At 44.4% G+C, this 144,179-nt stretch overlaps 1 protein-coding gene across 2 annotated transcripts; it reads left to right on the top strand.

Moving 5' to 3' along the window:
- The first annotated feature begins 52,294 nt into the window (after positions 1–52,294).
- Positions 52,295–140,345, top strand: WBP1L (WW domain binding protein 1 like). Of its 2 annotated transcripts, none has more exons than XM_040361881.1 (4): positions 52,295–52,486; positions 125,134–125,236; positions 132,507–132,668; positions 137,464–140,345. In XM_040361881.1, the coding sequence occupies exons 1-4, from the start codon at positions 52,427–52,429 to the stop codon at positions 138,171–138,173; spliced, it is 1,035 nt and encodes a 344-aa protein (XP_040217815.1). In that variant the 5' UTR covers positions 52,295–52,426; the 3' UTR covers positions 138,174–140,345. The 2 variants fall into 2 exon arrangements, with proteins under 2 accessions (XP_040217815.1, XP_040217816.1); XM_040361882.1 differs by lacking the exon at positions 52,295–52,486 and adding an exon at positions 98,230–98,425.
- The last annotated feature ends 3,834 nt before the right edge of the window (positions 140,346–144,179 follow it).

Below are 144,179 nucleotides of genomic sequence, written 5' to 3'. Positions count from 1 at the left end.
AGTTGAATGACCTAAATCGAGCCGTGTATTGCATTTCTCAAGCTCCCTTTTGCTACTTAGCCTATATTTAACTTCCATGAGCAAAGTCCCATCATGTGTACGCCAGATATTACACAGATTGCTTATTATTTCCTAAAATATTTAACACTACAAGGGATTTGCTGAGTGACCCTACTTCACCGAGATTCTGGCTGTCAGGTACGGGAATGGAGTAGTTTGCAGCTAACATCCACATCAAAGAGCCTTTCTTCTACACAGTGTAACCTGGGAACAGAATAGTGCAGCTACAGGACCACATGAAACAAACATGTTTTATATGCTAATATTATATATTGTTTAAAATGAACAAACCGGCTAACCCTAAAATTATATATTTATCTTGGATGGATACCAACAAGTTCAGTCCCCTGACAAGAAAACAATAACTGAAAGGAATATAGATGCTGTAAATTGTCCAGCAAAAGCTACTTCCCCGGCTGTTGTGCTGACCCTCTGACGTCAGTACTTTGTGCTTGAATCACTAGCCCGAAAGTCTGTAGATCAGGACTTTTGATGTCACTGTTTTTCAGATCTGTATCTCCTCATTCTGCGTTAAGCCGGACACAAATGAATCGGCAGGAACCAGACAAATTTTGATTAATCTGGGCAGACTGGTTGTACTGAAGTCAATCTATCGATCAACTTCAGTACAACCACCCTGTCAACAGCGATTATTGTGTTCTGGCAGAAGGGAAACCTTCTGCTGTGAGAGTGCAACAAGCAGAAAAGGAAAACATGGCACAAAGACCAAGCACGCAAGATATCCATAATAGCAACAATAAAAGCAATATGATTGTAGAACTAAAAGTCCCAGCAATAAATGAAAGGGGTCAGTTCATTGCAACAGCAGCAGCTCCCTTGGGAGTTGAAGCAAACTCTGGGAAGACAGGTAAAAGACAGACAAGGCGCACCAGACTAAGTGCAGCATATGTTAAACCATTTATTTAAAAGTAAATGGGCCAAATAGCTCACATAGTAGTAGTGATAATCAGGCAAGTATGAGTAGTAAATAGTATGGGGTCCATGGCCACTGTGCAGTCCAGGGTAACATGAGAAGTGACGTCCCAGCAGTGTTCTGACAGACTGTAGGAGGATGGAGCTGCAGGGCGGTCTCTGTAACCAGCCTGATAGCTTGGCTGGACGCCGTACGACCTCAGTGATGCCCGGAAACCGGAAGTGCGTACCAGCGTGGAACGCCGTACGACCTCAGTGATGCCCGTGAACCAGAAGTGAAGTTAAAGCCTCATACACGCGATCGGACTTCCATCTGACTTTTCCGTGGATTTTTGTTCAAAGGACGTTGGCCGTGAACTTGTTCTGCATACTTTTTCAGCCAACTTTCGCAAAATCGCATGGTTTTTCAGCTATTTACCGCCACCCCTTGGGCAACTTCTGCTATTGTTGTCTGATCTTTAGCATTGGTTCTGCGCACGTGTGTTTGTACATTGGACTTTAGTCCGATGGACTCATGTACACACGATTGGATTGGCCTCCATTGGACATTTGTTGCTGGAAAGTTTGTCTGTTTTCACAGCGAACATTTGTCCGATGAAAAAGCGAAAACATTTGTTGTCAATAAGTCTGATCATGTGTATAGGCCTTTGGACCGATCAGATGACGCGTTTCACAGCTTCCGCTGTTTCTTCAGATTTAACTGGGAATTCAGGATGTCAATCATTTATATGCTGACGTCGACACCAAGTGAGGATGACCGAAAGAGTAAACAAACTTTAAAACTGGAAGTATAACATATACCAGGGGATACCAGGAAATAGATGTATCACAGGAGAAATAGGCCCCTGTAAATATAACCCTGCACCTATCTATACGTATCTGTAGATTGCCATTACAAATTTTGTAATTTTTATGATAAGGGTAGTTCCTCTTTAAAGGAGACAACCAGCCAAAGTTTGTTTGGCTGTACTTCTGTGGATCATAAGAGTGCAGTTCATTCTGCACTCCAGTGACCCATTTTTAGCTGACGTCACAGAGCCGGTCCAGGCTCAGGGAAAGATCGCGATCATATGGTCGGGATCCTCCCACATGTCTGGACTGGCACCCAGCTTAGCCTTTCAGTGTGCCACTGAGAGCCTGAGCAAGCCACTCCCACCCCCTCCACAGCCCAGCACTGTGAGTAGGGGGGCAGAGCAGAGAGCCGGAGACTAACAGTCACTAGCTCTCTGCTGAGATCCGAGCGATCGGCAGTATTTGATAACTTGGTTCTCAGTCTTCGAGCCGGTGAGGTACAGATGCAGATTCGGACCGATGCATCCACCTAGCAGAGTATGATTCTTCAAAAAAAATGTTTCCCATACTTCTCTTTTAAGGTGCTTCTGGGACTTGCCTAGAATGAATTTCATACATCATTTCCAAATGACCGCTGTACATCCATCCAGCAGAAATCTTGAACAAGGAAAGTGTTGAATAGGCTGCTGGGAAGAGTTCAAGAACCTCTACAGCTCAGGACTCGCATAGAAACACCACTTCAGGCTCTTGACCGTGCCGTCCAGAGTTATTGCTAAATGTAATGCAGGAAGTCTAATGATATAAATAGAAATGGTCATGTCATGTTTGGAAATGAGGTGCAGTCTATACAAATTGGTAACAGGAGCCAAGAACAAAAAGAACTTTAAATACAAGCCGGACCTAAAACAAGTGCTTTATCTAGGAGGGTGGTAAGGGATGGATTGTTCGGCTTTGGTTAGCTCAAAAAAAATGTTTTCTCTTTTTGTATTTTTTTCTATGAATGTTTTCAAATTATGCCAAACACACGGAAACCAAGTAAGGGAAAACAAAAACAAAATGTTCACAAAACACTGGAGTTTTACAAGCTGTGAGGGGAAAAAACAAGAGCGAAAATGAAAATACACAATGTTCCGTCACTGTCCTGGGACTTCAGCTGTAGAAGATGCTACGTGCCGCGAGTGATGTACAGGACTGCGAGATGGATTTCATTCGCTTGGTGAGAGTATACTTTTTTTAGGAATTGATTACCCTTTGTTTTTGTTGGGAGGAAAAAAAAGCGTTGGACGGAGTCACTGTACTAACGATCCAACCTTGATACAGCGATCAAAAATTGCACTGTCACTGTATAAATTACACTGGTAGGAAAGGAGTTAAGTATGTTCCCTGGGTGTGCTTTCGTACTGTGTGGACTGACTAAATAGCAGGAACACAAGATCTTTTTCTTCCTGTCTGACAGAATGACGGTCTGCCTTGTTTACATAGTTCTGTCTCTCTCCAGCTAATGATCGCGGTTGGCCGACCGCCATCACAGCCGCCTGACCATTGATTGTCTTCCGTGGTGTCCAATCACAGCGGGAGCACAGGCCTGGCGCCATGAAGAGAAATCACGTACAGGTACGTCATTTTGCATTTAAGGGCAACCCTAACCCAGTCTATGTAAGTGGGGCGGTCCTTAAGTGGTTAAAGGGTTAGTTCACCATTACCAAAAAACCTGCCTATGCATGTAGAAACTACAGCTTTAACCAAAGATAAATAATCCTCTTGATATAGGTGTAGGCCATTTGAGTACCTCTTGAAGCGGGGATGAAAAAAACCCTACAAATGCCATAATCCCATCCTGTAGTGATGCTAGGATGCTGCTAAGAATCTCCCAGCTGATTCAAACACCGCTACATGTGACCTCACTGCCCTGTTGCAGTAGTTCTGAGCTCAGAGATGCTGCAACAGAGGAGATAGTGCATGAGAATTGAAGAGAAAAATGGATAGTCGCACTCCAATGACCGTTGAGGTTGTCTTTATTCAAACGAACAGCAGATACATCACATCACAGGGTTACAGTAATAGGAACAAGGGAACAGCCGACGCGTTTCGCACTGGATTAGTGCTTATTCATGGCTATTCATTAGTGCTTAGCCATGAATAAGCACTAATCCAGTGCGAAACGTGTCGGCTGTTCCCTTGTTCCTATTACTGTAACCCTGTGATGTGATGTATCTGCTGTTCGTTTGAATATAGACAACCTCAACGGTCATTGGAGTGCGGCTATCCATTTTTCTCTTCAATTCTCATGCATGTCTAGTGCACTGCCAGCACCCACGGTATCCTGAGTCAGCCTGTGATTGTTTAGTTGACCCACCTGGAGCGGTGATTTCTTTCTCTCAATTTGCAGAGGAGATAGTGGACGCGTTTTGAAGGAGTACCTTTTTCCTCAGAGGCAATGAGGAAGAAGGTACTCCTTCGAAATGCGTCAGCTATTAGCGGCCCTGATGTCTTCCCCTTTGCTATCTGGAGACTGTCTGTTGCAGGACTGATTGCCATCTTTTGGTGGCTTTTACAAGCAATATTTTTCCACGTGTTTGTGAGTAGATTTTAACTTCATTTTTATCAATAAATTTACTTGGGATAATGCACACGGCTGGTGCGTCGTCTTTTCTTTATTTTTTAGGTAACCAATAGGATATCCCCTATCCTAGAGACTGGCTGGAGGCATCATCCCTTGAATAATAGACCACCCGGTCATCACACTGATGTGCTAGAGCAGGGGTAGGTGACCTCCTCCCTCCAGCTGTTTAGAAACTACAAGTCCCATGAGACATTGCAAGACCCTGACCATCACAGGCATGACTCCTAAAGGCAGAGGCATGATGGGATTTGTAGTTTCACCACAGCTGGAGGGCCGAGGTTGGCTACTCCTGCTCTAGAGAGTGTGAGTTTCCAGTTCTCAGACTGATCCTGGTTGATGACCTTACTTAACTTATGCCTGCCTTGATCTTGATGTGATTCCTGACCACATTTTTCTTCCAACTCTGGTTTTGATGTTCTATTCTAGATTCTCGTAAAAACAACCTCTGGCTGTTTGCAAGGGTCTCTCCATCTGCTTCTTTCTCAAGGCCTAAAGCTGGCCATACACTATGCAAATTTCACCTGGTAATTGGGGGACTGTTTTGTGTATGCCCCTGCTGCCATCCTCCTGCCCAACAGTCTTTGAAAACTCAAAGGAATTGGCTGAAAATTTTAGGCCAAACAGCAGCTGCATCCAATCTGATTCAGGTATTCTGACAGCCATAGGGTGAATGAAAAAAAAAACTGTGTTTGGGCAGCTCCTTTCTAATTTATCAACTACTCCCTGACACCCCTCTGGCTCAGTATTGCTGTCCTGCCTAGTGTCTGGATCGCTGGCCCACCCTCTAGCCTAGTTTTCCCTATGGTATTCCCCCTTCCCCGTTCAGGCGATATAAGCCACTGTACAAATTAATTGAGGCAAATATCTGGATTAATTCTGTAAGGCAATCATAAACTCTCTCTGCAGCCTCTTATGCAGTTAGAAAGCTGATAATAAAGGACACAAAATCTGATGATTTGCCTCTGCTGATTACTTTGGGATTGCATTATGAATTTAAAATAAAAATTTGATTTCTCCTGGTTTCGCCCTGCTCGATAACGCCGTGATCTTGCATCATATGTGACTGATCTCGCTTTAAGTGGGTTGCCTGCAGTTCCTTATTACCCTGGGACCACAGCCAAGCTTTCCGTTTGATGCACGGCACTACACTTATCCAAAAATCACTGATTGATACATGTGGATAATGCTGGGTTGCTGGAATACTGTAAGCCATGGGACAATGAGAAACACTAACCCAGCAAGAAAGTCAATGAAAACTGTTCCTAATCCATAGGGCAAGGATTTAATATTCCAGCAGCATGCAGTAAGATCTTATAGCTTGAGTTAAATCTGTTTCTAATGCTGTTATCTATTCCAGACTCCTGTCATTGCAATGCATGTTTTCGCTCACTGCAGCACGCAGCCATTAGTGTGAGAGGCGCCCCAGCCTATTGCGTAAATTCAACCGAAATAAAATGCAAGGTCACACGCGTGTGAATGAGGCCTTGGCATGCAACCATGATTTTCTGTGATTTTAAAGTATAGAAAATGCCTTATGAGGGCCACATTAACATATATCTATCTGATCACCATTCATTTAATCATTCAATGTGATTAAATTCATCAATGTAAATAAAAGTCATAAACGAAAGACCCTCAGTTCGATCGATTTAGTAGGCCCTCAATTTATTTAAACTCTGTCCATTTAAAAGGCCGTGGTGGAATTTTTGTCGATCTCTTCTGGTAGAACAACAATCTGCGTGTGTTGAAGAACCCATTGTAATTTAGATAGATTAAATAGTAGTTTTTGAAATGATGTACCCGTCCCAAATTTAAATGGCCTGTTTTCAATCGATATTTTTTCATTCGGAACACAAAGCATAAAACAATATTGTTTGTGCCAAACGTGTATGTAAACCTTTAGGTTTCTGTCAGACTTGTATTTACCAGACTGGAGAGCCCGATTGAACAGGAGGAGGTCTCCCTTATGTGTCCGACTCGCGGCCCCTGGTAGTATGGACAGGAGGCACGATAGTGCAAAGTGGTATGAGAGCCTGGCGGGTAGTTGCAGGAGATGCGGCTCTGGATCCAGGGGCAGAGAAGAGGGTGTCCAGCTGGACAGGAGACAGGAACACAGGCAGATGATGCTGAGCAGGAGCAGAGCGGGATAGTCGGATCACAGGTAGGGTTGGCAACAGGCGGGCAGCTAAGTACAGAGAAGCAGGCAGGTTCAAGGTCAAGGCAAGCTGAGGTCAGGTGCAGGCGGAAGGCAGGGATAATCCAATAGGCAGGACCAGTAATCAGGAGACAAGTGTTCAGACAGGTATGAAAATGGGGGGGAACTAATGCGCAAATCAACCTAACCAAGGTAAAGAATAAACTAAAAATAGATACCATAAATAACAACTAATAACGCAGCTGCCACTACTAAAAATGCTCACGCACTCAAGATAAATGAATTACAGGTAGGGTGTAGTAGCGCTTGCTCAATAAAACTAATGAATAAAATGACAACCCAAAAAGTATAAAATGTAAAACCGTCAATCCACCACCGACTGAAGGTCTAAAAGTGTTCCACTCAAATTAATATCCAAAATAGATCAAGAAAGTAAATTCATGTAGGAGTATCCAAAAGTGTCTGTAGGTATATAATATTATAATAAAATATGTTCCACTTAAAGTCAAACCCGCCCAGCATCAATCAATTGATGAAGAGGGTAAAGAGAGTGAAATATTAATAATAAAAAACTGATTGGGTAGACAAAACGTGCCACCAAAAGCATCGTGCTACCAAACAAAATCCATAAATATAATGAGGAATAAAATATATAACGTTGACCAAATTGTGGATAAAAGTTCCTAAAGTAATATTACATCAATATGAAGTGCAATGTGCAAAAAGATATAATAATAATATTCAGTGCAACGAGTACTGAAATCCGGTGAAAAATCTAATAAATAGAATATCAATTCATGCATCAGTGAAAAACAAATAAAGTCCAAACAAATATTTCGCAGTGAAAAAAACAGTGAAAAAAGTGAGTCCCATACAGTAAATCCCTCAAGGGATTAAAATCAAATATACTGTCAGAGAAATAAAAAACATGCCAAAAGTGACAAGTGCACAATTGTGCAAAATACAACGAAATCCAACGTTCAAAATATATTCCTTTAAAACTTCAATCGCTGATTTCCAAAGTGTATTGTGTGCTCCACCAACAATCGATGATTCAGTGCATCAAAATAAACATGCACACGTGCTTGAGAGGAAGATAATAGATGCCACTCGTCTCTCAGTGCAAATGTGAGATAAGCGTTTCCACCAGCCCCTTACCTTAGTAAGGCTTTGAAAAAGCCTAATGTAGTGCTGTTAAGGATGGGATATACCTCACACAGTCAGCTTGCTGTTCCAAATCCCGCACCCGAACGCTCAAACATCCACAGCGCTGGCACTCAAATAAAGAACAGGAAGGCTCCCATAGCATAAAACCTTTTACAATTTATTCGTATCAAACAAAGAATTCACTCACAGACATAGATGAGTCATCAGCATGTGTAGTAAAAGAGTGTCTCCGCTCTGCGGCCGCGAGCGGATGACGTCACCAACAGCTCTCCGAATTCCTCACGCGTATCGTGACTGACAGCACGTCACTTAATCATAGGATGGGATTTCCCATCCTATGATTAAGTGACGTGCTGTCAGTCACGATACGCGTGAGGAATTCGGAGAGCTGTTGGTGACGTCATCCGCTCGCGGCCGCAGAGCGGAGACACTCTTTTACTACACATGCTGATGACTCATCTATGTCTGTGAGTGAATTCTTTGTTTGATACGAATAAATTGTAAAAGGTTTTATGCTATGGGAGCCTTCCTGTTCTTTATTTGAGTGCCAGCGCTGTGGATGTTTGAGCGTTCGGGTGCGGGATTTGGAACAGCAAGCTGACTGTGTGAGGTATATCCCATCCTTAACAGCACTACATTAGGCTTTTTCAAAGCCTTACTAAGGTAAGGGGCTGGTGGAAACGCTTATCTCACATTTGCACTGAGAGACGAGTGGCATCTATTATCTTCCTCTCAAGCACGTGTGCATGTTTATTTTGATGCACTGAATCATCGATTGTTGGTGGAGCACACAATACACTTTGGAAATCAGCGATTGAAGTTTTAAAGGAATATATTTTGAACGTTGGATTTCGTTGTATTTTGCACAATTGTGCACTTGTCACTTTTGGCATGTTTTTTATTTCTCTGACAGTATATTTGATTTTAATCCCTTGAGGGATTTACTGTATGGGACTCACTTTTTTCACTGTTTTTTTCACTGCGAAATATTTGTTTGGACTTTATTTGTTTTTCACTGATGCATGAATTGATATTCTATTTATTAGATTTTTCACCGGATTTCAGTACTCGTTGCACTGAATATTATTATTATATCTTTTTGCACATTGCACTTCATATTGATGTAATATTACTTTAGGAACTTTTATCCACAATTTGGTCAACGTTATATATTTTATTCCTCATTATATTTATGGATTTTGTTTGGTAGCACGATGCTTTTGGTGGCACGTTTTGTCTACCCAATCAGTTTTTTATTATTAATATTTCACTCTCTTTACCCTCTTCATCAATTGATTGATGCTGGGCGGGTTTGACTTTAAGTGGAACATATTTTATTATAATATTATATACCTACAGACACTTTTGGATACTCCTACATGAATTTACTTTCTTGATCTATTTTGGATATTAATTTGAGTGGAACACTTTTAGACCTTCAGTCGGTGGTGGATTGACGGTTTTACATTTTATACTTTTTGGGTTGTCATTTTATTCATTAGTTTTATTGAGCAAGCGCTACTACACCCTACCTGTAATTCAAGTGTTCAGACAGGTAACAGGAGCAAGGGTCACAGGTAGCTGGAGATCAGACAGCACCGATCCCAGGCACTCTGGCAGTTTAAATAGACAGATTGCGCACAGGCCCGCACACCCACGCATCGGCACAAGCACACATAGGAACGCACAGGCATGCGCCAGAGCGACCAGCAAGGGGACCCCTCTGACCGTTTCATCCATGCATAACCGAGGTAAACATTACATTTTTTTCTGTTTTAATAAAATAGATTTTTACAAAAAATCAGCAATGTTCATACAAATTGACATCTTGTATTCACATCCGGCAACATGTTTCAATAACATTACAGAATATACAGCTATATGTCTGCTCCAAAAAAACTATTGGGCAATGTTCATGGCCCCATTCAGGGGCTGCATTTATAACATTAGCTTGGATTAATTGCAAAATGCAAGAAATGTCAATGTAGTTCATGCTTATAATCACTGCCCCCAAAACCTTAAGCGATCGGCACATAAAGTATGATTGTCAGGACCCAGATCTGAACCTGCAACCTCTGCTGTGTTTGACAGTATCTCTTCTTGCTGAGATTCTGGACAGCTCCCTGCCTGATTCCTTAGACAACCTTGCATTGTGTCTTGTTTCTCTTAAACATTGAACCCTTTACTCCTCCCATGAACTTCCTATTCAAGCCATGCCTTTCCATTTCCTGTTCGCCAGATTACTGTGCTTTCTCCAGCCAATATCTTGCTCTTGTCACTCCTGCAGCCATCGATATCTTAACTAACGCTGGTTATCAACCTTTGACTTGTTCCTTGATGAAACTTCTGCTTGATCCCAACCTGCAATCATTTGTTACCAATAGGGACGAGCTTCGGCCAATTATGGCTCAGGAGGTTTAGTACACGCCCCACACTATAAAAGGCCGCCTGCAGGTCGGCCTTGTGTAGTGTGTTGCGGTGGTTAAAAGAGAGAAGACAGAGAGAGAGAGTGTCATTTTTAGTAGGTAGATAGAGCAGGCAGGCAGGCAGGCAGGCTAGTCAGTTAAAGTTACAGTGTGTAGAGGATATATATGCATCCCAGGTGTTGTATATATATTTATACACTGTATAGTTTAGCTAGATCTGCACTTCCTAATTTACTGACAGGCAGGTGACAGACCCACCTTCTCCCAGCAGCCAATCAGAGGAGTTCTTCCCTGGTTGGGCATGCTGGGAGGGGGATATATCTGGGGCAGCCGCTTTTGGCGGGTTGTTCTATGCGGGGTCCGTGTTCCAGGTGCGGTACCCACCTTCAGGGTACGCGCATCCATGGGCCCCGCCACCGTGGCCTGCTTCGCTGAGGTTGTGCACCATGCAGAGCCTCATCCTGACATTGAGAGGGACCCCAGCGACTTGCTGGGTCCCAACCTTCTGTTGAGAGGATCCCATGCTGGAGGCTGTGCGATGGGGGATCGGCTCGGGGGAACCTAGAACTAGAGGTTGTCCAGGAGGCCTAGACGAACCATCGGGGATACAAAAACAAAGTAAAATGTGAAGTTCAAGCATAGACAAAAACATATGAAGGAAAAAGAAGAAAGGAAGGTTAGAAAGGGAGCCAGAGGAAAAGTTCTCTATGGTATCCTCTAGTGAGACACTACAATAAATCATGTTACAAAAGCAGGGACCTATCAAAATCTCTAGGAAGACATTGTTCTATCCACTGGGACCAAACGTGTTCAAATTTGCCAGTTATATAGTTGAGTATTGTCGACATTATTTTCATGAATCAAATGCCATGTCATCTCATGTTTCAACTGAGCAATTGTTGGAGTGGAAGACCACCATGCATTTGCCAGAGTTTGTTTTGCCACAGTAAATAAAAGAGTCAAGAGGCATAATTTCATATTGGTACAGTCAGTTGTTTTTATATTAAAAATTTCTTATTTTGCTGAAGTATGCCTATGCCTAATATGGTATTTATTAGCTTATATACATTTGTGCAGAATCTTGGGACATTCCCACCAAATGTGCAAAAGGGTATCTGGCAGTTGGCATCCCCTAAAGCATTGGTCAGAAGCTGCAGACTTAAATTTCACCACCAAACCCGGAGAACCATATGCCGCCTAATGAGCAAATTATACTGTAGTTAGACGCTATTGTGGAAGCATTGTCAGTGACAGATATCAAATGTATTTGTACTCTTCAGTTTACAGTTCACAACAAAAAAAATCAACAGATGGCTACAATTTTGAGTTTATCAGTTGGCTTGATACTGATTGCAATTTTCCTGTCTATTATGAAGACAGCATGGCAGCTGCACCACCATAAAATGTGGAGATGGTGAGTTCTGGCAGCCAACAACTAGGTCACTGAGATTCAGTAAACATTCACCGGAGCTGTACAATACACAGATACCATGCCAGGAGACTATGAGCCCATTTGGTATGTATATCTTCAAACAAGTTCAGCCAGTCCTGTAAGTTTAGATGGAAAGAAGCTGTTCACTGAGCCAACTGCAATATTAATTAACTGTCCTCGGGCGATCTGGATTGTGTTATCTATCAATCCAAGGTAAATCTATTACTGTCTCAACTTGCCCTGCTGATCATTAGGAGACAACCTGAACTAACATTTCATAAGATGACATCGGTAACCGTTTATTTACACCCTTACAGAACATTTCTGATATACAGTAAATAATATTTCTTCATCCTGTTGCTTCCAATAATTGTCTGTAGTTCTGTGTATCTAACCATGAACAATATATGGGTTAGAGTCTTTCCCACTGCCCCTTATTAGTAATGACGTCCCTTATTTTCTGTATAATGCCACATTCCCTTGGTTCCTTTTTAATCTGCAATCTCTAATAATGAAAGTTATCACATGTGGAATATATGCATGGATCTCTTATTACAGATTTGCTGATGTAGCGCTACCCCCTCAGGAGCCGCTGATTGATTTGGGATCGGCGTATTAAGTTACCTCTATGTGATGTCTAGGGGTGAGGGTAGTGAGTAGAGCAGTAATTGAATGTCCAATCGGTAGATGAAGTTTTCTGAATGCTTTATTTCCAACATCAACTTGAGGTAAACAGGAAAGGTTGATGAAATAAAGGAACTTTGCGGTATCAGGCTTTGGATAGAAAAAAGCAATCCTGCTATTCTGTAGTTGCCTCAATGTGTCGCCACTCCAGCCAGAGTGGGTGAAGTGACTCCGGACAGACCTCTGCCACAGGTCTGGCAGCCGGAGTGCCACTTAAGGTTGCTGGGAGGAACACGTCTCTGCCACAGACTCGGCTCTGATTGAATGTTGAGACCTCTGCCACAGGCCTAGTGCAAGATTTAGGTTGAACAGCAGAGCGAATCCTCCCAGTAAATTGTGCTAGGGTCACCGGTTGACAGTGCAAGTGTACCTGTCAATGTCCCGGTCACCAGATCCCCGATGGTTTGTTCAAGCACTTTTGGATAACCTGCCTCCAGGTTCTCCTCAAGCCGATCCCCCACCGAACGGCATACAGCCTGGGATCCTCTCAGGAGAAGTGGGGACCCAGTAAGTCACTGGTGCCCCTTGATAGCATCAGTTGCTCCAGGCCAGGAGGGCCCAGAGTCAGGAACTCCGCGTAGCGCGCGACCCCAGGCCAGGTAGGCCATAGTGGTGGGGCCCGCGATGTGCGCACACCCTAAAGGTGGGTGCCGCACCAGGAACCTAGAACAACGGCCTCCGCCACAGAAATACTCCTTCCCCAGCATGCCCCGCGAGGGAAAACCCCTCTAATTGGCTGCTGGGAAGAAGCGGCTCCACCTGGACCTCTCTGGCGCCACCTGCCACCCAGAGATGAGACTGCATCCCTGGAACGCAGACTGACCCACAGAACAATCCAGATTTGGCGACAGCCAAATTTAACAAATTCCAGAATGAAAGCAAAATAACTCTCTTTCTCCCACTAAATTTAACATAGCGTCCTTTCTGAAAGTAAAGGGGTGCTACACTGATATTTAATGTAAATGTTATTTTATATATAGCAATACATGTAAAGTCCAGGGCACTCACAGCAATCATTCTTCTTTATCTGGTCCTACATTCCAAAGGCTAAAAACAATTAAAACACTTTCAGCCAATAAACATCTCTCTTGCAAAGCGATCGCTTTCTCAAAGCACTTGGATCCAAGCGCGTGCTTTGCATGAGAAACGTTTGTCCTCTGGATGTGTTTTAATTGTTTTAAGCCTTTGGAATAAAGACTAATGATATGCCAAGAGTTCCCTGGATTTTGTTTTTGTGGATTGCTGTATTTGGCTACTTAGGCAGCCCATATATGATTTTGTCTAAGGCTCAGAGAGTTTTGTACATGATGGATTATTTTGTGTCTTGATGGATTAAGAATAAAGTCTTCTACTATTTTACAGCATTTTTGTTGGTGCCAGATTTCTATTCATTTCAAGATGTGAGCGGTATGTACCGCTTGTGTCCTGGCCAGGGCCGTTTGAAGGAATTTGGGGGCCCCAAGCAAAATAGACATAGAGGCCCCCCAACCCCCCCCGCACACACACACACAACCCCCCCATGTTCTTTTTACTCCCTCCTGGGCCCCCTCCCTCCCTATGTTCTTTTTACGCCCTCTCCTGGCCCTCCCTCCCTACCGGGTCCGTACCACGCGGCAGGAGATTCCGTTTCCTGTTCCTAGCCGGACTGAAAGGAAGTGAGCACTCAGTGGAGTCCGGACTGATAGAAGGAAGGAAGAGGAGCTTGGCCATGCTACAGAGAAGGGGAAGTGACGACTCAAGGCAGCAGTGCTGCAGGCTCTCTATAGAGCACTCAGGCGGCTGCAGCATATAGGAAGCGCGGCAACGGCCCTGCTTGGGGCCCCAGGCCAATTCGGGCCCCCAATCAATTGCTTGGTTTGCCTGCCTTGTAGCGACGGGCCTGGTCCTGGCATAGACTATCTAATCTTATCCCATGGATATTGAAATATAGGGTTGCAGCACCATGGGCTTTGTTTTCTTCAACCCAAAGATGAGTCTTTTTTTTTTTAACCAAATGACTGACTTGATTATGCCATTCACTCAATGTGGATGGGGGGATCCTCCCTGCTGCTTTCTAACATGGGCACTTCCCTGTCAGAATACACAAATCAGCACTGCCGGTTATAGCCTGTAGTGCAGATCGAGTGAGGAAAAATCCAACAAGGTGTTTGCACAGAAGTTGATCAGTAGATTAAATTCGGCCGGTCCCTGCTAATTTTTTTTTTTTTTCAAATAACAAACATGTTATACTTACCTCCATTGTGCAGCTCATTTTGCACAGAGTGGCCCCGAACTTGGTCTTCTGGGGTCCCTCGGTGGCTGTCTCGGCTCCCCCCAGCAAGAACTTTCCACCTTCATGCGAGCTCTCTCGCATGGTGGTAAGTTCTTGTGGGCGCGCTCTCGTGATACAGCCGGCAGCTATAGCCGCTCACTGTATCACTCGGCCCCGCCCCCCGGCACGCCGCATCATTGGATATGATTGACAGCAGTGCGAGCCAATGGCTTCGCTGCTTTCAATCAACTAATGAATGAGCCGAGAAGCTAATGCTCGGATGTTTTTTCACCTTAATTCATAAAATGCATTAAGGTGAAAAAACTTGTACCTTTACAACCCCTTTAAGAGCACTGTGACCTGCTGCTATGATTTCACAGAGGTCAGAAGTGTGGGCTCTCCAAGGGCAATATTTTTAATATGCACTAGTCTGAGTTTGGCTATAAATTACGTTTTTTTTTCTGGACCAGCCCGTCTTCTGAAGCATGGCCCCAGTCTCCAACAACTCCTAAAGCAGGTCTTTGATCATTGATGTACCTTGCAAATAGTCTCTATTTCTTGTTGCATGTCTCCAATCACCAGCAGAAGTGCTGTCCTCTAATGGTGTTTGGGTGTAGCAGCACAGGAAATGCAATTTTTTTTTTCTGTGCCCAAGAGCAGCGTCTCTCTCTACCCTCACTGCACAGCCATTGACTCCAGCTGCTATCAACCACAGTCAGTGAGCAGAGAGTGGGTCAAGTCATGTTCTGTGAGTCAGTGGACACACAGAGCGGGGCTCGGAAGTGAGCCCGCATGAGTGCCCATATAGCAAGTATCTTGCTTTGGGGTTCATTTGGAAGGTGGGAGGAGCCAAAAGCGCTGATGGGGGACCTAAGTTGTAAGTAGATATATGTCTGCTTATTTCCACCCACATGCAGGTCTGTTCAGCCTTGTTGAACTGAACACAATAAGTTTGCAATAATCCTCTAATACAGAGGTAGACAACCTGTGAGATGTGGAGATCTACAATGAGAACATTGAAGAGCACAAAGATCACCAGGGTGCGGCACCCTTCTTCTTTTTTTTTTTAAGAAGTTACCTAGCAAGCCCCCAGAGATCAGTAGTGGGTAGGGCAGTGTACAGAGGTTAGTAGTTAGGGCAGTATACAGTAGTCAGTAGGATGTAGAGCACTGTACAGGGATCAGTAAGGCAAATGACAGGGGTGAACAGGTCAGAGAACAGGGTGTCAACAGGACAAGGGGTCAGCAGGGCATAGAACAGGGGGTCAGCAAGGCATTGTAAAGTGGGGGTCAGGAGGGAACAACACGGGGGGGTGACACTACAGGAGGTCTGGAGGGAATGGAACTGGGGGGTCAGGAGAGCACATTACAGAGGGATCAGGAGGCCATGGTACTTGGGACCAGTGGGTCAAAAAGTGGTTTCCTTACACAGAGCAGGAAAGCTGTCGGATTTACCTGTGCCAAATTTACCTGTTCTGGTGCGCTGATCCGCAAAGGCCCTGCTCTCTCGTCGCATATAGTCAAAAATAGGCTGAGGTACATGGATAAGGGCAAAATATAGCCTGTAATCACATAGATTTCTACATTAAAAATAAAAAAAAATGCCCATGGGCCTTTTGGAGGGTTGCACCAAAATAAAGTACCAAAATAGCAAAGATGTATAAAAATGTTTACAACTTTATTGTTTCAATTAACATATAGACCATTAAAAAAACATACAGTACATTGGAAAATAAAAAAAATTTACCAATATGAATATAGGCCCAGATTCACAAAAGAGATACGCCGTCGTATTTCTGTTTTAGGGTCTTCCTAACTATGCGATTGATTCATAGAATCAGTTACGCATAGATATCCCTAAGATCCGACAGGTGTAATTGAATTACACTGTCGGATCTTAGGATGCAATACCTCGGCCGCCGCTGGGGGGAGTTTGCGTCGTAAACCAGCGTCGGGTATGCAAATTAGTAGTTACGGTGATCCACAACGTTTTTTTGCGTTCGCTACATCGCTGCTGGTCTAGTTTCCCGTCGCAAAGTTAGTCGTCGTTTTTGCTGCCCTAACTTTCCACAGCCCACGTATGTGCTGTATAAAGTATGGCCGTCGTTCCCGCGTTGAAATTTGAAAATTTTTTGTTCTTGCGTAAGACGTCCGGGAATACGAAAGTACGCTACGCACGTCGTCGTTCGAAAAAATGACGTCACTTCGTGCAAAGCACAGTGGGAATTTCAAAACGGAGCATGCGCAGTAGGTCCGGCTCGGGAGCGCGCTTAATTTAAATGGCACATGCCCCTTTGAATTACGCGGGACTTGCTTTGTGAATCAGGCACTTGCGATGAAAACTTGCAGCAGTGTAACGTATATGCGATACGTTACGCCGCCGCGATTCTACGTGAATCTGGGCCATAGTGAAGTAGAAAATAGTAGAACATAAATCAAATAATAGTACAACCCCACTTGACGCGTTTCGTCACGTCATCCATAAGCGCCTTGAATGTACTGGAGAGGACAGGCTGGGGTCTGCACACAGTGGGAAGAGAGCCCCAAACTTGCCCAAGTACTGTTAAAGCCAATGGCGAATCCTAGGTGGCAGAGAAGGATGGCAACAGATTTGTGTATGACTGTCTATGGACACAGGGAGCTGTGACTTAGCTTGGGTGCCCCCATAGCAAGCTGCTTGCTGTGGGGGCACTCAATAGGAGGTAGGGAACAGGAGAACAGAAGAGGGACCCGAGAAGAGGAGGATCCAGGCTGCTCTGTGCCTATTCACTGCAACAGAGGATGTAAGTATAACGTTTGTTATTTTTATTGACAAAAAAAACAAGACTTTACAATCACTTTAAGATGTATTATGTTAATACTGAACATAACAAATAAACACAAGACTAGACAAAACACTATGCATGGTATTTAAAGGGAAACTATAGCATAGAATGTCTCTTGTTTTGTACAGTGCTGGCTGCTAAAAAAACAATTATGCAACAGTTAAAACGGATGATCACGACTAACAGTAGCCTGCACATAGCTTTAGCCGAATATCTAAAGTTCTGTATAATTACAGCAACCTTGCCATGCATAATTCAACAAAGTGTTAGAATGGCTTTAAAAAAAGGACCATTGGCGTACTTTTTAGCCCTATGGTTATTCTTCAGGTATACCACAGATGTTTGGTACAACGGTTGACCTCAGAATTTCTAACAACAAAGAATGTGTCAGACAGAAATGCAATGTAGGTGCTTAAAGGTGTGGAAGTGTTTACTGCGATAACATCAGAGCAAAAACAAACCCTATGCAGTTCATGTGATACCAGATTCATGTGTCACCACGGATTCCACCCTCTTCTCCTGTCCCTGTTCTCAGACATAATGCTGTGCCAAGAAAACACTTTAAATGATCAACTGTGGAAAACACATCTGATATTTGCCTACAAACTTCTTCTACCTAAGGGCCCTTTCACACTACGATGTGCTTAAAAACTCTATAAAACGCACCAGTGTTGGCCTGCAGTTGTGCCTTTTTTCATGGGCCTTAAAGTGGAGGTTCACCCTAATAACATGTATATTCCCTTATATTCGTAACAAGTACTATCCGCAATTCGTTTTTTTTTTTATGCTGTACGTACCTTGTATTCCATTTTTTCAATCTACTTCTCCCCGCGGGAGTAGGCGTTTCTATGCCTAGGGGGATTGTCGTCTGGGAGGTCTCCCAGATGATTTACGTCTGTTTCTCCTGGCGGATAAGGCCCTGCCCCCCGTATTGCGTAGGCGCGCACGATTTACGGGGTTTCCGAAAGAAGCCGAACATGCAGAGCGCAGGCGCCGTATAGAGCCGACTCACATGTCCGCATGTTCGGCTTTTTTCGGAAACCCTGTAACTCGTGCGCGCCTACGCGATATGGGGGGCGGGGCCTTATCCCCCCGGGAGAAACAGACGTAAATCATCTGGGCGACCTCCCATATGACAATCCCCCTAGGCATAGAAACGCCTACTCCCGTGGGGAGAAGTAGATTGAAAAAATGGATTACAAGGTACGTACAGCATAAAAAAAAACCAATTATACTTGTTAAGAATATAAGGGAGTTGGTCAGATATACATGTTATTAGGGTGAACCTCCGCTTTAAAATGCATTTACGCCTGGTTTTATGTGCATTTTTTGCTCATTTACTTTGCTTTGTGTAATTTTAAAAGACAAGTGTGGGATTTAAAATAACATACAATTATATTTACCTAGGTGCATGCAGCATAGGTCCGATGCTGCATCTGTTTACTGTCACTCTAAAGCCTCATACACACGATCAGATTTTCAGACACCAAATGTGTGATGGCAGGGTTTTTGTCGGAAAATCCAACCGTTTGTACGCTCCATCGGACAATTGTTTTTGGATTTTCCAACAACAAATGTTGGATAGCATGCTTTAAAATTTTCTGACAAATGTGTGCCGTCAGATTATCCGATTGTGTGTACACAAGTCCATTGGAAAAAAATCCAAAGTAAAAACACGCATGCTCAGAAGCAATGCTAACCATAGCACAACATTAGCAGAAGTTGCCCAAAGGGTGGCGCTAAAGAGCAGAAAAACCACATAGTTTCGTATTTGTTGGCTGACAAAGTTTTGCCGTCTGTATGCAGAACAAGTTCACGGCCAATGCGCTTCGGACAAAATTCCACGGATTTGTCCGATGGAAATCTGATCGTGTGTATGAGGCTTTAGACCAAGAACTGAGTGATCAAAGACTGCTGATCGCCTAGTTCTCGGTCTTCAGTGGGCAGAGAGTCAGTGACTGGCAGTGATTGGCTCTCTGCTCTGCCCCTCCAGCGCTCACTGGAGTGCTGGACTGTGGAGGGGGCGGGAGCGGCTGGCTCCGAGGCTGAGCCTGCTGTCAATTGGGTATCTGGGTGGATCCCAACAATAAACTTGTGATCCCTCCAGATCCTGCACAGGCCGAGTGATGTTAGTGACAGTTGACTATGGGTCACTGAAGGGCACAACTAAGTGCACCCCTTTGACCCACAGGAGAAGTAGGACCAAAAGAGCTGTGGCTCTATTTTTCTTTTAAAGGTGTAGGTCAATTTTGTATTCTCCTTTAGCCACCTCAATACTGCCCAAGACATTTTTCAGCTTTCAGCGCTATCGCACTTTGAATGACAATTGCGCGGTCATGCAACACTGTACCCAAATTTTATGTTCCCCCCCCCCCCCACAAAAAGAGCTTTCTTTCTTGATCACCTCTGCGTTTTTAATTTATTGCGCTATAAACAAAAGAAGAGTGACAAGTTTGAAAAAAAAACCACTATTTTTTATTTTTGCTATAATAAATATTCGAAAAAAAAAAAAAAAGTTTTCCTCAGTTTAGGCCGATACGTATTCTTCTACATATTTTTGGTAAAAAAAATCGCAATAAGCATATATTTATTGGTTTGCGCAAAAGTTATAGCGTCTACAAAATAGAGGATAGAATTATGTCATCTTATTATTTTTTTACTAGTAATGGCGGCGATCTGTGTTTTTTATCGTGATACTGCGCCGGACATATCGGACACTTTTGACGCCATTTTGGGACCATTCACATTTATCCAGCGTTCAGTGCTATAAAAATGCATTGATCACTGTGTAAATGTGACTGGCAGGGAAGGGGTTAAACTAGAGGGCGATCAAGGGGTTAACTGTGTGTCCTAGGGAGTGATTCTAACTGTAGGGGGAGGGGACTCACAAGGGGAGGAGACCAATTGGTGTTCCTCTGTACTGGGCACACACCATCTGTCTCCTCTCCTCTGACAGGACGTGGATCTGTGTGTTTACACACACAGATCCACGTCCTTGGCTGTGTCACTGGCAATCGCGTGTGCCTGGCGGACATGTGCACCTGTACCTGAGTGATGCGGCGGATGCAAGGGCCCCCTAGAGGCCGAGAAGCAGAGGACGTCATATGCCGCCCGGCCAGAACAAGAGCCGCACTGCCCAGCTGCCATTTGCCGGTTAAGTGGTGTGTCAGGATAGGGGTCTTATGCCTACATACTTTTGCCAATGGGTGTCCCTCATTCCCATCTTAAAAAGGTGGGAGGTATGATCAAAGAGTATGTACAGCCAAGACTGTTTTTTATGGTTTTATAGTGGGAAAGGATTAGAACCTCTGTTGAGATTTAGGTCCTATTCATACTTGCGAATGGGCCCATTTGAGATTCACTGCAGGAGTTCCAGCAGGGGTTCCCTGTGATTAGCTGCAGGCAGAAGCCCCATTGAAAATAATAGGAGGCTGACAGCTCTCACAGCTATTCAAGGCCACTCGCATGTGTGGGGAATTACTTGAAAATTATAGGCCCCTGGCATAGACAGTGTGAGTTCAGGGCCGAACATTTGAAGTGATCCCTCCATGAGCAATTACATGCGAGTGGCCATGAATAGCTGCAGGAGCTGTCTGCCTCCTATTGTTTTCAATAGAGTCAGAGGTGGCTCTAGGCTTTGTGAGGCCTTAGGCAAAACTTAGACATGATGCCCCACTCACGCCCATAATGGGAATAATAATTCAAGCAAGAAAAATGGCTGCAGAAAATGCATGGATCTAGCACACAGGTGATCAGCACCACTTCCAGGGCACCCTCCTCATCCATCAGACATAGTCAGCCGATGCAAGGGGGGGGGGGGGTGAGTGAGTGAATAACTTATATAGCGCTACAAATGCAAACTGAATCGCCTCAAGGTGCTTGGTATCCATTTCCTTCTATTTAGCCTTCAGAAAAGATGGGTCTTGAGTTTTTTCCTAAAGGCCAGGTGATTTACTTCCGTTCGGATATTGGTTGGTAATGCGCTCCACATTCGAGGTCCTTGGACTGCAAATCTTCGTTCTCCTTTTGGTCTTGTAGCGGGCCTTGGGGATTTGTAGTAGACTTTGGTTAGCGGACCGCAGAACGCGATTGGGGTTGTGGTATTTTATTTTCTCGCATTGATATTGGGGGGGGCGGTTCCTTGTAAACATTTGTGCGTTAGGCAGAGGGCCTTAAATGTGACTCGGTCCTTTACGGCCAGCCAATGGAGGGACCTGAGGGAGGGGGTAATTGATTTCCAGGTTTTTTTTCCTGTTACCAGTCCTGCCGCCGTGTTCTGGACGACTTGTAGACGGGCAATCTGGTATTTTGGGAGACCGAGGTAAAGGGAGTGAGCGTAGTCAAACCTGGAGTTGATTATTGTACCTACCACTACTGCAGTGTCTTTTTCCGGGATGAAGAGAATGAATCTTCGTAGCAGGCGCAGAAGATGGTGGGATCCACTGACTACGGACCCAATTTGTGCATCCTTTGTCATGTCGGAGTCAAAGATGACTCCAAGACTTTTGACTTTGGTGCTAGGGGTAATGGTCTGTCCCAATATGGGTGGGGGCGTCCACGTCGCCCTAGCAAGTCTCTTTTTGTTTGCGTGGAGTAGAAGAAGTTCTGTTTGTGATCCATTGAGTTTAAGGTGACTTTCTGTCATTCAGTTGTCTATCAAAGTGAGGCATTTTTCTAGTCCAAGGTGTTGGTCCTTTTTGTTGTTTATTGGAAAGTAGAGTTGCGTGTCGTCAGCGTAGGAGTGGTAGAGTAGATCCTGGTTACTGATAATTTTGAGGAGTGGGCGAAGATAGATATTGAATAGCACGGGTGACAGAGGAGACCCTTGAGGGACTCCACATGTCAGAGTACGTACTGCAGAGGTGAACTGTCCCAGATTCACTATCTGGGATCGATCTTCCAGGAATGATGCAAACCATGGTAGATCAGAGTCTGCGACTCTGGCTACTTCTGTGAGCCGAGTCAGCAACATTTTGTGATCTACTGTGTCAAAGGCCGCACTAAGGTCCAGCAGTATCAGAAGACATGATTCTCTTTTGTCTGCTGCTTCGAGACCATCATCCCAAATTTTGAGAAGTGCTGTTTCCGTGCCATGACCTGGACGGAAACCTGATTGTAGAGGGTCCAGTAGTTTGTGGGTGTCTAAATGGTGTTGTAGCTGTTGTACTACAGCTTTCTCAATCATCTTGGAGAAGACACTGAGGCCAGTTATAGGACGACGGTGGTTTGGGTCCTTCGGGTCGAGGTTGTTTTTTTTTAGAATGGGTTTTATTATGCCTTGTTTTAGGGATGGCGGTATCACGCCTTCCTTAAATGATTGGTTTATCAGGTGTGAGATTGGGGGTGCCAAAATCTCGGCACAATCTTTCAGCAGTTTTGTGGGGATAATGTCATTCGGCGCTGTACTGGCGCAGAATACCAATGATATTTTTGGTGGTGCCAATGGAAATTGGCTTCAGTTTTAATTTTATTTATTGATCAAATTTGTATTAATATTGCCTTTTTGCTTTGTGGGGACGGGGTTAGTGATTTTATTTTGCTGAATTGTTTCACGTATTTTTTTTATTTTGTTGATGAAAAAATCCAGTGAGAAAGAGAGACGGGTGATAGAGAGATTTGATGGCGCCGACATTAGTATTGATCACAGACAAATTAGGCCCATGTGAGTGCGAGACCTTTGGCGACCGCCTAATTTGCCTAATTAGAGAATAGAGTTTCCGCCTGCAACTAATCACACGCAACCCCTGTTGGGTCTCCCACAGCTAATCACAAATGGCCCTTTTTACAAGTATGAATAGGGCCATACTGTTATATAGGGCCCCTTTTAAAGAGATTTCTGCACCCGTGTGCAGGCAGTCCAAATCATGTAGACTGGGATGCAGCGGCTGCATGAACTCAGCTGCTGCTCCCAATCTGACATCTTTGTGGGTGTGGGTGCCAGTCTACAAACACAGACAGTGTGAGTTTCGGGACACGCACCACGTGAACATCATATTGGGAGCAGCATCTGCATCCCGATTGACATGAAAGGTGCTGCCTGCACGCAGATGCATGGAACACCCGGCCCTCACATGGATGCATGCTTTAGTACGTCCCTTGTGAACGAAACCTAAAAAAAAACGTAAGATGTATTATGTTAATAATGAACATAATAAATAAACAAACACAAAACTAGACAAAATGCTATGCATGATATAAAGGGAAACTACTGTATATCATAGAATGTCTGCTTTTTACAGTGCTGTCATATGTAATGAACAAATATTGATGGCACCCTGTACACATATAACGTCATAATATATATAATGTAATTTGTCTAAAACAGAGACGCACATTATTAAAATGATTTACAGTACATTGACTGAATAGTACTGATTGTTCAGCACACAAACTTCAAAAACTTCCTTTAATACACTACACAGCATGAACCTTTTATCTGGTACGTCATGTTCTCTTTGGTATTGTTAACTTCTTATTTTTATTGTGCTGAACCAGTTTACTAGGAAGGAGACTATAATCACACCAGCTAAGTAATTCAGTTCCATGCAGTAAGCTAATATAAAATGGTCATTTATAAGTAACTTAAAGCAGGAGTTCACCCGAAAAAAAAAATTTAACATTAGATTGAGGCTCATTTTGGGAAGCAGAATCCGGTGGTTTTTTTTTTAAATCGAAGCAGTACTTACCGTTTTAGAGATAGATCTTCTCCGCCGCTTCCGGGTATGGTCTTTGGGACTGGGCGTTCTTATTTGATTGACAGGCTTCCGACGGTCGCATACATCGCATCACGGGTAGCTGAAAGAATCCTAACGTCGGTGCGGCTCTATACGGCGCCTGCGCACCGACGTTCGGCTACTTTCGGAAAATCGTGACGCGCTGTATGCGACCGTCGGAAGCCTGTTGGAAGCCTGTCAATCAAATAGGAACGCCCAGTCCCGCAGCCCATACCCGGAAGCGGCGGAGAACATCTCTCTCTAAAACGGTAAGTACTGCTTCGATTAAAAAAAAAACACCCGATTCTGCTTCCCAAAATGAGCCTCAATCTAATGTTAAAAATTTAGTTTTTGGGTGAACCTCCACTTTAAAGCATCTTTATCAAACCTAAAGTGTATGTACTGTATATCCAAAGCTTTAATTTTTTTAGATTTGAATAAAGTAGAGAAGGATTAAAAACACCCGCCTGTTCTTTTTTTTGCTGTTTTTGTACCATTGGGGAATTTTTCACTTCTCTTTCTGCCCCAGAGACACAACAGGAAGTTGGAGGAAATCTCTACTGAGTGAGGGAAATTTCCCTTTTAGACAACTGTCAGTGGAGAAGGCATCCCCATTGGAAGTTTTCCCTTCACCCCTTATTCTGGGGACAACTCGCATTCTGGATTTCCTCACACTTTTTCGGTGACAATGATCACCAGTACAAAGAGAGTTTCCCTAATGGGGACACAGACATGTTATCCTTCCCCGAATCTCTCCAAACCTAAAAAAAAAAGTTTTTCATACACTTTAACATGGCAGTCATTTTGAATGTGAACCCCAAGCAGATGTACAACATGTTAATTGAGCTTTGTTTTAAATATTTAGATCATTGTATTTTCTTTAAAATGCAAGCAGTACCTACATTTTTTTTTTAATATCAGCCTTTCACTGTCCACTGTACAGAAAATCTTACACTAGGAGAGGGAAAAGCAGCATGGACAGCTATTTCATTTTACTGGCTCCTCCTCTTCATCGGTTCCCCCCACGGAGAGCCGCTTTCCATGGGGGGCACCCATGCAAGCACGCTCCCGAGTATTGCTGCTGCGTCAATTGACACAGACAGCAGGACTCAGCACTGCCCCCGGCTCCCGTGTCCCTGGATTTGATTGACAGCAGCGGGCCAATGGCTCCTGCTGCTATGAATCTATTGAATGAGGAGCCGAGACAGCGGCTGGAGCTGCTGGGCTGGTGCTCATCACAGGAACGATCTGGTTCAGGTAAGAAAAATGGGAGAATCTGGGGGACAGCTGCAGCACAGAAGGTTTTTCACCCCAATGTAAAGAATGCATTAAGGTGAAAAACCTTCTTTTACTGTAAAAAAAAAGGTGAAAAACCTTGAGCCTTTACAACTCCATTAAAATGTATTGGCATTTGAAGAAGCTAGGTCAACAGCATTAAATCCTGACACACTTCTTCCCAAATTATGCTCAATAAATACAGAGAAGGCTTCAGGTGAAAAGATAATTGGCAAAAAATTTGCATTAATAAATTACACAATATTCTGATTGCAGTGCCCTGTGGTTTTAAGCTTTCAGGGTTGCGCGGAGTATACGTGGAAAGATCTCAATGAGAATTCTACATAGAGAAATCTTAAAGTGCTCGGATAGAGCAGCATATTTCCCAGGGGCTGGGACCATTTATATAATGGCTCATAAAGTGTTCCTTTAGGAATAAAAGATGGCAGAATTTTTACACTTGCAGAGCACTTGAATCACAAGTTCTTGTTGACATTTTCCAATTTGAAGCAAATTTGCGCGCCAATTCTCTAGCAAGAGCAAAGTTGCAATGGTGAGTCTACAGCATAAGCTCTGCAAGTCTGACCCCTGTGATGGGATGACTATTGCACAACATAACTGAACCAGAACTTGCAGCAGACTTGCAGAATGTTTGCAAAGAAAGTTGATCTGGAGTCTTACAATGCAGACTTATTGCAATTGCACAACAAACTTGTGAAGCCTGGCAAGTCTAGCAATAGCTCAGCAAGTCATTTTCAAACTTGCACCATAATTGCTTTGTACTGCTGCTTTAAATAAAAAAAAAATGCTCTGGTACATTTAAAAAGCACATTGCCATGCTTTGCAACTATGCTTTGCTTTCCCAATCGTCATTAGGATAAATAATAATATTGCTTCTCTTGTCTTCTAAAAGGCAATATTCAACACTTGCTTACAATGATGGTGGAAGGGTTGGGGGACTTTCACACCAAGGCTTTGAAATTCTATACTCCCAAAAATATCAGTCGATGTTGAAAAAGCCAGGTGCGCAACTGAGGACAGAGCAGTTAGCTGAAAAATTAGGGTTAAGCTAGAGCTAAAGGCAAAAAATAAAGACTTGTGAACTGGCCGCTCCTTATTGGAGAAAAAATATATGATGTGTCTTCTGTAATAAAAATAAACCTACATGACGGTTTACAATTCTTTTCAGAGTTTACATATAGCTATGCTATGCATGTGGAGCTCCGTTTACCACTCCATTCCATTTACCTAATGCAGTTTCCTCTGATGGTGTGACAACAATACTGCACTGTTCCTGAATTCACAGCGGAGTTGCCACTCTCGTGTAGGTTGCGCCTGCTTGCACTACAGAAGGAAATGAAAATATTGCAGAGAGCATGGCTATCAATGTTGTCACTATTGATTCAGAAACTTGTACTGTAGCTTGTCAGTCAGCACCTGACGACACCTTATCCTGCCCACTGCTTTCTGGATTGACAGCACTGCCTGTTTGTCACGCTTACCCCAAAGGCAGGTGATCAGACATTATAGCTGACTACTGTGTTCTTCACCTATAGCAGCCCCCTTTCCTATAAGGCAAGCAACTTGGTTGCCCCCGGGTCTTATACACACTGCTATATTTCCTGGCCGCCAGGGCATGCAAAGCAAGCAGGTACTTGCGGTTGGCAGACAGCCAGATAGGTTCAATGATAGTCCAGGTAAAAGGCAGGCAAAGTTCAGGTAATACATATGTAGCGGGGTCACCCTGTCAGAGCCTAATGACAGGCCATCCCCGCCGGAACTTTGCTCTCGCTTGTAAATATGTAAAATGCCTTGCATCATTTGAACATGTGACACCTCCGCACAGACTTATGGGGGAGGTTACTTAAGGAAAGGGAGTGGCTGCTCTCTCTCGGGACCAGCATCTTCACCTCTGCGGAGCTGCCGAGGACAGCACAGCCGGCCTGAAGCCTGGGCCTAAATCCACCGAGAGACCAGCCATCCAGAAGGAAGCAAGGCTCCAGTATCCAGCCCGTGTTCCCGGAGATCAGAGGGACGACCCAGCTGACAACTGAAACAGTGGAAAACCCTCGTCCGGGATCCTTGTGCTGTGGAGCAGTGATCTACCACCGTGCCTGTCGGGTAAGAGAGCACATGCTCAGCTTCAAACTCTTCCTTTAGACAGTTAACCTAGTGCCACCCTACAGGCCGAAGGTATGTGTTTGGCCTCCAGCTAATACTTAGAGGCCCCTTAACTTTATAGTCATTATACAGAAGTGACTGACGCTGACGAGCGATCAGTTCACCAACGTTGCTGTTCATGATACTTTGTTTAACTACCTTCTTTCTTTTCATCGTTTACCGTTTGCGGATTAAGAAACTAACGTGCACCAACCGGCCGCAACGTGGTCTTTAGCTGTCCTGCAGGATCGCTCGCTAAAAGGAGCTCGCGAGCATAGACTGCCTGTTTAGTTTAAATGAATGGTACCATCCCTAGCTTAGATCTTTTCGTTACCGTTATTACTGATTCCCGCAAGGGCCCTTGTGAAATCATATTGTGTTAATGTGTGACAGTTGCTCATGTGTGATTTAAACTTATGCTTGTCTTCTTTGAGTTCGTATAAAGTAAACTCATTCTTTTGGTTTAAATATACTACTGTGTGAAGTGTATTTTCTCGTCTGGAGGGACCATCCGTAAAGCAGGTAATATTACCGTTACATTGTTATTGAATATTGCATGCCTGCTATTGTGACCCCAACCCAGCAGAGGTCACAATATAGACTTCTGATGTGTCAAGGGAGGGTTCAAGCCAGTTAAATACAGGTGAGCCAAGTAAAAGAGATAGTAGATCCCAAAACAATCAGCGGCTCCTGAGGTGGTAGCGCTACACATATGTTATCACTCTCTATCACAAGCATGAGACTGAAGATTTGTCTGGCTTATAACAAGTTTGTTTCCACCCAGAGACTGACCACCTTAATCAGCTTGCAGGTTGACAAAGACAGTGAGAATGCCATAGCCAAAACCAGGATGCTGGAATGAGGAGCAGGAGTGCTAGATGCTGTGTTGCTAAAACAATCCCACTGTGAGCTGCAGTATCTGTGATGAAGTATATGTGAGACACAAATGAAGGAGGATTTGGCTCAGTGAAATAAGGTAAAGTAACTTTTTTGTTTACTTTATAAGGCTTGTGCATTGCACTAGTAGTGTAGTGACTTTGCTAATTTCTCTCCTGCTGCCTGTCCTTGGTTAGATTTACTTTATGTTGAGATCAGTGGCATGTGTTATCCCAGTTGAAGGTGCCACAGGTGCCACAGAGAGATGGTCAGGGGGCCCTAAGAATTTTGTTATGGGGCCCCATGAACTGTATTTACACCCTTGCCACTATCAATGGGGAATTGACATCAGTAGGTCCCAGAAAATGAGCAATGATATGAGCACATTGTGAGATGTAATATTTAATTAATAGAGCCCATATTACATTATAAAATAAGATAGAAATCCAAGATAAAATCAAAATAGGAGCAGTCTTGTGTGTATGGAGGTGGGGCAGGTATCTTTTATTTTTTGGTCCTTTAACCAGAGCAGCCATCAGAAATTTTGAGGCTCCCTACACAAATTTAGGCCTGGGCTTCCCTGGGCCTGACTTCAACATTTCCCAGGGCCCGCCCACTGGCTGTCCCACCGAATCCCACAGGCGCATCTATTATGCAAACTAACAGCCGAATCCCGCAAAGAGACGGCTCAATCCAGCAGCGACATCCCCATATATTCAGCTACTAAACAGCAGCAACAACTTGTTGGCCTACATGTGTATGGACTGCCCCCCCCCCCCCCCCGATGGTCTATCAAAGATGATATCCAACATACAGTGGTATACTGTAATACCAAAATAAAATGTAGATGGACCTCTGAATGGTGGATATTCAAAATTATACCAGGTTCCAACGAATAAACATGAAACTCTGCAGAGAAAAGAGAAGGCATTTTATGGCAGAAAAAAAAGTTCTATGTGGAAATCTCTGGATTGAAGTTGAATATTGCAGCTAAAACTGGTTTTGTAAAATTTTCTTTTAAATGGCTATTCATTTTATCTTGTTATTCTTGGCTAAAGTTCTATCATGTGACTTATGTATACAGAGTTTCAGTTCCCCTTTCTTCACAATCTGTTGTGAAATGTTTAATTTGAGTATACCTGAAGACGTTTGAAGTTTAATTATTGCAGTAAGTATAGTAAGAATTATCCATTTTGACAGTGCCAGCAAAGTAACACTTCCACAGCAGATACTTCAAGGGGCTGTGCTGTCAAAGGTGTTCGAGCCATACTCTGTACTAATTGGCATTTACATTTAAAAGATAAGGGCACTTTTGCTCTATCCAGGTCTATTTTCCTCTCTTAGTCGATTCCTTTTCATCCCCATGACAATCTAGACAGAAGCCAATGGCCCAATGGATATCCATAGGGCCCAGACAACCTTCATTCTCCTGCAGTAAACCAGAGAGACACAAAAATTAAAGTTGTACTTTTAGGCACTGGCAGTGGCATAGCATTAGTGGGGCCACAGGGGAAGTTGCCCTGGAAGCAAGATTCTTAGGGGAGCACAATCATATCTCCCAACTGTCCCTGAATTTGTGGGATCATCCGGCCATTCCAACAAAATCCCACCATCCTGTGGATCCAGGTTGAGAACAAGTTCAGCACTTGGCTTCACAAAATCACCTGGTAGAGGTGCACCTGTGCCAGACACCCAGGGCACCTGCCCTGCATCTCCTGCAGGATGTTCTGGGTCCCTAACTTTGTGATCCCCCCTCTCCCCACCATCTGCCTGTAACAAGTCCTGTAGGCTTTGAGACAAGAAAAGGAAAAATAACCCCTGTATTAAGTTGTGCTGATCTAAAGCCTGTTTTATGGTTTCAGGGATTGACAATTGCACTGGGGGACCAAATAACCCTAATCAGGCGCTTCCAAAACACACCCGCACACCTGTAATTCATATGCCCATTGCCCGACAATGGGCCGGGCACATGAATAGGGGACGGCAGCGGCGACCATATATTCATGCAATGCATGAATCTATCTATGGTGAGAGAGAGAGAGAGAGTGACAGGAGAGGGGAGGCGCCCTTTATGGACACACCGCCACTGCTTTACAGCTGTGTCCAAACTAACAAACATCAGCGATAAGGAGCTTAGATTGTAAGCTCTTTGCGGACGGGGACTGATGTGAATGTACAATATATAAAGTGGTGCATAAATTGTCAGTGCTATATAAATACCTGTAATAAACAGAAAATACTACATGGCTGCTACTGTACCTGCATATGTTCAGTAGCGTAGGTCCTGCCCAAAGGCTGCAATATGAAATGGGAGAAGTCTGCATCTAAGGTCAGTTTTTCAATGTATACAGTTGATATAAGGAGTTCATATGGGCGCATTTATAAATCCATGATTTAACATCTTTTTAAATAAGTATATAAATACCTTGTTATTTGAAGGCAACCTTGAATTTTCAGTAGAATAACCAAGTATTCAAAGTATTCTGATTAGCTATGAACAGCAAAGATATGCCAGCAGGCAAACTGTATATGTGTGTTTTTTTCCCTGGCATATTTTTGCTGTTTATAGCAACTAATCAGATTAATTTTAATACTTTGTTTTTCTACTGCAAATTTGAGACTGCAAGATTGTCTTCAAATAACAAGGTATGCCATAGCAATATAATACGGGACCCCCTGAAAAGATAAACAGTGGATTAAGGCTTGCATTCCCCCTACTGCCCCCTAATAGTTATTAACAGTAAACAAAAGCTTGCATCAGGGCATGGACTCTGCAATGTATCCAACGTTGCTGGACAGTTACATAGTGCTGCTTGAGTTGAAACAATGTTCTAATATGAGAAAAATAATCTATTGGATAAATTGTTGCTGTAAATGATAGTTGTTACACTCAGAAAATACACTGAGAAATAGGAGATATAAAGCCTGGGAATGTGGGACTTTTAACCCCAGAAATAAATAGGAAAAACCATTCATAGTTATATAGTTACATTGTTAGTCTGGTTGAAAAAAGACACAAGTCCATCCAGTTCAACCAATAGAAGAGTAGTGAAAAATATGTATACAATCCTATATACAGTCCCACAGTTGATCCAGAGAAAGGCAAAAAAAAAAAAAACAGCAAAGCATGACAAAAATTATTTCCTGATGCCCCAAAAGCCAACCGGATATTCCCTGGATCAACTTTACCTATAAATTAGGGCTGTTACTGATCAAAATGTTTCTGTTCGATTAAACGTTTTTTTTTTAATCGACTAATTTAAATTAAATATAACGCACATACAGATCCAACTACTTTTAGCTGATCTCCTTGCAGGCTGATTCCCAGTGCAGCTACCAACCACTGGAAAAATGGATAGCAGGATACAAAAAACACACAAAGGCAGCGCTCGATGGGAATAGCATTAAAACTTTTATAGTCTTCAAGTAGGTAACCAAATAAATATTGCACTGGAGATAAAATCGATGTAGCTACATAAACTGTAAAAATGGTGCGGGTAATACCAAAGGGTACCAAAAGCAGTCATAAAAACATGTAGCTAAGTATGACACTGGTATAAAAATGTGTACAACGATACCACTGCTGAATCCAGATGAGGAGAGGTTAACATCAGTCCGTCGGCATGTAGATGTCCCATGAAGGAAACTATCACAACTCCCAGTGGATGGATGTAGAATCCCAGGTTGATAAAGGGAAGTGATAGAGGGAAGTGTAACAGCCCTTGCGTGTGGCAGATAGTAAGGTCCCGCCAGCATGCAGATATGAAGGCACAGCAAAGGAGCCCTTCAGATGGACACGGCAGGCCCCACCGGTGTCTGTGACGATACTGGATCTCCGACGAAACTCCCTAAAGGCCCAGAAGCCGGCGGGGAGGTGAGTACCAATCAAAAGAATTTTAATCGATCAAAAAGATTTTGATCGATCAAAAAGATTTTGATCGATCAAAAAAATTAAAGATTAATCGATTAATTAAAAGTTTGCACAGCCCTACTATAAATATTAGTATTTAGTTATTCTATGTGTATCTTCCTGATGCCCTCAAAAGGCAATCAGATGTTCCCTGGATCAACTTTACCTATTAATATTAGTATCAAGTTATATTATGTGTATCTAGGAAAAAATCGAGGCCTTTTTTTAAAACAGATTATAGCGCACACATGCAAAAATGTCATTTTTGCATGTGTGCGCTATAATCTGTTTTGTACTGTATTTGGTCTTATAGCAGCACCAGCTTAGATGTATAGCATTTTTTGGGTGTGCCCACCAAGTATCTTTTTGTTTTTTCTTTTTTTAAAACAGTCTACTGAGCTGGTCAGAACAAGTTCTTGAGGGAGTCTAGTGCACATTTTCACAGCTTTATCAAGGAAGAAGCTTAAAGTTGTTGGAAACCCTCTTGTTTTTTCACCTTAATGCATTCTATGCATTAAGGTGAAAAAACACCTGGCAGTGACTGGCCCCCTAGCCCCCTGTTTCACTTACCTGAGCCCCGAATTTCCCTAGGCAGGGACGCACTGTCCCTCTCTCCACGGGGTCCCGGATCTTGAGTGGATAGATTGATAGCAGCGCAGCTATTGGCTCCCACTGCTGTCAATCAAATCCAATGATTGTAACGTCTCACAAACAATTTTGCACTAAGCACAATTGTGCTTCTTTCCCAGTTAACTCTCATCCGTTACTTCCTTCCCAAACCTTCTTCCTGAAGAGTCTCTCACTTGAAGTTCAACTATAGTGACTTCCTGTTAAAGCCGTGGTTCACCCACACTAACAACATTTTAGCATTAAATTAGGCATAGTAGCACGAGCTACAGTATGCCTGTATTGATTTTTTTAGCCCGGTACTCACTGTGCAATCCTATATAGAAGATTCCGACTCTCCGCGGGGAATGGGCGTTCCTATCAAGAGGGAGGATGATTGACGGCCGGCTATGGCACGTCACGCTCCCCGAAGATAGCCGGAACAGGTCTCAGCTCTTCACGGCGCTATACGGCGCCTGCGCACAGACTATGCGCAGGCGTCGTGAAGCGCCAAGTCCTATTTCAGCTATTTCCGGAGAAGCGTGACGTGCCATAGCTGGCCGTCAATCATCCTCCCTCTTGATAGGAAGGCCCATTCCCCGCGGGGAGTCGGAATCTTCTATATAGGATTGCACAGTGAGTACGGGGTTAAAAAAATCAATACAGGCATACTGTAGCTCGCGCTACTATGCCTAATTTAATGCTATAAAAATAAAAAAATGTTTTATTAGGGTGAACCACCGCTTTAAGCTGCTGGGCGGTGTAGTGTCACCGTTTGCTCCCTATCGCAGAATGCAGCCTAAGTCACGTGGCGTCGAACTGCGCATGCGCAATGCGTTCCAACGCCAAATGCGATGCGTTCCAGGGGATTCACGACACTACCGTTCAGTGAACCCATCACAATTTGTGACGGAAGTGACGAGGAAGCATACACAGAGCGGGGGGGGGGGAGGCGGAGAGAAAGACATACAGATGTAATGAGAACCATACAAAGAGCGGGGGGGGGGGGGCGGGACAAAAAGAGACATGCGGATATAATAAGAACAATACACGGAGCGGGGGGAGAGATAAAGAGACATGCAGATACAGTATGGTTCTCATTACATCTGTATGTCTCTTTCTCTCTCGCCCCCCCGCTCTGTGTATGGTTCTCGTTACATCTGTATGTCTCTTTCTCTCCCGCCCCCCCCCCCCGCCGCTCTGTGTATGGTTCCTCGTCACTTCCGTGACAAATTGTGATGGTTCACTGAAGGGTAGTGTCGTAAATCCCCTGGAACGCATCGCATTTGCCGTTGGAACGCATTACGCATGCGCAGTTGGCCGCCACGTGACTTCCGCAGCATTCTGCGATAGGGAGCAGAATATGACACTGCAGCGGCCTATTTAAGCTCCTAGCACTAACCAGGACGTGTTCCTTTATTTTGGCTGACACAACACCTCTGTCGGTTGGGTATCCAGACGCACCTGCTTTGAACTTCAGCTTCCTGACCTGGACCAGGAGTCTCCACTGCCTGCTTCACCAGCCTTACCCTTCTGGACCCTTGGAGCCTGACCTTATGCCTGCATAATTCACTTCAGTATCGCAAGTACCCTGATGTTGTTATGCATTACTATCCTGTGAACTGCCCTGCCTGCTAATTATGTATGCTAACTATACCAGGAATTGCTGCAGCCATAGTCTCTCTATGTTTGGTACTTCTAATAAGGATCCTGCCATGATTTCTACATTCTAAGTCACCAAGTATAAACGGAAGTCTTTCATGCCTAAGCACATATACTACCTATTACTTTGAGGACTTTGCCGTTAAGGTTATTTACATGCCACGCATGCTCGGCTACTTCTGCATTTAACTAGTATCAGTTCTACCTGGACTTTATAATTATTTGTTTGAGTTTTCACTGGCGCCTATGAAGGAATATGCGCCATGTTTCTTGACTGAGACTGTGATGGTAGGATTCCAAACTCTCTGCACACAAGAGAGTGAAACCTGGGCCTGAAACTGAGTAGTCTCCGCAGTTGAGATCCTAGAGCCAGATTCACAAAGGGGATACGCCGGCGTATCTCCTGATACGCCGTCGTATCTCTGTTTCTATCTATGCGACTGATTCATAGAATCAGTTACGCATAGATATCCCTAAGATCCGACAGGTGTAATTGTTTTACACTGTCGGATCTTAGGATGCAGTACCGCGGCCGCCGCTGGGGGGAGTTCGCATCGTAAACCAGCGTCGGGAATGCAAATTAGGAGTTACGCCGATCCACAACGGATTTTCGCATTCGCTACGTCGCCACTAGTCTAGTTTCCCGTCGCAAATTTAGTCGTCGTTTTGGGTGCACTAACTTTAGTCAGCAATCGTATTGCTGTCTAAAGTATGGCCGTCGTTCCCGCGTCGAAATTTAAAATTTAACGTTTACGTAACACGTCCGGGAATACGGAAGTACGCTACGCGCGTCGCCGTTCGAAAAAATTACGTCACGGCGCGCAAAGCACGACGGGAATTGCAAAACGGAGCATGCGCAGTAGGTCCGGCACGGGAGCGCGCCTAATTTAAATGGCACACGCCCATTTGAATTGGCCCGCCTTGCGCCGGAGGCCGCCGGCGTAGTTTTCATCGCAAGTGCTTTGTGAATCAGGCACTTGCGATGAAAACTTGCGGCGGTGTAACGTATCTACGATACGTTACGCCGCCGCGATTCTACGTGAATCTGGCCCCTAACTCTTAAATAATATCCGGCGTAACGTTACAATGATGCGGACGCCGGGGCCGAGACCTTCATTCAGTTGCCGAATGTTGGACTCGGGAGCGTGCCCGCAAGGTAACCCCCGGGAGAGCGCTTCTAAGGGGTTATCTGATGTGGGGATGAGCCGCAAGAGCCGCCGAGGGAAAATTAAGCTTTTCAATCGCTTTAAAGTAGAACTATGGGCAAAACATTATTTTTTTCATTTTGGATAAAGCAGGAGGGTTTTAACTGTTGTCAGATTTTTTTTTCACCAACCGTGTTCCATTGGGGAGATTCCCTTTACTTCCTGATTCTTAGCCAAACAGGAAGTTAAGGAAATCCCTGCAAATTAAGGGAATTTCTTGGGGACCCCAAGGTCACCAGAACTAGTGTTCCCATTGGAAGGTTTCCCCTTTATTACTTTTCTGGGGACCACCCAAAATTTGGGATTTGCTTTTACTTTCACCTTTAATGATAATGGTAAAGGAGACAAATAGAGAGGAACGAAATCTTAACCCCTTAGAGCTGTTGCATGCCTCCCCTTTAAAGGGTTTAGAATGCTGGGAGGAGGGGCTTATCGTCATGTGACCGCTGTGATTTGCTGTTACGGCAATTACAGGAGCTTTCAGTTGCAGGGTGTGCAGTGCTGCCAATCTACCAGATGCTAATTTACTGACACGACATCCAAATTTTACTGGCATTTCCAAAAGTTATAAAATTACAGTTTTAAGTGAAAATTTCAGTATTTAGGCTACAAACAAGTACAATATGCAACTATCAATGTGATTTAAGGTAGATATTAAGGCAAAAAAACATATTTCTTATTTTATATTGGCTATAAGTAAATAGCTCAGACAGAAAAAATAGAATGGGCAGTCACACACATGAAATTGACTCTGATGATGATGTTGACACTTTACCGACACAACACGTCCTACACCTGAGTCACAGTGATAGTCTCTCTCCACGTCAGGTGGTCCCTTCAGTCCACTCCAGTTAAAACAGCACTGACAGTCCCGCTCCCGACTAGCCTTGCTCCCATTCCACAGACCCACATACAAGGCTCCAGCTTCTCCGCTTAGTTCCCTTGCACCATGACATCACACGATATGCTCAGGCATCTGCTAAACCCCCCCACCCCCACTGGCACCACCTGAACACACTGTAGCAGGCATTCAGATGGTCTCGACCAGCTCCGATCGTCACAGCCATATTTTTTACAGGCAATTCTTTTCCTGTTACTGGCAGGAGAAAAGTGCCAGTTTTTTACAGGCTGCCAGTAAAACTACTGAAAGTTGGTAACACTGAGGGTGTGCGCTGTTGGCGCTATTAGTCTTAAATATGCAGCCACTCAGCGCCAAGACCTGGGCGCCATGAAGCCTCATATTTGCGTGCGCTCGGAGCAAAGGAGTTATATGACGGAGTGAGCATCCTCCAAACGGACTCCCGAGTGGTTAATTAAAATATAATGATAAAGCCGACAAGAGGAGGCATGATCCATGTGACCAACAAGTATCAAGCTTGCCCCCAAGAATAGCCACCACCAATAGGTTAAGGTATAAGCACCTTAAAATCCCCACATTTGCCTCATATTTTTCTTCTATTTTTGTCATTGGAATGTGGTGCTGAGGTTACCCAGCTATACCTAATTTTGTTTAGTATAATAGGACATTTTTGAGGCTTTACTAGGTGAGAGAAAATTCCCCAATTCCCCAAATCCATCCTAAACAGCTTGGATAGAGGGATCTCACTGCTGGCCAATGTAATCAATCAGAAGCCACCCATGGCTGCTTGAATAGTGACTGCATGTGATAAGATGGAGTCACTGTTCAGCTGGCAATTTTCCACCTGGCTCCTTTACTTTTTAATGGATTTCTGTCAAGCCAACTGGTGCCACCCGACCCACCAATGCATCAAATTTTGGCAGAAATCTGCTGAAATACGTGCTATGTATGGCCAGATCTCATTTACAACTGAATAGTTTAGCTCAGCACTGCATTTCATACCTGTACTGGCTTCTTTGGTGGCTCGTTTAAAATCTGTGTTTGTATTTTACAGCACCTAAGGGGGCAGATCCACATACATCTGCGCCGGGCGCAGCGTATCTAAGATACGCTACGCCGCCGTAACTTATCTTTTTTAATTTGAATCCACAACGAATCTGCGCCATAAGTTACGGCGGCGTAGTGTATCTCTCACGGCGTAAGGGCGCGGAATTCAAATGGATCTAATGGGGGCGTGTTTTATGTTAATACGTCGTGACCCAACGTAAACAACGTTTTCTTGGAACTGCGCATGCGCCGTCCCTGGGGTATCCCAGTACGCATGCTCGAAATTAAACCGGAACCCGCCAATGCTTAAGACGGTGACGTCATTCTACGCAAATTCCTATTCATGAACGACTTACGCAAACGACGTAAAAAAATCAAAATTGTACGCGGGAAGGACGGCCATACTTAACATTGAGTACGCCTCAGTATAGCAGCTTTAACTATATGCCGGAAAAAGCTGAACACAAACGACGGAAAAAATGCGCCGGGCCGACGTACGTTCGTGGATTGCCGTAAATAGCTAATTTGCATAATCAACGCAGATTTCGACAGGAACGCCACCTAGCGGCCGCCGAAAAATTGCAGCTTAGATCCGACGGCATACGAAGACGTACGCCTGTCGGATCTAGCCGAGATGCCGTCGTATCTTGTTTTGAGGATTCAAAACAAAGATACGACGCGGGAATTTTGAAATTACGCCGGCGTATCTGTTGATCTGCCACAAGGTGTTTTTGATGTGCAATTTACACCATGCAAATATAAAGACACCCGCAGGGTGATCATTTTAAGAAACTAGACATGTGCAATTAATTTTGTTATGAATCGAAAATTCGGAGGAAATGTCTGTTATTTCGAAGATTTGGATGTATTTGAATCTCCAGATCACAATAGTAATGAATTTCAACTAATCCAAAATAAATTATAATGAAAACAATAAATTCATTTGTTTCATTTGGATGACATGATGCAATAGTTTGGGCCTTTTGTTTATGTTTGAAGCATCTGAAATACCAGAACAACATAATTGATTTGGATCCTTTTGTTTTATGTTTTATGTGGCTGAGAGCGGCACAATAGCCTTGGATAATCAGCCGATTTTATTTTTTTTGCATTAACATTTTTCATTAAACTATTGCAATTAATACAGTAAGGTATACAAGTGAAATAAGATGATTATTACTTTTTGTGTTTGGGTTTGGGTTGGATGGAGGTGGATCCATCAGAATCCTTGAATCATAACATAAGGAATGAATCAAAAATGTATTTTGTTCCATTCATTCTTTCGGAAGTCGATATCGTCTAGTTACCTCATTCCATTTCTCTTTGTGGGTCGGACTAGTAGAAATTAGTGCATAAGTAAGCTCCCGAAATAACGAATTAACACGTTAAAATGAATACAGCCAATCTTCCGAAATAACTTTTGAAAATATGAATTGATTCGAAATAAAGGATATATTTAAAATATCTGAATATACAAAATGAATAATTAAAATCATTTAACTTTTTGTTTTAATAAACATTGCAAAAAAAGTAAAAAAAAAAATTTCCTCCTCAATTTAGGTCGAAATGTATTCTTCTACATATTTTTAGTAAAAGAAAATCCCAATTAGCATACATTGATTGGTTTTCACAAAAGTTATTGCGTCTATAAAATAGGGGATAGATTTATGGCATTTTTATTATTATTTTTTTCCTAGTAATGACAGTGATCTGTGATTTTTAGTGAGACTGTGACATTGCGGTGGACAGATCGGACACTTTTGACACTTTTTTGGGACTAGTGACATTTACACAGCGATCAGTGCTATAAAAATGCACTGATTACTGTATAAATGACACTGGCAGGGAAGGGGTTAACACCAGGGGCGATCAAATGGTTAAATGTTCCCTAGGGAGGTGGTACTAACAGTAGAGGGATGGGACTGACAGGGAGTAGAGAGAGATCGCTGTTCCTAATCACTAGGAACAGGCAATCTCACTCTACTCCCCTGACAGAACGGGGATCTGTTTGTTTACACTGACAGATCCCCGTTCTGCCTCTCTGTGGAGCGATTACGGGGGAGCCGCTGATTGGCTTCCTCGCTAGCGAATAGGCATGTCTGAGCGCCCGATGTTCAATGACGGCGATTCGCGCAGGAGAGCAAACACGCTGCAGTATAACTGCGGCAGCTGGTCAGGAATCTGTTAAATACATTTTTCCGTTGTGCGTATCTCTAACAAAAGCTATGTAGATTAATGTAATGTCTTTAGGCCTCATGTATGTGAACGTCTAGGGGCTACGATGTTCACTCACGTAAAATTCCTGGCACTTAACCTAGTTTTATTGGAACGCTTTTACATTCTAGGAGTAAAATAGGAGGCTTATATCCAGTGAGCCATCTTTTTCTGGCTTCCTGCCTCAACAACAGGGCTTAGGTTACCCACACCCCCCTCTAAATCCCCTCTTTATATTCCACCCCCCCCCCACCTTCCCTTGCCCCACTCCTTTAACCTTCTGGACCCCTTCTTCTCCCTTAAGAGCAATGGTAATGGACTACGGTTAACAAAGCCTGCACTCAGTGTACCACGTCCCTGGGTACACATGTTCCTGATTCCCTATAGTTAGGGAAAGTCCATACTCTTGTCATTGGCCCGGATTCACAAAGCACTTACGCTGACATCTCGAGATACGCTGCATAAGTGTAACTATGCGCCGTCGTATCTGTGCGCCGTGCCCACAATCTGAGATACGCCTAAAAATAGGCTTCCTACGACCGACGTAACTTGCCTACGCCGTCGTATCGTGGGCGCATATTTACGATGGGCGCATTTTCCGTTCCCATTGATTTTATATGCACATATGCAAATGAGGGAGATACACCGATTCACGAACGTAGTTGCGGTTTGCGTAAGTCGTACGTCCGGCGTAAAGTTATTCCCCATATAGGAGGCGCAACTCATGCAAAGGTATGGACCAGGGAACAGAGCCGTCGTATTTTACGTCATTTACGTAGTACGTGAATATGGCTAGGCGTAGGTTACATTCACATCGTAGGCAGTGATTCGACGTATCTTCGGCTGATGTTTCGACGTGATTCTGAGCATGCGCACTGGGATGCGGCCACGGGACGGCGCATGCGCCGTTCGTTTTAAGTACTTCCATGGCGCTTGGCCCATCATTTGCATGGGGTTACGCCTCATTAGCATGGCTCACGCCCACTTCCACCTATGCTGGCTTACGCCGAGGAAACCCAGGGTAGATTTGAGAGCGAGTGGGAGCAAGTGCATTGTGAATACTGTGCTTGCCTCTCTGCGCTGCGTTGGCGTAGCGTATATATTCGATACGCTACGCCGGCATAAAAATGCGCCGATGTATGTGAATCCGGGCCATTATGTTTTGCATTAAGACTTCAGGAGCTTCAAGCATTTTAACGTTCATTCATTTAATTGGCCAGAAAATAAAATGTATTCTGGCCAGTGAAATGAATGAACGCTGAAGCGCTAAGCGCACCTAGCGTTTAGGAATGTTTAGGAGCGCCAGGTGTTTTTTCTGCACAAAGCACACTCTCTCCTGAATGCGATTTTGATATCTGCTTCTAAACGCCTGTAAATGCTTATGTGTGCATGGACATCTAGGGTAACATAGAGGAGCGCTTAGGATCAGAAAAAAAAAAAGTCAAACGCCTATGAAATGGGCATTTGACAGCTGCAGTGGGCATGAGGCTTAGTACAGGAGGTTAACTACTGGCCATATGACCATGTGAAAATAGAGGGGGGGGACAAAGAAAACCAATGCATCCACCACATCTAATCATCCGTAAACTGCAATTTATTAAAATGTTGGTTTTAAAATGAAATATCGCTTCATAGAAAAAGTGAAAAGGTTCTGTACAATTTTTATTTTTTCAATTACTTTACACACTTTTGGATCATTGATTGAGTTTGTGTGACTTATAAAAAGGACCCTCTGATTCCTCTTGTATTGTATCTGTGCCTTCTGTCTATTTATTAAAGGGGTTGTAAACCCTCATGTTTTTTCACCTTAATGCATCCTATGCATTAAGGCAGGGGTGCCCAACCAGTGGCCCGGGGTCCACATGTGGCCCGCAAAGCCCTCTGACGTGGCTCGTGACCTCCTGCTCTGGGATGGAGTAGAATAGAATACTGTTATTAAAGGTCAGTTTATTACTAAAATCTCAGGGCCAGATCTACGAAGCAGTTACGCTGGCGTATCTATTGATACGCCGCGTAACTGCTAGTTTGCTCCGGCGTATCTTTGTTTTGTATCCACAAAACAAGATACGCCTGAAGCTGGGCTAGATCCGACTGGCGTACGTCTTAGTACGCCATCGGATCTAAGGTGCATATTTACGCTGGCCGCTAGGTGGCGTTTCCGTAGATTTCCGCGTCGAGTATGCAAATTAGCTAGATACGGCGATCCACGAACGTACGTCCGGCCGGCGCATTTTTTTACATCGTTTCCGTAAAGGCTTTTTTCGGCGTATAGTTACCCCTGCTATATGAGGCGTATCCTATGTTAAGTATGGCCGTCGTTCCCGCGTCGAATTTTGAAAATTTTAAGTCGTTTGCGTAAGTCGCTCGCGAATAGGGCTTTGCGTAGAATGACGTTCACGTCGTAAGCATTGGCATGTTGCAGGTTAATTTCGAGCATGCGCACTGGGATACCCCCACGGACGGCGCATGCGCCGTTAAGAAAAAACGTAATTTACGTTGGGTCAAGACATATTAGCATAAAACACGCCCCCATCTTATCCATTTGAATTGCGCGCCATTACGCCGACACAGATACACTACGCCGCCGTAACTTACGGCACAAATTCTTTGAGAATACGGGAAATACGCTGTAAGTTACGGCGGCGTAGTGTATCTGAGATACACTACGCCGGCCATAAAGAAGCGCCACGCTTCGTGGATCTGGCCCTCAGTGTATATATGGGCATATCTATTGTGCAGTGGTTACTGGGCTGCTTTCAAACTGACCTGCAGATGTAGAGCCGTGCACCTGCGGGTTACCTGCACTAAGCCATAGACTTCTGTTATTACCTGCGAGTTTTGTGTGTTTTCTGAAAGTGCACCAAACCTGCAGAATATAATAGAAGTCTACTGCCAAGTGCAGGGAAGCCAAAGGTACACTGCGTTTGTAAACCGCAGCGCATCAGTGTGAAAGCAGCCTTGGGCCCCTTTGACACGGTCCGACCCAATTGAACCCTCCATTCACCTCTAAGGAGTGGCAGATGTACACCGACTTGTGTCCTACCTCCAATCCGATCTGCTAAAAAAAAAAAAAAAAAAAATACAGACCTGCCATCCGCCCGCTCTGTTTATTGTGGCGCTTCAAAAGGTTAGGCACCCCTGCATTAAGGTGAAAAAACTTCTGTCGTTCCTTCGGCAGCGCAGCCATTGGCTCCCGCTGCTGTCAATTAATTCCAATTAGGCGGGCGCCGGGGGCATTCTGCGTCTATGGACGCAAATGTTGGACTCGGGAGCATGTCTCCCAGGGGGTTTACTGATGCGAGGGGGAGCCGTGAGCACCACCGGGGGACCCCAGAAGACGAGGATCGGGGCCACACTGTGCAACACTAACTGCACAGTGGAGGTAAGTATGATATGTTTGTTATTAAAAAAAAAAAAAAGGGTTTACAACCCCTTTAAGCTCTGTGCAAACTTCTGGCTCTATATAAATTCTGTTTCATAATAATAATGTGACTGAAGTAGCAGCAGTGCACACAAAAAAAAAAACAATACAACAACACGGGACTTCCCACATCCTGTCCCTTTAAACGAAGTCAGCTGACTTCTGCAAGAAAACAACCTGACTACGCCCAGACTGTCAGCGCAGCCTAGCCTGCTCAACTGGCCCCTCTAACCTTCATGATGTGTGAATGGCAAGAGGTGACTGATACAATTTGTAGTTGCCATGGAGATCGGAGGAGACAGTCAATGCATCATTGTATAACCAGCACATATCATATAAACCCTTAGGGCTGCAGCTGGCGTACACACAATGATGCTTTATGGGAAATAGCGAAGAAGATGTGTTGTAGATCTCTGCACGCCACTTTAAAAACACATATGAATATAATTATCTTTATTATCATTTTTAATAATGATGTTAAATAGATTTTAATCTCCAGGAAGAAAAAATTTCTATGTTAATTTGAAATAAAATTGCAAACAAATATTTTAAATAGGTGCACACCTTTACGCATTTTTATGTGTAATCCCGCCGCACAAAAACTGCACTGAGAGTTCCGTACTATGAAGTCTGAGAAGATAAAGAACTCACTTCGTTACCCCCAATTACACCAACCATGAAGAATAAAGACACAAAAGTAAAGTTTTACTGGAGTTTGGATTCAATTTGTTAGTGTATTTAAATCTGCTAATCCACCTAACAGATTATGGGGCCCCAGGGCAATAGATTATGGGGCCACACAGTATACACACATACAGTATACATACACAGTATACACACACAGACACACAATATACACACACAGGGGTAGATTCACAAAGGAGATACGACGGTGTATCTCCAGATACGCCGTCGAATCTCTGAGTCTGGGCGGTCGTATCTATGCGCCTGATTCATAGAATCAGTTACGCATTGATTTCTATTAGATCCGACCGGCGTAAGTCTCTTACGCCGTCGGATCTTAACTGCATATTTACGCTGGCCGCTAGGGGCGCGTACGCTGATTTACGCCTAGAAATATGTAAATCAGCTAGATACGCAAATTAACGAACGTACGCCCGGCCGACGCAGTACAGTTACGCCATTTACGTTAGGCTTTTCCCGGAGTAAAGTTACCCCTGCTATATGGTGGCGTACATGTGGCGTACCAATGTTAAGTATGGACGTCGTTCCCGAGTCAAATTTTGAAAAATTTACGTCGTTTGCGTAAGTCGTCCGTGAATGGGGCTGGACGTCATTTACGTTCACGTCGAAACCAATACGTCCTTGTGGCGTACTTTGGAGCAATGCACACTGGGAAATTCCACGGACGGCGCATGCGCCGTTCGTGAAAAACGTCAATCACGTTGGGTCATGGTTAACTTACATAAGACACGCCCACCTCTTCACAAATTGAATTAGGCGGGCTTACGCCGGCCTATTTACGCTACGCGTAATACGGCACTTGCCTGTAAAAGTTGCGGAGGCGTAACGTAAATAGGATAAGTTACGTCCGCACAAAGATACGCCATTCTACGTGAATCTACCCCACAGTATACATACACACACAGAATATACATACACACACTGAAAAGGTACTGTAGAGGCGGGGGAGCTATACTCTTGTTTTTTTTTTAAAAAACACTGATTTTTACGCACTGTCCCTGGTTTTACTGAGGCTGGCAACCCTGATGGGCCCCCTAGTGGCATGGGGCCCTCGGGCAGTGCCCGAATGGTCAGTCCGCCCCTGTGTACATTGCACGCTGTTGCAGGGCGGTTGCAGTGCAGCCCTATTTGCCTGAATAGGTTGTGTTCAGTGGTGGTACTGCCCACCAGACGCAGGGGGTTAATTTTTTCTGTGGCAATGAAGCACAGGATGTTTACAGCCCTGGCTACATACCCTTGTTTAGGTGTGTGGTTGGGGAGCAGTAAAACTGCAGCTCACCAGCCTGATTTTTTTTGTGTGAATGAGCACTCATACACTTGAAGAAACACACCTGAAAATACACATTATGAGAATTGTAAAATGAAACGTTATCTAATCCCAGACATGTGACTGGATGTTTATGGACAGTCGGAAAGCCCACAATTCCCACGGTCAATCCCAGTCTTGGCATTCTTTCTACTGCTTCATAGACTGGTAACTTATGGCATTTTCCCAATCAGGAAATGTACGACTGTCAGAACAACACAATGGGCCTCATTCATATCTGTGTAGCGCTTCTCCCGGAGGAGCCGCTGGTTAGATTTGGGACGGCATAATTATGTTACCTCTAGGGGTGATGATGGTGGTGAGAGCAGTGACGGAATGTCCAGACAGTTGGTTGACGTTTTTAATGCTTTTATCTGAGGTCCAACACGACCAACAGTCAACTCGAGGTAGATAGTATAGGTTGGTGAAAAGAGAATTGCAGATTCAGGCTATGGATAGAGGAAGCAGTCCTGCCTCCAATAATTACACTTGTCTCGTCGCCACTCCAGCCGGAGTGGGTAAAGTGCCCCCGGACAGATCCCTCTCACAGACCTGGCAGCCAGAGTGTCACTCAGAACTTCTGGGGAGGAACAAGTCTCTGCCACAGACCTGGCTCTAATGGAATTCGGATTAGTAGTGAGACCTCTGCCACAGGCCTAGTACACGAGAACATGAAATGATAGAGCGAATCCTCCCCGTTGATAGTTAGCCTGAATCCCCCTCAGGTGGACTTCTTGTCCTTGGGTCACCGACTAACAGTTTGCAGCATACAACCTGTCAGTGTCCGGCCACCCAGATCCCCAATGGTTCATCTAAGCCCTATTGGATCACCTGCCTCCGGGTTCACCTCAGACCGACTCCCCATCGAACAGCACAACTCGCTTGGGATCTTCTTGATGAGAGGTGGGGAACCCAGTTCACACCTGAGCGTTTTGTCGCCTGAAGCGCGACGCTCAAAGACGCTAGAGGGGAAAAGTAACATTATTCTCTCTGGAGATGGTTCACATCTCCAACGCAAAACGCCGAACGCCGAAAGAACGCCGAACGCCTGAATTTCAAACAAGTCCCGGACCCTTTTTTGACGCGCGAATCGGGCGGCTTGGGCGTTTTACATTGATGCCAATGACCTGTACAAAACCGTGGGGAAAAACGCTGCGTTTTGTCGCGGCAAATCGCGGGGAAAAACGCTGCAATTTGTTGCGGTAAAAAACGCTGCAAATCGCCTACGCCTAGGTGTGAATGCAGCCTAAATCACTGGGGTCCCTTTGCAGCATCAGTTGCTCTGGCCATGAGAGCCCAGAGTCAGGAACTCAGCGTAGCACGTGCGCCCCGGCCTGGTAGGCCATATCGCCAGGGCCCGTGATGTGCGCACACCCTAAAGGTGGGTGCCGCACCTGGAACCAGGAACCCGCGAAGAACCCAGAGCAATGGCCTCCGCCACAGAAATACCCCTCTCCAGCATGCTCCGCGAGGGAAAACACCTCTAATTGGCTGCTGGGGAGAAGCGGCTCCGCCTGGACCCCTCTGACGCCACCTGCCATCCAGAGATGGAACTACATCTCTGGAGCACAGAATGACCCACAGGACAGTTCAGGGCTGGCGACAGCCAAAATTTAAACAGATCAAACATGGATGAGAGCAAATAAGTCTCTCATCCCACTAAATTTGAAATAGCACCTGTCCTGAAAGTACACAGGCGCTACATCTGTAAAAACAGGGCCAAGGATAAATCCAAGGGAAAAAGACCATGCTTACTTACCGACCAGCTCGCAGACAACCAAATCAACCCGTCTAACAGTATGCGTTAAAAGCAGGGGTTTGCAAACGCATGCGTAAGCCACAGAGCCTCGCCACGGCACCCTGGTATCTGTGGTCCCTAACACTAACTTATAAGTGTCTCCACAGTGCAAGCACATGCATTCTGATGGATAGATGAGGGCAGGTGCTTTTAACGCATACTGTAAAGGCCCATACACACGATCTGACTTTTTTACAATTGTCGGACGGATGTGTTTTATCGGACAATCCGACCGTGTGTACGCTCCATCGGTTGTTTTCGGTTTTTCATCGGACGAATGTTCGTTGTGAATGCTCTCAAACTTTTTGGCAACTTTTTGGCAACAAATGTCCAATGGAGGATAATCCGATCGTGTGTACATCGGACTAAAGTCCAAAGTACAAACACGCATGCTCAGAACCAATGCTAAAGATCAGACAACAAAAGCAGAAGTTGCCCAAAGGATGGCGGTAAAGAGCTGAAAAACCATGTGATTTGGAGAAAGTTGGCTGAAAATGTTTTGCCGTGTGTATGCAGAACAAGTTCACGGCCAACGGAAAAGTCCAATGGAAGTCCGATCGTGTGTATGAGGCTTTAGACAGGTGGATTTGGTTGTCTGCGAGCTGGTTGGTAAGTAAGCTTGGTCTTTTTCCCTTGGGTTTATCCTTGGCCCTGTTTTTACCTTATGTCACCCCTCATTCATATCTGAACTAATCTGCAGGTAGAACTGTTTTTACTGTTCATAGCAACCAATGTTGGAGGATCTGACGTAGGCTCCTATCACATGTACGGATCCTGTGAGGATCTGCACATGTCTCATCCGCTTGCTCAGTGGGCATCGCTCTGTTGATCCCCGCTGAGCTGGCAGATGACAGGGCGATCCCCGCACACTGTGCAGGGACCGCCCTGTCAGATCTTCGCTCTCCCCCTATGGGGGGATCGGATGAACACGGATCGTCTGTCCGTGTTCCCCCGATCCGATCCACAGACGGATGGAAAAATAGGATTTTTCTCTGTCTGCAAAATCGGATCATAGCGGGGGCGAATGAGATCAGGTGTCAGCGGATGTTCATCCGCTGACACCCGCTATCCCATAGGGATACATGTATGTCCGTATTTCATCTGAAAACAGATGGATGAAATACGGACATGCTTAGGTAGATTCAGGTACGTTGGCGTAACTTTGCGGCGGTGTAGCTTAAGGAATTTAAGCTACGCCGCCGTAAGTTAGCGAGGCAAGTACATGATTCACAATGTACTTGCCTGCTAAGTTACGTCGGCGTAGCCTGAATCGGTGGGCGTAAGGGCGCCTAATTCAATTGTGTTTGAGGGGGGCGTGTTTTATGTTAATGGCGCTTGACCTCAAGTTTTTTACGTTTTTTTTAACTGCGCATGCGCCGGGCGCCTACATTTCCCAGTGTGTATTGCGGCTAAGTATGCCGCACGGGCCTATTGATTTCAACGTGGACGTAAACTACGTAAATCCCGATTCACGGACGACTTATGCAGAAAACGTAAAAAAATCGAATTTCGACGCGGGAACGGCGGCCATACTTGACATTACTATTCCAATAGGGCCTAGCTCTAACTTTATGCGGCCTATCTCTTACGTAAACGGCGTAAAAGTACTGCGTTGGCTGGGCGTACGTTCGTGAATCGGCGTATCTCCTCATTTACATATTCTACGCCGACCGCAATGGAAGCGCCCTAAGCGGCCATCCAAAATATTGCAATCTAAGATAGGACGGCGCAAGCCGTCGTATCTTAGATATGTTTAGGCGTATCTCTGTTTGAGCATACGCTTAAACATAAGTCGGCGTAGATTCTGAGTTAGGCCGGCTTATCTACTGATAAGTCAGCCTAACTCTTACTGAATCTACCTAACTGTCCGCACGTGTAAAAGGGCCCTCATTGCAAAATCCCTTAAAACAGAAAAACACTTCTGCTTTCTGGTAATGCTGGCAGGTTGAATTGTACCCCAATGCACTAAGGCAACTGCACTCCAATGCCTATGCGTCGCAATTACCAAAACATACTACTGCATCAGAAACAAAATGCTGCATGTCTGGCTTTGATCTAATCCTGTGTGTCGGCAGCCCATTCAAAATTAAGGAGCTGCCTTAATACAATGCACATGAACGCACATGCGTTTACACAACGCACAGGAATGGGCCCTTAGACAAATGGCAAGCAGCCTCTGAATAGATCCCCACTGCTTTTATAAGAGATCCTACATTCAAGACCTCAGGCTTCATCCCCGTGACAGTGTGACTGCATCTTGCACAATATTATCTCTGTTTAATATGTTGCAATCCAGGTTTTTTGTTTTTTTAGGATCATGTTGCTGACATACACCTAGCACTGATCATATTCCAATGCCTGTGTCTTTATGAAGGCATTGGTAGAGTGATGTATCAACCTGGTGGGCAACCATTATCTGGGAAGTTCTGAAAAGACAGAGCAGCAAGCATTTTGTAAAACTGCAGGACTGCCAGTGGCGGCTGGTGCTCAAAATTTTTTGGGGGGCGCAAACAAACGAAAACCCCCCCCCCCCCATCAATTGCAGCCTCACTGTGCCCATCAATTGCAGCCTCACTGTGCCCATCAATTGCAGCCTCACTGTGCCCATCAATTGTCGCCACTGTGCCCATCAATTGTCGCCACTGTGCCCATCAATTGTCGCCACTGTGCCCATCAATTATCGCCACTGTGCCATCAATTGTTGCCACTGTGCCATCAAACGCAGCCACTGTGCCATCAAACGCAGCCACCGTGTCCATCAATTGTCGCCACTGTGCCATCAAACGCAGTCACTGTGCCCATCAATTGTCGCCACTGTGCCATTAATTGCCGCCACTGTGCCCATCAATTGCCGCCGCTGTGCCTATCAATTGCCGTCAGTTTACCCCCTCAAATACCGCCAGTTTGCCCCCTCAAATGCCGCCAGTTTGCCCCGTAAAATGCCGCCAGATTGCCCCAAAATACCGCCAGTTTGCGGGTCAGCCATCCTCCTCCACGCTCCCTCGATGTCTAGTCCCGCCCTCGATGTCGCTTCAGCCAATCAGGTGACCGGTAACCAGACCCGGTGAACCTGATTGGCTGAGACGCGTGTCAGTGTTAACCAGGAAACGCATAGCCTGTGCGCCCTCTGGTTAATCATTTGGAAGCTTTCTTTTGGTGGTATTTGATCACCTCTGCTGTTTTTATTTTTTGCGCTATAAACAAAAATAGAGCGACAATTTTGAAAAAAAATGCAATATTTTTTCCTGTTCGCTATAATAAATATCCCCAAAAATCTCAAAAAAAAAAAAAATGTCCTCAGTTTAGGCCGATACGTATTCTTCTACATATTTCTGGTAAAAAAAAAAGCAATAAGCATATATTGATTGGTTTGCGCATAAGTTATAGCATCGAAAAAATAGGGGATAGATTTATTGCATTTAAATTTTTGTACTAGTAATGGCGGCGATCTGTGATTTTTATTGTGACCGTGACATTGCGACGGACATATTGGACACTTTTGACACATTTTTGGGACCATTCACATTTATACAGCGATTAGTGCTATAAAACCACACTGATTACTGTGTAAATGTGACTGGCAGGGAAGGTGTTAACACTGGTGGGCCGAATGGGGTTAATATGTTCCCTAATGTGTGATTCTAACTGTAGGGGGAGGGGATTCACAAGGGGAGGAGACCGATCTGTGTTCCTCTGTACTGAGAACACACATTGGTCTCCTCACCTCTGACAGGTGTAAACACACAGATCCACGGTTCTGCCGTGATTGCGGGCAATTGCGGGCACACGCTGATGCACGCGCCGATGCCGTGCGCCCCCTAGACAGCCGGGAAGCCCAGGACGTCATATGACGTCCACCCAGGATGGGAGATCCCATCTGTGGACGTCATATGACTAGGAGAGGGACCTGAAGTGATTAAGGAGCCAAAGCAGCTGCGCGCGTTGTACGACAGGGGACTCGATGACCGCTGGCCACCCGTGATCGCGGGAACGAGAGCCAGAACAGGCATCTGTCAATGTGACAGGGGAGTTAGAGAGAGTTCTGCTGTTCCTAGTGATTAGAATCAGTGATCTCTCTCCTCCTTCAGTCAGCCCAGCCCCCATACAGTTAGAAAAACACTCCCAGGAAACACTTAACCCCTTGATCAGCCCCTATGTTAACCACTTCCCTGCCAGTGACATTTATTCAGTAGTAGGCAGCACAGTGGTGTAGTGGGCTGGGGCAATTTCAAAGGCAATTTCAAAGACAGTCACTGCATAATAAAAATAAAATAATTCTGAATTACACCCCCCTACTCAGCCGCTCCTACTGGGTAAGGGGGGGGGGTGTATTTTTTTCCCATTATCCGTGCCCTTTTCTCATGATCATGTGCTGGTCGGAGGGGAGGGAATATTTCTTCTGTTTCGGGTGCATGCCCATTCAGCTCCGCTCACACACTTTTTTTTTTTTGTTTAATAGTGCAAAAAATAAAAACCGCAGAGGTGATCAAATACAACCAAAATAAAGCCCAATAATGAGAAAATAAATTGCCTCCATTTTTTTGGGGTACAACGTCGCACGACTGCGCAATTGTCAGTTAAAGCGAGGCAGATTCGCAAAAAATGGCCTAGGAAAATCTTCTGGTCTGTAAGTGGTTAAATGTGTGTGCGATCAGGCAGACCCTTGTGCTACATAGTTGGAGGTTTTTGAATAAGAAAATTGAATAATGTATAGCCAGCTTTAATCCCAAATTTTGGGTTGTCACCAGAACAGAACTAGCGTAGAAATGTTCCTAGTTCTGGTGACAACCAGGTATTTCTTAGCTTGTCTCTCACTTCCTGCTATGGCTATAGGATAGTAAGGGAAGAAAAATCTCCCCAATGGGACACTCTGGCAAAAAAAATAAAAAAATAGTTATAACCTTTCCCTTACTCTAGCCAAAAAAAGTTTTGCCTGCAGTTCTGCTTTAACGTATGTCTGAAGAAATACAACATAACATACAGTCCAAACAGCAATACATTATTATGATCATGTTAGCTGAGATGCCCCACTCAATATGGCCGCCCCAGACTGACACTGCTTCCTCCAATCACCGTGACTTCCTGTGCCGGCACGGCCCAATCAGAACCGGTCTCTTTGTTAGCTTTAAACTGCAGCCCCTAGCTTCCGTCCAATGGGCGATGGTGCCTGGACAGAGGTAGGCGTGGCCTTGTCTGCCTAGCTCAGTGGAAGTACAAGTTAGGTGGCCTCGGTCGCCTGTGCACAGCTGTAGGGGCTGTGCTTGCTGTTGTTGTAGCTGCACGTACAGGAAGGACCGGGGGACAAGGGATCGTCACAGGAACATGTCCCTCCTGCTGTCCCAAGCTGTCCCCAGCAGCACGTCAGGCAGTATGGAGTCCCAGGTAAGGAGAGCAGAGACGGGCACATTCCTGTACTAGTGTCACTGTGTCCCCAGCCTGCCTGTGATGGAGTCCCCTGTGTCCAGACATGTCTTCTTCTCCTCTGCCCTGTGGGGGGGAAATGGTGATAAACAAGCTCTGTGTGTATCCTCTCCCTTTCCATTAGGTGTCATGGTTATTCTGTATTGATCCAGCCATACACCATACAACCTGATTGTACATTCACCAACAACTTTCTATTGCTAACTAATATGATCCTCCAAAAATATGTTACATTTGTTTTGTGCTTGTATTGTATGCTTAGATCTTAGGAAGATCATACAATCAGATTGTATAGGCTGACCATATACTGGTAAATATTTATAAGCAAATCAATCAGTTTGGGCAAAACCTAAATGACATAATGTGTGACATTGGGGACACTGAGCTCGGGGGTTGGGCTATATATTTATTATTCAGCACTTTGCTGTTATTCTACGAGTACACCCGTCGTTCTAACCTGGAGGAACCCTTGTAATAACGCTCTGGAGACCCCTTCTAATAATTCTTCTACTTCGATATAAATTACTTTTATACTTTGATTATAACAATATAGTAAAGATGAAGGAATGTGGAGCACTTAAAGCGGGGGTTCACCCAAAACATTACATTCAGCCGAGTTGTCAGAATGACAATCGGCTGTTTTTTTTTATTTTATCCCCGTACATACCGTATTTTCACCGCCATTCTCCTGTCACCATTTTTCTCTTGGTGTCAGGAAACTTGTCAGAAGCGATACTTCCTGATAGCATAGGAATGAAGCAGCAGATAGAAATGACACTTAGTGCTCTGAATAAGGACAAGTAAACACTATAGAAGGATATGCTTTGTTCAGATTTCATGTCTGAGGTTTACAATCACTTTAAAGCAGGGGTTCACCCCCCAAAAAAATGTTTTTTTAACATTACATTCAGCCGAGTTGTCAGAATGACAATCGGCTGTTGTTTTTTTTTTTTCTTTTCCCGTACATACCGTATTTTCACCGCCGCTTCCGGGTATGTCTTCTGCGGGACTGGGCATTCCTAACTGATTGACAGGTTTCCGACCGTCACATACTTCGCGTCACGAGTTGCCGAAAGAAGCCGGACTGCGAGTCGGCTCTATACGGCGCCTGCGCACGATGTTTGGCTTCTTTCAGCAACTCGTGACGTGCTGTATGCGACGGTCGGAAATCTGTCAATCAGTTAGGAATGCCCAGACCCGCAGAAGACATACCCGGAAGCGGCGGTGAAAATACAGTATGTATGGGGATAAAAAAAAAAAAAAACAGCCGATTTGTCAGAATGACAATGTTAACTTTTTTTTTTTTTTTTTTTTGGGTGAACCCCCGCTTTAAAGTGATTGTAAACCTCAGACATGAAATCTGAACAAAGCATATCCTTCTATAGTGTTTACTTGTCCTTATTCAGAGCACTAAGTGTCATTTCTATCTGCTGCTTCATTCCTATGCTATCAGGAAGTATCACTTCTGACAAGTTTCCTGACACCAAGAGAAAAATGGTGACAGGAGAATGATGTCCAGTTGATTGACAGCCTCGGGAGGCGGGGGTGTGTCCCTTCCCTCCAATCAGCTCTCCCCACTGAGCTCTGTAGGGAGTGACTTCAGTTCTCCGCCCCCTTTTGTCTGACAGCTCAGATATGCCTTAAATATTCAGCACTTTGAACAGATGTAGAGAGTAGATGACTGCAGATAGACCCCCCCCCCCCCCCCCCCTGCTGGTGGTTGGTGGGGAGATGGGCCACCACTCCTAGCAACCACTTGCTGATACCCTAGATTAGGGGTGTCAAACTCTATTTCATGGTGGGCCGCATCAGCATTATGATTTCCCTCAAAAGGGCCGGTTGTATCTGTAATATTAGATGTCCAGCGCATTTCCTCCCCTTTACATTAGATGTCAAGAGCCCCCCAACATCAGAAGTTGAGTCCCCCACTCTCCCTTACATCACAGTGCACCCCCCTTTCCTTATGCTGCTGCTGGGAAGAAGCTGGATGCATTGCTTAAAAGCAGAAAGTAAGGGTCTGGAGGAGGACCAAAGGAGGGCCGGCGATCTCCTGCAGCAGCAGGAGAAATGCGAGGGCCACATGAAATGGCCTGGAGGGCCGCATTCGGCCTGCCGTCCTTGTTTTGACACCTATGCCCTAGCTGGTCGTTGTGGGGAGGAGCCCCCCCCCCTGCTGGTAGTGGGTGAGGAGAAAAGCTAAAAAAAAGCTGCTAGGAGCATTTAGAAGCAGTTAGGAGCATTCAGACTTTTTTATCTGCTGGCAAAGACACTCCAGGAAACTACAAAAAATTTTTTTTTTCTGCTCCTAGAAGCTGAAACTCAAAAAAATGCTAATAGCCTAAAGTAATATTCATGGACACATATGATAACGCTGTTAAAGTGGTTATTTCCTAAATGTCTTCCTTTTACCAATGCTCCACTTGCCTCATCCTCCGATTTTTTTTTTTTTTTTTTTGCTTTTAAATGTCCTTATTTCTTCTAAGAAATCCTCAATTCCTGTTCTTCTGTCTGTAACTCCACACAGTAATGCAAGGCTTTCTCCCTGGTGTGGAGTGTCATGCTCGCCCCCTCCCTTGGACTACATGAGAGTCAGGACGCCCACTAACACAAAGCTCCTTTCTCTATCTGCAACGTAGAGAGCGTCCTGACTCTCCTGTTGTCCAAGGGAGGGCGGCGAGCACGACACTCCACACCAGGGAGAAAGCCTCACATTACTGTGTGTAGTTACAGACAGAAGAACAGGAAGTGAGGATTTCTCAGAAGAAATAAGGACATTTAAAAGCGAAATGGAAGGATGAGGTAAGTGAAGGAGGACTGCACTAAGGTAAAGGAAGCTATTTAGGAAAAAAAAATTGTACCTTTACAGCCCCTTTTAAGCTTCTAGGAGCATGGAGCCTGAAAAATGCTGAGGAAACACGGCTGTTCAGTGTTTTAAAGTGCAAGTTCACCTTTTCAGAAAATGTGAATGCCGTAATTTTATTATAGTTCATATTTTTTATAGTTATTGTATTATAATTTATGATTTTGTGTTTCAAACTTTATCATACCCGGGATGTCTACTAGAATCCTGACATAATCATACCGCCAGGGTGGTTAATACACATTAAAGCGGAGCTCTCGCAAAAGGGGAAGTTTTGCCTTAAGAAATCCTCCCCATGTCGTGTGTGTGTGTGTGTGTGTGTGTGTGTGTGTGTGTGTGTGTGTGTGTGTGTGTGTGTGTATATATATATATATATATATATATATATATATATATATATATATATATATATATATATATATATATATATATATATATATATATATATATATATATATATATATATATATATGTATGTATGTGTGTATATATATATATGTGGGTTACGTAGTTTTGACAGGTACCCGCTCCTGCTCAGATTGCCTAGATCACAGGTGTCAAACACAAGGCCCGCGGGCCGAATCTGTTCCTCCAGGCCATTTCATGTCACCCTCATACCTCTCCTGCAGCTGTAGGAGAAAATCAGCCCTCCTCTGGTCCTCTTCCAGACCCCTACAAGGGGGTGCACTGTGATGTGAGGGAGAGTGGGGGACTCAACTTCTGATGGTGGGGTGGCTCTTGACACCTAATATAAGGGGAGGGGATGCACTGGACATCTAATCTTACAGATACAACCGTCCCTTTTGAGGGCAATCATAATGCTGATGCGGCCCACCATGAAATTGAGTTTGACACTCCTGATCTAGATGATCGAACAGAAGTTCTTCTCTCCCCCTTCCTCCTCAGTCTTCTGATTGGGACACGTCGCAGGTCCTAGAAGACTGCGGGACCATTCACAAAGCATGGTGTGGCTCGAGAGTGTGCAATGGGCAGCCAAGCTGAAAGCAGCATAGCGGCCTGCCCACAGTTGGGATGCTGGTGCCAGGAACATGAAGGCTAGTGAAGAATTGGCCCGGGTGAGGACGGTACTGGATCCCTTGGCAGATGTGTCCTTTTATTAAAAGTGAGCAGCTACAGGATTTGTAGCTGCTGACTTTTTTTATTTATTTTTTCTAGAGTGAACCTCGTCTTTAAGGTGTGACATAACCTGCACTACCTACTACCTGCACCACAGTAGACTGGCTGGGTGTGAATGAAATCCACAATTGCATCTATGTCCCTAGCACCACAGGTTCTCTTTTAAAGGTTGCTACAGTCCAGAGCAAAAGATAGTGGGTAGTGATGTCCAGCAGCAATGGGACCGCTTTTACATGGGTGCCCTCTCTTTAGTCAGATCCTAGGATCCGAATGGAAACCAATGCTACATATGTGACAACTGTGTCATTCCAATCTATGATGGAATCTCCTATGGGTGGTCACCTGTAAGTGGGCGTGCTTCTGTCAACATCTGTCCACATCCATTCAGGTCGGTAAAAGCGGACCTGGACATGACTCTTATTTTTTTTTTTCTGTTCGGTCCAACAAACAAATTGAACCGAATGTGGGCAACTGTTCAGAATTTTTTTTTTTTTTTTTCTCCCCACTGACTACTATTATCACGTGGTAATTTGATTGGGGGACAGAGGGGGGCGTGAAATACTAGGCAGACCTTGTATTTTTTTTAATAATGGGTCTACTGTCTTCTGGCTGGTCACGTGTCACCTCTTTTCGTCTAGTGTCGGTGGTGATTGGTCCTGAATGCTGCAGAGGATGCCACTCGTAGTGGCATTTTATGTAGTATTGATGACACACACCCAGGAGGTGTGTCCTTGACAGCCTGGCCATCATTCAAGCTGAAGGGTGTCAGGCAACAAGACATGGACAGCGGCAGAAAGAAGATATCTGCGGAGGTTATCGCATACTGTATGCCTTGCAGTACTCTGTTCTAATCCTGGCCAGAACACTTTCTGCATGGAGTTTGCATGTTCTACCTCTGCTTGTGTGGAGATGGGAGGTGTTCTTTGGTCCTGTTTTAGAAGAGGGGCTCTACACCTCCATAGATGCAGTACATTGAGTGACAAAGTCTACTACTGGCAGAATCACTAGGTGATAAATAGGGTTGTCCGGATACCAATACTAATATCGGGACCAGGACTGATACCGAGAATTTGGGCGAGTACACACTAGTACGTGTGTTTTTTATTATTATTATTATTAATAATAATAATAATTTATTATTAATATTAATACATTTTTATATATATATATATATATATATATATATATATATATATATATATATATATATATATATATATATATATATATATATTTTTTTTTTTTGGGGGGGTAACCCTGCTGCACTGCGACACAACTGCATTCATTAGATGCGGTTGTGGCGCAGTACCATTTATTTAAATGGGTTGTTCTACTGCCTGGAAGAAAACAACAGATTGTTTATAAATTGCAGTGCCACGCCGGTCTATACAGATGTCTGTTGGTAATGTTGCTTATGGCTGGTAAAAACGTGGTTTAACAGCCTGTGTGTTTTTATTTTATTTTTTTACTATCTCCACCACAAATTTTAAACCAAATTTTTGTCAGTGACAAATAATGACTTTAGATGAACTTTGTTGCGTTGGAAAAAAAAAAAAAAAAATTATATATATATATATATAATATATATTATAATTTGCACAGCAACCCTTCCCCCATGGCAATGTTTTGGTGTGAAGAGGGCAACTGGAGAACAATTGTGTGCTTATCAGCACAGCACAACTGAACTGGAGAGAATGAGCCCTTCTTCCAATAGTGCTTCACTTCTCAAATCTGTTCATTGCTCTTTTTTCCCCTAAAATAGCGTCTCATTTTCATAATGTAATATAATTTGGAGGTCACATCGCAGTCATTGGCGAACGCAAATATCTTGCATCAGCCAGTTCTGGAACTTTGAGATATGACTTGTTTGATTTCTAATAATGTGGCAAGGTTTGTCGGTGACGCTTTAATTCCGTATTACATAATGTTCAGTCCTTGGTGCGTGCTGAGGGCGCCATGATTGCAGTTCCATCACTTTTTTTACACGCTTGTTGTTGATGTTTTAGCAAATGAAATTACTGATTTGCAGTACTTGGAATTCTTACCGCCTCAGTTAATTCCTGTTAAATGTCTTGGAACATTTTCACTTTGGTTAGTAATTGAAGATGAGCAAATTGGGTGACAAGTTGGAGAAATCGACCAAATTTGACAAATCTCAATATAACACAACTTTTCATTGTATCCGACTATGGGGGTGATTTACTAAAGCTAAGGAGTGGAAAATCAGGGCTCCCTTCCGCATTGAAACCAATCAGCTTCAAACCTCAGCTTGTTTAAAGGGTCACTAAAGGAAAAAAATTTTTTAGCTGAAATTACTGTTTACAGGGCAAAGAGACATAATAGTTAACTTATTCCTTTTAAAAATGATTAAAAATAGATAAAAAAACAATCGTATAATGTGCCTTCAGTGTAGTTTCGTTTTTGCTGTTGTTTGCTGGTTCTCTGATGTACAGAGAGCCACTAGAGGGCAGTCAGCCAATAGAGAGCAGTGATACTTTGTCTAAAACTCCTCAGCACCAATCCAGTTTCGTTTTACACACAGTAATCACACCTCCTTGATTAGTCACCACCGTGGGAAATCTCCCAGTACTGTGGTTATCAGGAAACAGGCAACCAGGAAGTGTCCAGAACAGAGAGGATTTACAGCAACATGAAAGCAAAAACGAACAATGAGGACATGAAACCAGGACTGCAGTAAGGTAAAGGAAGCTATTTAGCTAAAAAAAAAAATTCCTTTAGTGACTCTTTAACCGCTTCAGCCCCGGACCATTTTGGTGGTCAAAGACCAGGCCGCTTTTTGCGATTCGGCACTGCGTCGCTTTAACTGACAATTGCGCGGTCGTGCAACGTGGCTCCCAAACAAAATTGACGTCCTTTATTTCTCACAAATAGAGCTTTCTTTTGGTGGTATTTGATCACCTCTGCGGTTTTTATTTTTTGCGCTATAAACAAAAAAGAAATCGTTAATTTTGAAAAAAAATGCAATATTTTTTTGCTATAATAAATATCCCCAAAATATATATAAAAAAAATGTTTCCACAGTTTAGGCCGATACGTATTCTTCTGCATATTTTTGGTAAAAAAAAATCGCAATAAGCGCTTTATTGATTGGTTTGTGGAAAAGTTATAGCTGCTACAAAATAGGGGACTGTTTTATGGCATTTTTATAAATATATATATACATTTTTTTTTTTTTTTTTTTTTTTTTTTTTTATCGTGACTGCGACATTATGGTGGACACTTTTGGGCCATTGTCATTTTTACAGCGAGCAGTGCTATAAAAATGCACTGATTAGTGTAAAAATTACACTAAAGGGGTTAGCCACTAGGTGGCGCTGCAGGGGTTAAGTGTTTCCTAGGGAGTGATTCTTACTGTTAGGGGGCGTGGCTACATGTGACACGTCACTGATGACCGTTCCCGATCACAGGGAACGGTCATCAGTGACAGTGTCACTAGGCAGAACAGGGGAATGCCTTGTTTACAAAGGCATTCCCCTGTTCTGCCCTAGCTGACCGCAATCGCGGGCCTCCCGGGAACGTCGAGTTCCCGGGACCAGCGGCTGCACTCGCGCGGCTGGCACCCACTGGGCGACAGATTTAAAGGGACGTACCTGTACGCCAATCTGCCTGCCCGTGCCATTCTGTCGACGTATATGGGCGTGTGCCGGTCGGCAAGCGGTTAATTTAAGTTTTGGAAATAAAACGTGGAAGCTGATTGATTTCTGTGCAGAAGTGAGCCTGATTTTTGCACTCTCTGGCTTTTAGTAAATGAACTCCTATGACCCTGGCTTCACTATATCTGATACAAGTACTCAATTGTCAGTCTGGTCTTTTGCCATACATGCTGGTTTCAGATCGGTGTTTCTCAACTACAGTCCTCAAGGTGCCTCAACAGGTCATGTTTTCAGGATTTCCCTCAGAGGAAACCGCTGTGGTAAATACTAAGGCAGTGAAACTGATCAAATTTCCTGTGCAAAATAATGGAAGGCCTGGAAACATGACCTGTTGGGGCGCCTTGAGGACTGGAGTTGAGAAATGCTGCACTAGGCAATGAAACCAGCATTTCACCTTTGTGGAAAATCGGCATTATCTGCTCCCATATTTGAATCCACACTGGCAGGTAGAGGGGTACAGAGAGAGATGGAAAACGGACAGCACCTTCTACATCCATACAGGTCTCTGGCTGTCCCGTTATCATGCACGTTTATATGCATTTTAATGTGCAATCAATACATACTTTGTATGTGTGTCTCTATTTTACTTTGTTTTTAAATCGATGTGAGCTATAAACTCTCCGCCTGACGTCACGTCCCGTTCTGTTCAAGAGAATCGCTCTAATAGTAGCGACAAGTTGCTCCGACTTAGAAAAAGGTTCTTGTACGACTTTGAGGGAGACTCGGGGCGACTTGCATTGACTTCAATACAGAAGTAATTTTGCAAGTCGCCTCGATCGCCTTGCCAAGTCACCCCCCAAAGCCGCGCCGCCCCTGTGTGAACCAGCTCTAAAGCGGAGTTCCGCCAAAAAATAAATTAAAAGTCAGCAGCTACAAATACTGCAGCTGCTGACTTTTAATATATGGACACTTACCTGTACAGGGCGCCCGCAATGTCGGCACCCGAAGCCGATCTGTCTCTCGGGTGCTGCCGCCGATATCTTCGGTAAGGGAATCAGGAAGTGAAGCCTTGAGGCTTCACTTCTTGGTTCCCTACTGCGCACATGTGCGAGTCACGCTGCGTGATCTGAATGGTCCCTCCTGTCTTCTTGGACCTGTGTGTCTCCCAGAAGACAGCAGGGGGGGACGGAGAAGGTGCCGGATGTGGCGGCGGCGTAGGTTGCCGCGGTGACCTATGACCCCCCCCCCCCCCGAAAAAGTGCCAAATGTGACACCGGAGGGGGGGGGGTTCCGAAAAGCAATTTTTAGGTTGGACTCCGCTTTAATAAATCGTAATCTTGTTTTTCATTCGAACCGGGCCATATAGAAAGTAATGTAATGCATGATTTCATTAAGAAGATTAGAAGAAAAAATGTTTTGCAGAAATCTATTTTCACTCTTAGAGGATTATCTTATTTTACAGTGGCTTGGTGTTTTCGCTGTCTAAACAAATCTATTAGGGAGGCCTAAAGAGACTTATTACCTTGTGCGCAAATAACAAAGGATGTGGCGGAAGGTCCCTATGCGCAGAAAATAATTAACTGCGCTACTTAAAGTAATCCAGTCCATCCAAAACTGGGTGCTTTACATTGAAATATGATGGGGCAAAAGCACTTGAAGTTATGTGAAAATCTTAACTTTACATCCAAAAGTCAAGTTTTGAGTGAGAGACTCGGACACAAATTTACAGTAAAACCTTGGTTTGAGAGTAACTTGGTTTGAGAGCGTTTTGCAAGACAAGCAAAATGTTTTAATACATTTTGCCTTGATATACAAGCGATGTCTTGCTATAAGAGTAGCGTCATGTCCCAACTGAGTATAAAAAAGAAGAGAGGAGCCTCTAAGTGTAGCAATATGGTTACATTTAATGAAGGTACAACATTTGGCAACTTATTGCTACACTTAGAGGTGCCTCTCTCTTCTCTTTTATTCCTTGTAAAAAAGAAATGCTTTGATATACAAGTGCTTTGGATTACAAGCATGTTTCTGGAACAAATTATGCTCGCAAACCAAGGTTTTACTGTATTTATTTTCTCCTTGTTCGAAGCATTTTATTGAACTTTTTGGGTACAATGCAAAAAAGGGGGAAGTAAGACCCCTGCATAATAATATAGTAACAACATATTACATATTTCTCTTCTGAGAGTGTCTTTTACTTATTGTATTTGCTGCCCCAGCTATTCTGTCCCTTACCTCCCTACATAACATTTTATGTAGTAGATCAGGGGTAGGCAACCCCAAAGAGGGTGGAGATCGACCTGAACGACATGGGAGAAGTCAAAGATCACGGGCACAGTATCTCCTCCTCGCATCGGTTTTAAACCTTGAATTGCTGTACTACCGTGTCGCAATTATGGATTTAAATCAGGAGGTGTGGAGGCAATATATCGCCTTCTCTCCACCTGTCGAACACATTCAGATCGATTTACCTGCACCTTCCTAATCCGTGGTGATCTTCTCTCTTCTCCCCCTCGCGTTGCCGCCTGGGGAATGGGGCGCACTGTTTTCTGGGACCTGTGTGTCCCCCAGAAGTCAGCCACCCATTCACAAAGCGCTGCGCGTCTCCCTTAGCGAGGATGGCGGCGCCGGCAGACGATCCGGAGGACGGATCAGCCTCGGGCGGCCGACATCGCGGGCACCCTGGACAGGTAAGTGTGATTATTAAATGTCAGCAACTACAGTGTGGGTTTTTTTTTTTTTTTTTTACACAACTGGACCTTCACTTTAAATTCGATTTTTCAATTTGTGGTATTTTTCTAGAATGCAATGGAAAACCATTATCCAATGTGAATTTATTTTTGGGTTTCTGTTTTGTTGTCCTAGTCTAGTGTAGGGTTAAGATAAGCTAAATGGGATGGGGAAATGGGATTGTATATTGACAGTCTTCATTTATTTGCCTGGGAGTGAAGATAAGGCAACATTGATTGATGTCCTTTCTTTGTTTCGGGTGGGATGATGTGAAAGGCCATTGTAAGGAAAAAAAAGGCTTGTTGTAGACCTAGGTCATGGTAAAGACTGGGAAATGTATTGGAAATGGCAGGAGCCAAGAGATGTGGGGGATGTGTAGGAAATCGCCGAGCATGGAGGGATTTGTGGAATGGGCAATTCATTGTGTTTGTGGGTAGTAATTGACAAATCTGAGATGTAAGGATGTAAAGTTGGGTATCTGCATAATGTATTGGTGAAGATATACAAGGATTTTCATATATATTTTTTTACAAACGTTAGACCATGGGTCTTCAAACTACGGCCCTCCAGTTGTTCAGGAACTACAATTCCCATCATGCCTAGTCATGTCTGTGAATGTCAGTGTGTTGCAATGCCTCATGGGATGTCTAGTTCTACAACAGCTGGAGGGCTGTAGTTTGAGGATCCCTGTCTTAGACAAATACCTATGTGTTTGGTACTGATCACATGACTCTGAAAAGAGGCAGCACTAATGGTAGCCTTGCATTACCCAGGCTCTAGATCTGGGGTAGGCAACCTCGGCCCTCCAGCTGTTTTGAAACTACAAGTCCCATGAGACATTGCAAGACCCTAACAATAAGGCATGATGGGATTTGTAGTTTCACCACAGCTGGAGGGCCGAGGATGCCTACCCCTGATTTAGAGCATGTTGCTCCAACATTTCATATTCCTAATATGTTGTTAAAAAGTATCCTCTCCCCACCCCGCACAGCTCTTCACTGGGAAGATCGGTGTACTGCTTTCTCCTTGCCTCCTGCTGACGCACACCGCCCCCTCTGCAGTCACCATCTCTATTCTCAGCTGCATAAGGGCCTTAGAGAGATAAAGGTCATGTGATCACTTATAGAAAAAGGGGAACATTTTTTATTTTTTTTATTATATATATATATATATATATATATATATATATATATATATATATATATATATATATATATATATATAATTAGTGGCAGAAAGTCAGGTAAATCTGTGGGTGTTGTCACAGTCGGGACATACATTTCTGCCTTGTTAGACAATACACCAATCATTATTAGGCGTCGGCTGCCAGAAATAGCCAGGAAGGCTAAGGGCCGTTGGAAGAATCCAGCTGTTCAGAGTGAGGCAATTAAAGGCCTCTATAAAGTAATTGGCTGCAACTTCCTGAGTCTGTGTGAGTAGGAGAGCAGTGCCAGAAAGCCTTGTGTGAAGGTGAGAAGAGGATTGATTTTTCTGTGTGAACAAAATCAAAAGACTATTGTTTTGTGCTGTATGACCAGCACTGTCTACCCAGCAGTAGGCTGTGTTAGACTTCATAGATAGGTTCCTGTGTGGAAGGTAGATGCCCAGAGTGGCTAGGATTTATTTTATGTTTGATTTTGTTTATGCTGTTTGAATGCTTGCACTTGTTTTCCAGCAAGATGGAAAAATAAACCAGAAACTTTGTTTTCAACCATCTTCGACTGCCTTTCTGTATAAATTCAGTGTGTGGTGAACCCATCCAAGGGGTCACACACCCCGCTACCGAGCAAACCCCTATATATATCTATATCTATATCTCTATATATATATCTCTATATATCTCTCTATATCTCTATATATCCATCTCCAGGTACAAATGTTTTTTTTTTTTCTTTTTCTTTTGCATTTCTATTTTAAAACATATTGGGTTGTTTTGCAAGGTAGGAGCGCAGATCTACTTAAACATAATTCAGTCTGTATGCTACACTAATAAGTCAAAATGCCTACTCCCTAATTTAAAGTTGCTTGTTCCAGGTCAGTGATTCAGAAAGTATTAGGTGGAGACTACTGGGCATTAGCATTCCCAGGATATCTACTATGACAGGTTCTATATTCCTCTCCAGTAAAGGACAGGTTTGTTTATACAACCTCCCCCCCCCCCCCCCATATTCTGCATGCCTTGGCTGGATGAGAAATTCTGTCTTGGGAGTCAAGAGGTTCCAAGTACTGCCAGATGTGGAGGAGTGACTGTGCTTATCTAATCTATATGTCCCTCTATCGTGCTTCAAAGGTCTTCTGGATAGTGTGGTGACATCAGGATCGGTAGAAGAGGTTTCCCTGGACTGATTGGAGCTCATGTCAGTGCTGTTCAATGCAGTAATACTCTGAGCCCCAGCTGGTGTGATGACTCCTCCCCATAGGATGGGTCCATAATGGCCTAATCTCCCAAGAAGTGGGTGAAATGATGCAGGCCATCATTCTTCCTGGAGGAAAGGTGACATCTAGTGGTGGAGAGGGGATTGCAGCAGGTTTATTTTCTTTCGCTGTACTGTTTATTTTTACCTGAGGTTCTGCTTTCAGAGTTCACACTATACATCGCATGTGAATTGCACAGGAACCCCACCACATTCCTATGTAATTCAGTGCTGTGCAATTTGAGCCCATTCATTTTTAAATGAATCGCGTCAAAGTGCAGGCATTTTTTTTCTTTACTTTGGAGCTACACCACAACCGGATGGCATGGTCATTTTGTAGCATGCGATCTGCGTTTGTAGTCCTTTTTGGGGTGTCGTTGACTTTGTTAGTACCCTGCAGCAGATCGCAAGCGATTGCAATGCGGTGCAGGATCACTGCCTATGTGTGAACCTAGTCTAAATGCATTTTACGCCCCTACACACAATAAGATTGGAAGAACATTATTGTATGAATGATCGCCCAATTAGCTGATCGTTTTAGTATAGTACTTTTCAGGTGACAAAACCTGAAGCGGGCTAGATTTTTTTTATTTTATTTTTTTATTTATCATAAGTGAACACAAGGTCTGCTTTTTGTTTAATGTTTTCATCTGAAAGAGCAAGACTACGCATGCTTCGAAATGAATACATTCTAAAAAAAATTCAACACATTGCATCACTTTGGAAGTTCTATTCTGTCGTACGAGAATTTGTGTAACCTCTTCATTTTCAATATGAGACTCGCATCGACAAAAAAACGAAAACTGAAAGATTATTCATCCATTAATCTCATTGTGTGTGCCAGGCTTTAGATTCTGAGTTTATATCGGGGATATGCAATTAGCGGACCTCCTGCTGTTGCAGAACTACAAGTCCCATGAGGCATAGCAAGACTCTGACAGCCACAAGTATGACACCCAGAGGCATGATGGGACTTGTAGTTGCACAACAGCTGGAGGGCCGCAGGTTAAGCACTCATGCCTTAACCCCTTGCCAACCACTGCATGACTATATACGTTGGCAGAATGGCACGACTGGGCAGATCTGTCTGTCTATCTATCTATCTATCTATCTATCTATCTATCTATCTATCTATCTATCTATCTCTCCAACGCCTTTAAAGGAACACTAAAGGTTCGTTTTTTATTAGATCAATTGATTGCTGTAAGCTAGAGCATTTAAATATCACTTACCTCGTTTTTCATTTTGACCTCCAAAATACAGTAATCCAGGTTTGAAAATGCCATTTCCTGTTACTCCTCTTCTTGCTTTCCACCAGCATCTGAGCCGTTTTGCATGGTGGAAAGCAGAATGTGCTCCCCCCTCCCTATGACTACAGCCCTGCGTGAAGATGCTCTCTTATCCCTCACAGGCATGGAGGCTAAGCCTAATGGGAACTGTAGTTCCCATTAGGCCGTGATGTAGCAAGAATGAATGCGCACCGCAAACCAGGAAGTCAGTGAGAATGATTCAGGAGTGACGGAGGTGAATAAAACAGCTCGATTTCAACAGGTATCAAACTAGTTATAATGCAAAACATTACTTTTTACTTTATCAGCTACTGTCAGACTTTAATTTAAGAGGAAAATATTTTTGTCTTTACAACCCCTTTAAGGCCCGGGGTTGTGGGCGCGTGCACGCCGCCCGCCACTAGCTCTGTAAGTCTGACTATGAGTCCCGCAGACTCCATGTCCGCCGGGAGTCCTGCGATCGTCTCACGGAGAGGAAGAACGGGGAAAAGCATTTCTCCGTTCTGCCTAGTGACAGGACACTGATCACAGCTGCATACTAGCACATTATTCCTTTGCCTTGCAGATAATAATAATAAAAACCTGCAGCTGTTAACAACTGCTTTAACGTCATTTGTTTTGCTGTAAGGGTCATTTAAATTATGTTTTTGGTCCCATTGGGGTGGTTCCTCTCACCTTCTATCCAGGCAACAACCTCCTTATGTGCTTATTTATGATTCCCCCCCCCCCCTTTCTCTTTCCCTTATCGGCTGAATTTTTTTAGATGAAGTGAATGTCCCAATGTACTGAAGATGGATGTGTGGTGTGAAAGGGGTTTTGTCTTGTAAGACAGGATGCATCTCGGGAAGAGATATCAGGCTGGCCTGACTCTTTTCTGGGCTCTTCATTGTCCTCCTTTTGTGGGGAACCAGGGAGCTGCCTATGATTAGAAACTTCTGATCTGGAAAGGGAAATCTCCACCAAAGCCATCAGACAGGGAACAAAAAAATAACTTCTGGGTTTCTAAACATTCCCTCCTCTTCAAAGGAGAAGGGAAAGTTTTGACTTTGTCTGTACTTTGAAATCTGCAACTTTGACAGGTTTAATTTTGGGAAGGTGAGGCATGGGATGCCTGTCTGTCAGCCCTGGCACTCGCCCGAAGGGCTCAACTCTCCGAGACAAATTTCTTGGCTGGTGTACGATCCTGGGGGATGATCGGCTCTGCATTAATAAACTCTCATCATTTACTCAAGTCTATCCACACTGTCTGGAACTGGATCTGTCTTTAGCAATTTCCTTTACTTGAAGGAACATTCCACCTTTAAAAAAAAATAAAAAATAAAATGATAAATTCAATTAATAATGGGTACATTATTATTATTATTATTATTATTATTATTATTATTATTATTATTATTATTATTATTTTGCATTTACATTACAACTGCAGTCAGTGGATTGTTGGTGCAATGCTGTGGCTCCTGTAGACTCTTCCTCCGGTATCCGGCTGTACCTTTTTGTAACGACATTCAGTTAGTGGTTGTAAACCCTCAGGTAGAACTTTCACCTGCAGGCAGGGCCAATCCAAATGCATGTGAAAGCTGCAGGCCCCGTCAAGGCTCTCTGTATACTGCAGTCCTAACTACCCTGTTTCCCCAAAAATAAGACCTACCCTGAAAATAAGACCTAGTGCTATTTTCCAGGAGGGCTGCAATATAAGCCCTAGTTAAAAATGCTTGTAAAATCCTATAATCCACTATATTACAGTAGTTTATAATATACAATGTGTGTTTCTGTAATATAATTGCGGGGAAGAGAGCTGCGGCAGGTAACGGAAGTGCAGAGCGGCGCTATAACAAATGTATTTGGCACAATTATATTACAGAAACACACACATAATACTGTAATAGAGGGGATTATTGGATTGTACAAGCATTTTAACTCGGTTCACACTGGGGATTCCTGACAGGCAGGGAGAGAGAGGGGGGAGAGAAGACAGCACATTACATAGTAAGACCTACCCCAAAAATAAGCCCTACTGTGTCTTTTGTTGGCATAATTAATATAAGACCCAGGCTTATTTTCGGGGAAACACGGTATAACATTACATTTTTAGGGCCCTTTCAGACGTGCGGACCATATGTCCGCTTTTTCATCCATCCGTTTGCGGATGAAAAAGGGACCTACATCGGTCCCTATGTGATTGCGGGTGTCAGCGGATAAACATACGCTGACACCCGTAATCACCCGCCTCCGCAAAGATCCGATTTTTCAGATGGAAGAATGTCATATTTTTTTCTTCCGTCATCGGATCGGGTGAACACGGACAGACGGTCCGTGTTTATCCGATTTCCCCCCCCCCCCCCCCCATAGGGGAGAGCGGAGAAAGACAGGGCGGTCCCTGTACAGTGTGCGGGGACCGCCCTGTCAGCCGCCGGCTCAGCGGGGATATACGGAGCAATCCCCGCTGAGCTTACCGACACACGGAGGCGGATCATTACTGATCCGCCCCGTGTGAAAGGGCCCTAAGTCTCCTCAGTAGGAGCACATGACTGCTGATGGATTTTTTTTTTTTTTTTTTAAATCAGCTGATGTCTCCCGACATTCAGCCCGTGTGTACGGAGCTTTAGGTTTTGAACATAATGGGGTAGATTCAGTAAGCAATTACGCCTGCGTATCCATAGATACGCAGCGTAATTGCTAAGTAGCGCCGGCGTATCAACTTTCTGTATTCAGAAAGCTCGATACGCCGACTGTAGCCTAAGATATGACTGGCATAAGGCTCTTATGCCGTCGTATCTTAGGCTGCATTCTGCCGCTGGCCGCTAGGTGGCGTTCCCGTAGTTGTCAGCGTAGAGTATGCAAATTGCTTACTCATGCTGATTCACAAACGTACGCGCGCCCGGCGGTCGTGTTTTACATCGTTTGCGTTCGTCGATTTTGGCGTAAGGCTGCTCCTGCTATTAGGAGGCGCAGCCAATGGTAAGTATAGACATCGTTCCCGCGTTGCGATTTTCAAAATTTACGTTTGCGTAAGTGGATCGTGAATGGCGCTGGACGCCATTTACGTTCACGTCAAAGAAAATGACGTCCTTGCGACGTCATTTACCGCAATGCACGTCGGGAAATTTTCCCGACGGAGCATGTGCAGTACGTTCGGCACGGGAACGCGCCTAATTTAAATGATCCACGCCCCCTACGGGATCATTTAAATTACGCGCGCTTACGCCGGCCCCTTTTACGAAACGCCGCCGCAAATTACGGAGCAAATTCTTCGTGAATTAGCGTAGCTCCAGTAATTTACGGAGGCGTAGCGTAAAAACGGTACGCTGCGCCGCCGTAGCAGTGCGCGCACCTAGCTGAATCTACCCCACAGTTATTATTATTATTTTTTTACATGTAATTATGAGCAGGGGAACTCCTCTTCCCCGCACAATGACATATTTAAATGTTGCGCTGTTTGTAGAGACCATTTGTAACTATGAAGATGGTTTACACTGCAGAGTGAAAGGTCTGCTGTTTGTTTTGTGGGGTTTGTCCTTGCGTCTCTGATAATTGAATTGATTTACTGCTTTTTCTTTGTTTCTGGTTCCTGTTTTTCAAATCCTGTATGCAGTACTTGGCACAATCATAAATTTTTATATTTTTACAATGAATTGGTCACATATAAATCGGTGTGGTAGAGCAGACAAAAGCGATGTGGACGTTCTGTTTACGCTCTAAATCCATGAGTCTTCAAACTACGGCCCTCCAGTTGTTCAGGAACTACAATTCCCATCATGCCTAGTCATGATTGTGAATGTCAGTGTGTTACAATGCCTCATGGGATGTGTAGTTCTACAACAGCTGAAGGGCCGTAGTTTGAGGATCCCTGCTCTAAATTCATGCTGCCATTGCTTAGTATTACTTTGGTGCGACTTCAGCATGACTTGCATTGAATTCTGTCAAAGAAGTCGTATGCAAGCCGCGATGAAGTCGCGCAGGGATGACGGATTCAAAGTCGCGGCAGTGTGAACAAGGGCTTATTATTGAAATGTAACCCTCAGAGATATGAACACAGCATGCCCCTCTATTGTTTATACATGTCTTAAAACGGATCACTAAAGCCTAGTAAACGCGGCTAGTTTTTTATTTATTTTTCGTTCAGCCCAGTGGGCTGAATGGGGGGAAAAAATGTAACCGCTCAGGTCATTCGCTGTACTAACAGTCTGATGTTAGTATAGCGATCTCCCCTGCTGTGCTATTGTGTTTTTGACGGGGGCAAAGGAGGAGGGTGGGGAGGGCAGATAAGCCGAGCTTTAGGTGGATCTACACTTTAAAGTGGTTGTAAAGCCAACCACACAACTTGCACCTACAGGTAAGCCTAGATTAGGGCTTACCTATAGGTGCAAAAAAATATCTCCTAAAAAAAAAAAAAAGATATTTTCACAAACATGGGTACCGATGTCTACGGCGCAGGAGCACTGAGCATGCCGTTTTTGTGAATGGTAAATTCAGGGTTAATGCCGAATTTTTGCGCATGCGCGGGAGTGACGGGGATCGCCGCTCCGGCCAATCGCATCACTGGAGCGGCGATGACGGGAAGAAGATCGTCAGACATTGCGCGAAGGACACGGAGGAGAACTTCGGGGGCTTCGATCTTAGGCAAGTCGATCATAATGAGCTAGTATGCTATGCATACTAACGAATTATGACTTTCTCTTGCAGGGTTTAAAAAAATATATATATATATTTAATGAGGCTTTACTTCCTCTTTAATTTATGTAAGGGTCTACAGAATGATTTAAACCCTAATTGATTGAACAGGGAAGAGTATGCCCAGGAATGATGCCCATGAAGTCTTCGTATTGTACATTCATCCCTGGGTGCATACTGCCCTCAGCTCAGGTTCACACTGGGCTGCAGGAATGAAGCCGTGCGAGTTCAGCTGAACGAGCACGATTTCGCTCCCGCTTGTCAGTCCCGATTTTCGGCCGCGATTAGACATCTGTGTAGTTTCTGCACAGATGTCAATGTAAATTGGGGGGCGAAATCGCAAAAAAATAATACAGAAACGACTTTTTGAAATGCGGCGTCGCACCGATTAGGACGGTGCCATTGCCGGCAAATGACTCCGATTTGACATGTCGAATCGCACCAGTGTGAACCAGGGCTAAACATTCGTATCGCTAGGTGCACTATCCAGCCACAGCAGCTGTCAGTCTGTCGCTGAGTATTATAGGCTGCTGTTGGTGGGCTGAACATCACCTGTGCCCTCTGCCTGCAGTTTACACCAGAGCTCCATGAATCAGGGCTAAATGCCCAGTGTGCATGGGACTTTAAAGAGGAAGTAAGCCCTCTTGTAAAAAAAAAAAAAAGACCAAAGGCATAATGAGCTAGTACGCATAGCATACTAGCTCATGATAAATTACTTACCTGAGATCGAAGCCCCCACAGCGGCCCTCGTTCACCTCCTCCTCCATGATACCTGGAGTGACTTACTGGTGTGTAGAGAGAAGCGGAGAAATTAATTTTAAATCTATACAGCGGTGATCGGTGCTTGTAACTTCCCCACGCACTGATCACCGCCGACAGTACAAGTATCGGGTGACGCATCTGGAGCATTTGCCCGAGCACAAGTACTCGGGCAAATGCTTGGTATTGGTACCGATACTAGTATCAGTATCGGGACAACCCTATTCTCAACCCTGTCCTCAAGTACCCCCAACAGGCCATGTTTTGGAAATTTTCTCTTGGATAAAATAGCTGTCCAAAATACCAAGCCATTGATTCTGACTCCTGATTTAAAGCACCTGTGCAAGATAAATGAAAACCTGCAAACCTGGCATGTTTGGGGTACCTGAGGACAGAACCCTGCATTCACTATATCTGGTCTCCGACAGTACACAGGACATGGAAATGCAATTATTTTAGTAAATATAAACTGCTAAATATGTCTTGTGATTTCTATCAGTGTCTGGTTAAAACTTGGAGGCGTTTTCATTCTCCCATGATTGTCCTATGAGGCTGCATGAACCCTGACCCTCTGTCTGGACAGTGCTGATTGGCCCTGTGCTGATCACATTCACTCTCCCAATACACACCATGTTGAGCATGTGCAACTTGTCCCCAAGGCTCTGTTCTATCAGCAGATTGGGGACAATGCAGAGGGTTAAAGCGGATGTGCCACTAAAAAAATATATTAAAAGCCACTAGCTACAAATACTGCAGCTGCTGACTTTTAATATTAGGACACTTACCTGTCCTGGAGTCCAGCGCCGTCCGCAGCAGATGACGAGCGATCGCTCGTCACCCTGCTGCTCCCCCCGCCATCCTCAGTGAGGGAACCAGGAAGTGAAGCGCTCGGCTTCACTGCCCGGTTCCCTACAGGGCATACGCGAGTCGCGCTGCGCCCGCTGATTGGCTCCCGCTGTGTGCTGGGAGCCGAGTGTTCCCAGCATACAACGGGGGACGGACGGGATGCCAGGAAAAAACCCGTCTTTTGCCCGTGTTGTGTGGCCGGAAGTGGGTGCAAATACCTGTCTGTAGACAGGTATCTGCACCCCCCTCCCCCTGAAAGGTGTCAAATGTGACACCGGAGGGGGGAGGGTGCCGATCAGCGCGACTTCACTTTAGGGTGGAGAACCGCTTTAACCTCTTAAGTTCCACAGTGAGTATAACAAGCATGCTTTACTGCAGTGGTCTCCAAACTGCGGCCCGAGGGCCGGATGCGGCCCTTTACTTGCCTTTATCCGGCCCTTGGAGCACTATCCCTCCCACTGATGCAAGACACTATTCTGCTATCTGACACCAACAATGGAGCACCATTTCTCCCACCAACACCATTAATGGGGCATTATTCCTCCCTATGATACCAACGATGGGGCACTATTCCTTCCCCTAATACCAGATGTTTAGTCCCACTGATGCCAGGAAAATTTTCAACCCTGCATGCCAAAGTTCGGCCCTCCAAGAGTCTGAAGGACAATAAACCGGCCCTTGGTTTAGAATGTTTGGAGACCCCTGCTTTACTGCATATACAGACTGATTTTACTGTTGTGGCTTTAGTAATGGTTTTAATTTTAGAACTAAAGGCAAAACAGTTTTTGTTTTGTTTGTTTTACGGTATGCCGGTCTTACATTTTTTATCCCCGTACTCACTGTGCTATCGATGATTGAAGAATCCGGGGAATGGGCGTTCCTATGGTGAGAGAAGGTGATTGACGGCCGGCCCTGGCACGTCACGCTTCTCCGGAAATAGCCGAAATAGGCTTGGCTATTCACGGCGCCTGCGCATAGCCTGTGCGCAGGCGCCGTGAATAGCCGAGACCTACTCCGGCTGTCTTCGGGGAGCGTGACGTGCCAGAGCCGGCCGTCAATCATCCTCCCTCTCCATAGGCACGCCCATTCCCCGCGGGAGTCGGATTCTTCAATCATCTATAGCGCAGTGAGTACGGGGTTTAAAAATTTAAGACCGGCATACCGTAGCTCGCGCTACGATGCCGAATGTAATGGTATAATGACGTGAAGGAGGGTGAACTACCGCTTTAAGTCTGTCTTTCTCCTCTCCATTTGTCTTGTTTACGGTTATAGCAAAGAGTAATAATGAAAGAAAATTCCAAATTTGGGATTAGCAGCAGAACAGGAGTTTAGGTGATTTCTTCCAATGGGGACAGTTCTGGTCACCCTGTTGACTCTCCCTTTTGGATGGATCAATAGATGCATTTCCTGTTTTTGCTATGGGACAGGAAATTAAGATGGAATTCCAGTCGAATACTATTTAAGCCTAAACCTACTCCCACCCCGATTCTAAGCCTATTCGAACTACCCTGTAAAGGAATGAGGTCTGTACTTGCCTATTCCGAGGGTGCTTTGGTCCCGTCACATGATCTGCTTCCAGTAATGGCTTCAGTGTAGAGGAGGGACAGCCGACAACAGATGCCCCATAGTATGCCTATGGGTGATGTCATCGGCCAGACTCTGCAGCTGTTGTCGGCTATCGATCCTTTTCAATGAAGCCAGCCGCTGGATCCATTACATAACAGGAATGGATCGCCCTCAGCATAGGCACACATGGACACCTTTTAATTTATAGCAGGGGTAAAAAAAACAGAATTCGGATTGTTCAGCCCCCTCGTTTTTATATTGCAATCTTATGCTTACATCAGTGTCCTCAATCCCCTCGCACATCAGTCCCCCCCCACTTCACATCAGTTTCCTTTATACATTGGTGTCCACTGTCCCCATTTACATCATATCTCCTGCACCCTCCCCACACAAGGCATTGCCCTTTTCAGAACTCTCTCCATAGCACTTGCCCCCCCCCCCCTTCCAGCACTGCTCCTCTTATACATCGCCTGCCCCCCTTTAACAGCCAAGTGCTCTTGCCGATGCTCTTCTACCTTTACTCAGATCGGAGAGCAGGAGGCACTGAATGGAGGCTGCATCCAGGGTTAACTTTTCATATTAACTAGCTGGTGATTGGTTGCTACGACTGCCTGGTGTACTAGCAACCAATCACCTACTAGTTTATCTGGTGAGTTAACTCATGCAGCCCTCAATTCAGTGCAACTGTGCCTCCTGCTCTCTGATCTGTGTAAGATTGGAGTTCACTCACGCAGCTCTCCTCTCTGCTCGCCCCTCTCCCCTCCCTACCTGTCGGCTCATGACAGTGCCCGCCCCCGCCCCTCCTGCTGCTGAAATAAAGTGTATATTGTCATACTATCGTGTGTGTGTGCTTGGCGCTCACGTGACTGGCCGTCTCCTCTCCCCGCCTGACGTCAGCGGGGGAATCTCGGCCCCGTCCGCTGCAGCCATCGGCACTCTGGAATGAGACGACATCTGCATTTTTTTTTTTTTAATAAATCGCACACATACGGGGACACAGAGTGGATGATATAAAATAGTTAGAGTGGCTTAACAACCACTTTAAGGGAATTCTCAGTACAACACAGATGGGGGAAGAATATGAATTCCACCACCACATCTAAGGACTGGTAAACTGCAATATAATTGTTGCATTTGGGTTTAGCAAAGCATAAATATATAAATTGCCCCAAAACAAACACTTTTTGCATATTCAGAACCTTGTGTTGGATGCAGAGGAGTGTTTTTCTGTACAACGTGGCTGAACTGCTTTACCTCTCATTAGAAGACGATCGGCAGCTGCAACCTGAAATCTGCCTGTTGCATTGGGCTGCTGGACCACAATGCCCCTGTGCACCACAATGCCCCTGTGCACCACAATGCCCCTGTGCACCACAATTCCCCTGTGCGCCACAATTCCCCTGTGCACCACAATGCCCCTGTGCACCACAATGCCCCAGTGCACAAGTCTGAAGATTTGCTCTTCCCAGAGTTCTTAATTCATTTTGTTCTGCTTATTCTGTCCTTGACTCTTAGAGCTAAAAGTTCTTGACTATAAGGCGGAAAGTACTTTCTCCATTTACAGCGGTTTCACCTGTTTGTAAAGCTGCCCCGGGCTATTCCACACACTTGTGATGACTGAGGGCTTATAGCCAACAAAATCCATTTGCGGATGAATCCACCGAAGGAGAACTTTCTGAAGTTTTATTGCTTCCCTCGCCCAAACACAAATCATTATTTGCTATAGACCTGAGCTTAAGAATGATCTGTATTCTGTGGGGTGTCACTTACTTTTTTAATATGGTGACTACCTTGGGGATGGATTCGCATCTCTGAACGCAGACCATTTACTTTCAGGGGCGCACATGCATTTCTAATGCTCCATTCACAATCTATATGTGAAAAGCTGCAGACAATGTCTGCCTGACATTGATTTGTACAGGTTTTCTGTCCACGGGTGATCGACAAAACCTGGCCATACCTATAATTCTGCTGCTCTGGTACGGCATGATCCCAAGAATGATGACTTTATTCTTGGCAGTCACTTGCCTGCAGCTCAATTCCTGTTTTGCTTTTGGTGTGTGTGTATTATGTTTAAGAGACGTGTCATAAAATAGAAAAGATGTTCTACTTGCCTGCTCTGTGCAACGATATTGCACAGAGCATTTCTTGCTTCCTCTTTTTTACAGTCCCCCACTGGGGATGTCCGCTCATGTGTGAACAGGGTATCTCTGCGTGCACGTTACTGAGCCAGGCTGTGTACATCCATAGACATGCACAAAGTGACTTGGCTATGCCCCCCCCCCCAGCCCCCCCCCTCACAATATTTGATTGATCTCAGTAGGAGCCTATGGCTGTCTTCTGCTGATCTCAGTGTCTCCTGTTAGACCAGGGAGTGAGGGGAGCAATGCTGCAGCCGGGACAGCACGGGTTTGGTGAATGGAGACCGGTAAGGCATCATGCACATTTGGCATAAAAAATGCTTCTTTTACAGGCGTTTTTTCGAGAGGAGCTTTTTTTTTTTTTTTCAGAAAAGAACAAGTAGTTGGAAGTTTTTAACTGTAATGCATTAAGGTTCTGGGGCGGTGTCAATAGATGTCCTCCCAGAACACCACCCCCTGCATTCCGCTTGTGGCACTCATCGGCCGCGCTCTGTGAATGGTGTTCTTCAGGCACAGCTGATCCCAGATCGCGGTAAATGGCCAATCACAGCGGCCCTTTACCATGTGATCAGCTGTGTTCAATCACAGCTGATCACATGTAAACAGATTTTCGAGTTATTGGCAGTCCTTTCCTGCCATGCTGTGTCTGTTGGAGGAAAGGAAAGCTGTTACTTACAAGCTTATTGGCACATTTACACCAATAATCAGCGCACTGGTCGTTGGTGGCACTTCTTAATCAGTGCTGCCTCATCAGCACAGAGTGAAGAAGATTTTTTTTTTTTTTTTTTCAAAATTTTCAGTAATTTTTTGTTTGTTTAGCAAATAAATAAAAACCCTGTGGTAATTCAATACCACATAAGAAAGCTTTGTGTGAAAAACATGTATAACATTTTTATGTATGGGTACAGTGTTGCATGACCACGCAATAGTCCTTCAATATGCGACAGCACTGAAAACTGAAAATTGGCCTGAGTGAGTGAATAACTTGTATAGCGCTACAAATGTGAACTAAATCGCCTCAAGGCACTTTGTATCCATTGTCGTCTTGGGCAGGAAAGGGGGGTGAAAGTGCCCAGCATTGAAGTGGTTGAAATCGCTATAAAAATACATTTTCGGAACTGATATTTGATCCACTTGCTAACTTCTCCACATAGCTTCTCTGCCGGGTTCACCACGTCGCAGGAGAGATGCATGCGACAGTTCTATTGGAGTTGGTACAGATTTGTATACACCTTGCCAACACGTACGGGAATCTATTGCAAGTTCTGCCATTTGTTGCACTACACCGCAAACTAGATTTCTAAAGATTATTGATGACTTTGATCTTTTTGCCAGGCCCATACACACACACACACACGCACACACTAGGGGGCCCTAACACTGGTGCTTACTCTGAAGGACTTTGGCGCGGGAGCGTGGATTGGTGAATATATCTTATCTAGTAGAGGGGTGGCCTATTAGCATACACTGTGGCTTTGCTTTGATTGGATAGAGCGGCAGTGCCTCTGACAAAGACCGGGATACCATATCTCTGTGAGATGTCATGAAGTTAGTTATGTAGTATTGGAATATTACTGATCACTGTCAGACGTGTCCAAATATGCCAGCAGAGCAATACATCTTCCTATGTAGTTATTTGAAGTATAGCTGTTGGGAAAACACAAGTGAAAGTAACTCGCTGAGGTAATGAAGAAACAAAACAGAAAGGTATCCAGGTGTCACATTTATGTACTGTTTATGATCTGTGGTCAGATAAACATGTCCTCATGAGGAACTGTAGGGGTTTTTTTCTTAGAACAGGTTCATTCCAGTGGTTGCTCACAGCACCGCATGCTAGAACTTGTTTTGTTTCAAGAGTGCAGGCTGCTGTGGGTCCAGGAGCAGTAGGCCGCAATATGTCCATATCCGTTTACTTTTTTTCTGCACAGTGGCGTGCCTTCCAGTGCACTGCAGTAAAATGCCACGTGATGCATGTTTCAGCTCATCCATTACTGTTTTTACTTCTTTTCTTATTTTTGTTTCATTTTTATAAATTTTTTTACTATATTGGAAGTGTCACATAGTGATTTTGCAGGCTTTAAAAATAATAATTTTATCAGTTCTTTTCAGCGCTTCATATAAAGCAAAGCGTACCAGGTGGTTGTTGCTCAACTCTAGGAAGTCTGAGAATTCTCCCCTGCAGTGGGGCTGCTCCCACACTTCGTTTAGGGAAAAGTAAAAAATACTTTTACCTACCTGGCTCTCTGCTTCTCCATGCTAGGACGGTAGACTGTTCTTTGCGTCCTCTCATCCAATGCTGGGCTTTGAACCCAACATTCGTCTTGATAAAGTCCGGACTGAGACCTCTGGAGTAGGGGGGAGAAGACTGTGCAGGCACTGGTGAGGATTGGGTCAGTAAATCTACTTTTCTATGCCCCCCCCCCCCCCAGACCTAAATGAGCAGTTAAAGTGTTTCTAAACCCACAACGGTAAAATCAGTCTGTATATGCAGTTCACACTGGGGCGCAGGTGGTGTCGGCGCCATTTTTAGCGGCGCTTTACCATAGTTTTTGGGACGCTTTTAACCCCCACTAGCGGCCGAAAAAGGGTTAAAACTGCCGCTGCAGCAGCGCTTTGCTGGCTGTTCGGTGGCGCTGCCTATTGATTGGGCAGGTTCTTTGAAAATGGCCAAGAAATCATAAATTCTGCCAGGGTATGTAAACTCGTGAGCACAACTGTATATTTCCTGGTATTTACAGTGCCAGGGGACAGGCTGCACATGCTCAGTTTGGTGTGTATTGCTCGGGATTTATATTTTTTTCAGAGAGTGCATATGATTAGCACACTGGTGATCAGCACTGTCCATACAGAGGGTGCTGCATCCTTATAGGACATTCATGGGAGAATGAAAACTCCTCCTAAAAGCTTTAACCGGGAGATGACAGAAGTCACAAGACGTATATACTGCTGAAGAGAAAAGGTATTTGGCAGTTTAGATTTACAAAAATAATTGCACTTCCATGTTCCGTATACTGTGGGAGACCAGATATAGTAAATTCAGGGTCCTGGGTTTGGGAACTTTTTTTTTTTTTTTTTTAAAGGGGTTGTAAAGGTAAAAAAAATGTCCCTAAAAAATAGCTTCCTTTATCTTAGTGCAGTCCTCCTTCACTTACCTCATCCTTCGATTTTGCTTTTAAATGTCCTTATTTCTTCTGCGAAATCCTCACTTCCTGTTCTTCTGTCTGTAACTCCACACAGTAATGCAAGGCTTTCTCCCTGGTGTGGAGAAAGCCTCTTGAGGGGGGCGAGCAGGCAAGTCAGGACGCTCTCTACTTTGCAGATAGAGAAAGGAGCTGTGTGTTAGTGGGCGTCCTGACACTACTGCTCGCCCCCTCCCCCCTCAAGAGGCTTTCTCCACACCAGGGAGAAAGCCTTGCATTACTGTGTGGAGTTACAGACAGAAGAACAGGAAGTGAGGATTTCTCAGAAGAAATAAGGACATTTTAAAGCAAAATGGAAGGATGAGGTAAGTGAAGGAGAACTACACTAAGGTAAAACAAGCTATTTAGGGGGAAAAAATTACCTTTACAACCCCTTTAACCCTTGCAGTGAAGGCGCAGTCCCACTGCAAAGGAGAATTGTCAAGATTCCTGGAGTTGGACTTTTTTTTTTTTTTTGGCAACAGAGATGCAATGTAAAATGGTTTTATTGTGATTGCTGTACAGGGAGTGAGGTGTAAGTAGTAAATATCTTTATCTGGAACAGAAACTGCAGAAAACAAGACTGTGATGTACAATAAGTGGACAACACATGGCAGAAATGAGACGTTGGGTAGAAGGGGGGCACACATACTGTATGAGATGTCTGATGGCCCATAAAAAGCAGAAGTGGCAGTGTTTGTTTTTTTGGATAGTAATAAGGAACACAAGATATATTTTTAAAGATTCTGTACTGAGGTTTAGACGTCATCTGCACAAATATCCCCCCCCCCAAAATGCATTCATTTGTTTGGTTTTATATTTAAAATGGGCCATGCATTTTTGTCTTGAGGCTCCTTCACACCAGGAAACCCGCATGGATGTTTAATTTTAGGTTTCTTACATTTTTTTAACACTTCAATTTATTACCCTCCACATCCACAATGTACCCTTCTAAGCTGGAACATTGCAACACAACTTGTTGTCTTGAATATATTTCATTCAATAATCAATGTATATATTTTTTATTATTATATCTATTATTATATCTTTTTTTTTTTTTTTTTTCCTTGGCCCATTCATTTTATCTGTACTGAAAAATCAACATGTGTGACAATAAATCTTCTAATAACGAGCCCCAAGAGAATGGGAAATGATTGTTATGCATGTACAGGATTGGTTTCCTATATTACTGATCACAGACCTGCTCATAGTGTACCATCCCGCAGAGCGCCTCATACCTGAAGCCCAATCCTGACCACATTATTAATGATACTGCAGTCATGAATCTAGCCTAGAACCAATGTTTCCAAAAATAGCATTGTATTAGATGTCATCCCATTATGATGGAACCATTCCTTCCCACTCAATGGGGGTGTTTCCTTTGTCTGTAGGAAGGCTTGGAAGTTATTTCTATGAAGCATATCCCCTTGAAATGGGGTATCTGTGTTTCACATCATAGTATTTATAGGACTTTGATACACTGCAATTCGATCATGATATCTTTTTATGATCATCCTATTTTAATGATTTTCGTCAGGTCGTTTTTTTTTTTTTTTAATATATTGTATGCAAAGGGGGGAAAAAAAAGGATTATGTTGTAATAAAACTGAAGGTAACATGCTTGTAAAACAGATGTTCCCATGATGTTTATTTTTCAAGACCCAGGCGCATACCTTCGGAATCCAGGAATGTCCATGCATATCAGGAACAGACAACAACTATGCAGATTTCTGTAAGAAAATTACAGCGGAACTTCGCTGCATCTGAGCACCACAAACCAAAATGATGTTTATATTAAAGCCAGCAGCTACTAGGGGTGCAACGGATCAAAAAACTCACGGGGCAAGATTCAGATAGAGATACGACGGCGTATCTCCTGATACGCTGTCGTATCTCTGAGTTCCGTCCGTCGTATCTATGCGCCTGATTCATAGAATCAGGTTCCGCATAGGTCTCCCTAAGATCCGACAGGTGTAAGTGACTTACACCGTCGGATCTTAGGCTGCAATTCCAGGCCGGCCGCTAGGTGGCGTTTCTTTTTTTTTTTTTACGCGACGAATATGCAAATGAGGATTTCCGCCGATTCAGAAACGAACGACCGCCCGACGCATTTTTTTTATGTCGTTTGTCGTCCGGCGTATAGTTACCCCTGCTATATGTGGCGTATCCTATGTTAAAGCGGGGGTTCACCCTATAAAAAATTTCTAACACTACATCCAGCCCAGTTCTGCAAATAAAATTACACTGACCTTTTTTTTTTTTTTCCGCCGTAGATAGCGTTTATCGTTAGAATTCACCGCGGCTTCCGGGTAGGGAATCCCGCGGGAGTGGGCGTTCCGATTGACATGCCAATTGATTGACATGCTAAATGACGGCGCATACAGCGCGTCACAACTTCCCGAAAGAAGGTCGACTCGGCTCTATTCGGCGCCGGTGCGCAGGCGCCGAATAGACACCCCCTAGCCGCAGGCGCCGAAGTTACACACCCCCTAGCCGCGGAATTTGAATTCTGCCGGGGGATTTACGATCCGCCGGCACAACTTTTCAAATCGTGTGAATGGGGCCTGAAATGGCTTCCAGGTTACAACTGCTATAGCATTTTGTTCAACCCCTGCACAATAACTGGAAATCTCCTTTTCCAAGAAATAGGAAAAATTTGTTGCAAGTGATCTTTCATACCATATAGTACACATGGAATCGTGTGACCATTATATGGTCAACTTTATATCTATTGAGACAAACTGAGGTTGGGGGGAGGGGGGGGGGTGATTAAAAGCTTTGTGCAATGATATGCCAGTCTAATTGGGACATGTATCGAAGACTGAAAAGTGATCTCCAGCTATCCTTGGCATGTCAGATTTTATTTCTACATTATGATTCATTGTAATATTGCTTCCTTCAGCATCTCTTCCTCTGCAGATGTGCTGTGTAATTAAAGTGGAGACGTAATCTACATCATGTGACCTGGCCGTCTTGTGTCTGGTCATTGTCTTGGAATTCCTCCCCCTCTTTTGTATGAGGAAATGTTATTGCAATAGCTGGAGTGTCTGCTTCTTCATTGCTTGATTAGTGAGTGTGCTGAGGTTCGTCAGTGATGCCCTGACCCTGTTCTTTCCCAACACACATTCCTGCCTGTACGTTTTAAGGAAAATTTTAATTTTCTCAGTTCAGCACGTGCTCAGTCAGTACTTGCCTTTGTAGTGATGATGTTTTGTTTGATCCGAACCAATGAATCAAGTTGTTGGTTGCCCATACTTGCGTGAGTTTATTGCATTGTGGTCTAAATGTCACATACCCAAACTGACTCCAGTGTGCATGTGTGGTAAGGCCATTAGTAAACTTTTTTTTTTTAAATGCAAGTTCTCCTTTTACAAAAAATCTGTAAGGTGACCTTACACTGGACTCCCCCATGCCCCCCCCGTCCCACTGCACTAGAGTCCCCTGATTCGGGGGGGGGATGGTCTGGAGTGCGATGGAGTAGGGCGCTGGTGTTGAGAGCTCTGCTCACACCTGATCCTGTATATCATCTTATCCTTTCTGAACATTTGTGGATTCTCTTTACTGACTCTCTGTTCCTTGTGGACTTCTGCACCATAACTGATCATGCCCCCCACAAGAAAGCTCCTGGCATGAGCAGTCGGTGTGCTAGATTCTGACGGCTGGACAAGAAACAGGCCGAAGATGGTAATAGTTCCTCCTCTGAATTCAAAAGAACCGCGGCTGACACAACAAAGGTACTAGAGGCTATCTCGGTGTGTCAAAGTACACTTGCTACTAAAACAGATATGTCTAAACTTGGTGACCAAGGCAGAGACCTGCTTTAGAAAGGCAGATGTTCTCTTGCATCCCCTGCAACATACTACGGAAAATGCCCAGCGCCAAATACAGCAACTCGGCACCATCCAAGATGACCTGGATAACTGACTCTGTAGATGCAATCTCAGATTTATTGGTCTACCAGAGAAAGTGGAGGGGACAGATAGGGCTGCAACTAACGATTATTTTCATAATCGATTTGTTGACCGATTTATTGTTTTGATCGATTTTAATCAGATAATAGCCATTAGGAAGTCCTTGCCCTTTCCAAATACGCAACAGCTGAAAAAAAATCATGGATTTGAACGTGTCCCATAGGAAAACATGTAAATGAACTGTAGTGTGTTTCTTCAAAAAGCACCAAAAAACAGAGGTGTGTGAACCCAGGCCTGAGATGTTTAGTAATATAATGGGGTTAAAAAAACCCAAAAATAAGTACAAAAGGAAGAGCAAATATTCGCTACTGTAAGGGGTTCATTTTTTTTTAGTGTGGGACAGTGAAGGTAATATTTACAGTAGCGATTTGCTTTTGTACTATAAAGGGCTAATTTTAGTTGTTTTAACCCCATTATATTACTGGCCGATTAATCGATTATGAAAATTGTAATCGGGTAATTTCATAATCGATTAGTTGTTTCGGCCCTAGGGTCAGACTCGGTGGGATTTCTACCACCTATGGTATGGAGGCCTTCTCTGTTATGTTTTCTGTGGAATGGGCCACCTCCCTAAGGAGCCTCTCCCCGTTTGCTCATTGCAAAATTCCCTAACTTTAGAGACCGAGACAAAATTCTTTGTCCCACCAGGGAAAAAGGCAATATTGCCTTTCAGAGCGTGCATGTGGCTGTGTTAATTGACTTTTCCAACAAGGACAGAGTAGGTGTATAGACCAATTCTGTATGTCTTCTGCATATGACCTTTCCTCCCACCTTTGGACACAGATTGCATTTTACATCCCTTAAACTGCTGGAAATATCTTTACAAATGGAGGCTTGATTGGGCACCAGTTGGTACCACACTAAATCTATTTCTTCTAGTCACTTTGCAGGTATCCCTAATTTTTCAGGGCTTCCAGTGTGTAACTTCCTGGTTTTGGAAATGTTGGTGATAGCATATGGGACTTCTTCATAATTGTTAACCCAACCTGGTGTAGGAAGAAATCCAATGGGTACCTTTTGACTGGAAATAAGCTTAGCCTTAAATTTGGAAGCATCGCTTCTAATTTTTTACCATCCCTGTCCCATTGTAGAGATTTACCTTCACTTCCTGTCCCATAGCCAAACAGGAAGTGAGAGGAAATCTATGCAAATTAAAGTAATCCATTGCCCCCCCTGCCCCCAGGCCATCAGAACTAGTGTCCCCACTTGAAAATTTCCGGGTGGGTCTTAAAATGCAAGGGGTGTGGCCTTGACAGGAAGGGGTGGGTCATATTTAAATTAGGGGGTGCACGAGTTTAGTCAGGCCTAGGGCAGCACAAAACCTAAATGCACCCCTGTCTTCAAGTCGGGATGACGTGGTGCCTGGGCTGATCTGTGCGACACCAGCAGAGAGCGGACTTCAGACCTTTCTCCGCTGAAAATAATGCACAGGAGTGCAACACTAATTGCACTCCTGTGACCCGTAGGAAAAGCCCAGGCTGGACCTTTCAGGAATGGATGATGAGACAGGCAAGTATAAACCCTGTTTATTTGCATGGTGCTTCTTCTTATTAATTTTATTTGGATTTCAACAAACTTGCATGAAATAATTTTCTCATACTGGGCTGCAAAATGACATAGGGAGGTGTAGCTTTTATCAACTGAAGAACAGCTGGGCCCTTGCTAATGTTGAACTGTGTGCTGGAAAATAGTGAGAAGGCCAAATGCATTCCAGGAAACGCCGGATTGACGTTCCTATTATGTGTAAATGCTGTAGGTAATAAAACTTGTGTCTTTTGGTTGCTTCACACTGAGACTTTCCTAGAAATTACTTGAAGACGCTTGGACCCCCAGGCTGTGTCCATTCTACACTGCATACCTTTGCCACAATGACAGTTCTCTGGGGCTCTTAAGGAATTTCAGAATTATCTAGAATTATTATATTATTAATTGCACTTTATCGCAGCAAAAGTGGCCATAAAACATTTATGCGGGGGGGGGGGGGTGCCTGCTTCTACCCTCCTCCTACCCTCCTTCTTATTCCTTTTTTTTAAATGTTGTGTTTTGTTTTGTTTTTTTGTATATCCGGTCACCCTTAGTATACATTCCTGTTCACAAGCTGTTCCTTTCAAGAATAACTTGATATTGACATTTTTGAGATTGACATTCCATCCATGCACAATGTGTACTCTGTGTATATTGTTGGCGTAGGCCCTCTGGGCCATTTTTTCTTTTCTTCATGTACGTGTTATATTACAATAACATTGTTATTTATTTATTTTTGACAGTTGACAGTTATTCCCCCCCCCCCCCCCCCCCCAGTTATACTCTCGTTGCAGCTGGTGCAATACCCAGTGGTTCCAGGTACACAGGAGCATGTGACCACCTCCTAGTGTGACAATGCTAGTGCTTGGGTCTAACAGCCTATTGCTAAGCCTGAAAATTGTTGTATAGCAGGTGGACAACATTGCTCTCTATACAAGGCCATTCACAACATCGCCCCCATCTACATCACCAATCTCATCTACAGATATCGCCCAAATCGTCCCCCTTCGCTCCTCTCAGGACCTCCTGCTCTTTGGCTCCCTTGTTAACTCCTCACATGCTCGCCTTCAGGACTTCTCCAGAGCCTCTCTCGTCCTCTGGAACTCCCTGCCTTGGTATGTCTGATCAGCCCCTACCCTGTCCACCTTTAGGAGATCCCTGAAAACTCCTTTTATTCAGGGAAGCCTATCCTACACCCACCCAACTGTCCCTGAGCCACCCCCATCATTACCTTTTGTACCACCACCCTTTCCTTTTAGAATGTAAGCTCTACAAGCAGGGCCCTCCTTTTACTTTTTGTATTGTACTGTACTGTAATTGTGCTGTCCCCCCTATACATTGCCCACAAGGTTTAGAAGAGTTGAAGCCATTATAGCTGCAAAGGGTGGGCCAACTCAGATTTGAACCCAAAGACTGGGATGCCATTAAAAGAGTGTGTTTGTTTGTTTTTTTGTTTTTTTTATTTCACTTTCATACTTGCTTACCTAGGTGGATGCAGCATGGGTCCAATCCAGCATCTATCCCCTGTCTGCACTGAGAACTGAGCGAGCAAACATTTTCGATGGCTCGGTTCTCTGAACTTCCCGAACTGAGCGCTGCAGAGTGTCGGTCAGCGGCTCCCTGCTCTGCCCCCCGCGCTCACTGGAGCACTGAGCTGTAGAGGGGCTGAGAGCCTGAGATGGGTATCAGTCCAGGCACCTGGCGGATCCCAGAGTCGGGGGACGTGGTGCCTGGACTGATTCTGTGACGTCAGAAAATGGGTCACAGGAGTGCAAAACAAATTGCTCTCCTGTGACCCATAGAAGCCCAGCCAAACAAGCTCAGGCTGGACTTCTCTTTTTTTTTTTTAAAGTTCATGTAAAGCAGGGGTGCCCAACCTTTTGAAGAACGAGGGCCACTTAAGCAACTTGGTAACCAGTCAAGGGCCACAATGAGCGGAGCGGGCAGATGACAGGTCACGGCTACTCTATAGGCCCTCCGATCCGCCCAGATGAAAGGGGACAAATTCCCTTCTGTTTTTCGGATTGGAGGTAGGCGGGTGTAAACAAATAACTGTCGCTCTATAGAGGTTAATTGAGGGTCCCATTTGGTAGGGCTGATCATGTGAAAAGGGCCTAATACTGCTTTCACACTGATGTGCTGCAGTTTACCCACACCGCGGGTGCAGCGTAGTGCACCTGCGTCTATCCTGCGGGTTAGCTGAACTTTGCCATAGACGCCACCTGTGGCAAAATCCGGCGCTGTAGAGGAAGCATCGGCTTATGGGGCTCTGCTCCACAGCCGCTTAATTCCTTTACCACCAGCTTCATTCACAACACGGATGCTGTGGTATGGTGGGTCGGCAACCTGCGATCTGGGCTTGCCAACCCACCATTTCAGAGCAGGAGGTCGCGGGCCACATCCGAGGGCTCCGCGGGCCACATGTGGCCCCGGGCCACTGGTTGGCCACCCCTGATGTAAAGGCAGGCGTCCCAATACGTTTGGTGTGCGTGGCGCTGCATATATTGACTGTGCTATACAAGTACCTGTAATAAATACATTTGAATATATAGAAGAGTAGGATATATAAGTAAGCAAATGTGTTAGTATGTGTGATGCATTGGGGGTTTTTCCATTTTTATTTAGTATAGGAGCCAGAAGGCCAGAAAAGTGTGAAAGTAAGTCGCCAGGTTTTATTCTCCCGGCGTTTTTAGCAATCTCGCTCTTGGGATTTTCAGCCTTCAGTAAGGACCAGGTCACATCTGTGCGTTTGCCTGCGGTGTAGCATATGGCTTTTAATGCAGGACGATGCAGCGAAGGTTCAAACCGAGTTCTTGTGAATGCCGTTACAATCCCGTGACTGAATTGCAGTGCTAGAAAAAAAAATTGCTGTTTTTTTTTTTTTTGCACATCAGAGACCCAAAGAAGTTAATGGCGCTACATGAGCGCTAATGTGCATTTTATAGTGAGGTCAGTCTTGGTATTCTCTCCCTCACTTTGCAGGAAGCGCCAAGAATTGAATTGGGGTGGGTGACAGATAGGATGGCTATTTATATTTCTGTGGTGATATTTCCACAAAGTAATTTTGTGAGGTCTGGATAGAATTTGACGGCATCTTTGGGCTTTGTTCTGGTCATGGCAGTTGGGTAAAACCAAAAATAATCTGCTCCGTCTGATCCTCTATTGAAGTGGTTGATATAAATAGGAAGCCAGTATTTAAAGCGGAGTTCCACCCTAAAAATGAACTTTCTATTAACAGCTTGCCTTTAACCACTTCAATACCTGGCACTTCGGAACCCTTTATTTCCCATCTCCATATAATTGGTGAACCCGTGTTACTGAATGTTAACGCAAGTTAAGTGTTTACCAATTAGAGGCACTGTGATTGGTTGCTGGAACTCCATAAAGAAACTTGACTTATAATTAGCAGAATTCACAGAAATATTCCAGTAATGGAGCTTTGATGTAATCATTACATCTGACCCTGCTATCTTAGTTAGGCTGGGTTCACACTACGGTTTTCCCGTCCGTCAGCCGCATACGATTTCAGTATTGAAAACGTACGGGCACGGACGGGAAAACGTATAGATAGAGAATGCATTGCAAATCGTATGCACTTGGATGCATCCGGGTGCGTACGATTTGCTGGCAAAACGTTTTTTAAACGTACGCAAAACCGTGTTCAACCACGGTTTTGCGGTCGTTTTTAAAACAGTATGGCAACCGCATACGTTTTCCTTTAACATTAATGTCAATGGAAAACGTACATATGTGCGGTTCCATACGTTCCCGTCCGTTTCAGCCGCATACGGTTTTACATATAAATCGTATGCGGCTGACGGACGGGAAAACCGTAGTGTGAACCCAGCCTTACCTGGCATAAAAAATAAGACATTCGCCCTTATCTGGGCCTGCCACACTGGGCTCCATTCACTAAGAGAGAAATACTGCATGATTATTTGAATTAAAATAACTCCTGCAGTATTTAAAGTGGTTATAAATGATATATTTTTTTTATTTTTTCAAAACAGTCCCCAGATGTATATTTATTGTCAGCCATTGACTTCTGACATCATTGGCCCCCAATTTTGTGACATCATTGAAACCACTCCCATCAATGACACCACAGTGTGTCTTGCCCCCATTGTGATGTAATTGTCCCCGCCCCTTTGTTTACTTAAAAAAAGCTTGTCAGTTGGCAGCTGACTTTATTTTTATTTATTTTTTACTTTTACCTTAGTTAAGTAGAGGGGGAGCAGCTGTCAGTTGTCAGGAGCCAAGTTCCGTAAGAAGAGTTTATTTATTTATTTATATATATATATATATATATATATATATATATATATATATATATATATATATATATATATATATATATATATATATATATATATATATATATATATATATATATATATATATATATATATATATATATATAGTGTCAAAATGTCTGTTTTAATTTACACTAGTCAATTTTTTTTTTTAAGTGAATGAGTAAGGGTATATAGCACCCCATTCTCATTCACATGGGGGACTGGGATCTGCAGGGTCCCTGGTTGTGGGGAAAAAGGCCCGTGTTCTCGTCAACATGGGGACAAAGGTGCTTTGGGGAAGGGGGTCCTCAAGACAATTTTTGCTTTTCATTTTTGGCATGAGGCTCCCACCAACATTTTATTTTTCCCCCCTCTTTTGTTATTTTTTTTATTTATTATTAGCAATTTTTTTTATATCTGCTGTTCATGGGAAATCTTCTATGCAGGGCTATATAATTACCTGTAATAAATACGTCCTTCCAATCTTCGCATTTAGGCTTAATTTCCATGGACGTTTTTGGACGTTTTTAACAGCCACTTTTCTGAGCTTTTTTTACAGCTTAAAAACAGCTCTCCATGTTAGTCTATGGCCTCATGCCCATCATGACGTTTTTGAGCTGTAGATGGCTGAGCCGTTTTTTAAGCTGCAAAAAAAAAACAGGACCAGTGCGTTCTGAAGCTCCAGCCTTAGAGCTGTAAAAACGCCAGACGTTAAATGCTCAATCGTGCAAAAATGCAAAAAAACTCTACCGCAGCATTTTTGAGCTCCAGCTCAAAAAATAAAATAAATTAATTAATAATAAAAAAAAAAAAACATGGACAGGCGTTTTTTAAGCTGTAAAGTGGCTGTAAAAACGTCCATGGAAATGAAGCCTTAACCACTTAACGCCCGCCGCACGCCTATTTACGTCCACAGAATGGCACGTACAGGCAGATGGGCGTATATATACGTCCCTGCCTTCTAGCGGGTGGGGGGTCCGATCGGGACCCCCTCTGCGGCGGGCGGCTTACCTCGGGGAGCGATCCAGGACGACAGCGCTTCGTTTATAGTCGCGATCGCTCCCCGGAGCTGAAGAACGGGGAGAGCCGTATGTAAACACGGCTTCCCTGTGCTTCCCTGTGTCGGCGTATCGATCGAGTGATCCCTTTTATAGGGAGACTTGATCGATTACGTCAGTCCTACAGCCACACCCCCCTACAGTTGTAAACACACACTAGGTGAACCCTAACTCCTACAGCGCCCCCTGTGGTTAACTCCCAAACTGCAACTGTCATTTTTCACAATAAACAATGCAATTTTTGCTGTGAAAATGACAATGGTCCCAAAAATGTGTCAAAATTGTCCGAAGTGTCCGCCATAATGTCGCAGTCACGAAAAAAAATCGCTGATCGCCGCCATTAGTAGTAAAAAAAAAATAATTAATAAAAATGCAATAAAACTATCCCCTATTTTGTAAACGCTATAAATTTTGCGCAAACCAATCGATAAACACTTATTGCGATTTTTTATTTTTTTTTTTACCAAAAATTGGTAGAAGAATACGTATCGGCCTAAACTGAGGAAAACATTTTTTTATATGTTTTTGGGGGATATTTATTATAGCAAAAAGTAAAAAATATTGCTTTTTTTTTCAAAATTGTCACTCTATTTTTGTTTATAGCGCAAAAAAAAAAAAAACGCAGAGGTTATCAAATACCACCAAAAGAAAGCTCTATTTGTGGGGAAAAAAGGACACCAATTTTGTTTGGGAGCCACGTCGCACGACCTCGCAATTGTCTGTTAAAGCGACGCAGTGCCGAATCGCAAAGCCTGGGCATTTAGCTGCCTAAAGGTCCGGGGCTTAAGTGGTTAAAGATGAGGATTGGTTTCTGCTGTGACCGAGTATGCCCTCGGTCAGCCAGAAGAACTTGTCATCACCCAGGGGTAGAATTGGGCCACAAATTATCACCCATAAATATGCACAGGTGATGTGAATGTACTCCCTCAGGTTCATGTGTACGTAATTAGTTCCACATGGGCGCAGCATCACGTGTACAGAGCAGCTGCCTAGTCAAGTGAAAAACACAGCGCAATACTAATAAACACAATAGAGTGTCATTCGTAGGAAAGTGTCATTTCATCAGCAGTTTCTTCTTCCCTTAAAGCACAGAAACACTGATCTAACCTGTTTCATGTCCTCCTTATACCCTGATATTATTATTTTGTTGTAGTCTTCCTGCAGTCTCTTTGCTGTGATCAGTAATCCATGTAGTCACACTTGTCCTCCCCCTCGCTTCCTCCTCAGTAAATGCAAATCATGGCATTACAAACGGCATCTGAATGTTTGCAGAAATGATATGTGCTCGCAATTATTATTATTAATATTTTACTAATGAATGTCCAGTGTAAAGCATACCTGTGCTTTGCTCCTCGGGGCAGGTTTGCCTTATTACTTCTATTCTTTTTGTTTGTTCCCACCATTCTGTTCAGCACAGAAATCCAAGGACAAGATTTGGTACTTGCATGTTTGAAGGGCTCCTTGTGATATTGATGCAGTTTTTTTTTGCAAATAATCATTTCATTTTAAAGTAAACCTGTCATTGGAGAAATAGAGGCTGTCATTTCTGCTCTTCTGAAAATGCTAGTTACCTGGCTGGTTTGCTGCCATAGAAATATGTATAGGGCTCTTTGGAGGATGTTGAATGTTATGTATTACTGCAAAGGGTCGGGTGCTTTCTCTGTGATGGCTGCGGAGTGGTCAGAAAGCATCTGTGTGTTGGCTGCCCGGGGGCGTCTCTGTGTTGGCTGCGCGGTGGCGTCTCTGTGTTGGCTGCCCGGGGGCGTCTCTGTGTTGGCTGCCCGGGGGCGTCTCTGTGTTGGCTGCCCGGGGGCGTCTCTGTGTTGGCTGCGCGGTGGCGTCTCTGTGTTGGCTGCCCGGGGGCGTCTCTGTGTTGGCTGCCCGGGGGCGTCTCTGTGTTGGCTGCCCGGGGGCGTCTCTGTGTTGGCTGCCCGGGGGCGTCTCTGTGTTGGCTGCCCGGGGGCGTCTCTGTGTTGGCTGCCCGGGGGCGTCTCTGTGTTGGCTGCCCGGGGGCGTCTCTGTGTTGGCTGCCCGGGGGCGTCTCTGTGTTGGCTGCCCGGGGGCGTCTCTGTGTTGGCTGCCCGGGGGCGTCTCTGTGTTGGCTGCCCGGGGGCGTCTCTGTGTTGGCTGCCCGGGGGCGTCTCTGTGTTGGCTGCCCGGGGGCGTCTCTGTGTTTGCGCGGAGGCTTGCAGAGCGTCTCTGTGGTGGCTGTGTGGGGGCGTCTGTGTGGTGGCTGCACGTAGCTAAAACCAGCTGAGAAAAGAGCCATCTGCTAATACAGGAAAATTTGTTTAAAAGTGAATCCTTTTCAACAGCGCTACAATTACTCTATAATTTTAGTATTCTATAAAAATTATACACCAGGGCTCGACAAACCCCGGTTGCCAGGTTGCAATTGCGACTAGCATTGGTGACCTGGTGCCTGGGGCGGCACAGCTGGGGTACCCTATCTCCGTGCGCACCCCTACCCCCCCCCCGCCCTCACGATCGTGTTACGGTAATTGAGGCTGTGGCTTTGCGGCCTTCTGCAGTCCTATGGTTCCTTCTGGAATCTGGCGCCCTCTTGTGGTGGCCGTTGGTATGACAAGGTAACCAGTAATGCTAATGAAGCTTCCCTGGCTGTTTCCATCTCCTTCCCTTTACTTAGAAGTTAGAACCCCCAAACATTATATATGACTTTCTGTCACACCGTATTTGCGCAGCGGTCTTACAAGCACACTTTTTTGGGAACAAATACACTGTGCTGTGTTTTTTATTTTATTTATTTTATTTTTTATTATTATTAAAAAAATAAAGTTTATTTTCCATATGCGGGCACTACTTACATATGCGTTTCGCTTCTGCACGAGAGCTCGGTGGAACGGGGTGCCTTCCTGGCTCCTAACTTTTTTAGCTGGCTCCCAGATTCCAAGCAAATTTGTCAAGCCCTGTAAATATACACAGGTGGTGTTAGTTTTTTTTTTTTTTTTTACCTTTTATAATTTTTCTGACCTTTTTTCATTGATTGCATCGATACATAATATTTTGTTTCCAAGCTTCCTAGAAAGTACAATAATTTCTCGGCAAATATTTTTCTAGCAGTAAGGCTCCATGCACACTGAAGCTAATAAAAGCTATAAAAAAACGCCAGTAGCTTTGCAGGGAGCCTTTCAAAGTTTTTTAGCGTTTTTGCAATAGCTTTAATCAGCGTTTTTCAGTGTAGCTCTTTTTTTTTGTTTTATTTTTATTTTTTTTCAATGGATCTAAAAACGCTGGCACCAGTGTTTTTGAAAGTTTTTCAGCGTTTTTCAGCGTTTTGTGTTTTTGAACGTGTTTTTCCCACCAAAAAACGTCACTTTGAACGCAAATTTCGGGCGTTCAGAAAAAAGCCAATAAACTCCAAAGCTCATTAACACTAAAAAACGCCCAGGTGTGCAAAAGCCAAAACGCCAATAAACGGAAGTTTATCAGGTTCAGTGTGCATGGAGCCTAAGACCTCTTTTACATTGAGGTGTGGAGCCGCGGTGACGGTATAGCCGCACTATTTGTAGAGCGGCTATACAGTCGTATTTACCGCGATATTCGGGCGCTAGCAGTGTGGTATTACCGCGTTTTTCCATTGATTTCAATGGGAAGCCGCGGTATAGGAGTGGTGAACACACCGCTCCTATACCGCGGTAAAGATGCGGCTAGCAGGACTTTTGGAGCACTCCTGCTAGCGCGCCGCTTCAGTGTGAAAGCCTCCGGGCTTTCACATTGAACACTACAGGGCATGATTTTTCATGCGGTATAGCAGTGCTATTTTTAGCGCTGTACCGCATGAAAAACGCCTCAATGTGAAAGGGGCCTAAGGGTAAGGCATTATTGTGACTACGCCATTGTTGGGTACATTGATGTATCTGAAAACAAGACTTCTCCCAAGTCAAGCAGGATTCTATTTACTTTTCTTACAGCCTGGCTGTCTCCGAATGTTACAATATTGCCAGTTTCTGTTGTGGAATAACAATGTCTCTATTCCAACAAGCCCGACTGATCAAGAGATCTGACTTTAGAAGCGATTGCTATCACAGTGGCTGTGGATCTGACCCAAGGGAGGCAGCTTTTTATCGCTTTTATAAGCCATTCACTTCTCTTCAGGATTTAGTGAATATATATTTTTCTATTATTCAAGAATAAACATCTACAGTGGAGATAAAGAATTATTTGAAAAATTACAATTTTTTTTTTTTTTTAAATTAAAATACAGTGAGGGGAAAAAAGTATTCGAAATTGCATCGCATGTGAGATGAACAGCAGTGTTGTGCGAATCACTTGCGATCTCGCACAGCGCACTAATGTGAACCAGCCCTAAGTTCATTCAGCCTTACTGGTTGTAAGTATAAAAAGTGAGAAATCCACCGCTCCCCCACATAACACATCCTGGTAAATGACTAGGGGCCAGATTCAGGTACAAATGCGGCGGCGTAACGTATCGTCTTTACGTTACACCGCCGAAGTTTTTCTCGTAAGTGCTTGATCCACAAAGCACTTGAGTATAAACTTGCGGCGGAGTAACGTAAAGACGTCCGGCGCAAGCCCGCCTAATTCAAATGGGGCGTGTACCATTTAAATTAGGTGCGCTCCCGCGCCGAACGTTCTGCGCATGCTCCGTTAGTAAATTTCCCGACGTGCTTTGCGCGAAATTACGGCGCTCCGACATGTTTGTGAATGGCGACATGCGTAACGTACTTGCGCCAAAAAAAAATAAAAATTTAAATTCGACGCGGGAACGACGGCCATACTTTAACATGGCTGGTGTAAAGTTAAGCCATGAAAAAGATTGCTTAACTTTGCGACGGGAAAAAATGACGTTACGCACGCGAGTAGCTTCGTGGATCGCCGTAAAAGCTAATTTGCATACCCGACGCTTGAAAACGACGCAAACTCCACCCAGCGGCGGCCAAAGTATTGCAGCCTAAGATCCGAAGGCGTACGAAGCGGCAAGCCTGTCGGATCTTAGCCAAAAGCCGTCGTATCTTGTTTGTGAATCACAAATTAAGATACGACGCAGCAAATTTTGAAAATACGCCGGCGTATTTGTTCTGTGAATCTGGCCCTAAATGTTTTGAAGGAGAGGAGCACTTTTTACAGAAGCTGTGCATTTCTGAAAGCTAGTGCACGAGATATGTAAATAACCTGTCACTCAAAGCAAGGACTTTGGTTTTATCTGGAAGTCTGTTTTATTTCACTGAACAATAAAAAGAGGATTGCTCAGAGCTGGATTAACTCTGTGTGACAAGACTGGACACAGATGATAGGAAATCTTATACTCTACATTGTGACATCAAAAAAAATAAATAAAACATTTTTGGGGTTTACATCCACTTTAAGCTGAAATTTGAATATTTTGTACTGAAAATATGGATTTGATCAACCTTTGTTCTAATATGTAATAGAGCTGCACGGTTCTGGCTAACATGAGAATCACAATTTTTTTGCTTAGAATAAAGATCACGATTCTCGTGGTGTAACAACATCTTTCACATTATACAAAAAAATTGGGCTAACTTTGTACGTTTTTAATTCATTGCGTATTTAAAAAAAAAAATGCCTTTGAAAAATCACTGCGCAAATATGGTGTGACATAAAATATTGCAACAACCACCATTTTTTGGTGTTCCAAGTAATTTTCGAGCAGAAAATAATGATTTTTTTTTGTTACGTGTATGCAGCAAATGTCAGAAAAGGTTTGTTCTTTAAATGGTTAAACTTCCTTCATCTGCTGCACGCCAAGTTCTTTCCTTTTCATAAAAGAACGAAGAGATACTTTTGTTTCCACTTATTCATGTGTTGTATTAAAACTTGGCAGGCTGCCTGGATTTTGTTTATCCAGCTGTGAGAACTCTCTGCACTTGTAAGAGAACCATGACATGCAGTTTTGAAGATCGGGAAGGGAAAAAGATTGCGATTTCGATTCTTCGTGATTAAAGCGGTGGTTCCCCCTAAAACTAATTTCTAACAATAGATTCGTAAGACCCGTTACACTGCGGGTAGGCTGGCTTTTTTTTTTTTTTTTTTCGTACATACCGAGATCTCCCCGTCTCCTCCCTTGGCGGTGGGCGTGCCTAGTTGATTGACGTTCTTAGGACGGGCGCGTACGTGACGTCACGACTTTCCGAAAGAAGCCGAACGCCGCTGCGCATGCGCCGTATAGAGTCGGCTCTATACGGCGCATGCGCAGCGACGTTCGGCTTCTTTCGGAAAGTCGTGACGTCACGTACGCGCCCGTCCTAAGAACGTCAATCAACTAGGAACGCCCACCGACAAGGGACGAGACGGGGAGATCTCGGTATGTACTAAAAAAAAAAAAGCCAGCCTACCCGCAGTGTAACGGGTCTTACGAATCTATTGTTAGCAATGTGTTTTAGGGGGAACCACCCCTTTAATCGTGCAGCTCTATGCTCGGTTGGTACGAAGGGTCCCAAAGTGTGTCACGAATATATTCCCCACACCATTACACCACCAGCCTGAACCGTTGATACAAGTTAGGATGAATCCATGCTTGCATGTTTACACCAAATTTTGACCCTAATATTTAAATGTTGCTGCCGAAATCCAGACCCCTCAGACCAGGCATTGTCCAATTTTGGTGAGCTTGTGCGAATTGTAGCTTCAGTTCGCTGACGGGTGTGGTTTTCTGCTGCTGTAGCTCATCTGCGTCAAGCTTCGACGTGTTGTGCTTTGAGATTGTATCTTGCATACCTTGGATGTACCGTATTTATCGGGGTATTGCGCGCTCCGGCGTATAGTGCGCACCCCTAAAGTGGACCCGCATTCCTGTGGAAAAAAGATTTTTGTACTTAGTTTTGGTGTCTTGCGCGGCGGCCTCGTCGGGGTCCGGCGTCCGTCTGCGGCTTGGGGTGTCCTCTTCGTCGGGTGCGGCGTCCTCCCCGCTCGTTTCCCGATTTCCTGCACCGAGTTTGAATACTGCGCCGGCATATACCGAGCGCAGTACACTCGTGTATAGTCGGGCAGGCTCGGCTACTCTCGCGCTCACGTCCTGTACGTCCAGGACGTGAGCGCGAGAGGAGCCGAGCCTGCCCGACTATACACGAATGTACTGCGCTCGGTATATGCCGGCGCAGTATTCAAACTCAGCGCGGGGTATCGGCGTATACCGCGCACCCACGATTTTGCGCTGATTTTCAGGGCAAAAAAAGTGTGCGGTATGCGCCGATAAATACGGTAACTGTTGCCTTTTCTGTCATCTCAAACCAGTCTGCCCATTCTCCTCTGACACCAACAACCATGCCATGTGCAAAGTCACTTAAATTCCCTTCTTTTTTTTTTTCTTTCCCATTCTGATGCTTGATTTGAACTTCAGCAAGTCGTCTTCACCACATCTAGATGCCTAAATGCTTTGAGTTGCTGCTGTGTGATTGGCCGATTTAACAATTTGTGTTACCAAGCATTTGAACAGGTGTACCTTATAAAGTGGCCGATGGGTATAAGCAGATTAAGCCCCTTTTTTCATAGACTGGCATTAACCCTTTCACATATTTGTGATTTAGGGTAATAGTGTAGGTTCTGTTGTCCTGGCCCTGAAAGTGTTAATAGCTGTTTTGGCCTGTGAAGTGATGTCATTTCCAGCTTGGCAGCCTTCTCGGATTTGTCATGGTAGGGAGGGGGGTACAGCTAGTGCAAGCGGCGGTGTCCCGGGACCCTGTTTACTTAATGTTCTCTGCCAATAAAGGCCTTGTTTAAATAGGACGGCAGCACGGCTGCCCAGCATAGATGAGGAAACCTTGCGGCTGGAGCTCTTTGTCAGATGAAACGCTGCTGTGGAGAATGAGCCTGCAGGATGCCTTTTCTTCTAGGCCTGAGACAGGTAAGGCCCCCCCCCCCCCCATGGACGACAAGCCCGTCGGTTGAGGAAGCCGTCCGGGTGTCCCAGGGCCGGTCACTAGGAATTTAGACTTAGTACAAAGATAGTACAACAAACAGACATGTGCATGGCTGCCTCGTGTCTGCCAGAACGTTCTGATGCTCTTCGAGGCGAGGACTTTGTATAGGACAGAAAATAGTATTTCCGGAAGGGACAGCCGAGTCTGAAACCCATAGGGCTTTCCCAATTGATTTGCCATGAATTTAAAATCCTGTGACCTCAATTTGTGAGACTTTGATGTCATGAAATGGTCTAAGGGGAAAAGATTACAGCTACAGGAGGATTTTTTGCGACTGTTTTCATCCATATTGGGCTCTTGACCATGTATGGGCCATTATTAATGTTTTTAAAATGTAAAATCTATCTGCTCAAATATTGATTGGCAGGGATAGGCCATCTGCACCCACGGTATAGTGGTACTGGGCTGCCCAGCCTGTCCATGTAGGGGCAACTATAATCCAGTATTATGAGTTAAAGCAGAGGTCCACACTAATTACTCACTTAAAGGGGTTGTAAAGGTAAAAGTTTTTTTTCACCTTAAAGTGGAGGTTCCCCCTAAAAAAAAATTCTAACAATACATTGAGAAGACTGATTACACTGCGGGTATGCTGTTTTTTTTCCGTACAAACCTCGTTATCGCCGTTTCATCCCTCGGCTTCCGGGTATGATTCTTGCTGGACCTAGGTGATTGACGTTCCTCCGACCGGCGCATACTGCGCGTCACTACTTTCCGACAGAAGCAGAACGTCATTGCGCAGGAGCCGTATAGAGTCGGCTCTATACAGTGCCTGCGCAGCGACGTTCGGCTTCTTTCGGAAAGTTGTGACGTCAAGTATGCGTCGGTCGGAGGAACGTCAATCAACTAGGAACACCCAGCCCCGCTAGAATCATACCCGGAAGCCAAAGGGATGAAACGGCGATATTGAGGTATGTACGGAAAAAAAAACCAGCTTACCCGCAGTGTAATCAGTCTTCTCAATGTATTGTTAGAATTTTTTTTTAGGGGGAACCTCCACTTTAAGGCATTCTATGCCTTAAGGTGAAAAAACATCCGAGGAATAGCGACCCCCGTGCCCCCGTTCACTTACTTGACCCTTCGAAAGTGCAGCGCCGTTAACACGCAGGCTTCTCGGCTGTCTTCCTGGCTCATTCATTGGTTGATTGAAAGCAGCACAGCCATTGGCTTGCGCTACTGTCAATCACATCCAATGACGCAGCGCTCCAGTGGCGGGGCCGAGTGATATTAACTATATTAGCTATGGCCGCTGGTTGTATTATGGGAGCACCCCCGCAAGAAATCAACACCATGCGAGCTCTCTCGCATGAAGGTGTTGAGTTCTTGCAGGGGGGGTGGGGCCGAGACAGCCGCCGAGGGACCCCAGAAGACCAGGTTCAGGGCCACTCTGTGGAAAACAAGCTGCACAGTGGAGACAAGTATAACATGTTTGTTATTTAAAAAAAAAAATGTCTTTAGTGATCCTTTAAGCTTAAAGAGGAAGTAAACCCATAAAAAACCCTGCAAGACAAAGGCATAATGAGCTAGTATGCATAGCATACTAGCACATTATGGATTACTTCCCTTAGGTCGAAGCCCCCGAAGCGGTCCTCGGTCGCCGCCATGATACCCAGTGTGACTTCCGGGTATCGCTGCTCCGGTGCTGTGACTGTCCGGAGCAGCGATGACGTCACTCCCGCGGAAGGCACGATCGCCTTCACCAACGGCACACTCAGTGCGCCTGCGCCGTTATCTACAGCACACATGCAGCATGGACATCGGTGCCAGTTTTTTGGAAAATATCTCCTTAACCGTGTAGGTTAAGGAGATATTTGTTGCACCTACAGGTATGCCTTAATCTAGGCTTACCTGTAGGTAAAGGGGTCTGTAAGGGTTTACAAACACTTTAACCCCATTAGTGCATTGCACAGATGTGCAAATGAACAAAACATTTTTTGATGCTGTATTTGCCTTGATATCGGTCTTTTTAGTGCCACTTTCTGCTTGTCACCCCCACGGAAGTAGGCGTGTCTATTCTTTTCCCCCGGCGGCGCACTGTCTCCTGGGATGTCAGTGCGGTGTAGTATAAAAGAAAAGTCTGAAAAAAGATTATCTTGAGGCCCCCCAGTCTAAATGTAAAAAATGAAACAAATAGTTTTACATGATGCAGCAACATCCACACATGGGGCACCCAATGTTAGGGGTAATTTATTCTTTGATAGTAAATACACACTGGTACTTCACTTTTGTATTCTACCATTTCTCTCCCTCACTCAGCTAATGTGACCCCAGTGCTGATGGAGATGGGCGGGTGAGGGGCAAACGAGGATGCTGTGCAGGCGCCCGATGCCCTCCTTATCAACTGATGATGTCATTGGTTGTTGGTATGCTGGCGGCTAGAAGGCGCTGCGATGGTGCATAATGCAAACCCATGGCTTTGTGTAACTAAAAGGCAAGTTTGATCCACCTGCTGGTTGGTATACAGTTTTTTAAGGCATTCCTAAAGACACCTGAAGGCACCCTGGATGAAAGACCTAAGGCAATAATGTGAGGGAACAGAACACATCCATTCAGAAATTGGGTCTTTGGTTTGATATGACTACAGTAACTTGAAATTTGTCTGCAATGGTCTGACATTGCACATCCCATGTTGCACTTGGCACATCCTGTGGCACTTTGCTTTGTTTTACCAGATAAGGCAGCTGGCTGGGCTACCTACTAGGCAAATTATGGGCAGTTCATTAGAAACCTGTTGAAATTGGAGCTATGTATGGCCAGCTTAAGACCTGTGCTTTGGAAACATCTACGGGCTTGAGGAGGATTGGCAGGCGAATGCGAATACTTGGTCATCCTTATTGAAGTTCATTCAATAGAATTTGCAAAAAGACCTGCCTATTCAGGACAAATATAGTGACGAAGAAAACTGGCCATACACCACTCGTATTTTGGCTGGATACTGCTGGCGCGGTTAAAATTCAAGCAGCATATGGCCCTTCTACAGGGCCGTCTTTAAGGCAGAGCAAAAGGGGCAGCTGCCCTGGGCCATGTCATTGTTGTGGGGCCCAAAGCAGTTGCCTCATACTTGCCAACTATCCCAGTTTAAATTCCCTTGTCCCTTGAAGTTTTGGACCTGTGCTGTGTCCTGATATCTCGGTGTGAAGTGCTGCTACTAATGCTACCCAGCTCTGCCCTATCGTTGTGTACAGACGACTCGCCTGCAGACCCTGTGTTTTAAATGTAAATTATTGTCATTTATATGTAAATAGTGGTGGCATTCATATGTAAATATCTGAGGCTGGCTGCAATTATATGTATATCATGCCCCTCTGCAGTGAATAGATGATGTGCTGTAACCTCTAGCAACCAATCGGTGAGCATTATTACTGTACAGTAATCTCTGGCATCCAATCAACAAGAAGAATCATGTGCTATAACCTCTAGCAACTGATCAGTGAGCTGTAATGTGTGCAGTAACCTCTAGCAACCAGTCAGTAAGTGGTAATGATATGCTGTAACCTCTGGCAACCAATCGCAAGACGCTTCCCTGACTTGTTCATTCCCCGACTTAGTTGGGGTAGGCGGTACACTTTGGTGGGGGTGGGTCACCAACGCCCTGTGACCTCTGGGAACCCGCCTTCTGACCTTTGGGGGAGGTCCCTGTTCCAATTCCTGAGTCCCAGCCATATTCTTTAATGGGAAACCCTAACCAGTACCCTCTAACCCTAACTGATTTTAAGTCTAGCTGATATTTATTGTATGTTGTAAAGAGCAAAATTGCATGGGGGGGGCCCAAGAACATTTTTGCCCAGGGTCCAATCAGCATTAAAGATGGCCCTGCCCTTCTAGGTTCTTTGTTCAACAAACGTTGATGGCTCAATTGACTTTAGTCTGTTGGAGAATTGTATGCCGACCAATTCCTCCATCCAAATCAAATGCAGCCACTGTTTGGGTGTTGGGACAGCCGGTGGCGCTGGCTGTCGGAATGCAATAGCCCAGCAGGAGGATTCATTCTGCGGTTGGCACAGATGGAGGAATCTGGCCGGCATTACTTTTAGCAACCAGTCAATGGTTGGTTTTTGTTTCTCTCCGACTTTACTATACCACTGATTTATGTCATCAATAAAATCCCGCTTTCTAACATTCTTTTATATCAGTTCTCTGTCTTTCAGTCTGTTTTTAAAAGAAGGCAGCCTGTGCTAGGCCTGAATAAATAGTGCGTTTTTCACCCTGAAGGACCTTGCACTGTGCTCCTTTGATTTCCAGTGAGCTCAGCAACCACTATCCAAATAAGAAAGTAAATAATTTTACAGGCAGCAGCCCGAAAGGGGAAACGGTAGCGAATGACTCTGCTGGTTCCCGATTGGGATCCGGAGCCCTGCCAAGTATTTGTCCCGAAGCTTCTCTGAACTGCAAACAGAGCACAGCGATGGCATGACTTTACTGACATGTGAACTATAAAGCTCAGCAGGCTGTCCTCATTGTGGGCAGATCTCGCCTTCTTTCTACCATTTTAAAAAGCAGCTCCTGCTTGACAAGTGAGGGCTGTAAAATATCAGGTATTAAAAAGCAATTCCGTTAATGTGTGGGCTCTTTGCGCACCTGTTCCTAAAAAGGGTCAGATGTCGCTTGTTGCCATCAGGATCTGGCTAGCTGGTTAGTTATTACCTGAAGGGTATGGATGTACACAACCTGAACATACCTGGATGAATGTTTTACAGAGAACTTTGACTCTTTTTATATCGGCAGAATAAAATGGTTAACACCATTAATCAGTGGTTGCTATTTACATTTTTTTTTTTTAGAGGTTGTAAAGGCTGAAGGTGTGTGTGTGTGTGTTTTTTTCCTCACGCATTCAATGCATGGAGGTAAAAAACCTCTGTGTAGCAATTCCCCCCCCCCCCCCCCCACAAAAAAAAACCTGAGCCCTCTTTTCCGCTAGCAATGTGCATGAGAGCCGTGGCTCTCTGCTGACTCTCCCTCCTCATTGGCTAAGAAAGTGCAAGCTATTGGCTCCCCCTGCTGTCAATCACAGCCAGTGAGCCAATGAGGATAGATCGGTGTTGCTAAGCCACGGCTCTGTGTGGCTCAGTGGTTTTGGAGGGGGCCATGTATAGCGTTCGTTTTTTTGGGGTGTGTTGTGTTTTTTTTTTTTTTCAGTGTGGTCCTGTGTTAAAGGGGTGTTCCAGGCTTTTTTTTAAGTTTATTAAGTCAGCAGCTACAAAAAGTGTAGCTGCTGGCTTTTTTTTAATAAACATACACTTACCTGTTCCCCGTTCCAGAGACGTGCCGCTGGGAGCTTCGTTTCGGTCCCCCCCCTTCACCGCTGGCGCCTCCACTGCAACTGTGGGCACCCAGCCGTGACGGCTTTCTGCTTCACGGCCGGGCACCCACTGCACATGCGCGAGCGGCGCTGCGCCATTTGATTGGACAGGCGATCGCCTGGGACCTGTCACGTGTCCCTGGCGATCGCCTACAGGGAGGGGCTGCCAAAAGGCGATTAGAGTATTCGCTTTTGCAGCCCCTCTGCGGAAGGAGGAAGTGGGACAGGAAGTCCCACTTCTCCTCAAGCCCCCCCCCCCAAAAATTACATGCCAAATGTGGCATGTAAGGGGGCGAGGAGCACCACTTTTGGGTGGAACTCCGCTTTAAGAAAAGGGTGCCTATGATTGGATTAGCACTTAATGGTGCTCCCCTATGCAGGGTGGAGGGTACCTGTGATGCATGAGCCAATGTCTATGCTCATTTAAACTATAACTAATGGCAAAACTTTTTTTTTTTTTTGGAGAGGGATTAGAACCCCTGACAGTTGCTGTCTGTGTCTAAAGAAAGATTCATTGAAAGTGATTTCCCCAGGAAAGTAATAGAGGGGAAATCTTGGGTACACTAGTTTTGGTGACCCCCAAGGGCATTCCCTTAATTTTGCAGGGATTTCCTCCCACTTCCTGTTTTGGTTATGGGACAAGAAGTAGAGCCCCCCCCCCCCCAGTGGGACACGGATGGGGGGGGGGGGAACCTGACATGTTGTATCCCTCCTTTACTCTATCCAAAGGGGGGGGGGGTTTGGCTTTTTTGTTTTTCTTCAATAAGGAAAAAAGTTTGAGAAAAACCAACAAAACCATACATAGTGTGAGATACATTGTCAGAAATTGGTTACTGAACAAAATCATGACATTTAAAAGATTTGCCTTTTTAGGCTCCATTTACACAAATTGTCTAGGGCTGCAACTAACTATTTCCATAATCGATTAGTTGGCCGATTTATTGTTTAGATTAATCGGTTAATAACCTTTAAGAAACAACGTCTTCCTTCAAAATAAAAAATGTTCGTTCGTTTTCTAATCGTCCAGTGGGGGTCAAATCGACGTTCGTTTCAACCACAGTGACGGGGAAGTTTAGAAATAATAGAAAACTTCTTGGTCAAAGGAATTCTCTGACGGTGTTTGTGGTTTTCATTCAGAAATTACATTCATTTTAAAACTGAATGTTAAAAGCAAGTGAAAAATTCAAACCACATTCATTCAGCAAATGTACACAGATTTTTCGTATTAATATAATATTAATAATAATGATTATTTGCTCTTTTTATACTATAAAGGGCTAATTTTTTTTTTATTTATTTTAACCCATTATGTTACTGGCTGATTTTTAATTGATTACCATTTTCATAATTGATTTTAATTTCATAATCGATTCGTTTTTTTCGGCCCTAGAATTGGACATCAAAGTTGCATGACAAGTCGTTTTCCAATGATAAGAATTCATATATGTGCGACTTAAAGTTGCAGCGACTTCAAAGTAGTTCATGCACTGCTTTGGTCCATAGACTTCAATGGTAACTCTCAAAAGTTGCATGAAATTCGTACCTGAATGTTCTACAGTGCAACAGTTATCCATTATCACTGGTCAAATCGTATACAAGTTGCACTCATACAAAGTTTAAAGCGGATGTTTGCCAAAATATTTTTTTTGTTTTAACATTTAATTTTTTTATTTAATAAAGACATTAAGAAAAGTATAACACATTTTTTTTTTTTTTTTTTAAGTCGGCAGCTACAAATACTGACGCTGCTGACTCTAACTTGTCCAGCGCGCCCGCGATGTCGGCACCCGAAGCCGTGGTATCGCTCGGCTCTCGGATGCAGCCGCTGCCATTTTCGATAAGGGAACTTCCTGGTTCCCGACTGCTCATGCGCGACTCACGCTGCGCAATGCAGGGGTCTATGCCCAGAAGTGGGTGCAAATACCTGATACCTGTTAGACAGGTATCTCCGCCCCCCCCCAGAAGGTATCAAATGTGACACCGGAGGGGGGGGGATCCAGACAGCGGAGGTTCCATTTTTGTGTGGACCTCCGCTTTTACTCCAAAATCTCTGCAACCATGGAGTCGTACAAGTGTGAATGGAGCTTTCATCCTTCGGGAATTCTGACAATTTTGCCAAAATAAGGTGCTTCTATGCTCTTTTCTGCACTTTCAGCAATCAGATTATCTGTTGCATGAGGCTAAAGTGCATGATTTGTGATTTGCAGACTAGACGGCATAGTAACATGTCTTTTTGTTTGGTTATTGAGTTGCCCTGGGCCGGTACATTTGGTTCTTTTTCTATCTCACACCTATTTGGTTGCAGGAAGCGATTAGCGAGGGTAGTCTCCGTCTAGACGTTCTCATACATAGCACCTGAGTAAATAACAGGACAAGTATGCTATATTATAGTGTGACCACAAAATCTACAAATGTGTAATATGCTGAGTTAATCTTCTGTTTTTAGGACAGTTTTGCTGCTTGTAACTAGTACATATGAGAATTTTAAAACTAAAAGGGATAAGGACACTTACCTGTGAACTCACCACTGCTGTGCTGTTCGGTGTGAATGTGGACTATACTTACCACATGGATTCCTGAGATTTTACTGTGGCCTTTCTGGTGCCATGCAGACTTTCGGGAAAAAAAAAAAAGATCCCAGTCCTTGATTGCACTACCCATGCATGCCAATTCATTTTAATGCAAAGCTCATCTACAACCTCCTGAAGAGCAATGATCTCAGTGTAGCTGCTTTACAGACAAGTATAACCTATATTTCTTGCTGAAACATTTTGTATGTCTGTCCATCCAGTCCTGTGATTTAAACAGCTTTGCCAGCCACCACCATCAGCCTGTTGACCTCGCATATCTTCATTGAGATCCTGCAATACAGTCTGCCCCAGCCTGTCATTGAACAGTCAAGAGATTACAGCAGGCTAATGAACTCGTCTGCTGTCAGCATGTTCCTTGCCAATATTTTTGCATGCAGTGCATCATTTCTGTCTTCCAGTCTGTTCTATGTGCCAAGAACTACAAGCAGGTCAGAAGGCAGAAGGTAAATATGCCACACACTGGAACCCAGACACTATATAGAGTGGTAAAGGTACAGCTTCAGCCTAAACTCCTCCTTGGCTATGCTCCCCTGACATGTTTCGCCCTGTAAAATTGGTCTTTTCTGACATTTTAGCTGATTGCATGCATGTTAAGGTAACACGTTACCGTGTGTTAAGGTGCACTGCATCAAGGCTGCCCAAATTATTTTCAATGGGCAAGCTTCACACCATGATGTGTGAGAAAAATGGTTGTGCACTTTTTTTTTTTCCTAGCCGCAAATGTGTAGTGTTGGTGTGCCAGGGTGCTAGTCACAATAAATGGCCCTGCACCACACTACAGTTGCAATACAATTTAACCACTTGAGACCCGCGCTATTGACAAAAGACGTCAACAGCGCGGTTCTCAGGTGCCAAGTGGACGTCTTTGGATGTCATTTGAAATGCATTACCCGCGCGCTCCACGTGCTGTTAGAGGAGAGGAGACCGATCTGTGTCTCTTGTACATAGAGACACAGCATCGGTCACCTCCCCCAGTCACCCCCCCTCCCCCCACACGGTTAGAACACACCCAGGCTACACAGTTAACCCCTTCCTCACCCCCTAGTGTTAACCCCTTCCCTGCCAGTCACATTTATACAGTAATTAGTGCATTTTTATAGCACTGATCGCTGTATAAATGTGAATGGTCCCAAATTTGTGTCGAAAGTGTCCGCCGCAATATTGCAGTCCCAATAAAAATCGCAGATCGCCGCCATTACTGGTAAAAAAAAAATAATGAAAAAAAATCATAATTCTGTTCCCCATTTTGTAGGCGCTATAACTTTTGCGCAAACCAGTCGTTTATTGCGATTTTTTTTTATTTTTTTTCAAAACTACGTCAAAATACTTATCGGCCTTAACTGAGAAAAAAAATTGTTTTTTTTTTAAAAAATGGGAGATTTATTATAGCAACAAGTAAAAAAAATATATATATTTTTTTTAAATTGTCGCTAAAAAGGACGTCAATTTTGTTTGGGAGCCACGTCGCACGACCGCGCAAATGTCAGTTAAAGCGACGCAGTGCCGGAAGCTGAAATTTCGCCTGGGAACGAAGGGGGTTTATGTGCCCAGTAAGCAAGTGGTTAATACAGGAGGAATCAGAGGGCCCTGCTCATTGGCGCTTGCAATCTAAACGGATTGTCACGCATTGCAAATGCATGTTGAAATGTGCATTACCATACCGCATAAATCTTTTGAGCCTTAAAAGTTCATCCTAAAGCATTAGTAAACTTAAAAAAAAGAAAAAAAAGATAACGTTTCTTCCTGCAAGGCAATATGATACTGTGCTAGTATGTAGCACATTATGAGAGACTTGCCTTGACATGAAGCCCTCAGCGGTAAGCTGTCACTGCTGCAGAGGCTTCCATCTTCACCTGGTCTTCCTTGTGAGTTACAAGGCTGTCGCGGCTTGAATGGTCAAGCTTCGATGATGTCACATGCGGGAGTCTTGGCCCACAGCACACAGCTCTGAAGGAATGGTTGATGAGGGCAAGGGCCTCTTCCCGAAAAGACCTGGACGTTGGTTGTTGGGGTCTGTGGGCTTATCGTAATCTGGGAGCCCCCTTTTAACAAGGGGGGCCCCCCAGATCCCCACCCTATGTGAATGAGTAATGGGGTACATTGTACACCACACTGGTTTTTAAAGTCATTAGGCAGCTCCGGGGGTCTCTTCCGACTTCTTCTCCCCTCTCTGGCTCTTCTCTGCTCTCTCCGTTTCTTCTCTTTCTGTCTTCTGCCGAGTCTCCTCTGCTATCTTGTGCTCTTTTGCCTGCTCTTGCCTGGTCTTCTCCTTTGTCTTCTTCCCTCTCTGCTTTTCTTCCGATGTTGACACAACGCTCTCTCCCGCTCTAATGCCCGGTGTGCTACTACTTATATTGGCATCGGGCGGGACACCGCGTGACGTCATCCAGAGGCCCTGCCTCTTATGACATCACCACCCGGGACATGATGGGTGGTGACATAAGGTGCATGCCTCTGGTGACCCCGCCCCATGCCAATATAAGTAGTGGCACACCGGGCATTGGAGTGTGAGAGAGCATTGTGTCAACATCGGAAGAAGAGCAGAGGGAAGAAGACAACTGAGAAGACTGGGCAAAAACGGGCAAAAGAGCAGAAGATAGCGGAGGAGACCCGGCAGAAGAACCGGAGAGAGAGCGGAGAAGAAGTCGGAAGAGACCCTCGGAGCTGCCTAATGACAATGGTACCCTATACTAATTCACATAGGGTGGGGGGGCCCCCTTTTAAAGGGGCTCCCAGATTCCGATAAGCCCCCTGCCCATAGACCCCGACAACCAATGGCCAGGGTTGTCAGGGAAGAGGCCCTTGTCCTCATCAACATGGGGACAAGGTGCTTTGGGGTGGGGGTGCAGGGTCGCTCACTCGCTCATCCCCACCCCCTTTCCTGATGGGCTGGGCTTCATGCTTGGATAAGGGTCTGGTATTGATTTTGGGGGGACCCCCACGTAGTTTTTTTCGGCGTAGGGAATTCCCCTTAAAATCCATACCAGACCAAAGTGCCTGGTATGCTCTTAGAGGGGGAACCCATGGTAGTTTTTTTTTTTCGTTGTTGTTTTTATTTTTTGGTGTGTAGTTCCCCCCTCAAGATCATCAGAGCACAAGTCGCAAGCCAAAGTCGGATCAGGCAAGACAGTGATCTGACTTTAGTGATGATATTCAATGGTAAGATTTATTATAAGATTACCTGTAGGTAAGAATAACGAGAGGGAGTTTACAACCACTTTGTTGTGTTTTTTTTTTTTTTCTTCATTAAAAGGGGCGCCTTTAATGGGCCATATTCACAGGTGCCATGTGTTGCTTATGCCCACTGAGCGCTCTCCAGATGCTTGGCCTGGAAGGCTGTATTGAGCAGAATGGCTCGGTGCACATGAGTGGTTAGCGGAGCATCTGTCTGATTTCAAAATCCATCTTGGCTAGATGAACAGTATTTGCAATGTCTATTGGCCGTGACCGTACCTAGCTTCTTCTTGTTGATCTCTTCCTGAAGTCATGTGCTATATACACTTCTGCATCCAGCAGACTTCCATTCAGGCCCTTCTGTTGCTCATGTGATCCTTGTGAATATTAAAATCATATTTGCTGTTCCGATGGCACACTTGTACTATAGCCTTTCTGATCCCAGTAAAATGAAGGGCAGCATGTAAGACCTATATGTCCACTTTGTAGATGATGTAGACATGAAGCTCTTTCTTCATGCACACGGGAAGTTAAAAAACGGTATTTCTGGATGTCAGATTTGCTCTGACTGAGCTGATCACAGATGGGGGTAAAGGGCCAATCACAGCGGCCCTTTACCCTGTATTCAGCTGTTGGCCAATGACAGCTAATCACACAATATAAACAGAAGCCGGTTATTGGCTTTTTTTTTTTCTTTTTTTTTTTCCCACTGACAGCATGAGGAGAAAATCGGATATCCTGCTTCTGTTGAGCCTATCAGTGCTGCCTCATCAATACCGCCTCATCAGCGTTCACCAGTGAAGGAGAAAAATAAACCCATTTTGCAAAGTTTTATAACAAACTTTGAATTTTTTTTAGTTTGTTTAGCAACAATTTTTTTTTTTACAAAAATGCCATTGTCATTCAAAGTGTGACAGCGCTGGAAATTGGCCTGGGCAGGAAGGGGGTAAAAGGTGCCCATTATTAGGCAAGTGGTTAATCGCTTCCCGCCCGGCCCATAGCAATATGATGGCCACAAGAACCTTTCGTCCCTCCGGGCGGCCTTCATATGACGTCCTGGGGTTTTCGCAGTGTGGAGCGAGTGTGCTCGCTGCATCACTGGGGACCCGATGCGTGTGCCCGGCGGCCACGATGTCCACCGGGCACCCGCGATTGCTCGTCACAGAACCAGGGACGTGGATCTCTGTGTGTGTAAACACAGAGACCCAGTCCTGTCAGAGAGAGGAGACCGATGGTGTGTCCCTTGTACATAGGGACACCGATCGGTCTCCTCTCCTTGTGACTCCCCTCTCCCCACAGTAAGAATTTTACTCCCTAGGGAACACATTAACCCCTTGATCGCCCCCTAGTGTTAACCCCTTCCCTGCCAGTCATATTTATACAGTAATCGCTGCATATTTATAGCACTGTTCGCTTTATAAATGTGAATGGTCCCAAAATAGTGTCAAAAGTGTCTGATCTGTCTGCCGCAATATCGCAGTCCTGACAAAAATCGCAGATCGCCACCATTACTGGTAAAAAAAAAAAATTAAAGTCCTAAATCTATCCCCTATTTTGTAGGCACTATATAACTTTTGCGCAAACCAATCAATAAACGCTCATTGCGATTTTTTTTTTTTTTTTTTTTTACCAAAAATATGTAGAAGAATACATATCGGTCTAAACTGAGAAAAAAAAAGTATTTTTCCCTAAAAAAAAAAAAAGGGATATTTTATAGCATATATTGTTTTTAAATTGTCGCTTTTTTTGTTTTTATAGTGCAAAAAATAAAAACCCCAGAGGTGATCAAATACCACCAAAAGAAAGCTCTATTTGTGGGAAAAAAGGGAAATCCATTTTGTTTGGGAGCAACATTGCACGACCGCGCAATTGTCATTCAAAGCGTGACGATGCTGAAAGCGAAAAATTGGCTTGGGCAGGAAGGGGGTGAAAATGCCTGCTGCTATTTTTTTATTTTTATTTTATATATATATATATATATATATATATATATATATATATATATATATATATATGGAATATATATGGAATATATATAATGACCTCTCTGACAAGCAATGTCTTGTGTCTGGGTAAGGATGAGCTCCAGCGTGTTCGCATAGTATACGTGCAGAGCCCGCCAGGAAGTCTGCACGGCGCTGTGCTAATCACAACCAGGGAGACATTTCCCGATGCTCGGCTGCAGAGATCGGGAAATGTCTCCCTGGCTGTGATTAGCGCAGCGCCGTGCAGACTTCCTGGCGTGCTCTGCACGTGTACTATGCGAACACGCTGGTGCTCATCCTTATGTCTGGGCGAGCCATGTGTGCAGCAGATGTATGGTCAGGGTCAATGGGCTTTAATAAGCAAATGCTGTGTGACCTGGACATGTTGGGTCACATGACTTGCAGCAGCTCTGCATTGTGGTTACTGATCTTGGCAAAATTTCCAGTTTCAATAATTTTTTTGTTACAGTTTTCAAGTAAAAACGAAACGCAAGAGCTAAATAATCACGTAAATAGTACTGCACAATCACATGCAGTGTAATAGGTTTACAGTTTAACTGGAATGTTGAATGAACCCAGTCTAAGCTTAGGAAAGTCTTTCTCATTCATTTCACTGAAGATCTGTTTTTGACATTGTATGGTTGTTATGGCCTTGTGTTTTTTTTTTTTTATTATTAAAATGTATTTTGGATGGTGGTGCTGAGACTGATTATGAGGAATGGGACTTGCTAGCGCACTTTTTTTTTATTTTTATTTTTATTTTTTTTTATGCTTTATTGCGCTTGATAAATAACAGGCCCAGTTCCCCTGCTTAGGGGGCAAAAGACAGACATGGGTTTAAGTGAACATGTGATGAAAGTAAACAAAATAACAATTAGACTGATTGAAATGTGACCAGGACACAAGAGAATATTGATTTAGCAGCTTATTCTATGTAACCATGGTATTAAACAACATCATTTTAATAGGAATCTTTTTAACAAATAACAAAGACCCAGGTGAGGAACATTTTGAAAGCTTTGGTTGCAATGTAACCTCCCTAGACTCTAATTGCCTCAATCTTTTTTTAAACACATAGTGTTAAGTCTAAGCATAGCATATGTGGACAGGTCATTGAAGACAATACAAACTTCAGCTGTCGTTAAGCCCTGGTTCACACTGGGTACGATTTGGAACGATTTGAGATGCGATTTGACATGTCAAATCGCATCTCAAATCGGCGGCAATTGTCGGCAATAGCACTGTCCTAATCAGTGCGACGCCGCATCTGCGATTTCAAAAAGTAGTTCCTGTACTACTTTTTGCGATTTCGGGCCGCGATTTACATTAAATCGCGGCAAAATCGCAGCCGTAAAATCGCGCATTTTACCGCGATTTTGAATTCGCAGCAGTGTGAACCTAGGCTGAGGGATATGTGAACCCATTGCCTTTTACAGTCCTTAAATGTGCTGGCTGCTTTAGTTTTTTTTTTTTTTTTGTTACAATACAATTCAATACAGGAGGAATCGGAGGGCCCTGCTCATTTAGAGCTGACAACCTAAAGGCCCGTACACACGGTCGGACTTTCGGCCAACAAACTTCAAAATCTGCAAGTTTTCAATTTTGTCCGATCGTGTGTACGCTCCATCGGACCAACTTTTTCGGGTTTCATCGGAGAAAAAGTTTACGTCTACAAAATTCTGATGGTGCCTAGTCCGACCGTGTGTACAGCAAGCCATCGGACTTTTGTACAAAGTGCAAATATGCATGCTCAGAACCAATGTTAAAATCAACCAACAATAGCAGAAAATAACTAAAGGGTGGCGGTAAAGAGCAGAAAAACCACGTGATGTTGGGAAATTTTTAGAAAAGTTTGCAGAAAAGTCAGAGCGTGTGTATGCTATGGGTGTGACCGGACAACTCACTTCGGACAAAAATCCAAGGGAAAGTTTGTCGCATGTCCGACCGTGTGTACGAGGCTTTAGTGTGTTTTAGCCCTTTGCTTGATCGTCGGCCTCGGTTCACGCTAGACGCGGTACGGATTCTACACTGCATCAAAATCGCAACCCGTTCATGTGACTCGATTCCGGAGTGTATGTTAACGACACCCCGAAATCTGTTTTCCAAACGCAATGCGATTTACAGAATCGGATTGCATGGGTGTGACCTCCCCATGTGATCCAAATTTTGTGCAGAGAAAAGGATCCTGCATGAGTTTGGTGGGAATGCAGTGCGATTTGAGCTTCTCCCCAGAGAAGCCGCATGTAATCCACACAGAAATGTGCTGCGATTCCTGTGCGAATTACATGCGGTGTCCCACAATGCACCAGGATTTTTTTTAATGTTTCAGGCGAGGTTTGTTATGTATGATGCTAGGTATTCTTTTGCTGGTATCCCATTTGGTATATTTAGTAGTCATTACTCACTGCAATGAGAAAACAAAGCCTGTCCATAGGTTGCAAAGACTTGTGTAAAGCCATTTGTCCTAGGTCCCGGTCATGTGACTTGGTGTCATCAGAGAAGAGAGTTTCATGGGGTGTATGAGACACATGTTCGTAAACGGTTTCCCTTTTATTCTACAAGTATATTCCTGCATGCACATTAGTTATTATGGCCCAGATTCACAACCGAGATACGACGTCGTATCAATGCGCCTGATTCTTAGAATCAGTTACGCATAGATATCTGTTAGATCCGACAGGTTTAAGTCTCTTACGCCGTCGGATCGTAACTGCATTTTTACGCTGGCCGCTAGGGGCGTTATGCTGATTTGCGAGTCAAAATATGTAAATTAGCTAGATACGCAAATTCCCGAACGTACGCCCGGCCGACGCAGTAAAGTTACGCCGTTTACGTTGGGCTTTTCCTGGCATATAGTTACCCCTGCTATATGGTGACGTAAGTGCGGCGTAACAATGTTAAGTATGGCTGTCGTTCCTGCGTCGATATTTGAAAAAGTTACGTCGTTTGCGTAAGTAGTCCGTGAATGGGGCTGGACGTCATTTACGTTCACGTCGAAACCAATGACGTCCTTGCGGCGTACCTTGGAGCAATGCACACTGGGAAATTCCATGGACAGCGCATGAACATGGACAGCGCAGAAGATTTACATAAAACACGCCCCCCTGATCCAAATTTGAATTAGGCGGGCTTACGCCGGCTGATTTATGCTACGCCGCCGCAACTTACGGAGCAAGTGCTTTGAGAATACAGCACTTGCCCGTCTACGTTGCGGAGGTGTAACGTAAATCAGATACGTTACGCCCGCACAAAGTTACGCGATCGTACGAGAATCTGGCCCTATATGTATTGTGGGTTGCAGCTCCACTTTAAGGCCAGATGAGCAAGGCATCGATCCCTCACTGACGGGCACACTTCAAAGTGAGGGCGCGATCTCTCGCCTATCCATCCAGCAACAAGTGACACATGAATGTACAGTTGGTATTTCATTCCTTGTTTGACCCTGCATAGCGATTCTGTTGCTGACAATCTCTTGCCATTGACGAGATCACTAGTGTGACATGGCCCTGACTAATGTGTATCTTTTTAGGACCAATGGTCCAGGCATTCAGATGCATACAAATCTGACAGCACTGGGATCTTGTAGATACAATATTGGGGTGATGACAAGTCCTAATGCTTTCCGCGTTGGCTCGGTGGACTAGGAAAGCAGCAAGTACATCCCTCTTGGGCTACATTCACACCTGAGCGTCGGTCGTTTTTTCCGGCGTTTTGTCGCGCGTATTCATGCTTATTTGCGTGTTTGCATACAGTGTCGTCCGACGTTTTTGTACTTTGAAGTTTTTTTTTAGCCAATAGGAAAAATGATCATCTTTTCATCACTTTTTGCTATGTTGGTAGATTTTTTATAATCTTTTGCCTGGGTGAAAAGTTCTATTGATTAAAGCGACGAAATGCCCGTAGCAAACGCTCGTTGTCGCGATAGTCGCTTGAATCGAGCGTTTCCATTACTTTCTATGGGAAATGGAAACGCTCAAAAACGACCAAACCGCCCGACAAAAAAGGGTCCGGAACTTGTTTGAGATTCAGTGGTTTGGCGTCAGGCGTATTGGCGTGGAGATGTGAACCATCTTCATAGGGAATAATGCATTTCTTCCCCTCTAGCGTTTTTGAGCGTTGCGCTTCAGGCGACAAAACGCTCAGGTGTGAATGCAGCCTTAGTTTTCAGCAAGCCTTACTACAAGCAGCACCGTTCTATGCAATGGACCTGGCTAGATGAAGGGCTCTAAAAAGTACACAAGCCGAGACGTACCCAGCGCCTGTCATAGGAGTACTGTATACAAAGTGAGTGTTTCCTTAGCAGGCCCTGGCATGTACTTTGATAACCATCTAGGAGGTGGCATGCTTTGGTACATGGCACATTGATTTATACCTAGAAGAGACTCGCCTAGTATTGCAGCTTTTACAGGTCATTGCCCATTGTAACAGCTGAATGTTATGGGTACAATGTGCCCATCCCTACAGCTGCTTAGCTGTCTGACATTATTTTAGGAGTAGAAGACATTCTGCCCATTATCTCCGTGTTACTTTGTGTGCATTGAGCTGTGTTTATCATTGCTGCTGAAAAAAAAAAAAGGACCCAAAGGTGGAGATTTGCTAAAACTGGAGCACACAGAGGGGGTTATTTACGAAAGGCAAATCCACTTTGCACTACAAGTGCAAAGTGCACTTGGAATTGCACTGAAAGTGCACTTGGAAGTGCAGTTACTGTAGATCTGAAGGGGACATGCAAGGAAAATAAAAAACAGCATTTTTGCATGCACATGATTGGAAGATAAAATCAGCAGAGCTTCCCCTTTTTTCAGATCTACCCCTCAGATTTACAGCGACTGCACTTTCAGTGCAATTTCAAGTGCACTTTGCACTTGTAGTGCAAAGTGGATTTGCCTTTCGTAAATAACCCTCAGAATCTGGTGCAGCTCTGCATATTAATCAATTGGCTTCTAACTTAAAGTGGAGGTTCACCCTATAAAACATTTCTAACACTGCATCCAGCCCAGTTGTGCAGTGTCATTTTATATGCACAACTGGGCTGGATGCAGTGTTAGAAATTTTTTATAAGGTGAACCTCCACTTTAAGCTTGTTCAATTTTAGCCTTGATGGTAAGCTTAGGATCACATTGAGGCAATTTGGCATGCTATTTGACATGTCAAATCGCATGCTAAATCAGCGGCAATTGCCAGAAAGGGCACCGGCTTTGCGGCGCCGCACCGATTTCCAAAAATAGTGTCTGTACTACTTTTGGCGACTTCGGAGTGCGATTTGTATTGGTTTTAGCCTAGGTTCACACTGACAGCGGGCTGGAAATTGTGAAAGTTCAACATGCACGATTTCATACCCGCATGTCGGTCCAACTTCGGGGGTGATTTCAGAAACATCTGTGCGGGTTGCTGCAACAATGTCTCTGAAATCGCCCCCGAAGTCGGACTGACAGGCGGGTATGAAATCGCGCGCGTTCAGCTGAACTTTCACAATTTCAATCCTGATGTCAGTGTGAACCTAGGCTAAAACCTAGAAGCTGATTGGCTACCATGCACAGCTGTACCAGATTTTTGTGCACCAGTTTTGGTAAATTCCCCCCCCCCCCCCCCCCAAGGAGTCTATAGCAATAGCAGATGTTTAAATTCTCTGATTCCACACCGCATTTAATATCATGGGTGGTCGCTGTGGGCAGTGCAGACTTTTATTGAGATACTTGGTCCCCTGGGCCTTAACTAAGACCCACTGTAATAGCTTGCATGGACATTTAGTTATGCATTGAATGTGTTTACAGGAAACAGGGTCCCTGTTATTCTATAATGAAGGTGGAAAAGGGGGGAAGAAGACAAAGTGGGGAAAAAAATAGTTTTTTTTATCAGCGTATAACACGCACCCTTATTTTTAGAGGGAAGTTTCACAAAAATAAACTAAACTAACTTTTTTAAATAAAGAACTTTTGAAGCAAAGTAAGGGTCAGTGCATCTGCAGCCTCACAGTGTCAGCCTGGTGGGTGCCCATCTGCAGCCTCACAATGTCAGCCTGGTGGGTGCCCATCTGCAGCCTCACAATGTCAGCCTGGTGGGTGCCCATCTGCAGCCTCACAATGTCCGCCTGGTGGGTGCCCATCTGCAGCCTCACAATGTCCGCCTGGTGGGTGCCCATCTGCAGCCTCACAATGTCAGCCTGGTGGGTGCCCATCTGCAGCCTCACAATGTCAGCCTGGTGGGTGCCCATCTGCAGCCTCACAATGTCAGCCTGGTGGGTGCCCATCTGCAGCCTCACAATGTCCGCCTGGTGGGTGCCCATCTGCAGCCTCACAATGTCCGCCTGGTGGGTGCCCATCTGCAGCCTCACAATGTCAGCCTGGTCGGTGTTATACCTGAAGGGTTTCACATGTACTGGCACTTTAAGGCTGGCTCCACCCAGCAGTGATGACAAGGGTCAAGGGGCATAGTAGCCATCTTAGAGAGAGCACATGTAAGAAGCAGATGAGATGTACTGTGATGAGATGCATGTTGCAGTGTACAGCCTGTACTGAATAAACATCCATTGTTCCAGACCAGAGTCTTGTGTCCCTCACAACACAGAGGATATAACAGTCGGTGCCCATCTGCAGCCTCACAATGTCAGCCTGGTCGGTGCCCATCTGCAGCCTCACAATGTCAGCATGGTTGGTGCCCATCTGCAGCCTCACCATTTCAGCCTGGTGGGTGCCCATCTGAAGCCTCACGCCAGATTACATAGTCCTGCTGGACCGACTCCTATGATAGACCGAACACTGGTCTAATGCCGGTCCAGGAGACAGGACTTTGTATTACAGAATCTGATGATTAAACAGGAGATCCTCGATCTATGTAATCTAATGGCGCAAGTCATCGTTCCCCCTACGAGGCAGCCAAATGCACATATTGGCGTATAATGCACACACACTTTTAATATTGGAACACATACCTGCCCAGGGATCCTGTAATGTCGGCACCACCGCTGATTTTTCATCAACTCTCTGGCCCGGTTCCCTACTGCGCATGCTTGAGGCACAATACACTTTTTTAATGGCTGGCGGTGGTGGTCCTTTATTTCCCACAAATAGAGCTTTCTTTTGGTGGTATTTGATCACCTCTGCGGTTTTTATTTTTTGCGCTATAAACAAAAATAAAGCGAAAATTTAGAAAAAAATGCTATATTTTTTGCTATAATAAATATCCCCCAAAAATATATAAACTTTTTTTTTTTCCACTCGGTTTAGGCCTATACGTATTCTTCTACATATTTTTGGTAAAAAAAATCACAATAACCGTTTATCGATTGGTTTGCGCAAAATGTATAGTATTTACAAAATAGGGGATAGTTTTATTGCATTTTTTATACTAATTTTTTTTTTGCTACTAATGGCGGCGATCAGCTATTTTTTTCGTGACCGCGACATTATGGCGGACACATCGGACAACTTTGACACATTTTTGGGACAATTGTAATTTTCACAGCAAAAAATGCTATAAAAATGCATTGTTTACTGTGAAAATGACAATTGCAGTTTGGGAGTTAACCACTAGAGGGCGCTGAAGGGGTTAAGTGTGACCTTGTATGTGTTTCTAACTGTAGGGGGCGGGGCTGGACGTGTGACGTCATTGATCGTGCTTCCCTATATCAGGGAACACACGATCAATGACAGTGCCACAGTGAAGAACGGGGAAGCTGTGTTTACACACAGCTCTCCTCGTTCTTCAGCTCCGGGGACCGATGGCGGGACTCCAGCGGCGATTGGTCCCGCGGTCACGGAGCTTTCAGATTTACATATTTCTCTGCGTCATTCAGACCCACATTGAAGAATTGAAGGATGGAATGTTGGACTTTTCCGGCCAGCACAGTGTCCAGGGGGAGTAGCGGATCATCTGCTCCCTGCGCTTCAGTAGAATTGGATGACGACACTGGGAAATGCTCTTGTTTACCCAGAAAGTGACTTGTGTGGCCATGTGGGATTCTTGTTTTCATCCATCTCAAATGTTTTCGTCATCCGTTTCCCAGAGGATAAAAATAGAACAAATGGTTTTGTCTTCAGTGGGAAAACATGGGGAGTATGAGTTGTGGCTGTGACTTCAATGAGAAAACAAGTACTGGATTAGTGGGGAATAACTATAGGCCTGTTTATTGGAGTGTTGCTGAGATGGACGGCGTATTTTATAGCAGTGTCACCAGTGATGTTTTCTTTGTCTTTGGTTCCCAATAAAGCAGGTCATGTATATCGACTTACAAATACATGCACGCATTTTTTTTTTTTTTTTTTATGTGTGTGTGTTTATTACTTGCGGATGGGGTTATTTTACCTCTCGGAGGTTGATGATTTGGTCTGGTGTGCGCTCCTACTAAATGTATCATGGAGGGGTGTAGGCTGGGTTCACATTAGAGAGATGTCAGACGTCACATGTGATTCGCACTGCTGTACAAATCAAATGCGATGTCTGTGCGATGCGAACTCCGCCATACAGATTGTGTGGCTGAATTTGCGTCGCATTCAAATCCAAGTCGTACAGAACCCTTTTTTATTTTTATTTTTGGTGAACACCCATGCCATCCGATTCCTGGCCGAATTGACAGTTCGCATTGCGATATGCGAACCGATCTGATAACTTTGTATTGACACTTCCAGCAGTTTGCATAGGGCAGTGTGCGATGCAGGAACCCACAGTGGGTTTGCAGGGTTCCCGCATCACGCCAATGTGAAGGAGACAGAACAGGAGCTGATTGAGGAATTTAGGGAGAAGAGCAAAGCAGCAGCCGAACCTAAAAGATGGACATAGAGGGCAGAATAGGAACAGGCTGTGAATCTACAGGAGGGTGAAGGAGAGAGTGGAAACTATTCATGGCATAAGGTGGAGCGGAGACCACTTGCCATAGAACTTTGGGAGAAATTAAGAAGTAGAACTATAGGCAAAACTTTTTTTTTTTTTTTTTTTGATTAAGGAAGGATTGTAACTTTTTGGTATATATATATTTTTTTTTTGCCATCTGTGTAACCTTGGGAAGTTTTAACTTCACTTTCTGTCCTATAGCCACATGGGGGGGGGGAATCCCTGCAAATTAAAGAAAAAGCAAATCCTCCTTTTTTTTTTTTTTTTTTTTTTTTTTACCTAATGAGTAAGCCTGCAATGCATACTAGTACATTATGACTTTACTTTGCGGGGGGGGGGGGGGGGGGGGGACACATCCAGTGGTATACAACCAACACAAGTGTTCCTATTGTAAAATTTCCTCTCTATTATTTTTCTTGGGACAGCCTGAAATTTGGGATTTTCGTTTTTGCTTTTACTTTAAATGATAATGAAAAACAGGACAAAATAGAGGGGAGGAATCTCCCCAACAGGGACACAGACAGTTTTCAATCCCATGGCATGCATGTCAACTTCTGCGCACCAGCTACCCAACCCATGCAGGTTAATCCCGGTGCACTTGATACCCAATATATGTGATTTAATGCCTCACACGTTTATTTAGTGCACCATGCCAAATATCCCAGTGGGGATCTCGGGTCTGTTGCTCCATTCACTTTGTTTGAGCAATCTCCCAATCTACAGCAACTGAGCCCTGCCTAATCTCCCATGCCCACAGCCCTACCTAATCTCCCATGCCCACAGCCCTGCCTAATCTCCCATGCCCACAGCCCTACCTAATCTCCCATGCCCACAGCCCTGCCTAATCTCCCATGCCCACAGCCCTGCCTAATCTCCCATGCCCACAGCCCTACCTAATCTCCCATGCCCACAGCCCTGCCTCTGCTGTTCCTGGATTCTTTCGAATTGTCACTGCTAATAACCTTGTGTGTGTCTCCTTTCTCTTTCTTTCTCTCTTTCTTTCTCTCTCTTTCTCTTTCTTTTTCTCTTTCTCTTTCTTTTTCTCTTTCTCTCTTTTTCTCTTTCTCTCTTTTTCTCTCTCTCTCTCTCTCTCTCTCTTTCTTTCTTTCTTTCTTTCTCTCTTTCTTTCTTTCTTTCTCTCTTTCTTTCTTTCTTTCTTTCTTTCTTTCTTTCTTTCTTTCTTTCTTTCTTTCTTTCTTTCTTTCTTTCTTTCTTTTTCTCTTTCTTTCTTTCTTTTTCTCTCTCTTTCTCTTTCTCTCTCTTTCTTTTTCTCTCTCTTTCTTTTTCTCTCTCTTTCTTTTTCTCTCTCTTTCCTCTCTTCTCTCTTTCTCTTCTCTCTTCCTCTTCTCAAATCAAATTCAAATAAGCTTTATTGGCAGGACCAAATACATGTTAGCATTGCCAAAGCAGTTGAGTTTGCATATGAAAAGGGGAAGGGGGGTAATATAAAGGGGAATGGACATAAGTCTGTGAAAGTCCTCAGTTTCTCATGTCCCTCTCAGTCTGACACACGCTGTCACATATTGGGCAGCTATCTTCGCCATTGGCTCCTCTTCTCCCAGTAGAAATTGGAGTTTCCTCTTCTCTTCTGTAGAGTTGAAGTCCGGGATGAGAGCGGAGAGTCTCTGGAAGTGAGTGTCCCTCACGGATGAGTACTTGGGGCAATGTAGAAGGAAGTGTCCCTCATCCTCCGGGACCCCCTGGTCACATTGCTGGCACAGTCTCCTCTCCCTGGGTTTGTCTGTGCCGTCCTAATTCCATTTCCAGGCTGTGGGCACTCAGTCTGTACAGGCTGTCTGTCTGTCTTTGGGGTCTTGTAGCACCTCCAGGTACAGGGCCACCTCTCTCTCTCTCGGTCTCTCTCTCGGTCTCTCTCTCTCTCTCTCTCTCTCTCTCTCTCTCTCTCTCTCTCTCTTCCTCCCTGGTTGCAGGTGTCGGAATCTCAAGTGAGGTAAACAGGCAGAGGAGCCTTACAGCTTCCCAGCCAGTTTCCTACTGCGTATTCAGGTTAGAAAAATAACACTTGTAAGAGTTGTGGTGGCCACAAATGACCCAAGATAAACACCATTCTAGGATAATGAAGTGTATTGCCTGTTTGTTGTTCCCTAGGAAAAAAACAGAGTCCAATCAATACACTGCCCCAATTTTAGTGGCAGTGTGAAGCTGTAGAAGCGTGCGTCTTGTATTTCATTTGTTCCTACAAAAATATACAATAAATATACAATACAAGTTCTGCGTACTGTTGGGTTCTCCTGGCACAGACACTAAACGCCCAACAATGAGAAATGCTGTCTGTATCTAACAGTCTTTTGTATATGATCCCCTATAAGGAAGACACTGACAGATTTAAAGGGCAAAACATGTGGTTTAGAATTTGCAGCACTCTTCATGTGGCTCACAACTTCCACTGTGAACTCTTACCTTGTGGTGTTGTGATATTCCTAGTACTCTAGTATTCTGTTAATAATTTATCTTTTGTACTTGGTGTCCTCTAATATGCATGTTTTAGGGTACATAGACATACCTCACTTACAATGCATTTGCTGCAAGGTAAAGGCACACTCGTGAAATTCTGAGCTCTCTGACGTCTGATGGTCACCATTTTTCAAGCATGCCACAGGGTAGGTGTTATGACGTGCATATCCCTAGTTGAACATTCTCAAACCTGCCTTTTGGGTTTTCACATGACTAAAGCCATATATTCGTGACAAGGAAGGGTTTGTAGCCTTGTGTTCAAAGTTTTTGTTTCCAGCTATGAATTTTTGTATTGCGGATTAGCAGAATTTTTAGCCTGCTTAAATTACCTGGCTTTGTACAGAAAATGCATAGGTAGTGTGTTTTGATGACCCAACTTCATGCAACCCGAAAGCACAACCATGCTTTTTTGTAATCGCCCTCTCCATTGTTCATGTAATGAGGCATCACATATTAAAAAGGAACTGCAGTCTGCTCACATTTGTACCGTATTTATCGGGGTATTGCACGCACCCGCATTCCTGTAAAAAGATTTTAGTACTTAAAGTTTTGGTGTATTGCGCGGCCTCCATCGGCGGCCTAGTCGGGTCCGGCGTCCGTCTGCGGCTTCGGTGGTGTCCTCGTCAGGTCCGGCGTCCTTCTGCGGTGTCCTCCGCGCTCGATCCCCGCTTCCCCAGCTGAGTTTGAACCACTGCGCCGGCATATACCGAGCGCAGTACACTCGGGCAGGCTCGGCTCCTCTCGCGGTCATGTCCTGTGCATCCTGTACGTCCAGGACGTGACCGCGAGAGGAGCTGAGCCTGCCCGACTATACCCGAGTGTACTGCGCTCGGTATATGCCGGCGCAGTGGTTCAAACTCGGCGCAGGTATCGGCGTATATCGCGCACCCACGATTTTGCCCTGATATTCAGGGCAAAAAAGTGCACGGTATACGGTAATTAAAACCTCTGCCGTTCTGAAGCTTCCCTCCAACCACTTTGTGTATTTTATATATACTGTGATTCTGTACTTGCCAAATATGCTGCAGAAATCTTCCTCCACTGAGCCTGGCTGCAACCATTTTAACTGTGGGTAGCTGAAGCTGCTCCCTGTTCACTTCCTGGATATACACAGAGGCCCACCTCCAGCTCTGCAGCTGTCATTGGCCCTCTTGTGACTCGCCCCCCTCCCTTCCTGGCAAACTCTCACGAGGGTGAAATAGAGCTGTGCATGAGGCTTTTTACTAGACAAACAGGAAGTGGGCTGTATAAGGTATTTACTGGCATATTTTTTTTTTTTTTTTTACTATCCAAAGTTAAAACAACAAGGGCAGAAGATTTAGTAGATGGAAAGATGAAAAAAATACTGAAGTTCCGCTTTAAGTTCACCAATATACCATTAATGTACCTGTTGCAGAAAATAAAAAGCTGTCCCTTTTTTGTTTTGGAAGTATAGATTGCTAGTACATTCTATCCCAAAGACCTTGGTTACCAGTGAGAGAGGGTGACACTTGTAGTAGCAAACTGGGGGAGGTTAACTACTCTTAACAGCCTCCACTCTTTTTGGAAAGCATACCCCAAGATCTGTGATCATTCGCTCATTTACCCACAGGAGTATTTGTGAGGTTATGTATTTATCTTGGATGAATATAACGAATTGGCATAGCCATTCACCCAGAGAAAGTGCATGTACATTTGTTCTCTGCAAATAAAGGAATGTAAATAGGCCACATCCTATGTTGTGCAAATCTAATGAATTTTTTAATAGAAAAATACTGCATTTGGCCACTAGATGGAGCTAGGTATTGTCCAAAATTCCTATAATACCTAGCCCCATCTAATGGCTAAATGGAGTATTTTCCATTTAAAGGCTAAGTTCACCTTTTGAACATGTTAAAACTGCATTTCTTCACCCCCGGTAGCCATGGTCACATGTAAAATGGGCTTGGCTCTGAGCTCCATCCACACGGTCCCATCATTTTGTTCACAGGTATCTATGAATGAACAAATCCCGACTGCCACAGCGGCAGACACTGATCGCCGATGAAATGCTTTGCAGGCTCATGAAGAAAAGATAAAATAAAATGAATTGCACTTTTTTTTTTTTTTTTTTTTAAACCCCATTCACACAGAATGAATGTACACGCATTTTCACTGAATGAATGATTATGCAAACTATGCAAATTTAAGCCCATGGTGTTTTTAAGCAGCTTAGTCAAGTAAGCAATTCCAATTTTTGAATAGTGTTTATGAAAATGTATGTCATTTACCTGACCATATCTGTCTTCTTTTTTTTTACTTGGGATAAGGAAACCTGCATTGGACTAAACAATCAGAGTTACATATGTGATACGGGTCACTGCTGTGGACAATCTCAGTGCTGCAACTACTACTATGAGCTATGGTGTAAGTCTGGATTTCATTTTCCTATTTATTTTCCTGCATAGTATAAAACAATGGTGCCCAGGCAGGCTCTCTGATGTCTTTATGGACCTCTAGTGTAAAAGATTACCACTTGTATACATTCTTTATATTTGTATATCCAGCTTCTCAGCCAAGCCGTGCTTTCCATACGAGAGTAAATTGTTCAGATATTACTTCATCTAAAAACGAAGCATTGCAAAAAAAAAGCATGGTCTGCTTAGCTGTAGAACTTTAAAGCCGACCCTAGTTTTGCCCAGAATTAGGCATTTGTGGCACCAGGGCCGTTTGAAGGAATTTGGGGGCCCCAAGCACAATGGGGGCCCCCAAGCACCCCCCTCCCCGCATGCAAAGCCTACATTAACGCTACACTAATTTTTTTTCTATTCTTGCCTCCCGTTCTTCCCTGTAGGCTGCTGCTGTAGCGTGGCCGAGCTCCTCTTCCCCAGACCCCTATCGGATAGTGCCGGGTACCGCGCGTGGTACAGGAGATTGTTTCCTGTCTTCCCGGCCGGACTGAAAGGAAGTGAGCACTCAGTGTGCACTTCCTGTCAGTCCGGCCGGGAACAGGAAACTGAATCTCCTGTACCACGCGCGGTACCCGGTCAGACTGACAGGACTCCAGGTGGAAGGAAGAGGAGCTACAGCCTGGGAAGGGGAAGTTGGGGGGCCCCAGGCCTGCTCGGGGCCCCAAGCAATTGTTTGTTTTGCCTGTCCTGTAGCGACGGGCCTGTGTGGCACAGTTTGATATTCTACATGTGCTAAGGTAACCATTTTTCAAAAGGAAATAACGACCCTCTACTAACCATCCCCACTGTTACCACACCCAAAATACGCCCCCCATTTGAAGCCACACTGCAAAACCATGAGCCCATTTTTAACATGCCCTGAAACAATTGGTCACAGACTTTTAGAATAAGTCTGTCATTCAATATGTATAAAGACAAAATGCCTTGGGCACCATGAGAAGGGGAATTGTGGATGTGGTTGAATTTTGCTTACACTAGGAATGTCTTAAAGGGTTATGTGTAAATTAAACCTGAGTCTAGAGTGTGTAGGGAAGAGTGTGCAGGGGTCAGGAGTAAGTAATGCAGAGAAACTAGAGATCAGGAGTATGTAACACACCGAGACAGAGTATGGGAGGAATAAGCAAAGCAGAGGTTGGGAATATGTAATGCAAAACTGTAGGGTTAGGAGTAAGTAATGCCCAAAATGTGGAGGTCAGATGTAAAGCATAGAGGTCAGGATTGGGTAACTCACAGAATGCAGGGATCAGGAGTAAGTAATGTAGATGGAGCAGAAATTGGTAGTAAGAAACGCAGAGAGAACATAGGTCGTGTCAAGAGAAAGTAAAGTGCAGCGATCAGTATTGGGTAATGCAAGTAGAGCAGAGGTCAGGAGTAAGTGACACTTAGAATGCAGAGGTCAGGAGTAAGTGACACTTAGAATGCAGAGGTCGGGAGTAAGTGACACTTAGAATGCAGAGGTCGGGGGTAAGTGACACTTAGAATGCAGAGGTCGGGGGTAAGTGACACTTAGAATGCAGAGGTCGGGAGTAAGTGACACTTAGAATGCAGAGGTCGGGGGTAAGTGACACTTAGAATGCAGAGGTCGGGAGTAAGTGACACTTAGAATGCAGAGGTCGGGAGTAAGTGAGACTCTGAATGCAGAGGTCGGGAGTAAGTGAGACTCTGAATGCAGAGGTCGGGAGTAAGTGAGACTCTGAATGCAGAGGTCGGGAGTAAGTGAGACTCTGAATGCAGAGGTCGGGAGTAAGTGAGACTCTGAATGCAGAGGTCGGGAGTAAGTGAGACTCTGAATGCAGAGGTCGGGAGTAAGTGAGACTCTGAATGCAGAGGTCGGGAGTAAGTGAGACTCTGAATGCAGAGGTCGGGAGTAAGTGAGACTCTGAATGCAGAGGTCGGGAGTAAGTGAGACTTAGAATGCAGAGGTCAGGAGTAAGTGACACTTAGAATGCAGAGGTCAGGAGTAGGAGTAAGTGACACTTAGAATGCAGAGGTCAGGAGTAAGTGACACTTAGAATGCAGAGGTCAGGAGTAAGTGACACTTAGAATGCAGAGGTCGGGAGTAAGTGACACTTAGAATGCAGAGGTCGGGAGTAAGTGACACTTAGAATGCAGAGGTCGGGAGTAAGCGAGACTCTGAATGCAGAGGTCGGGAGTAAGCGAGACACTTAGAATGCAGAGGTCGGGAGTAAGCGACACTTAGAATGCAGAGGTCGGGAGTAAGCGAGACTCTGAATGCAGAGGTCGGGAGTAAGCGAGACTCTGAATGCAGAGGTCGGGAGTAAGCGAGACTCTGAATGCAGAGGTCGGGAGTAAGCGAGACTCTGAATGCAGAGGTCGGGAGTAAGCGAGACTCTGAATGCAGAGGTCGGGAGTAAGCGAGACTCTGAATGCAGAGGTCGGGAGTAAGCGAGACTCTGAATGCAGAGGTCGGGAGTAAGCGAGACTCTGAATGCAGAGGTCGGGAGTAAGCGAGACTCTGAATGCAGAGGTCGGGAGTAAGCGAGACTCTGAATGCAGAGGTCGGGAGTAAGCGAGACTCTGAATGCAGAGGTCGGGAGTAAGCGAGACTCTGAATGCAGAGGTCGGGAGTAAGCGAGACTCTGAATGCAGAGGTCGGGAGTAAGCGAGACTCTGAATGCAGAGGTCGGGAGTAAGCGAGACTCTGAATGCAGAGGTCGGGAGTAAGTGAGACTCTGAATGCAGAGGTCGGGAGTAAGTGAGAGGTCAGGTCATTAAGTAACGCACAGTGCGCAAGATAATAAATGCAGCTGCAATATATTTAACAGTGGCAGCTGGTGCTCAATATTTGAGGGGGGGGGGGGGGGGTTGGGGGCAAACAAACCTGTCCCCCTCATTCGCACTAACGACACCCCCCATGGGAGACGGACGGTAAGGTGGCGATCCCCTTCGCCCCCTGCGGGAGGCAGGTGGGATGGAGGTGACCCCCTTTTATTTTAAAGCACCCTGAATAATTGCATCTAGTTAAAGGGATTGTAAAGGTTTTTTTTTTTTTTTTTAATAACAAACATGTCAGGTGGCTGGAAGGACAAGATCACTCTATGAACCAGAGCACATCTAATAGCTCAGAAAGAGGCTGTTGCTTCTCCTGGCTGATCAGGAAGTCCTAAGAATCCCGGGCCGATCGGGTCTCGGGTCCCGCTTCCTGATTGGCCAGGAGAATCAGGTTGACAATATCTACTTTTTCGCTTTTGTCACACAAATGGGTGGGCTCCGGGTGCAGTGTTCTGTGCCCCGAGCCCACCCTATTTTGAAGCCTATTGGAGCCTCAGACTCTAATCATGTGCTTTAAAAGAAAAACCCCAATAAAATCCATGCATCCGGCACCTTGCATGTAGATTAGGGTCCGGGCGCATGGATTAGGGGATTGCGCATTTTATGGACAGCCACCACTGATTTTTAAATAATAATACTCCTCCCTTGGCTTGGTGGCTCACTGGTTAATCATGGTTTGCCCCACATGAAAGTCCAGGGTCTGTTTTTTCCACCCTCCCTCATCTATTTCCCAGTCAACCCATAAGGTAGACATCACAACTGTGTGCATCCCCAGCATTGTCCCCGGGCACCATGCAGCTTGAGTGCCTTGCAGTGTGCGGTCACCAGTTCAACAGTCTCAGTTGTTGAAGTTCTGCTGTACAACACTGAGATTTATGGGCCGACTACAGAAAAAAAAAATAGATACGATACAGGAGGAGAGGCAATCTAAGAGGAAGTGTTGAGGAGGCAAAGTGCGTTTCCCAGCTGCCCTGTATGCAGTAGGTCGGAATGTGCAATTTTCCCAATGGAGTGCACGTTTCTAATCTAAGCAGGAGATGCATTTTAGCAAAGGTTCCTAGCACAGGTAAACTAAATGTAATCATGAAAAAATAAAACTTGCTTATCTTACAAATATATAAGATACATTTCCAGCTTCTATCGAGGAGCAAGCAGCAGAGTAGTTGCATCACGAAATCTCCTGAAACTGAGAGGCAGCAGTACCTTAGATCTCGCACTTCAGATACATGGGTATGAGGCTGTAGGGACCTAGGAGGACCCAGGCATCCTCATGTACCAATCATCGCAATGCTATTATTCAGAAGGAGTTTTTTAAGATGAAAGGTCACTGCTTGGGGCAAAAATTAACTAACAACGAAAGCTCTGCTAAGTTAAAAGGAACATCTAGAAATGTTAAGTTCTCCTTTTTTAAATGTAGGGATGATGGCCAAAGCAACTATATTTCTGAAAATATCCCACAGTGTCCTGTTTTGTCTCTTCCCTTATTCTGCAGTGATTTTTTGGACCTCTGGGGTTGTTGGTTTTAGAAGGGAGAATGCGGAGTTTGGTAGAACGTGACCTCTGTAACATGATGAGCTGTTAGACGGGCAGCAGTTCTTATAAACAGACTTTTTCTCCAGCCGCCTTGCATGTGTGGTGGGTGTAAAAGTATTTGGATGTTCAGTTCTGGTAAACAAGACTTGACGGTTCCAGACATCTCTCATGATCAGCAAACTGTTTCAAGTCGCTATAAACATGTTCTCAGGAATAATATACGATTGCCCTCTGCAGTTATCACTGGCACTCCAATTCACATTCATGCGGCCAGGGATTAAAGAATATGATCCAGCAGCAGGTGGGGAAGATGTGTATAAAAGTAGATCCTGTGCTGAATGTGGAAGAAATTCACAATCGGTGGAATGTATGAAATACAGGTTCACTGAAATGTCAACCTGGAACTGAATAGTTTTATATTTATAATGCAAAGATTTTCAGGATTCATTACAGAGAGTAAGGAGTCTGTTCTTGTATGTAGTAAATAATGCAGATTTACTAATGCTTTACCATGGAGCACAATTCCTACAGAAGTGCAGTTGCTAGAAAAGTAGTTGTGCTTTTCCCTCTACTCTTTACAGAGAATATATAGAATGGATCCAAACAACTAGATCAGTCGCTGAGTTAAAAATGCAAATCCAGTAAGCAACTGCAGCCGTGCAAAAAATGACTATTAAAGGTTTCTTATCCTAGTGCAGGTCTACAGCTTACTGAGTATTTTTGTCAAATTTACTGGGGACGTTGTGTAATATCTAAATCCGTTTTTAAAGCCATAGGCACACTAGGCATTTGGCATGTGTGTGGCTAATCCTGCCAGTTTAGTGCTCTGGGAGGCACAGCGGCAGCATCCATCCCCACTGCCTGGAACCTTTCAAACGGAGAGGCCTAACACTGTACTGAGTGGTGTTCAGAATGCTTTTGTTTTTCGTTATTTTGTCCCTGAGCACATAGGGCCCTACCACTTGGTAAAGTGCTCAGCCTCATCTAGCTACAGCAGCCTTTAGCCTCTCATAGACTTTGACAGGCTACAGGCAGCGAGGGATGGATACTGCCGCTGTGCCTCCCGGGTGCACTAAATGGTCAGGATTGGCCACACACACAGGCTGCATAGAGCATTTGCCTAGCGTATATGTGGCCTAAACAGGAATTTCATTATAGCTTTACAGTATATATGCAAAACAAAAATCTGTGTTTAATAGAACTGTAAATATATATGGACCAGCAGTGTGTGGGGTGGGGGAGCGATTTTTGCACATGCCATATGTGACAAAGATTTTTTTTTTTTTTTTTTTTGAAACTACACATGGCCAGTAGGGGGAAATTCTGTAATTATAACCACTTCACGCCAGATGGACATCCTTGACTTTGAGCGGGGATATCTGAATGATGCTTGCAGCTACAGGCATCATTCAGGTATTGTCTTTTTAGAGCCGGCGATTCTGTGCACCGTAAGGACGATCATAGCGGCTGCTTCTACCGACTCACCGCTGCGATCAATGAGTCGGAGAAAGGATCCGCCGGCCCCGTATCCCTACCATAGAGATTTCCGGCAGACCAGATGGTCGCCAGAATCTCTATGATCATTCGGAGGCCAGGTGTGGTGTTGTTATGACGTCACGCCCGGCCTCTGCATTCAAAAAAAGGGCGCCGCCTTGACTGGGAAACCGGAATCCTTCTTCTTCTTTTTTTTTTTTTTTTTTATTTCAGGCTTTCCAGTCTTATCGATCTCAAATCTCACTGTAAAGAGGACCTGTCATGCTTATTCCTTTTACAAGGGATGTTCACATCAATTTTTTTTTTTTTAGTGTCAAAGTAAAAAGTTTAAAATTAACAATACATTTTAATTTTTTTTTTCAAAGTGCCACTGTCCCCTAAACTTGCACGCAGAAGCGTACGCATGTGAAAACTGTGTTTAGACCACACATGTGAGGTATCGCCACGAACGCTAGAGCGAGAGCAATAATTCTAGCCCTAGACCCCCTCTGTAACTCAGAACATGTAACCAGTAAAAAAAATTAAAGCGTCGCCCATGAGGATTTTTTAGTACCAAAGTTTCGCGCCATTCCACAAGCGTGTGCAATTTTGAAGGGTGATATGTTGGGTATCCATTTACTCGGCGTAACATCATCTTTCACATTATGCAAAAAAAATTGGGCTAACTTTAATGTTTTGTTATTTTTTAATTCATGAAACCGCCCCCCCCCCCAAAAAAAAAACACTTGAAAAATTATTGCGCAAATACCGTGCGAGATTAAAAGTTGCAATGACCGACATTTTATTCCCTAGGGTGTCTGCCAAAAAACATATATAGTGTTTGGGGGTTCTGAGTAATTTTCTAGCAAAAAAAATATGATTTTTGCATGTAGGAGAGAAGTGACCGAATAGGAAGACACTATGCTACATGCATGCGGAAATATTATGGTTCCCTTTAATTACAGCTGATGTTACATTAAAGTTTAGGCACTTGCTTTATTGCAGAGTTCTGCCTAAAAAGCAAAAGAAAGGGAGCAGCTGTGTACATCTATTCTATGACTTGCCCGTGTCCATTGTATGCATTGTGTTGTCTCCTGGACTGGCTTCCCTTACATTGCTCTGTACAGACCAGCTCAGGCTGGGAATGCATACACACATACTGACAGCCATCCGTCCTTCCAAGTCCAGCTGTCTGACTGTAGGTGATTCCGAGGCCAGATTCCTCTGAGTAACTCTGCAGCATGGCAGATGCCAGGCTGGAAGACTACAGGGAAAGTGCCCAATTTGTTAGAAACCCTTGGTTCCAAAATACACCTATTTAGAAATTTAAAAATCTTTGCGTAAGATAATGCGTAATAGAAGCTATAAAAATGTAGACCATGATATAACTTTTTTAATATTGCATGCCTTTTTTTTTTCTCATACAGGGTTTTGGCTGGTGTGGACAATAATCATAATACTCAGCTGCTGTTGTGTTTGTCATCATCGACGAGCCAAGCACCGCCTTCAGGCACAGCAACGGCAACACGAGATCAACCTCATAGCTTACCGAGAAGCGCACAGCTACTCTTCAGTGCCATTTTACTTCCGTATGTTACCCATCTATCTATTTCTAGACCTGTGTGTATGCCAAAGGTCGCCATCTGTCTAGGGTGTGGCTCCTGCTATGTCTGTTTATTTCTGAGGTCAAGTAGAAAGGTGGATGGGTGCATTTAGAGCAGCTCTGTCCATTCAATCGAAAGGTATTTGCACAATAGATCACAAAACCCTGCCCCTATTTTTATTGGTGTAAAATGATTTCATTGGCTAATTCAAAGAACAGATTATTTTGAATTCTCAACACACATATACAGCATAGGTTATTTCTTGCAGTATCTAGGTTGCTTCCATAAAATAAAAATCCATTTACAAAGGTTACACCGCTTTTATTTTGGTTCTGCAGAGTCACTTATTTACAATGACTGGGCTCTAAAATGACAAAAGCTTTAAAGTGGTTGTAAAGCCGGGTTTTCACCTTAAAGGGGAGGTTCACCCAAATAACATTTATACAAGACCAAATTCTTTATACTACCAACATGTACAGTCGGCACTTTTTTTTTAATTTATTTTTTTTAGGCTGTACATACTGTATTTATTGGCGTTTAACACTCACTTTTTTACCCTGAAAAAAAAGGGGAAACTGTGCCTGCGTGTTATACGCAGGGGGCTGTGGTAAGTTTTTTTCCCAGAAACTTCCCTCTTAAAGTTAGGGTGCGTGTTATACGCCTGTGCGTGTTATACGCCGATAAATTCGGTACCTTATAATCTATATTTGCAATCCGGCTTCCGGGTACTTCTCCCGCGGGAGTAGGCGTTTCCAAGCTAAGCCGCAATGTAATCTGGGCGTTCGCCCAGATGATTGATGGCTATCAGAAAATGTTCCCCCTGGCGGATAAGGCCCCGCCCCCCGTATTGCGTAGGCGCGTCACAAAGTTTCCAAAAGGAGCCGAACATGTAAAGGGGCGAGTTGGCTCTACACGGCGCCTGCGCACCGACTAGGAGCCGTGTAGAGCTGACTGCGCAGGCGCCGTAAAGAGCAGACTCGCAGCTTTACCTGTTACCTGGCTGCTTTCGGAAACTCAGTGACACGCCTACGCAATACGGGGGGCGGGGCCTTATCCGCCAGGGGGGAACATTTTCTGATGGACATCAATCATCTGGGCGAACGCCCAGATTACATTGCGGCTTAGCTTGGAAACGCCTACTCCCGCGGGAGAAGTACCCGGAAGCCGGATTGCAAATATAGATTATAAGGTATGTACAGCCTACAAAAAAAAAAAAAGGTGCAGACTGTACATGCTGGTAGTATAAAGAATTTGGTCTTGTATAAATGTTATTTGGGTGGACCTCCACTTTAATGCAGGGTTTGACAAATTTGCTTGGAATCTAGGAGCCAGCTAAAAAAGTTAGGAGCCAGAAAACGCGCCCCGTCCCACCAAGCTCGCGCACAGAAGCGAACACATACCTGAGTAGCGCCCGCATATGTAAACGGTGTTCAAACCACACATGTGAGGTATCGCCGCAATTGGTAGAGCGAGAGCAATAATTCTAGCCCTAGACCTCCTCTGTAACAAAACATGCAACCTGTAGAATTTTTTTAAAAGTCGCCTATGGAGATTTTAAAGGGTAAAATATTGTCGCCATTCCACGAGCGGGTGCAATTTTGAAACGTGACATGTTGGATATCAATTTACTCGGCGTAACATTATCTTTCACAATATAAAAAAAATTGGGCTAACTTTATAGTTGTCTTATTTTTTTAATTTAAAAAAGTGTATTTTTTCCCAAAAAAGTGCGCTTGTAAGACCGCTGCGCAAATATGTTGTGACAGAAAGTATTGCAGCGACCGCCACTTTATTCTCTAGGGTGTTGGAATAAAAAATATATAAAAAGAGGTGAAAAAGGCCTAGCAGGGAGATGACAAATAATAAAATCATTTTAATTAAGAAAAAAAATCAGTTTTTACTTAAAAAAAAAAAAAAAAAAAAGGCTATATGAATCTATTGAAGCCAGCTCCCCCCACACCACCAAAAGAAAGCTCTATTTGTGGGAAAAAAAGGACGTCCATTTTATTTGGGTACAACGTTGCACGACCACGCAATTGCCAGTTAAAGCCAGGAAAGGGGGGTAAAATTTTCAAAGTAGTTAATGTTGGGGGGATAACTAAACTTCAGACCTAAAAATTTGTATTTTAACACGATTGCAAAAATAAAAAATGCACACTCAGCTGTGGCAGTGGGAGGGTGTATGTGTGTGTGTGTGTATATATATATATATATATATAGGGTTATGTATGTATGTATATGTGTATGTATGTATGTATATGTGTGTGTAAAGCCGTGGCCTCAATTGCCGGAGCGGCGCTCCGTGATCGTGCGGTGGGGGGGGGCGGGGAACGGAGACGCAGGATGTGCCAGGTCGCTAATTCTAGTCACAATTGTCGAACCCTGCCTTAATGCATTCTATACATTAAGGTGAAAAACCTTCTATGCTGCAGCTCCCCCCTTTTTAATACCTGAATCTGATCTCATCCAGCGATGTGCACGAGCGCAGCGGCTCCATCCGCTGTAGATCTTCTCTTGGACAGATTGATAGCAGCAGAAGCCATTGGCTCCCACTGCTGTCAATTAAAAGCTGGGGGTGGGGCAGAGACCTGCTGTCGGTGTCAGTGGATGCAGCAGCCAATGAAGAGGGGCCTGAATTGTCAGCGGGAGACCCCAGAGGAAGAGGATTGGGCCTGTTCTGTGCAAAACCATTGCACAGAGCAGGTAAGTGTAGGCATGTTTGTTGTTAAATCACTTCATTCAACCCAGTGGGTTGACGGCTCAGGTTGGAGTCACTGTACTAACAATGCTGCCAAAGGGTCTTTTAACAAAGTATTAAAGGGTTACTAAACCCACAACAGTAAAATCTGTCTGTATATGCAGAATAGCATGCTTGTTATATGCACTCACTTTGGAACCTAAGGGGTTAATCCTCTGCATTATGTAAAAAGGCTCTTTGATCCTTTATGGGCAGGTCTTCCCTCTCCTGCAGGGTCACTCTTGGCAAGGTCAGATGATGCAGTGAGGGTAGTACTGCTGCACATGCTCAGTTTGGGCTCTATTGCTAGAGAGAACATTACCTTGTTTGAGCTGAGCTTTTCAGGTTACATGGTATATCATCACACATGTGGGCATGTATACAAATCCTAAATGACAACCCAGTCCCTCCTCCTCCATGCCCAGTAACTAAAAAAGAACCCAGTGGGTGGGATGTCACAGCTTGAATGATGGGTGATCTGCCACTCATGATAGGGTCACTCCCGTGCATGAAGGTCCAGCACGGTATGCCAGAATGCATGCGCCTGTCACAACACCGCCTGCATGCAGTGTGAATATCTTCTAAACAGTGCAAGTTAAGGAGGTATTCACAGTACCTACAGGTCTTATTATAGGCTTACCTGTAGGTACAGGTGGTAAAACTGCATTTACTACCACTTTAAGTACATGTGGTATTTCAGTTTGTTTTTTTTTATAAATTCAGACATTTCTAAAATTCTGTTTTCACTTTCTCATTATCGGGTACCGAGTGTAGATTAAAGAGAAAAAATTATTCGTAAACAACTGTAGTATTAGGCTACTTTCACACTGAGGCGCTGGCAGGATGCAAAAAAAGTCCTGCTAGCCGCATCTTTGAGGCGCTTTAGGAGAGCGGTGTATACACCGCTCTTAACCACTTAAGGACCCCTTCACGCTGATGTACGGCAGAATGGCACGGCTGGGCACATCAACGTATATGTACGTTGCCCTTTAAGCCCTGCCGTGGGGTCGTGGGCGCGCACCCGCGACCCGGTCCGAAGCTCCGTGACTGCGGCACCCGCGGACCCGATCGGTCCCCGGAGCTGAAGAACGGGGAGAGCCGTTTACACACGGCTTCCCCATTCTTCACTATGGCGGCGTCATCGATCGTGTGATCCCTTTTATAGGGGGACACAATCGATAACGTCACACCTACAGCCACACCCCCTACAGTTGTAAACACACTTCAGGTCACAACCCCATCAGCGCCCCCTGTGGTTAACTCCCAAAATTCAATTGTCATTTTCACAATAAACAATGCATTTTAAATGCATTTTTTGCTGTGAAAATGACAATGGTCCCAAAAATGTGTCAAAATTGTCCGAAGTGTCCGCCATAATGTCGCAGTAAAAAAAAAAAAAAAATGAATAAAAATGCAATAAAACTATCCCCTATTTTGTAAACGCTATAAATTTTGCACAAACCAACGATAAACGCTTATTGCGTTTTTTTTTTTTTTTTTACCAAAAATAGGTAGAATACGTATCGGCCTAAACTGAGGAAGAATTTTTTTTTTTTATATATATTTTTGGGGGATATTTATTTTAGCAAAAAGTAAAAAATATTGCATTTTTCTCAAAGTTGTTGCTCTATTTTTGTTTATAGCGCAAAAAATAAAAACCGCAGAGGTGATCAAATACCACCAAAAGAAAGCTCTATTTGTGGGAAAAAAAGGACACTAATTTTGTTTGGGAGCCACGTCGCACAACCGCGCAATTGTCAGTTAAAGCAACGCAGTGCCGAATCGCAAAAAGGGGCAAGGTCGTTTAGCTGCATTTTGGTCCAGGTCTTAAGTGGTTAAAGTGCCCCAATGGGCAGAGCTGCCGAACCATCGGCAAAGTGCCGCTGCAGTATAGCAAAGTTGAAAAAAAGCGAAGGGGGTCTATACTTTATGAATGCACTATATATAGTTGTTTTGGAGTTTTCTATAGTCGCATTATAAATGCCAATGTTAATGAGGTCTTACAAATCTTTTACTAATGGTTGTATTCATCTGTCTTTGCAGGGTTTCTGCCAAACTATTTGCTACCTCCTTATGAAGAAGTGGTGAACAGACCTCCAACTCCTCCTCCTCCATACACTGTCCTACATCAGCAATGCGTTGCGGCATGTTCTAGTGCTGTAGCCATTGACCCTGTTAGGACCGGGCAGCATAGCCAAACAAGTTCTCCAGCTGCAGCAAGCTGTAGTGAACCACGACCTCCAAGTATGGTAGATTGTGAACCTTCAACAACGTGTCTAGAGAGAGTAGCATTCAAACCAAGCAGCCTTGAGTCGAATGATCCAACCAGTGGTGCAGAGTTGGACGAGATGGCAGATCAAGTGTCCTTCTTGGACAAGGAGTCAAAAGAATTATTGAAGGACTATAGCTCTGAAAGCTTTGATCAGAGCGGTTTCTTTGATGGCAAAGACAAAACGCCTGGCAGACACCGAAGATTTACCGGTGACTCGGGCATTGAAGTGTGCCTGTGCAGTCGGGGCCATCACGATGACTTTAAAGAACTCGACGATTTAATTGATGACACAGGTGAAAACTTCTGTGACAGCTGTACGTCATGTGACACTCACCCCCACGGAGACGAAGAAGAAGGGATATTTGATCATGCAGAGGTGTCTCATGATCTGGATCATCCACGACAGCCTTTGAGCTTACTGAATACCATCAATGAACAAGACTCGCCAAATTCTCACAGCAGCAGTAGCTCCCGTGGCTAAAGGATAATCCGTTCGTGCTGAAAAGCATCAATGAATGATCCCGTACCACATACCTATTTTTTATTTTATTTTTTCATTGTCCTGTACGTTAAACAAAAAAAAACACAAAAAATCTTAGAACTGTTCAACCAAAGTTGGAGAGAAGACCACATAGTACACACCCAACGCTTTAAATAATGCCTTTCCTAAACTGGGCTTTGGTATGGATGACTTTGGTGATGGAATACTAGGACAATAAAGGCAAAAGCTGGAGCTTAATACGTACAGCGTGCAAAATGTCCAGATTTGTTTTATATGAACAAGATCTTCTCTCCTTGTTTCATCGCTCCTTTCCTATAGAAGATTGTTTTTTTTTCTATCAGAAACCTGTTGGATCTGATAGACTAAGAGCTACCTGGAAATGCTGAGATTAGGTGGATGAGAGTGGAGCATTACTCTTGTCAACTGGAAGGACCTTGGCAAGAGAGAAGAGAAATACAGAATATGCGCCAGTATTGTGATGGAAGGATGTGAACAAATAAAACCACATGGGGGGGCGGGGCTTCAGTGTTTTTGTAGCATGGGGTATGTCAAGTGTTTGCCTTTTACAGATTATAGGTGCAAGCAAACACTAACCCCAAATGTTTTTCCACTACTAGTTGACATCCCAATGTTACATGGTGGAATTCAATAATTCACCTCAAGGGGGCGGGGGGGAATCTTGTGTATCGTTCTCACTATTTTAGAAAATGGGTAATTTTCTAGCCTTAAACATGTATAAGCTTTTTTTCCACCCCGCCCCTTTTTCCATTTTTTGTAACTAAAATGGGAAAATCGCAATTATATTGATTTTTTTTGTTTTGTTTTTCGAATGGACATAATGAAAAATCCAATTGTGCAGCTGGTCTGCTCAGAACATTCTGTAGTTGCCTCTCCTACCGCTGTTCAGAGGCCACTGTAGCGCACATAGATTTTTGCATGAGTTGGAAGTCGCACATGCTCAGCAGGAGCTGTCCCGGGTGCTTGCTTCCAGTGGACTTGGCACTAGTGGTATGACATGCAGTAGAACACCCGCTCCTCCATCCGTTGTCCACAATGAGCACAGCTACTTTGTATGAGCAGTATTTTCATGTGTTATGTTGGAATTCAGTTTCTGAAATGACCACTAAAAGAAGACGGATATGGTCACATGATTTTGCCTATGGGGATGCATGCTTGTGTAAGTCTGTATTCCATCCATGTGGTAGTAATGTTACTGCGGTTTTAATTTACAATTTTTTTTTTTTTTTTTTAAACCCGTTGAACATTCCCTTGATTGAGACAAAAGGGTCAGGAAGGGTCCTTTAATCTACTAGCGATTCTATACTTGTATTCAGATAGTGACTGTTCAACCCATTTGTTACTGTTGACTGATGCTGACGTAAAGCAATTTTTTTTTTTATTTTTTTTTTAACTGAAGTTCTCTGACTGAGACTCCTCTGTGCAGATAAATGGTGATCTTTCCCTTGCCAAGCTTGCAAGGATTTACCAGCATCAAAACCTAAAAATTCTGAGTTGCTCTGCGGTGCCATCTGTAGATGAAAGCTGGTACTATAGTGTGACCATAAAAACAAAAAAAAACAGGGGTTCCCCTAGGCACTGTAAGGAATATGGGGTCCCTCTGCTGTCAGAAGGGTTATTTGAGGGTTTTGCATAGATGGGTCTCAGGCAATCGGGGGATTTCCATTGAAAATGGAAACCCCTTTTAAGTGTGCCTTTCACTCTGGCCATTAGAGGGAGCTAGTTTGTAGGTTGAAGCACGTTTCCACAAATATATAGGGTGTCGTTTCCTTAGAAATGAGCGAACGTGTGTCCACGCTGTCCTTTCACTACTTACTGGTGAATTGATGGGCTTTATTGGCTCAGCCCCAAGATGGCTGCCTCACTGTGTGCATGTAATGAATAGATTTTAAGAAGGTTCAATGCTACCAAATCTACTCTTGAAGTGTACATTTTTTTGAGCACTGACTGCTCAATATTTAGGGAATATTTTTTTTTTTTTTTTATAAGATTTCATTTTGGTAAAATGCAAAAAAATGTGCACTTCTGTTACAACAAAATATCTATGTGGCAACACGCATCGACATTGACAACTTTCTTGCACTGGATTTTGTCATTTTGTTGATTAATTAAAGGAAAATTTTGAGAATAAAATGCTGTGTGGTGTCCACTGATTGTGCTCCTTGACATGACATGTTTTCATAGGTGAATATTCGGAACTGGAGATCTTTTGCTGTAGATTTGAATATAGTTTTCACTCTCATATAAAACATTTAAATGTAAGTATATTCCATCCAACACCTGTCGGATTTACACACTTGACATGCTCTCGAAAATTGAAAGGTGGAATTTTATTGGTTGCCAAGTTTATTAACCACTTAAGCCCCGGACCTTTAGGCAGCTAAATGCCCAGGCCAGGTTTTGCGATTCGACACTGCGTCGCTTTAACAGACAATTGCGTGGTCGTGCGACGTGGCTCCCAAACAAAATTGGTGTCCTTTTTCCCCCACAAATAGAGCTTTCTTTTGGTGGTATTTGATCACCTCTGCGTTTTTTTATTTTTTGCGCTATAAACAAAAATAGAGCGACAATTTTGAAAAAAATGCAATATTTTTTACTTTTTGCTATAATAAATATCCCCCAAAAACATATATAAACATTTTTTTTTTCCTCAGTTTAGGCCGATACGTATTCTTCTACCTATTTTTGGTAAAAAAAAATCGCAATAAGCGTTTATCGATTGGTTTGCGCAAAATTTATAGCGTTTACAAAATAGGGGATATTTTTATTGCATTTTTATTAATTTTTTTTTTTACTACTAATGGCGGCGATCAGCGATTTTTTTCGTGACTGCGACATTATGGCGGACACTTCGGACAATTTTGACCCATTTTTGGGACCATTGTCATTTTCACAGCAAAAATGCATTTAAATTGCATTCTTTATTGTGAAAATGACAGTTGCAGTTTGGGAGTTAACCACAGGGGGCGCTGAACGTGTTAGGCTTCACCTAGTGTGTGTTTACAACAGTAGGGGGGTGTGGCTGTAGGTCTGATGTCATCGATTGTGTCTCCCCTATAAAGGGGATGACACGATCGATGCGCCGCCACAGTGAAGCACGGGAAAGCCGTTCTTCAGCTCCGGGGAGCGATCGCGACGGAGCGGCTATAAACGAATAGCCGCGCCATCGTCCCGGATCGCTCCCCGAGGTAAGCCGCACGCAGCGGGGGGGGTCCCGATCGGACCCCCGACCCGCGGAAAGGCAAGGACGTATATATACGCCCATCTGCCTGTCCGTGCCATTTTGCGGACGTAAATAGTCGTGCAGCGGGCGTTAAGTGGTTAATGCAACCCTGTTGTTGCTAAGGCACAGAGATTGATGATGGCGTACCTGTATGAGGTCACTATAACATTTGCCTTTCCCAATGCTTTTTTCTTTGTCTGGTTTATAGAATTGTATTGTAGGGGTGAAAGAAGCTGGAAGCTTAAAGGGGTTGTAAAGGTAAAGAAAACCTTAGTGCAGTCCTCCTTCACTTACCTCATCCTTCCATTTTGCTTTTAAATGTCCTTATTTCTTCTGAGAAATCCTCACTTCCTGTTCTTCTGTCTGTAACTACACACAGTAATGTGAGGCTTTCTCCCTGGTGTGGAGTGTCATGCTTGCCCCTTCCTTTGGACTACAGGAGAGTCAGAACCAGGGCTGTGGAGTCGGAGGAAATTTGGGGTACCTGGAGTCGGAGTCAGCAAACAATGCACCGACCCCAACTCCGACTAAATTTAGATTGTCGGAACATTTAGGAGTCGAAACATTTATCTACCGTCTCCACAGCCCTGGTCAGAACGTCCACTAACACACAGCTCCTTTCTCTATCTGCAATGTAGAGAGCGTCCTGACTCTCCTGCTCGCTCCCTCAAGGGAGGGGGCAAGCACGGCACTCCACACCAGGGAGAAAGCCCTGCATTACTGTGTGTAGTTACAGACAGAAGAACAGGAAGTGAGGATTTCTCAGAAGAAATAAGGACATTAAAAGCAAAATGGAAGGATGAGGTAAGTGAAGGAGGACTGCACTAAGGTAAAGGAAGCTATTTAGGGGAAACATTTTTACCTTTACAACCCACTTAAATTTTCCTGAAATTGTGTTAAAAATCATATTTTGGCAAAATGCATTGGATTCAATATTAAAACAAACTTCATTTTTTGAACAGTGAAGTTGGATTTGAATGGCTATTGGGGGCTACAAAAGTTCCAACTACTGTAACCCGCTGTGTTGCCTAAAAAATAAATTTAAACTTTTTTCTTTTTACTCTTTTACAAAAAAGACATTTGAGAAAAAAAGTAAATGTTAAGCCTCGTACACACGATCGGATTTCCATCAGACAAATCCATGAAATTTTGTCCAAAGGGCGTTGGCCGTGAACTTGTTCTGCATACAGACGACATAACTTTTTCAGCCAACATACACAAAACTACGTGTTTTTTCTGCTTTTTAGCGCCACCCTTTGGGCAACTTCTGCTAATGTTGTGCTATGGTTAGCATTGGTTTGGAGCATATGTGTTTGTACTTTGGATTTTTTCTGATGGACTTGTGTACACACAATCGGATAATCCAACAAATTTGTTGTCTGACAGTTATAAAGCATGCCATCCAACATTTGTTGTCGAAAAATCAGACAACAATTGTCTGATGGAGCATACACCCTCTAAAAAAGAAAAATGTTTTTTTTTCTTTCCCAAGCTCGTTATGCCTCAATAGCTCAATGAGGGAGATCAAGAGATGGCAAAATAGGTAATTTTGCATTAAAATCACCCCGCTCATCATTGTCATTGTAAGTTAATCGCTTGCACAACTATTTACCATTACTTTTTAATATGTTTATTAAAGCGGATGTGCCACTAAAAATATATATTAAAAGCCAGCAGTTACAAATACTGCAGCTGCTGACTTTTAATATAAGGACACTTACCTGTCCTGGAGTCCAGCGGTGATCGCAGCAGATGACGAGCCGATCGCTCGTCACCCTGCTGCTCCCCCCTCCATCCACGGTGAGGGAACCAGGAAGTGAAGCGCTCCGGCTTCACTGCCCGGTTCCCTACGGCGCATGCGCGAGTCGTGCTGCGCCCGCCGATTGGCTCCCGCTGTGTGCTGGGAGCCGAGTGTTCCCAGCATACAACGGGGGACGGACGGGAAGCAGAGAAAAAACCCGTCTTTTGCCCGTATCGTAGGGCCGGAAGTGGGTGCAGATACCTGTCTGTAGACAGGTATCTGCACCCCCCTCCCCCCTGAAAGGTGTCAAATGTGACACCGGAGGGGGGGAGGGTGCCGATCAGCGGGACTCCACTTTAGAGTGGAGATCCGCTTTAATGATATAGGGCCAGATTCTCGTACATCCTGCAGGGGCGTCGCGTAAGCTATCTACACTACGCCGCCACAACTTACAGGAGCAAGTGCCGTATTCCCCAAACACTTGCTTCGTAATTTGCGGCGGCGTAGTGTAAATGGCCCGGCGTATGGCCGCGTAATTCAAAGGGGGCGGCTAGTATTCAAATTAAGCGCGCCCCCGCGCCGATTGAACTGCGCATGCGCCGGGCTGAAAAATAGCCCAGTGCGCATGTTCCAGCTCACGACGGAAAACGTCAATGACGCCGACGTGAGCGTCATTGACGTAAAGTCGTATTCAAGAACGACTTGGGAAAACGACGTAACCAACGGAAAAAGCCGACGCGGACCCGACGCCATACTTAACATGGCATACGGCGGACTGGCGTAAGGTTACCCCTCATATAGCAGGGGTAACCTTCCGCTTACGGAAACGACGTACGCGACGAGTATGCAACTCAAATTCGTTCGGGAATCGGCGTATCAGGCTCATTTGCATAGTCAAATGAGACCTGAACGTAAACGCCACCTAGCGGTCAGCGTTGTATTGCATTTAGGATCCGACGGTGTAAGTGACTTACACCAGTCGGATCCTAGCCTAATTCCGACG

The sequence above is a fragment of the Rana temporaria genome, chromosome 8, assembly GCF_905171775.1.
Source record: "Rana temporaria chromosome 8, aRanTem1.1, whole genome shotgun sequence".
NCBI lineage: Eukaryota > Metazoa > Chordata > Amphibia > Anura > Ranidae > Rana > Rana temporaria.
Note: the sequence above shows the minus strand (reverse complement) of the source record. Positions and strands in the feature narration are given on the sequence as shown.

Coding starts and splice junctions, on each gene's coding strand:
- WBP1L (XM_040361881.1), top strand. CDS start 52,427: ATGTCCCTCCTGCTGTCCCAAGCTGTCCCCAGCAGCACGTCAGGCAGT. Junction 52,487..125,133: donor CAGGCAGTATGGAGTCCCAG/GTAAGGAGAGCA, acceptor TTTTTTACTTGG/GATAAGGAAACCTGCATTGG. Junction 132,669..137,463: donor TTCAGTGCCATTTTACTTCC/GTATGTTACCCA, acceptor CTGTCTTTGCAG/GGTTTCTGCCAAACTATTTG.